The following is a 144179-nucleotide window of genomic DNA, read 5'->3' on the forward strand; positions in this document are numbered from 1 at the left end:
TTTTGAGGTGCAGTGACCAGAATTGCACACAGTACTCCACCATCGATTTATACAGGGGTATTATGATACTGGCTGATTTGTTTTTAATTCCCTTCCTAATAATTCCCAGCATGGCGTTGGCCTTTTTTATTGCAATCACACACTGTCTTGACATTTTCAGTGAGTTATCTACCACGACCCCAAGATCTCTCTCTTGGTCAGTCTCTGCCAGTTCACACCCCATCAACTTATATTTGTAGCTGGGATTCTTGGCCCCAATGTGCATTACTTTGCACTTGGCCACATTGAACCTCATCTGCCACGTTGACGCCCACTCACCCAGCCTCAACAGATGCCTTTGGAGTGCCTCACAATCCTCTCTGGTTCTCACTGCCCTGAACAATTTAGTGTCATCTGCAAACCTAGCCACTTCACTGCTTACTCCCAATTCCAGATCATTAATGAACAAGTTAAAAAGCATGCGACCCAGTACTGAGCCCTGCAGCACCCCACTGCTTACCGTCTTCCACTGCGAAGACTGATGAGGAACTTTCATCCAGAGGGTGTTACACTAATGAAGAGCAATGAGCAATTACAGACAATCTACTACAGAATCTCAGAGCATCCTTGATGAGGAACTTGTATCGTCCAGAATTGTCCTGGCAATACACACTCACTTTGCCAACAGACAGATTATTGGGTACAGAATGCAAACCCTTCTAATGGGTTAGATGGATTACAGATTTCTTAACCCTAACCCTAACCTCCAAGCAGTTGCCTTCAATGGTCTGGGGATCCTCATCCTACCTACCTTTAAGGAAGTATTGGTTATCATTCTCAACCAAAATAGCGCAAATAGTTTTTAAATTGATAAGTAAATTATGGTTTTATATGTTTTATTGAATTGATTGTTTTTATGATGTTGTAAGCCGCCCTGAGTCCGCTTGCGGAGAGGGCGGGATATAAATGTAAAGTAATAAATAAATAAATAATAAACCAGCCGCTCGTTCCCTTTTGGCAGCTCTAACCAGTCATACCAGGTCAAGTTCAAACATACAAGCCTAAGCTTTCCAAGGATCCAATTCACATACAATATATATGGAGAAGCAGAAGCTCCATCAGATCTAAACTTGAAAGCTTAGCTGAAGCTAACCTAGTAAGCAGAAATAAAATTCTTCTAATGTTACTCAGTGCTGTCCACACAGGTCCCTATGTTTGTTAAATCAAGACAAACATGTATATTCAAGCCTTATTATGGGCCTTGCAACAATTGCTGCTCTCCACTTGCCTCCTCCTTTCATTTCTTTGCCCCAGGCTCTTAAAACATCACACTGGGATTTGGAAGACCCATTTGAAACAAATTGCTTTAATTAAAATAGTAATTTTAAGCCTCAAGAGATGTAAACTATTAGCATGTTGCCAGGAGGGTGTTACACTAATGGAGAACAACGAGCAATTACAGACAATCTGCTACAGAATCTCAGAGAAAACACAGTAGAAAAAGTAGAACGTTCATTTGCCAAATAACCATTTGCTACTCAACACAACATTTAAAGTTATAACGTTTCCTCCTGGACAATTACCTAACAAGTCTGCTGCATTCTTTCATGCCAGTAATGCACTATTTTCATATGAAAGAATGGCTCATCTGGCTATGGGTGGGGGAAGCTTTTTCTCTTTTGAATTATTAAAGTGTATTTTTTCACCATTGTATATAATAAAAAATGCAATGGTCAGATAAAGCAGTTAATTGTTATTGTATTGTGGGGCTCCAGGCCTCTGCCAGGGATCCTCAATCCCTTTTTTATGGGTGGATGGAGTCTGGCTAGGGAGCTCAGGTCTCCAGATGACAAGAAACACAGAGACAACAGTTGCCTTTAACTAAAAGTATTTATTAACCATGAAAACAGACACAACGCAAACTTAATTCAATATTAATACCCAATAAGCATATAGAAAATCCCAATACCTGATACACCTCAGAATGAACAAGGAATATTTCTTTTTTTTTTCTCATCTTTTTTATTATTCCATTTAGTCTGTTACAACAAATATTTGTAGCTATATACATTTTGATCTCTCCCTCCCTCCCTTTACTCTTAGTCTTTTCACCCCAGCCATGGGCACAAAGTCTTAATCTTCCACTGAATGACTTTTCTTCCTTCTTTCAACATGCAATCTAGGTAGGTCTTCCATCTGGTCTTAATTTTGTTAGATTTCCCTTCCCATGTTGTCTCTTTGTTGATTGACGCCACGATGTCTGATTGTAGATTTCTACTGTCCATTTACTTTTGTCTTTCCAACCCAAAGCTATAACCGCCTTTCCCGCCAGTATCGTACCCTTAACTAAATTTTGAATACTCCTTTCCATTATTGGGCCTCCTATTGTGCTTAACAACATTAGATTAAAATCTATAGTTAGTGTTATATTGCATACTTTTCTAATAATTTCGATAATTTCCTTCCAAAAGGTCTTTACTTCCGAACATTCCCACCACATGTGTGCATACCAACCTTTAGAGAGTTTACAGTGCCAGCATAACGAGCTTAACCCTGGAATCATGTTAGCTAGCTGTGTTGGTGTCTTATACCATTTTGTAAGGAATTTATATTCAAGTTCTTTAAATTTGGTTACTTTGATTACAGTTTCCATTTGCGACACAAAAGCCATGGGACTTTGCGGCTCTTCTGGGTGCTCCGCAGCAATTGGTGCGAAATCTGCACAGATCCTGCGCGGTGAAGAGGGACATTGCTGCCGATTAAGGTCAGTGCGAAAATGCCCTTAACCTCTTTAACTCCCTCTTTAAGGTTTGTCATGATTACTATAATGTCATCTGCAAATAGATTGAGCTTCATTTCTTCATTACCTATCCTGTAGCCCTCTATTCTTCCTGAATTTCTAATCCGTTCCGCTAATTGTTCTATTGCTACTATAAATAAGAGTGGAGATAGTGGGCAACCTTGTCTTACTCCTCCTTGTATGGGAAATGCTTGTGAATGTTCATTATTTACTCTTACTTTCGCAATTCCTCCTTTATAAATCTCCTGAGTTGCCTGTAAGATCCCTTTCCCTATCCCTATTTTCTTCAATATTTGTCATAAATACTCATGAGAAAGAGTGTCAAAGGCTTTATAAACATCCAATTTTAGTAACCCTATTTTCTTCTGCTGTACATGGTATAAAACACTGAGAATATTTCTAATGGGGTGTGCTATATTTCTACCTTTAATAAACCCATATTGATCCCCTTTTATGATTGTCGGAATGACTTTCTGTAGTCTATGTGCCAATATTTTTGCAAAGATCTTGTAATCTTGGTTTAAGAGGCTTATAGGTCTATATGAACCTACTTCTTCCGGATCCTTCTGAGGTTTTAGGATTAATATTATTTAGGTTTCCCTCCACATATCTGGGGCATTCTTCCCTTTCAAAACTTCGTTAAAGACTACCTGCGTTTCGGGTACAACAATCTCCATCATTTCTTTATAAAATTCGCCTGTAAAACCATCTAGCCCTGGCGATTTGCCTTTTTAAAATTCTTTTATTACTTCCCTTATTTCCTGAACTGTAATATCACCCTCTAGTAATTCTTTCCCATCTTTCTTCAAAATTAGACTGGTTGTCTCCTGAAACTCTATTGCGGTCTTTTTCTTATATCAATTTTTATAAAAGTTCTCAAAAGCATTGATGATTTCCTTGGAGCTTTGTGTTGAGTTGTTATTAATTTTTATACTTCTAACCTTCTGTTTTGCTTTTTTGATCTTCAAATAGTTCGCCAATCTTTTCGCTGTATTAATGCTATTCCTCTGAAAGTCGTTCCTTACCATAATTTCCTTTTTCCATATTGTAGCTATATCTCGTGCCTCCAACTGTTTTTGAATCTCTTTAATTTTGCTCTGTACTGTAGGGCAATATTTTACCATTTGTTCCCTTTGTAACTTCTCTAGTTCTTGGAATTTGGTTTGTCTTTTTTCGTACCATTCTCTTTTTATACTCTTTTCTTTCTTTATACAATGACCCCTTATTACTGCTTTGGCAGCATCCCGTAGTATATTAGTGGGTACCGTTCCTCTATTTTCCTTAGAATATAAGTTTATTTGTGTTTTCATAAATTTTCTGTCCTCTTCTTTCGCCATTATTAAATTGTTATATCTCCAGGGTCTATTTGTTGTGGGTAATTTTAACTCCAATTCAATACTTATGGGAGCATGGTCAGATATCCAAATTGGAAAGGTTGTAATCTTTTTTATAAACATATTATTATTAGAGTTTGTAGAATCTTTCGAGCTCAAGTGCCGTGCTCTACTGGAGAAAGTTTTCCTTCCAGACATTTCGTTCTCAGCTGCGGAGAACATCCTCAGTGGCGTTGCAGCCGGAGCAGGTGCTCTGACCTTCTTGGCTGCTGTGCATTGAGTGGGGCCAGGGCTGCTGGAGAGCTGCTATTTCTAGGCTGGAGGGGGTGTGGTGAAAGGGCAATTGGTTTGTGGATGTGCCCATTGTTTGGTGGGGCTTCCTGGAAGGGTAGTGATAAGGAAACTGGCTATTGAATGTGACCATTGTTCTGTGTTAATTGCTGGGAGGGTTGGAAGGGGTGTGAAGATAAGGAAGATGGTTGTTGACTGTGCTGATTGTTCTGTGGAATGTACTGGTTGTTCTGTGACTTTCTGCATATTATTATTCTTTTCCAGGATTATGTAATCTATGCATGACACTGTTTTATGCCTACTGGATATATGTGTGGGCCTAGGTCATGAGCTTATAAACTCGTGTGCTTCGTGTGCCCCATTCCCCCAACTTAATATTTTTATTCTTTGTTATGTCCATATTAAAATCCCCTGCTACTATTATTTCTCCCTTTGAGAAATGTCGAATCTTCTTAAAGACCTTATTTAAAAATTTCTTTTGCTTTTTGTTTGGTGCGTATATGTTCACTATAGTAATTTGTTTTCCTTCCAGTTTAAACTTAACTAATAGGTATCTACCTTCCTTATCTGTTAAATTTTTTACATCCTCCACTGTAAAGTTCTTATGGATCAAGGTTGCCACCCTCCTGGCCTTGGAAGTCCCTCTAACTTCTGCTAAGACCTGCCATTTTGGATCTTTTATTAATGGTTTTCTGTCTTTTGTGTGTGTGTGTGTGTGTGTCTTGTAGACACATCAAATCTATCCTTTATTCTCTGGCTATTTTAGTTAACCTGTATCTCTTGAGGTTTGATGTTAAACCATTTACATTCAGTGAAAGTAGTCTTATTGTCTTAGCCATTTTCTTTGTTTTTTTTTAATCTTTGGCCTCCCTGACTGTGGGTGGTTTTCTTTATTTATTAGGAAGTACCCTTCCTTCCCCCCCCCCCTCTTCCCTGTGGCTGAGACAATAGTGTGAATGAAAACATCATCCCATCTCCCCACCTTCCAGAGTGTATGCACCCCGATCCTCCCCTTACAGCTTATTCCATAAAGTTAGCTCATTGAACCTTTGTATATTTCCCTTCATGAGGTTTCCTCATGAGAATCCGTCCTTCGTCTTTTATCATGCCTTTTTGATGCTCCTTCTCCTGGGTCATCTGCTGCCTCCATCCCTTCCTCCGCTCTTTGTTCTCTCAAGTCATCTGTGGCGATTCCCAGTAGTCTTGTTCCTTTGCCTCCTTAGGGTTTCAGGCTATCAACCTCTTCCCATCTTCAACATCTTCCCGTCTTTAAATATTATTATTGCAGATGGATACCCCACGAGAATTTTACCTTATTATCATATAGTTTTTGCCCATAAGGTCTCATTTGATTTTTTTTCTTAATAGTTTCTTAACAAAAGTCCTCTCTTACCCAGACTTTATTACATCTAAAGGTCAAATCCTTCTTCTTTTTCAAAGCCGTATATACTTCTTGTTGTACCCGTTCTCTTGCGAATTTAATGATGACATCCCATGGGGCTCCTCCTCCTCTCCTCTGCAATCTATGGGTTCTTTCAATTTCTTGGGGTTGTATCTTAACCCCATTTTCTTCTATCTAATCTCTAAGTGTTCCTTCTAAAAGCTTATTGTTTATCTCTTCTGAGATCCCTGCAAATATAAGGTTGGCTCTCCTATTCTGGTCTGATAGCACTATAAGCTGGCTAGATAGCTGTTCTACTTTTTGTTTATTCTTAGTAGCCAGCTCATTAGATGTGGTAGCCATCTGCATTGTTTCTTTAAGTTCAGCTGCTAAGTCTGTAACAGCTTCCTTCACTGTTCTAATTTCCGCTCTTATCTGTTCCTGAGAAGTTATTACACTATTTTGAAATACAGACAGTTGTTCAGAAAGCTCTTTTATAGTCTTCGCCATTTCTCCCACTATCTTCCAGTGAGTCTAATGAGAGCTTTGTGTTCGCCCTGGGTGTTACCGCCTTAGAAGGGTAATGAATAATTGCTTTCTTACCCTCAATGCTCAAATAGAAATTCCTTCGTTCTCCAGAAACTCCTACATCAGCTTCTTCTTTTAATTGTTCTTGAGGACGGACTATTCATATTCTTTTTGAGCTTTTAAGATAATAGTTCTAAGGAGAGGTCGGGCAAGCTGCCAGCTTCTCTCAGCGCATGCGTACAACTCCGAACAAGGAATATTTCTAGACTGTGGACCAAGATCTCACCCAAGCCTAGGTGGGATGTTGGTCAAACAACCTTGAACAAAGTCCAAATCCTTCTTTTTATACTGTTTTCAGCCAATAGGAATCAAGGGAGAAGTCAATTAAAAACATACTAGACTTGCCAAATACCAGCCCATCCTAAATTGATAAAATGAACTTCTGCTAACAAAAACTTTTGCCCAGATATATATATTAAAAGTGATGTAAAAAAATACCTAGAAAGATATGGTTAGGCTTTGGACCCTAGCACTTGGAAGGTCATGGAATGTGAATTCAGGCAAAGGTACATCTACAGGGTAAAGGTTTCATTTTTATGCCTAGGCTGCCAGCAAAAGAGCAAAGGCTTATGGGACTTCAGAACCAAGAAACAGAAGTCAGCTATAACAAACCTACATAATATAGAGAGAAAAGACCCAGGCTCAGTCTAACCCAAATTCTGCCACATATATCTCAGGAAATTTATTTTTCTAGCAAGTACTCAGACATTCAATTTTCCATTTTTCTCTGGAAGTAGAGCTTTAGCGAACTTGGAGTTAACAAGGAACACTAGATGGGTTCCCCCTCCCCCCCCCACACACACACAATGAAGTCAACAGAGTTTTGTACCAGATATCAATTAAGTCTACTGTTCAGTCTAAGAAAACAATTGACTGCAGATACAGGCTATAAAAGGCATTTCCACATAAATGGTCATTTCATGTTCCAATCACATCTTTCTCTTTATGAAACTGTGTCACACATCCTCCCACAGAGTTGATACTATAATGACCTATACGTTATAGAAAGAAGATCCATTACTAGAAGTGGATAGAATCACATTTATGAGCAACAAAATATTACTATTTAAGTATTGGAGAACTGTGTTAGGCTTGAAACTGAAATGCCTGAGAAAAGAGGCCTGGATCAGGTAGGAACAATTGAGGGGTAGGCAGGAGAGGTGAAGGGTTCAGTTCATGTCAACAGTGTACCCATTTTGATATTAAAATTACATTCCACCTTAACTCTCTACTTTAAAAATGAAATGGACACAAATGTAAGCAAACATGATTGCCACCATCATATATCTAATAACCAAGTATGGCTACAGAATAGGAAAAAAATTGTGTTGGGACACACACGCAAGTAACTGGGGTAACCAGAAAAACTCACAGGTTTCCAAAAAATATACAGAATGCAAACAGGGGGCATAACTCCATAAAAGAAAACAGAAAATGTTTGAGTGACATGGTGGGCTGCCTAGCAATTAATCTGCCATGCAAAAAATGTTTTAATGATGACCAATAGGAGCAATAGGCAAGTGGCCACTTAATCTACAAATGTGGAAAAGGAAAAATAGTAGGTAAGTAGCTGGGGGTGAGGGTAATACAAGAAGAAGTTGCAAATTGGGCAAGGAAGAATTACTGGCCTGTTGGGTGGATGGATGGGTAAGCTGCTGTGGAGGGAAGACCATGTGGGTGCCTATGCAAGATGGTGGGAATGCAGAAAGAGCAGGCAGGTAAGCAAAATAGAGCACTGGAGCCACAGCAAGAGGGGAGAAGAAGGGGCTAGCAGGAGAGAATGGATTTTCCCTCCCCCTCCCAAGTCCTTTCAGGTCCCACTCTAGTACCCATCCTCAGATGTCAGATAATGCTTGCTGGGACTACCCAAGTGGGAGCTTATCACATTTCTTTTACTATATAGCCTGATAAATCTTATGGTGGCTCTGGATCCAAATTCCCTAATTCTTTCAAATAGTAGATAAGGTAGTAAACCTGTTTCTTGATTATACCATTTCAAATTTCAGGTTGGAGTTCATATATGGCTTATATTGATGACTTGGAACTGTATTGTGACCCATTTGGCTTCAGGCTATTGATGAAGACATCATAATTTTTCTTCTGTGTTTGATATAAAGTGGTCATGTCATGCAATCAAGTTATCACCTGATGTTACATTCATCCAGTGGTATCTATGAATGTATGAAACAGTTTCTCAATGCATCAACAGCATTACCTAGACTTAAACTACACCTGACTTCAGAAGCATAAAGGAATCCTCTTCAGGGATAGAAAAACTCAGAACTGGTTTATTATTTAGAAACATACATTTTATTGGCACAAAAATAGAATTTTAGCCATCATCCTTGGCATGTCTCACTTACTGCTTGTGGTATTAATAATTAAATTATCTCCAGCAGAACTGCTTAGGATGGGAATCACTGGAGAAATCAAGGTTTTTAGAAAGCCTTCTCTGATGGATGTTTAAACAGACATTCCACAAGGGCAAGTAATAAATTATGTTTCCCTCAGCAGTCTCTGTGACAACAACAAGAGAATACTAAATTGAGAGCATAAGGGACATGTTATAGCAAAATGTTTTGCTTTATTTTTTATTTAAAATGGCGCTTTATAGATGAAGTGCCTAGAGGCTCTGAGCACTGCCAATCAACACTTGTATAATGAATAAGTGTTAGAAAGATTCAAAAGTCACTCCTTGTCACAATTGCTTAAGCCATCAGAGAATTCCACATTCTAGATATAGAAAATACTTTTAGTTATTGGTTTCTTATTGGCAAAGAGGTCTCTCATTACACAAATAGCCTTGGAACTTGAAATAACCATATAATTTATTTATAATTTGGAAGACCATTTCTTCCCTTTGCCTAAAGAGAGCCTACAGCATGTAGTGTGATACAGCATAATGCTTCACTCAACAACTTTGCATACATTTAAGTAAAGTAAATACATTTTCATTATACTGAATATTTCAGTACCTGTCAAGACGTGTTGTGACTCTTAATGTGTTATGAGTATGAAAAACAATAATGGAATTTAGTAACTAGTGTAAAGAGCATTTGTACCACTGCAAATACTAGAAACATGATAAAAGCAGTACTACGTAATATCTGGGACATTCACAGTATGGTGTACATTGCAGCCATGACAGTGACTCCACTCAACACAGTCACAACAGTCTGAGGCTAGGACAAAGTGTGTTATGTACTTCTTTATATACATGGAATCTGGTACTGGGCCCAAAATTCACCTTTCCCAGCAGAATTCCCATTTCATTTTAAAAAAACAATTGTGTTTTAAGGCTTCTAAAGAGATGCCTTAAATGTGTGAGAACACCTAAAGGAATCTCAGAAGTCAAAGCATGTGAAAGTAAGGTTTTGAGTTCCACCAGTATCCCCAAATGAAGATGCGCAAAAACTACTTTCGTGTGTTTTATTAAATGGCTCAGCCACATTATCTCACAGTTCAGTCACTTGTAAAGCAAGCTGCAAACTAAAGAAGCACAATGGCTAGCAATATTTTGAGCAACTGCACCCTGGCTTCAAACCTGGCCAGAATTCACATTGGCTTTGTTAATCCTAGCCAGCACATTAACTTTGCTAAAAGTTTCCAAAACTCATTCCCCTCCCCTAATGTACCACAGAGATTTGGTTGATGCAACTCAGCACCAACAATGTTCCCTTCTCATCCAGTTCTACAACAAAGGTTCGGCCCCTTCCCAGCCAAGCCGGCTTGCCGGCGCTTGGGCTGGGGGCCGTCTTTGCCTCCCTGGAAGGAGGGAGGGGCGACATCACCCGACATACGGGTGTTTGTCCGGGGCGCGGAGCCGGGGCTTTATAAGCCCTGGCTCCCGCCCCCTCAGCACGCAGTTCCTTTGGCTCTCTGAAGGAGAGCCACGTGCGGTTGCGGCGCGGAGAGGCCCGATCGGAGAGGGACCTCGGCGTGGCGGGAACTGCAGCAGCGCGAGCGTCGGCTCCTGTGCGCTCGGCGAGGTCGCGTGCGGCGGCTGACTGGCGCTGGCGAGGCTCAGCTTGTTACTGTGTTTTTGGCGATTAGCGGCTGGTAGGCCTGAGCGGGCAAAGCTAGCGCGGCGGCCTTGATTCCCCAGCCCCTTGGCCATGTGGGGCCGATCCTGGGCGGCAATTTAGGTGGCAGCGTGCTGCGGCCACTCTTGCTTTCCCTCAGAGCGAGGGAGCGCGCAGCGGCCCCCTCTTAGCGGGTAGTTCGCAAGCGGGGGATCAGTTGCAGGGCAGTTGCCTTTCATTGGGCCAGAGCCCGTTGGAGTGGGGCTTCAGCCAGTTCGGGTCATTAAGCACTGAGCTGCTCTTTTGGTTAGGAGTTGGGGCTTGTGGGTACTTTGGTGGGCGCAGATAATTGCCTACCCCCCCCTCCCCTTCTTCTCTGGCCGGTCAGTCTGAGCCCTTCTTCACTGGTTGCATATAAGGAGTTTGTAGACAGCTGGCCATTATGGCTCTATCACGCAGCTGTGGTGTTAGTAAGCTGGGGTTTGGGCTTTGATCTGTGCCCTTCTGGGAAGGTCCCCCCCCCTCATTCTATTGTGCCTGATGGGCCCGGCCTTGCCTCATCCACCCCCCCCCCCATCCTCCCAGGTTGATCAGTGGCTCCCATATGGTAGGGACGTTGCCGTGTTTCAGGGTCGGCGCAGTCAAGCGCTCTCCCTCCTTTTACACTGTGCCCGCTGATGGCGGGGAAGAGGTTAACGCTGTAGTATTGCAGGCCCAGGCTCTGCTCAGGATCTGACCAGGGTGGACGGTGGCTCAGTGGTAAAGCAGTGGCTAAGGAAGCAGAAGGTCCCAGGTGCAATCCCCAGCATCCCCAAGAGAGGGTCCAGGCAAATTAGGTTTAAAAACCTCGGCTTGAGACCCTGGAGAGTTGCTGCCAGTCTGAGAGGACAATGCCGACTTGGAGGGACTCAGGGCCGGATTCAGTAGAAGGCAGCTTCATATGTTCGTAGGGGCATATGTTCATCTGAGTTGATCCCTGGCGGAAGTCGGGGGTGCAGGTAGCTGGCTCGAGGTTGACTCAGCCTTCTATCTCCCCAGTTTGGGGAGAGCCAGTTTGGTGTAGTGGTTAAGTGTGTTGTTTCTTATCTGGGAGAACCGGGTTTGATTCCCCACTCCTCCACTTGCACCTGCTAGCATGGCCTTGTGCCAGCCATGGCTCTGGCGGAGGCTGTCCTTGGAGGGGCAGCTGCTGTGAGAGCCCTCTCCAGCCCCACCCACCTCACAGGGTGTCTGTTGTGGGGGAGAAAGATGAAGGAGATTGTGAGCCGCTCTGAGACTCTTCGGAGTGGAGGGCGGGGTATAAATCCAATATCTTCTTTTTCCTATCTTGGAGCTGCTTGGGGGCTGGCCTGATTTTCTCTCCCCTAGTTGGGTGGTTGGCTGCAGGGTGCATTAACTTTTGGGCACCCCTCCACTTATTGTGTCAATTAGGCTGGTCAGGGGAACTTGGGACCGGCCGGTTTAGGTTTCGCACATGTACTGCTTCGTGCCTGTCTGCGGGTTGGAGGTGTCCTGATGGCACCCATGAAAGTGCAGGGCGGGTCTGAGGGCAAACGGCCTGCCCGCCCGCCAGGGGGCCAGGCCCGCAGCCCGGTCCTGCTGAGAGCCGGGGCAGGGTAAGTGGGTCCGATGGGCCACTACGGGCCTGTTTGAGGCCCGTGAGCAGAGAAGAGTCGCCGGGGTGCTCCCATCGGGGAGGGGCATCGTCGCACCTCTGGGTGCTCATTGTAGCTGACTTTTGATGGAAGTGCTGGCCCACTTGTCTTCTTTACAGGGCGACACACCTGGGCCCGAACCTCAGGTGGAACCGGACCGGGAGGATGGCCCGAACGAGGGTCTGTCGGGTGATCGGGTGAGCGGCGACGCGCTTGGAGGTGAGGTGCAGCGGACCCCAGCTGTGGCTTGAACGCCCTTGGTGTTGGGGGTAAGCTCCTTTTGCAGCAGACACATGGGTGCCCCTGGGGTCCTATTAAAATGCCATCCCCCGCCCTGGCGGCAGGGGGTGGGGCTTGGAGTACTGGGCGGTCCGGAACTCTCGCTGAGCAGTGGGGTGCCGGGCCGCATTGGGTGGTTTGGGCTTACAGGGTGGGTCACCAGGCTGCCCCGGCAGGGACACTTGCTGTTCCCATGGTGTCCCCCCCCCCAGCATTTTGCCCCGGGGGGCAGCAGTATGCACATCTGCAGGGGGCGTGGCCTGGTGTAGCACCAGGCTGGGCCTAGTGTGCAGGGCAGAAAACCCTACAATTTTAAGTGCGAGTGTTCGCTTTACGGGGGGGGGGGGCACGCCTTCTCCGCCTATACCAGGTCGAAGCCGAGGCCCGGGGGTAGGCGCCCCGGCGGGGGTTGTGGCTGCAGTCAGCAGCCCCCCCCTGGAAAAGGTGCCCGGCCCCATTCAACTGGGGGTACCCAATTGCTTATTACTTAAGTTCCCATGTAAAGTTCCCATGTAAAGTGGAGGGTCAGTATCTGCCGGAGGTGTTTTCTTTGGGGTTTTGGATCCCTTATCAGGGGCCTAGGCCCACATTGTGCATAGCCCCCCTGGGGGTGGTGCCTAATAAAGCGCCAGGGGAATATCACCTCAATTTTCACCGGTCATACCCTGGAGGGGGGCTGGTAAATTATGGAATTATGTTCGGTACGATGCACTCTCTTTGACCAGTCGGTCAAATTTACTGTGGGGTTGTGGTGTTGGGGCTGCGATGGCAATATGCGACATTAAGTCGGCATTTTGCCTCTTGCCAGTTCATCACAAGGATCTCGAGTTCTTGGGTTTGGTTTTAAGAGCAAAATTTTACATGGATCGCACCCTCCCGTTGGGGGTTCGGTCTCCTGCTCTGTATTTGAGCGCTTCAGCTCCTCGGTCGAGGGGACGTTATAGGATAGGGTCGGGTTCAATAACACGGCGTACTATCGGGATGCCTTTCTTTGGTCGGCCCAGCAGTTGTAAGGTGATGGGCCTGGCTCTTACATGCTTTTCAGGTGTTGGCCATTCGGCTGGGGGACCTTTGGCATACAAGAATGCTGAGAGGCCTAGTACGGTGCTTACATTTTAAGCATTGAGCTTGATATTCGCCAGCAGGCGTTTCGGTGACCAGAGAATAAGGTGGCTGACCTTAGGGGCCGTTTGTGCCCTGGAGGGGGCAACGCGAGGGGTCGCTGCTCTAATTACATCAGGTGGTTGGTCACCTTAAATTTGCATGCAAAGTGGTGCACCCGGTAGGGCCTCTTGGGAGCATATTTGGGACGCTAGGGGTCACCGGCGTGGGCAGCTGGTTTAGTAGGGATATGGTAATTTTTGAAATTGTCCCTATTCTAGCGGCCATTTGACTTTGGGGTGAGCTACTCGCCAACCAGTTTGTGCTTGTCTCGGGCGATGACAAGTTATCAACTCTTTGACCTCTAGGTCGGGTTGGTGATGTACTCAGGTTATTTACACTGTTTTACTTCCGGTGGAATACTTGGTTCCCGACAGGGCACGTACCCGGAGGCTGCAATGGGGTTGAGGACGTTCTATCTTGCCAATAGATGGAGCGCTTTCGGCAGCTCGCCCCGGAAGTGGACTCGCGGTTGGCGCAAATGCCACTGGCCCTCTGGTATCTTGGGAAGCTGAACCTTGTTAGGTCATTCAGCTGGTTTTGGACTTAGTACTAAAAGGATTTATGGTAGAGTGGCTTCCCTATTCCGGGAACTTTGGAGGGCTGCTGCGCGCTGCAGGATTACTAGCCGTTTTCGGCGGCTCATTTTATGTACTTCTGCGTGTTGCAGAAAGAGAGGTTTGGGGTTGAGGACTATTCGGGTCCAACTGGTGGCGTGGGCCTTTATTAGTGAAGCCCCTGGGTTTGTTGAGGGCATTCGACAGTGCGGAACTGCATGTTAGTTGGCTGGTTCCGTGGCATGGTTATGCAGCCCCCCTTCCAGGGCCGCTCTGCTTCATCGGCTTTGTTGATGGCCTTTTTCGGCGCTATGTTTTAGCGAGTGGGTGTACAGTTTAAGACCGCCCTACGGGGCGGGTGCCCCAGGCCAGGGATGTCAACAAGGTTGGCCTGTGGATGGCGACAGCCTTTGGTGCTAGGTACGCCCGTTGGTAACCAAGGGGGTATTTGTGCAGGGTGGTGGTTTCATCGCCTCCTGGTTGTTATCTGTTCTGACAATTTTCTATCTTTCAGGTGCTGTGGCTCATAGTGAGAGGATCGTTTTCTCATCTGCGCACAGCAGGGTGTCCAGGCAACCCAGCACGCTCATTGTAGTGCGGAGAGAGGAGGGCACCTTCTCCGCACATCTCGGCATTCACCTGGGCGGTTTCAGGGGAGCCCCTATGGCCTAGCACCATGTGTGCAGGTGGTCGGCATAAACCGTAGATGGGCTACACGGCTCAGTGCGGGGACTGCAGATCACGGAACAGCCTCACCTGAGCGTATCCTTCCGAGGGGGATTGACGCTATCACAGGTGGTGAATGGCTTGGGGCCTGGCCGCTCAGCAACAACCCGAATCTGGCGGGTTTGTGCTGGGGGCAGGGTGGCTCACCCTATGGACAAGGCGGGGTCAGGGTGTGACCCCAGGGCTTGTCCTCTCGGCTGGCCCTGGTATGGTCAGCTGGATCGGCATGCAAGAGTGGAGGTGACCCCCCCCCTTTCACCTGGTGGTATGGAGCGCGCTAGGCGCAAGGCCATTAGGGCCCTATGAAAGCCATGGAGAATGGCTTGGGCTCTCTCCCAGCAGGCTTGGCCGACCTCCGTGAAATTCAGCGGAGGTGGCCTGGAGTTATTTTGGCAGGGTCGACAATCCTGCCGCGTAGGGTGTGGAGCCAGGCCATTTCTCCAAGCGGAGAAACGCGCCAGGCGTAAGGCCGATAGGGCCATTTAGAAAGCCATGGAGGGGGGATTGGGAATTTTTCTCCCCCATCCGGCCATATGGGTCGAGCAGGCCGACCTGTATCGGCCGGATGGCGTTCATCTGTCTGAGGTGGGTAACCGGGCCTTTTTAGATGAGTTACGGCAGGGGGTGCGGTTGGCTCTGGGCCACCCGTTGGGGCGCTAATGCCTAAGCAGAGGCTTGGCATTGGCGGTGGCTGGAGGAGGTTTGGCCACAGGGTTTTCCAGGGGAGCACCTATGGCCTAGCACCGTTGGTGCGGTGGTCTGCAGGAACCGTAGATGGGCTAAACGGCTCAGTGCGGTGATGCAGATCACAGGGAGCCTCACCTGGGTGGATCTTTCCATGGGGATTGATGCCAGCCCAGTGGGTGATGGCTGGAGGCCTGGCCGCTCAGCTACAACCCGAATATGGGGGGCTTGTGCTGGGGGCAGGGTGGCTCGCCCTTTTGGACAAGGCGGGGTCCAGGTGTTGACCCCAGGGCTTGTCTGGTTCGGTACTTTCACCCCCCTGCCAGTTACAGGTTAATTGTTAATAAAGCGGCCCGGTTTAAAACCCAACACTTGTGTCTGCCTCTTCATTCCGACTGGGGGGGCAAGGTTCGGCCCCTTCCCAGCCAAGCCGGCTTGCCGGCGCTTGGGCTGGGGGCCGTCTTTGCCTCCCTGGAAGGAGGGAGGGGCGACATCACCCGACATACGGGTGTTTGTCCGGGGCGCGGAGCCGGGGCTTTATAAGCCCTGGCTCCCGCCCCCTCAGCACGCAGTTCCTTTGGCTCTCTGCCCACCCCCCCTTCCCTTTTGGCAGTACAGGCGTATGCCGGTCGCCTTATTAGGGGCCAGGTAGGAATTTTTTCACTTCCACACAATTGGCGCATGTGGGGGTGTTTTTTGCCTACCTTGCACTGCCTAGTAGGTTAGGATTTGTTAGTGGTATTTGTTATGGTCGCAGGCTGGAGGAGGTTTGGCCACAGGGTTTTCCAGGGGAGCACCTATGGCCTAGCACCGTTGGTGCGGTGGTCTGCAGGAACCGTAGATGGGCTAAACGGCTCAGTGCGGTGATGCAGATCACAGGGAGCCTCACCTGGGTGGATCTTTCCATGGGGATTGATGCCAGCCCAGTGGGTGATGGCTGGAGGCCTGGCCGCTCAGCTACAACCCGAATATGGCGGGCTTGTGCTGGGGGCAGGGTGGCTCGCCCTTTTGGACAAGGCGGGGTCCAGGTGTTGACCCCAGGGCTTGTCTGGTTCGGTACTTTCACCCCCCTGCCAGTTACAGGTTAATTGTTAATAAAGCGGCCCGGTTTAAAACCCAACACTTGTGTCTGCCTCTTCATTCCGACTGGGGGGGCAATGGTAAGCTGTTTCAGTTTTGGCTTAGTCAGTCCAAAGGCCAAGTCTATTTATGCCACAGTGCCCCAGGAACAACATGAAGCAGATTAAAATTGAGGAAGACTCAGCATGGGTTCTGTAAGGGAAGATCTTGCCTCACTAACCTGTTACATTTCTTGAGGGGATGAACAAACATGTGGACAAAGGAGACCCAATAGACTTCCAGAAAGCTTTTGATAAAGTTCCTCATCAAAGACTCCTTAGAAAGCTCGAGAGTCATGGAATAAAAGGACAGGTCCTCTTGTGGATCAAAAAATGGCTAATTAATAGGAAGCAGAGAGTGAGTATAAATTGGCAGTCTTCGCAGTGGAGGACGGTAAGTAGTGGGGTGCCGCAGGGCTCAGTACTGGGTCCATCAGTGGCTATTAGCCACAGTGTATATATATATATGTGTGTGTGTGTGTGTGTATATATAATTTTTTTTGGCCACAGTGTGACACAGAGTGTTGGACTGGATGGGCCATTGGCCTGATCCAACATGGCTTCTCTTATGTTCTTATGTTTGCCCATGACTCTGAATTTCTTGATGTTTTGCTCTGAAACTGATAACTTTTATAGCCCTTCTTCATACTCTTTTTTGGTATTTCCCCGCATCTTATGGCCTTGTTTTCTCTCAGAACAAAAATGAACATTTGGGAAGAAACACATGATCATGACCATTTGCTCACTTGTTCCTGGAATGGAAAGGAAAGTTTGAAATTGTCTTTACAGGAAGGATAGTATGGCAATAGGTGCTGATTACTGGGAGGGTAATATGGTGCTGCAAGTCTATTACCATAAAACAGTCTAATTCTGTCATAAAGAATATAGATTTTTTTTTCTTTCTTAAATCATATTTGTATGCACGGGATAGGGTCATGATGTGTTCACAACATGTTTTTATAGACTTTCACCAGATTTTTTTTTTTTAAATGATTCTTGGATCCAGCACAGTGTACACACCTTTGATGCACATTGTTTATAAGTAAGTAGAAACAGAGAGAAAGAAAAAGGAGAAATGAAACACTCAAGAAAAATAAACCAACAGCAAACAAAGAAAGAAGAATGCGGACAAGAATTAAGACAACCACCATAGAGACACCTAATTTTGTAATTTTGTATACCTGTAGTTTGATACAATTGAGCAATATTTTCCATATTATTTTAGCATACTTACTTATAGCAACATACTTACTTATACCAACTGCATAAACAAGTGCAGTTAAAGAAGTTTAAGTTCAGTGGCAAGATTAACCACAACAAAGTTTTAAGTTTGTATGCACATGAAAATTCATGCCAACTTTGTTGGTTTTAAGATGCCACTGAACTCAAACTTTGTTCTACTGCTTCAGACCAACATGGCTGCCCCCTGGATCTAAATGCAGTTAAAGTATTTATTTAGAAGAAGAGATTGGATTTGTACCCCACCCTTCACTTGGGTCGTTTTCGCACTTAGCGTTTGCTCCCCTTATTCCTCGGCGCAATTATGTCCAGATCATTTTCCTCGTTTTCGCACATTGCCTCTTTAGTGGAGTCGCTTTCCATGAAGCCCCGGCTCAAATCGTTTTTGCACTAGCATCGACTTGAGTTCGATGCCCTGTCAATCATTTTTTTTTTAAGCGCAAGTCTAATTGCGTAACAACGTAACAACGTAAACCGCATCACGTGTGCCGCTTCTGCTTATGGAGTGGCTGCAGCTGTAGTATCCTCCACAGCCCTTTATGTATTAACAGAAGCATTCACAGTGGAGAATCCCAGCACTAGATTCCCCCCCCCCCCAACACAAATTCCAGAGTTGCGTGTGTGTGTGTATGTGGCAGCTTCTTCCTTTCCCAGCCTCGCTCCCTCCCGGGTGGTGAAGCTGGGATTTCCTCCGCGCTCTTCCCCCTCCCCGGCTGGCGCTTGCAGCCGCAATGGGGACCTGACTGACTCCTGCTGCCAGATCTCCCCCCCCACCCCATTCTCTCCTTCCCCTTCTGTGGCGTGTGTGAAGAGCGACCTCGCGTCTATTTTCCGGAGTTGCGAAATATCACGATAACGAAGAGAGAGAAATCGAGGGGTTTTTGTGTGTGTGTGTGTGTGTGTGGCAGCTTCTTCCCTTCCCAGCCTCGATCCCTCTCGGGTGGCGAAGCTGGCATTTCCTCCACGCTCTTCCCCCTCCCCGGCTGGCGCTTGCAGCTGCAACGGGGACCTGACTGACTCCTGCTGCCAGAGCTCCCCCCCGCCCCATTCTCTCCTTCCCCTTCTGTGGCGCGTGTGAAGAGTGAGCTCGTGTCTGTTTTCTAACCGAGCGGAATGTAGCCAGGGAGGAGAATGCAGGACTCCAACTTCCCATTTTATACATGGCGATTTTGTGCAGGTCCAGAAATGCTGGTGGCACAGCTGAGGGAGGCATTTCCTTTTTAAAACACACACACATGAACGCTTTGGCCCATGCCGGCACTAGATTTCCCCCCCCCAACAATGTATAATGCAATTTCGAAGTTGCGAAATAACACAACAGCGGAAAAGCAACCTCACATACCCGCCGCTTCAGGAGGGTTTTTTTTTTCTATTTGTTAATTTCGAAATATCGCTATTACGCAAGAAAGATGACGTTTTTTTAAAAAAATGGCCGTGCGGGCACTTTTGGGAAGCGCCGCGAACGGCTGATGATTGGCCAAGGGGGTGGATGGGGTGGGAGGATAGAAAGGGAGAGGGTGACGCCCACAAAGCAGTCGATCCGGCGTGGATGGATTTCCCACAGCAAACTCCGAGGAGTGGATCCGGTGTGGATCCGGAGGTTTTCAAAAACTCCGGAAGGAGGTGGATCTAGATACTCCGGCGTGAAACCCCTGCAGCACCGGAGCAAGACGCAGCGCCGGAGCAACAGGTGCGAAAACCAGGAAAAGATCCGGAGGTAAATGGGGTGCTACGCCGAAGTAAACGCTAGTGCGAAAACGGCCTTGGAGTCTCAGAGCAGTTTGCAAACTCCTTTCCTTTCCTCTCTCCAAAACAGACACCCTGTGAAGAAGGTGGGGCTGAGAGAGGTCTTTCCAGAATTGCTCTTAATGGCCAGATCTTTCAAGAACCGTGACTGACCCAAGGTTAGAAGGTGGTTGTTGAGGAGTGGAGAATCAAACCAGATTCTCATAGATTAAACTCCACACACTTAACCACTACACCAAATGTACTTTATTTATATCCCACCTTTCTCCCCAATGGGGAGCCAAAGCAGCTAACATCACCCTCCTCTCCTCCATTTTATCTCACAGCCACTCTGTGAAGTAGATTATGCTGAGAGTGTGTGACTGGATCAAGGTTACCCAGCAAGCTCCCATAGCAGAGTGGGGATTCAAACTTAGGTCTCTCAGACCCTAATCTAACACTATACCACACTGGTTTTGGTATCATCAAGAAAGTAAAACAAACCTGTTCTTTGAAATATAGTTCCAGCTCTGTGCTTAACTATGTATCAGACACAGTCATCCATTACAACAAACAGGTTTATCCATGAGAGGCACATATACAGCTTGTCATCATGCTCATTAGATTCCTGTAGAACACAGCTGAGGGTTTGGGGGCTTGGGAAATCTTGGATTAAGCTCCATTTCTCAATAACAAATGCACACAGGTACTTCAGAATTCTTTCTGTTTTATTTCCTCCCAAGAAACTGTGATTCAAAACAAGATTACACGGAGGTTTAGAAGACACATCAATTCACCATAGGATTGCTAGGTGAGAGCATTATAGCAGGAGACCTCCCTCTGGCAACCTTCAAATTCCTGCTCCCATTTGAAATTAATTTCCTGGAAGTGATGTCATGCCTTTAATGTGGCTCCACCATCCCCCTCCAGTCTCACACCTGGTGCCAGCTGCTGACTGCCTACTGGTACCTACATTCAGATATCATAGCGAATTGGAGTTTGATTCAAGGTTTCCAAACTACAGAATCTTTCAATTATGCTTTGTACAATGAGGTGAGGCAAAAGCAACAAGCTGTACTAATCACATCACTGACAAAAGCCTCTTTTAGTCATGATGAATAAATGCAGCCTGTTGGTGTGGCTGCTTCTCAAATGTATGGACATTTCTGAATATACTATAGTTTTACCCTTTTTCCTTCCCTCCTGATCAATACTTTTTAGTCCACATACTAAGATTCCACAAATGTTTCCAGTATCACAAGCTCCCTATCAGGGCTGTAGGTTGGGGGGGCATATAATTTTTTCGGGGGGCACTCATGCCTCCTGGCACCCCACACAACCTTCCCTTTCCTCACTCTCCCCCTCCCCCTGCTCTCGTCACCAGCCTCCCTTCCCCGCCACTAAAATAGTGAATGAGGCCGGAGGCAGAAGCAGCCCCCAGTTTTCAGCATGAGTTAAAGGGGCCGCTGACCAGCTGAGACTTTAACACACCGAAGACTGGGGGCTGCTTCTGTCCCTGGATCCACTCACTATTTTAGTGGCAGGGAAGGGAGGGTGGTGACCAGAGCGGCAGAGAGAGCTGCTCTCTCATCAGCCTTTCTTCCACACCACTAAAATAGTGCATGGGACCAGGAGTAGAAGCAGCCCTCAGCCGATCCGTGGGCCCATTAACAAGAGCGGGGTGCTGGGGGCTGCTTCTGCTCCCAGCTCCACATGCTATTTTAGTAGTGTGGAAAGAGGCTGGTGAGAGACCAGCTCTCCCTGCCGCTCTGGTCACCACCCTCCCTTCCTGCCACTAAAATAGAGAGCGGTTGGGAACAGAAGTAGCCCCCAGTCTCCAGTGCGTTAAAGGGCCTGCGGATCAGCTGGGGGCTGCTTCTGCTCCTGGCCCCACATGCTATTTTAGTGGCGTGGAAGGAAGGCTGGTGAGAAGCGGCTCTCCCTGCCACTCTCATTGCTGCCCTCCCTTCCCGTCACTAAAATAGCATGTGGGGGGGGGCAGAAGCAGCTCCCAGCCTGCAACTGCCCCATGGGCCCTTTAACTCAGGCGGGGTGCTGGGGGCTGCTTCTGCCCCCGACCCTGTATGCTCTTTTAATGTCGGGAAGGGAGGGCAGTGACAAGAGCCGGGAGAGTCACTCTGGTTGCTGACCTTCCTTCTCTGCCGGTGGGGAGCAGAAGTGCCAGTGGGGAGCACAAGCAGTAGCCAGCACCCCCCCTTTGAGTCAAAGGGCCCGCCAATCAGCTGATTGGTGGGCCCTTTAATTTAGGCAGGAGGCCCGGGCTGCTTCTGGTGCCGGCCCCGTGAGCGACCTCTCCATCACCAAATCGCTCGTGGGGCTGGTGGCAGCTCCTGCCAACATGGCTGAGGCTCTGGGGGCTCCTTGGGGCCCTGGAGTCAGGGGCTTTGGCAAGAAGTTGGGGAGCTGTGCCCCCACAGGCCCCCTCATAGATATGGGTCTGCTCCCAATATACATTTTCCCAGCAACTAAGAAAATCATAACCTTTAACCCTACTTATTAGAAAGCCTAAAAGCTTTTGAAGTGTCTCCTGTGGGAGGCAGAAAAATCCTACAGCTTCAGGGCAAGGATCAGTAAGCTAAGTCTACCATTTGCACAAATGTACTGTTTGCATTATACAGGGCTTGTAAATAGTAAATACCTTTTTAACTCTTGTAAGTGGAAACACTTTTTGAACAGCATGATTACCCCCTGTAGACCATGACAGCAATAAGACTGGAAAGTAATTTTTTAGAGACTTGTTTTTAAGTAATAATGTTGGGACTACTTGTTATTTTTTATACTGCACACAAAGGAACAGCAACAACATTGCCTAGCATTAACATAATACTTTAGAAGGTTCAAAGCATTTCACATTAATTATATAGCTAATATAAAGGATAACGATCTCCTCCAGGCAAGACAATGACTTGCCACCCAAAACCAGCCCACTTTAATAAAAGTACTGCTGTTTAGCCAATGCAACTTTCTATAAATATCTACCATACCAGATGTATACTGCAAATTCAGACATCAACTGGAGCTGCAGCAGGCTATGTGTGCTTACCAGCTGAACAAATTACAAACTCTGGTTATTTTTCAGAGATGGGCTAGCTATCCTAGGTCAGTGCAGTTGGCAAGTGGATTTTTTCCTGTTTCCTCACAGCATCTTGGTGCATTGGTTAACCTCCCAGCATTTCCCCAATTTGTAGGAATGATTACCGTGAAGGCTGGATGGCTGTGGGTGGGCAAGTTTGGGTTTCTGCACCATTCCCCTGACAGTATTCCCAGTAGTGGCCATTTCCTTTCCCCACCACTGTGGGGCTGTTTTTAAAATAAGGGGAAAGGCATATATCTACAGCAAAACAGGCTAGAGATTAAAAGGCTAAACAAAGATTTCTACACATATTTCTATTTATGTTACTTATATTCAATCTTTCTCATTCAAGGTGAATGACATAGTTTAAGCCAAATACTATCAACAGGATGGAATATTCAATAAACAGTGCAGTGGGGTTAGGCCTAGGGATGGGTACGAACCAATCCACAAATTGCAATTCATCCATGCACTGGGCCAATTTGTGGTTTGCTCCAAACTAGTTTGTTTGCTTACAGCATGTCCAAACTGGAAAATAACCACCTTTTTTCCTTGGTGGTTCATTTGGTTCATTTCCCAGAGAGCCTGGGGCTGATTCAATCAATTCCTAGGCAATGCTGAGGATGGACTTCTGGGAGCCCTAGAAACCTCCATAGCATTTATCCATAGCTTGATTGGCAGCTTTGGGAGCCAATCACAGAGCCCCCATTCTACTCTATGGGAGCAGACAAGCTGACTCTGCAGCTTTCTCTGTGCTGCACGAAGAGAGATGAGTTTGTTGCATTGAGAGCTGAAGCTGAGCTTTCCTGATTTGAGGGGACTATACTGCAGACATTCCATATCCAGTCTTCACTAAGTTTGGAGGTTGAGTGGAGGAGAGCCTGCTGAAGACACCAGGTGAGTTTTACACATCCCAATCCAAATGATCCAGTGAACCACAAACCAATTCAGACAACCATATGAATGATGATGAAATGAATGATGAAATGAAATGAAGCACCAGTTTGGGCAATCAAACAAACCAATATCAACCATTTTCCCATTCCATGCCCATCCCCAGTTGAAAACAAGCAGAAAACCTGAAAACAAGCAGAAATCTAAACTAAGGTTGAAACAACCCCCCCCCCCAAAAAAAGCATAAGCATTTAACCATGACATCTTAAATTGTGCAGAAACAAAATAGTCAGATGATATTTACAGTAATAGGCAGCAAAATAGTAGTATAGATTACAGTTCCCATCCCTTTATCAATGCAACTTTCTGAACCATTACAGTATAGTACAGTCCTATTAGGTACATAAGTGCTGCCAAGTTTCAAGCAACTTATAGCAACCCCAACAAGGGGCTTTCAAGGCAAGTAAGAAGCAGAGGTGGTTTGCCATTGCCTTCCTTGTGATCTCCCATCCAAGTACTTACCCTGCTTAGCTTTGGAGATATGATGAGATCAGGATAGACCATGCGTTCTTCTACCCCTATAAACCTAGCACTTGTGGGGAAAAAACAACCCTATTGTTTAGTTTGTGAAAAGCAAGGAGACTAGGAGCTTTCCTAACTTCATCTAGCAAGCAATTTTTTAATTGGGGGACACTACAGAGAATGCACAAGCATGGGTGGTTATTGATTTTTCCCATTTTAGGGTGGAAGAAGAAGAAGATGATGACTGCAGATTTATACCCTACCCTTCTTTCTGAATCAGAGACTCAGAGTGGCTTACAATCTCCTATATCTTCTCCCCCACAACAGACACCCTGTGAGGTAGGTGGGGCTGAGAGGGCTTTCATAGCAGCTGCCGCTTCAAAGACAATTCCTGCGATAGCTATGGCTAACCCAAGGCCATTCCAGCAGCTGTAAGTGGAGAAGTGGAGAATCAAAGCCGGTTCTCCCAGATAAGAAGGCCTTGTGGAGATGAATGAAACTTCATGGCAGAGCAGAGGGAAAGAGGTGGGTCTTCATATATGAGACACCAGTGCTGTGTGGATTTGGAGAACTACCCACTGTGCTGCCTAAGAGACTCCATGGATGAGTAAATGGAGGTGGTCTCATGCCTAACACTGGAGATGCTCTGGCTTTTTGGCTAAGTCCATGTCAGACTTCCTTGTTTGAAGTAGTTTAAGGTCAGAACCATAACCATAATTTGTAAATGTAATATATTAGGAGAAAAGAGGAATGAAATCTATGATTGGAGGGAACATTGACAGTGTGTGCGTGGGAAGTTCACCTGTATGAGTAAACTGAAGAGTGCAACTCCAGAAGCTGTGATAGAAAGACAAACTTCAAACAGCCAGTCAACAGTTATATTTGGGTAAATACGTTAGAGGCAGTCACAGGCAGTCCAATGGTTCATACACATAAAGCAATCCTTCCAAGATACAGTACCAAATCAGTTTCCAGTTAGAGAAGTCAAGAATCCAGTCCATACATTACATAAGCCAGTCTTATCCAGTCCTTCAGAATAACAGTATAACAGCCAAGATGTTTCTCCTTCTCTCACGCACCGTCCTTCTCCTCCTTATCATCACCCCACACTAGCTGAGAGTAAGGCTTGTACTGTTATAGTGCAGCTATCCAATCCCCATCACTGATTGCTAACAAGCTGCACCTGTTACTCTCGTGACATTCATCATCCCTGTATAGCTTAGTTACATAATCATTACTCAGCAGTTTTGTTCCCTTAAAGAACCTAACTCTGACAAACATTAGGATGGATAGATGATAACAATGAATGACAAGAGTAAACCTTCCTACTAGTTGGGGAAAACGCTAGGAGGTTAACAAATGCACCAAGATGCTGTGAGAGAGGACAAAACTCTGTAACCTCCACAGTAGTATGGACTCCTGACAGTGGCCAGTTCCTGGAGGTTTGCTCTTGTTGTCCCCCCTGCAAACATTGGTCTCATGGCTTGGCAAGTCTTCTTGTCAAAACCTTGGTCAGTTTCTGAAACAGAAGAATTGTCCTTATGTTTGATGTACTCTTAGATGCCCTTCCCTGCTGTTGCATTAAAGCAGTTTCTGGTTTTCTGGGGAAATTGTGGGAATGAAATGGCAAAAGTTATGGCTAGAGTAGAGAATTCATGATACTTTGTCTCAAAAAGCAGCTGCAGCAGCTCAGATCCACCATTTAAAGCTCTATTCTGTGGAAGCATTTGCAGCAAAGTTATCATTTTATTTCAAAAAATATGTTGGCTGTATTTATTATTAAACATTTATTTTTAGTATTATTATAATTTTCATGGGTGTCAATGGAAATTACATAAAGAAGTGTAACTTTTTTGTTTTCATTATAATTTGATTTTTCCCCCAGGCACTGTACACTTCATTTTGAACACAGCAATGCTCCTGAACCCTTAAGTAGAGACTGAACCCGGCATGCCTTTTATTAAATGCTGTTGGTACATCAGCTTTTCTCTCTAGTGGAAGATAGGACCACTGTCATCTATTCATTCATCATTTTTAGATTGCATTATTGTGATGTGCCCTGTGTGGGGGCTGCCCAGAAAATTCAACTGGTCCTGGATGTGGGTATTTATGTTCTGATAGGTATAGGCTAAAATGAAAGTATAACACTGGTTCTGAAACTAATATGCTGGTCACTGAATTGTTCTTAGGCCCAAATCAATGTGTGGTCTATGAATATCCCTGAATATCCCTGAACCAGCTGAATATCCCTGGGCCAAGGGAGGCCAGATTGAAGACCACCCGGGCCTTCTCCATTGCAGCCCCACTGCTGTGGAATCAACTTCCGGAGGAGGTACGGGCCCTGCGATGTTTAGACCAATTCCGCAGGGCCTGTAAGACCTACCTCTTCAAAATAGCCTTCACCTAATACCGACTCAAGAAAGTCTCGCTGGACATGTTTTATTAAAGACCTAAGTTATAGCACCACAATGTTAATTTTAATGTAAATTGTTAATGATTTAATGATGATTTTATAATTGTAACTGTAATTACTATGTATGGTTTTATTGTATTTTATATTCGTATGCTGTGAGCCACCCTGAGCCTGCCCTGGCGGGGAGGACGGGATACAATTTTTTTAAAAAAAAGTATTATAAACAGAACCTATCTCTCATCTTAACTGGGGGGTGGGGGTGGGCAGGGGAGGAGAAGCTAAAAGCTTTGGTTTCCATTGTTCTTGAACACAGAATCTTGTTAGGAAAACCAACCATAAAGTTTAATTAGTTTTACCCTTCACAATCCTTCAATCAGAGATCCGGCCAAGAGACATAAGACTACAATATTTTAATTATGAAAATACAATCTTCACAATATGTGTAGATTTACACCTTCCAGAGGAACAAATTGGATAGACAACTTTGTATAATCAGAAACATATTAATGTCCAAACCTGCCTTGAATGTGGAATGAGGATAAGCAGAAATGATCATAACCAAATATTTGATGTTTTCTATCTAAACTAAAATTCAGCTGAGCAAAATCCAATGGTATGGGCTATGTTGTTCAGCAAGGCAAAGCAAAGAGATAGTCCCCTTTCTAAGTTCTACACATATTTCTATACAATTCTAGAGGGTGTAATTCTCGCTCACCTCATCATGGTGCACCTTGGATAACACTATAGTGCTAGAACTTTTGGCTGCGAGACCATTGTAAGATCTCCTGATTATACTTCACACACTGAAACAATCAATCAAATAGTTCTTCTCAGAACTACTTGATAAGGGGTTTAAGAGACTCCATCCAAATCTGCCAATTGAATATTGAGGATATAAACAAGTCTAAATGTCAATACTTGTTGTGAATCTTACTGGCCAATAAATTAAATTTAGCTCTTGTCCAAGAAACTCATCTTGGCAATTAAAATCAAGCCCATCACAGAGCAAAAATTGTGGGATATGATGTTATTGGTGTCTCATACCATCATACCTACAGTATAGTGGCTTATGTCCAAAGCAACATCAAAAAGGTGAAGCTGGTATCCACCAACATTCCCAATGACATCCACACAATCCTAGTAAAAGTTGGGAAAGTACTTGTTGTCAGTGCTTACAAGTTTCCTGCAATTTCATGGCCAGCACATGTCCTATCAACCTACCCTCATCCTTCTGTATACACTGGTGACTTTAACACTCACCATGGAAATTGGAAATATTATAACTTGTCAATTGGACTGAAGAAAATGACTTGGATCTTGTTTTTAACACTACAGACAAATGTACCTTCAGGTCAGCAGCATGGAATAGAGCCCAATTCTGATTTATCATTAATTTCATCTGACCAGAGAAGTTAGCTCTTGTCTATATCCAGATATGTTCTTGAGGCTTTCCCACACAGTCAGCATCAACCTGTAATCCTTGAGCTAGAAAGCCAAATACCAGTTATCAGCTCTTTTTCATGAACACAGCAGAACTTTAAGAGGGCAAACTGGACAAGATTCAGTGAGGATCTGAATAGGTATCCTGTATGAGTCCCTCCGACACACAATAACTACCACTGATTCTTTGGAGCTGTTATATCTACAGTCAAAAAGTACATTTCTCAAGGATATTGTAAAGAATGTATTCCAGCTAGGGTAGGTCTGTAGCCATTGGGGGGCTATGGGGGCCCTACCCCCTGAACCTCCTGTCAGGGTGCCCCTGCTCAGGACCCCTGACCTTCCCTCCCTCCCCTTGCCACTGCTTGGGGGATCATGGAGGTGAAAATCACATGGGAGGGGTGGCAGGAGCAGCCACCAGACTGCCATACCATTTAAAGAGCCTGTTGATCAGTTGATCAGAAGGCCCTGCAGGGCAACTCCACTTTTTGGTCTCCACAGCTTCCCAACCTTTGGGTGGCCGGATAGACCCCTACCTTGATCTCTCCCAACTCTGAGCCGACTTCACCTCCTCCTTGGCTTGGCTGGGCTGCCAAGGACAGCAGAGGTCATCCAGGGTCAGGGGACCTTGCCTCCAAACTGGGACATTCCAGTCCAAGATATCAGGCCTCCCCCCTCCACCCACCAGATGCAGTGCCATCTGGGCAAGAGAGATCCAGCTCCAGAGAGAGCTCGGCAGTCCATACCTGAATTGCTGGCCATTGCCTTCTGCCTCACAACCCTAGGTGATGCCTCCCTCCCTCCCTCCCTCCCTCGGGCGCATTTCTGTCCACCCTTCCCTTCCAGCTAACATTGAGGTGAGTTGTGTCCCTCTGTCCCGACTGCTCACTCTGCAGCGGCAGTGGCCCGCTCCCCTCAATAGCCAGCAGCTGCTAAGTGTCCCCAACCCATTTCCATGGCCCCCAACCTTTGAAATCCTGGCTACAGGGCTGGGTTGTAGCAATTAGAGCCAGAAGTTGTATCAAAATCCTTGACAGCAAAAATCCAGAAGTAGCAAATGAACTACTCCATGAACTCGACATTGCACACAGACAAAAATAGACTGAAGCAACTGTGAATTTGGATTTTAGTCTGGAGTCTGCTGAAAAATTATGTGCAAGCCCAACTGTGCTCCAAGATAATCCAGAGCTAACATCAAATCAGGTAGCTGCCCAACTAGTATTCCTACCCAGAGCTCCCAAGGATCAAGATTTTACAATGAGGCTTTTTAAAAAAACTCCAGAATTTTGAAATGCATGTGCCCTGAAGACTACAAACTGTTGGGATTTCAATGCTGATGAGATTTCCAAGGCACTGAAGGATATCAGGAGTGGAAAGCCATTAGGTTTTGACTGCATCCATAAAGAGTTCTTGATCAACAGCAGCATGTTCACTAAGAAGTGACAGAATTAACATGTTCCTATACAGCAAGCAGGATTTAGACCCGATTGTAGTTGTGAAGACCAGGTTCTCAGCTTAAAAATTTTCATTGAAGCAAGATATCATAAGTGTCTTAAGACATAAGCAGTTTTTGTTGATCTGACTGCCACTTAGAATACAGTATGGAGGGATAGCTTTTTGTACACGTTTTTTACAAGTTTTCTCCTACAACTCTTAAACAACATGGTGAGAGATAGGAATTTTCCAATTATGCGTCAGTCAAATAGCAAGCAGAAGAAACTAAATAATGGTTTATCCCAGGACTTGGTCCTTGCTCCAGTTCTTTCAATTTACACATTTCTGGTATTTCCAAGACTATATTCATGAAGTTAGCTTATGCTGATTACCTAGCGATTGCAGTAAGGCACAAATCAATTGAAAGGACTGAAGAAATACTAACTAGGGACCTTGATATTTTGGCTGGCTACTACCATAAATGGTGGCTCATTCCACATCCAAGAAAAAAGAATGCTCCTGTTTTTCATACAGCTGAATACCTTGGCATCATCCTGGACAGGGAAAGGAGGAGGAGAACAAAAACTTTACCCCAAAAGATGAATTAAGAACCAGAAAGGTTAAATGGATACAAATCAGAGGGCTCAATATAATGCTTTTGGGATGATTTCCATGCTTTTGGAATTGAATCTCCTGGACCAAAATAGGAAGGTAACTATTACACTTCTATTAATTTGGTAATTTAGTCTATGGAATTCTTTTAAAAGTTTGATATTATAAAAATTGGTTATTGAATGCCATTTTGGTTATATGTACCTGATTTGGACACAAGGCAATGTCATATTACGCTTATGTATTACATCTTTGCCTTGAGTTTCGGATCTTTATTAGAAGTAATTCAACCTCATACAATTTGAACACATTCCCATGTTCATAATTGTACTATTAGATATTGTATGCAAATTGAAATGGCAAATGGAAAAAATTCCCTTTCTTTCCAGCATAATTTTCATTTGATCCTAAAATATACTATATTTATAGTACTATTGCAATAATTGAGCCTGTGTGGAACCTTTACGTTTGACCACTGAAGGACAGTAGGTGAAAAAGTATCTGTTTAGATCACATAAGGTCCTAATTGTACATATTGTACAATTGAAATTCTTATTGAGACCATGGGCCTATAACTTTTAAACTAATTTGTAAAAAATACATGCATTTTTGTATAATCTGTATTATTTATATTGTATATTTATTGATTTTACATTGGGTCTCCTGATTTGCATCCATTTCATCTTTCTGCTCTTAAATCACCCTGAACAGGACCTTGACCTATAAACACCATCTTACTAAAGTAGCAGAGAAAAATACACAGGCAAAACAACATTCTTCCAAAATTACATGGTACAACTTGGGGTGCATCTGCTACAATATTTAAATGTCCAGTTTTAGATAGATGAATTTAATAGATAGATAGATGAATTTATTGTCATTGTTCTCAACAAAAAGAGAGCAACGAAATGAGGTGCTCTTCCACAAACATACCAACACATCAAACACACATATTCATAAACCATTTAAATACATCTGAAACCATTAAACCATTTAAACCATTAAAACCATTTAAATACATCTAAAACGGATAAACATTCATAAAACCATTAAAACCATTTAAACCCTTAAATAAACATTCATAAAACCATTAAACATTCATAAAACCATTAAAACCATTTAAACCATTAAATACATCTAAAACAGATAATCCTTCATAACCCTGCATTTAACCTAACCACAGCACTTGGATAGAAACTGTCCTTAAATCTGTTTGTCCTTAAATCTGTTTTAGGGCTGATCACTGTGAAAAATGGTGCCTCAGTGTGGCTCAACAGCCCACATGTGCACAAACTTGATGTTCAACTCAATACAGAAATGAGAACCATCAGCGGATGTGTTAAATTCACTGTGACCTATTAGCTATTTATGTTGTGCCACATTGCTCCCCTGCATCTCTAAAGAGAAGATGCTCTTCTCTATAACATAGAAAGCATGGAAGATGGCTAATAGAATACAAACAGGTTTTGGCAGATGTGCTGACCTATTGTTTAAATGGGACAAAATAGCAGGACTCAAATGTGATCATGGTGCAGCCATCTTCCATGCTTTACATGGCAAGTCAAATAATGTGGGCCCCTTGTTGGTGTTGTTGGTGGAGAGCCAGTTTGGTGTAGTGGTTAAGTGTGCGGACTCTTATCTGGGAGAACCGGGTTTGATTTCCCCACTCCTCCACTTGCACCTGCTGGAATGGCCTTGGGTCAGCCATAGCTCTGGCAGAGGTTGTCCTTGAAAGGGCAGCTGCTGTGAGAGCCCTCTCCAGCCCCACCCACCTCACAGGGTGTCTGTTGTGGGGGAGGAAGGTAAAGGAGATTGTGAGCCACTCTAAGACTCTTCGGAGTGGACGGCGGGATATAAATCCAATATCTTCTTCTTCTTCTTCTTCTTCTTCTTTATCAGGTTATGGATACTGGGTAGAACTGATTACACCCATGTTCACAACCATTAATTCCTTAGAGCAAAATTATGCTCTTCACCCAAAGGGTGATTAACATGTGGAATTCACTGCCACAGGAGGTGGTGGCAGCTACAAGCATAGCCAGCTTTAAGAGGGGATTGGATAAAAATATGGAGCAGAGGTCCATCAGTGGCTATTAGCCACAGTGTATATATGTGTGTGTGTGTATATATATGTGTGTGTGTGTGTACACACACACACACTATATATACACACACACATATTGGCCACTGTGTGACACAGAGTGTTAGACTGGATGGGCCACTGGCCTGATCCAACATGGCTCTTCTTCTGTTCTTATGTTCTTATGCGACTGCCATACGATAAATACCATTGGGGAAATTTCAAAGTTCAAATCTTGTCGTACAAGAAATAAATAAGCTTGCTAGGTGACAGCAAGTGATCAGCTGCAATTTTTCTGATCCACTGGCCATGCAGACTTTTCACCACTAAGACGACAAAATAAATATATTATCCTATGACTGGCAATATGCTGGTTTCAGTCTAGAAAAAATCACAAGAAGTAAAATGCACTGAACAATGCAGGACATTTTTAAAAATTGTTCTAGATATTTCTGTGTACTGTGAAGCTACTTTTGTTTTATTCTTTACATTTACCCATCAGCACAGAAGCCAATGGAGGTAAAATACAGTGTATGATAAGGCACTATAGGCAGCTGGATATTCCATTTCTCTAGCAGAGTTTTCTTTAAGTTCATTATGTTGCTGATTCATGTTCTCTCATGCCAATCCATTCCTTCCACTAACCTATTAACAATTCTCATTTTGATTTTCTTATTAATTGTGAATGTGCAAACATCTGGATTAATCAGTTCCCATTAGACACTTTATTGGACAATAGTACCATAATAGTATTCTACAAAGGACCATTTGCTTGTTCCATGTAAAATAATTGGGAGTGATTGAAACAATTTTTGATATAAATGTTCACAAAATTCTTCTTCCATATTGTTTGCCACATAGCCATAACCACTTCATAAGAGTTTTCTGAAGCAGGATTACCTTGTTCTTCCAGTAGGAAATCTATGAATTGAGGAGAGGTTGTTTCATTTTTTAGGGGTGGTATATTAAGCACACACCCTAGCAATGTAGTGTGTCAATGAGATATGCCATATTTGAAAATATGGTCATTATATGCATGAGTGAACCATGAACAGCTGATGTTCAATTTTGAAAGTATATTCTGTGGCAAACTCAGTTTTAGCTCTGCATAATGCATGAAATACATTTTTGTGCATCTTTGCCATGATGGCACTAGAACAATGTTAGTAGGAGAGGGAAAACTTGAGCTATTGCTGCTGACCCAAAATCCTACAGTGCTTACAAATTCATTCACTATCAATGGCCTGGAAACCATCATGGTCATCATCCAACTTCTATGCAATGCAGCTGTCTGTACCAAACAGGTTCCATTTTAACCCTACAGAGGAAATATAGTACATTTTGGCCCTTAAAGGAAATACACATTGCTTCTCAAAAACCTGAAAAAAAATGCAAGCTGATACAGTTGGGGGTGGGGTGTATTATTAAACAGCATATTCAAAGTGCAATTGTAGACACCCACTGAATTAAAATCTGTTCATACATTACGTATTTCACAAAACCTTTTACAGAGATGTACAGGTATTATTATACTTATGGAAAACAAAGTTAATTCTTCCACTCAAAATGAAAGTGCTGTCTGTAAAATGAGGACCTTTCTTTTATTGTCTGCCCATTCACAACTGTTAACCAACATTACTGGTATGCCCCAAGGTGTATCTCATCTAAAATACAAAGTATGTCTTTATTGCACTTGTGGTTGCCTGGGAATACAATTAAGAGCATTTGTTTTCTTATGCCTGAAAGCTATTTGCTTGGAGTTCAGATATTTACAGCTTGCACGTTAGCATCAAGGATATTAAAATATAGAGATGGCACAGCATATGACAGGTTACTTCCTCCAACATCTGTTTTATCCCAGTAATGATTTAGTGAAAGAATCCATTTAAATTGTTACTACAAGGAGCTCATTTTACCTCCCTTGCTCTCACAAATTGCATTTAGGCACAATTTATGGTGTTCAGTGGAATTTGAGTGGATCATACTTGCCAGAGATACTAAAATCTACCTCTTAAATAAAATGACAATATGTTAAGGAAAATTAGGTGCTGACCATTTGTCTGTTGTAGTGGCATTAAAACCACTAATGAGAGCAGAAATTTGGCAACAGTGATTATGTGCCATAATTCAGTGAGCCATAGAAAGACAGTCCCTATAGCATTAAGGACAAAAAAAACATTTGTCATTGCTGAGACTCTCCCTCTAGAGCTGGACTGTTTTCCTAGATCTATCCATCTTTGCATGCTTAAGTGAAGTCAACATTGAAGGTGTTGCATTATAGCAGTTTAGTTCCTGTCAGACTTGATTAAAGTTATTGTTTATGGATTTAATCTGTACATTTTATTATCTGTGCTTTTTAATATCAACATCCCACCACAAGAGAGACCATCCATAGGTATGGAGAGTCCCATCATCAATAAAAGATTGTCATCAATAGAAGTCTTCCACCAATGAGTGAAGAGTTTTCTGTTTCATTTTGCATACCTAGGATTGCCAGGTCGGTGTTGGAAAATACCTGGAGACTTTGGGAGTGGATCCAGGAGAGGGTGGGGTTTCGTGAGGGGAGGGGACCTCAACATGGTGCAATACCATAGTGTCCACCCTTCAAAGCAGCCATTTTCTCCAGGGGAGGTGATCTCTGTCAGCTGGAGACAGTTGTAAAAGTGGGAGATCTCCCAGGCCCCACCCAGAGGCTGTGTCACATCACAGGAAAAATGATGGCTCAAGTTAAATAACAGCAGCAGAACAACACCATATGTCAGTAACTACATTACCACTGCATTACCAATATTTTTCTTTACTCCAACATTAATCTAAATTTGGTGAGAACTTTAAAGACTATACCATTCAATACTCTCACTCTTCCCATGAACTGCAAAGATGAATGCTCTCTCATAATAAATATACATACATCATCATTGTTGCATATAATTTAGAACCAACAAAACACTCATCCACTGCTCAACTATTTCACACACATGGTGATATATGTTGTGGGGCTAAAGTGGAGGAGAAGAAGAAAGATGTAGCCACTTTGGGTACCCACTGGAGAGAAAGTCAGGGTATAAATGAAGGATAATTGACTCCAGACATCACATTTCTGTAGGTCACATGGGAGTACTTGGAAAAGAGGAACGCAATGATAATCTGTGCACATTGTGATGGAGGTTGATCAGATAAAGCTCCTTATTTCTTATGATTCAGGGAGTATAGTCCTTCCCCAGCAGCCATGCAAAAAGAAGTATGCTCCTGTGTCAGTTCTGAATATTAGAGTTTGAAAAATAAGAACGAGAGAAGGTTACAGTCCTTGAAATCTCACTTAGCCACACATATCTGAATTTTTATGTGTCTGAATCAGGATTTTCAGACACTGTTTCAAAAGGGAGCAAGACACAAGGTTATATCATACACTTTATATTCTTTGGTTATTCTACTAAACTAAAAAAAAACCTTTATTGGTTTCAATGAAGCAACCATATTTTGTGTAAGGGAACAAGCAGTCTAACAGTAAGCAGAAAGTCTGAGTTTGCTGCATCATAGTTTATATGAATTTAAATAATGACCAAAATGAATCTCACAGTGCAGATGCAACAGAATAAACTACAATTTATCTACAATAGAAGATGGCTCGATCACCGGCTATGGACGATACTGCCTCTTCTCTGTTAAATGAGATGGTTTACTGGTTTAGTTCTTTGACTGGGAAAAAGCATGTGCAAACTGTAATAGCTTGTTCCTGTAGTACAAATGGCTACTGTCCAGGCAAAAAAAGCTGCTCAGCATGATACTATGTCCATGTTAGAATTTGTATGTGGGAAATAGTGTGAGACCAATAAAAACTAGAATCCTTGAACACAGATCAAGGATAAAAATAATAAGGTATGGGATGCACCTTTAACATCCCATTTTTGGGATAAGGGACACAATCCTGATGACTTACAGTTTTTTGTAACTGAGAAATTATCCTGCCATCCTTATAATAGAATGGATGTGCATAAAATTCTGGTTTAACAAGAAACACACTGAATTTTCCATTTAAAAATACTTGTCGCCTCATTTAAATCGGCAGTTAAATCTTTCAACTTCATTTGAGAATATCCCAAAGTGAACAGGTACCTTTAATAAAATTTTCAAATGTTTACATAGTAGGTCGTTTACCTGAAATGAATTAAAATGGAGTATTTTACTATTGCAAGTAAAGTGTTGTAACTGAGAACCAGGTTCCTTTGACAAGTTTGAAGCTTCTTTTCCCGTTTTTATCTGCACAATACCCCTGTGAGGTAGGTTAGGCTGAAAGAATGTGACTAGGCCAAAAGCACACAGTGAGCTTCCAAAGAAAGATGGGGATCTGAAGCTGGATCTCACAAACCCTACTGTGAATTTCCATCTGCTAAACCACACTGGCTTTCACAGGGTGGCTGCCGTTGAACAATAACAAGCTACCAGCCTTAGCTGAGTCATGAAAGTAAGATGGCATCAAGTCACTCAGAGACTCCTGTCAGCCCTAGAGTTGCCAACCTCCAAGTGGGACTTGGAGATCCTCCAGAATTACAACTGAAATCCAGAGAACAAAGATCAGCTCTCCTGGAGAAAATGGCTGCTTTGGAGGGTGGACTCTGTAGCATTATATCATGTTGAGACCTCTCCCCTCCCCAGCCCCTGCAGTCTTCACTCAGACTTCACCACACAATCTCTAAGAATTTCCCAACCTTGATCGGACAACCCTAGTCAGGCCTGGCCCTAATGAGATTTTCATCAAAGGGCCCTGCCCCTTTTTCTTGCCTTTTTACTCACAATAACCCAGCTTGGAATACTGCCAGCAATAGCCACTGAGGGAATCTGTTTCTTAAAGCTACAGAAGCTCTTTTTCTTATCATTTTGGATTATTATTTTTTTTTGCTCTTCTATGGTAATTAACATTTTATTGGAGTTTTCCAATACAAAAAACAAACAAGATTGCAAAGGAACAAGGATGTAAATAACATTGCAGTGTAGTAAATAATATTGACTATAGCTAAGTAAGATGTATAAACAAGCTGTAAACCATACTGAACAAGAACATAACAGCTACATTATGTATAAAAAAGAAATTAAAAGATAGGAAACCTAGCAAGTAGTTTAACATCAAGTTATGTAAGATGCCATAATCAATCAGTTATGGAATTTAAAACCTAAAACCTAAACCTAATTTAAAGAATATCAGTGCAAAGAGTAACATATGCTATTACTATACTATAAACTATTACTATTATTATAAAGTGTACCTTCTGCAACAGTAGTATGCACCTTGTACACGACTAGCACAAACAGAGGAGGAAAGAAGATATTTCAAAAGGGGGGGGGGGGAATTAGAGATAGACTAATTTGAGATATTCTGAATTGTGTGGTTGAAGATCATGAATTGCTACATAATCTACAAATGAAGGCCATTTTCCCAAAATGTGAGTTTTTAGGGCAAATTTCAGAGTGTTGTATGTGAGCAGTGATTTTTTCCATGATAAGGATGTCCCAGATTTTGGCAAACCAGCTTGAGAGAGAAGGAGCTTGAGGAGATTTCCATGATGAGGCAATTGCAGTTCTGGCTGCTACTAGGAGACTTGAAATTAGATCTTGTTTATGACGAGGAATTTGTTTTCCATTCCAGAGGTTTAAGAAAAGTAATTGAAGTGAAAATGGAATTGCAATGCCTATAATTAGGTGAATATGAGTAAGGACTTCTTGCCAAAAAGTTTTAATGATGGGACACTGCTACCAGCAGTGGGCAAAAGTACCTACTTCTCATTTCCTCCAGCATAATGGTGAATGATTAGATGACATTGCAGATAATTTCTTGGGCATGAGGTACCATCGTGTCAGAAGCTTATAGGATTGTAGTTTTGTGTGCATTAGAGGATTCCTCAGTAGTTTAGAAGACCATATTTCTGACCAGTTTTCCTCAGTAAGTGTTACTCCACAATCCTGACTCCATTTGCATTGGTAGGGGGAAGGCTGTGTAGACTGAATATGGATCAGAATGTTATAGATTTTGGAGATTAAACCCTTATTGGTAGATTCTAAGTATTTAAGGACACATTCAAAGTCAGAAAGTTGGGCTGTCATGATTTTAGTTAGTTTGAAAGTTGAGACTACATGCTGAAGTTGCAAGTACAAAAACCACAAAATGGGACTATGAAGAGCTTGTTCAAGTTTCTGTTTTGATAAAAGACCCTCAGCAGATGCAATGTCTTTCAATTGTGTTAAGTTAGCAGCCCTCTAGCACTGTGCTATTTTAAGGTCACTACCAGGTGGGAACCAGTGTTGGAAAAGGAATGTGGGGTATCTAGATAATTTGGGGAGCAGCTTGTCCCTGAGTGAGTCCCAAATATGAAAAGCAGTTCCGGGTTATGTAGCCTTGCACTCAGAGGTGTCCGCAGATCGTCCTCCTGCGGCACCTTTGAATCCAGTGGCTGGAGAGGGGCCACAAACGTGGCACCCCCATAGGAAGACCCTGGAGGGGTTTTCCTTCAGCATGGGACTTTTGCAGAAAGTTAGGGGCACAGCGGCGGCTGCTCCTGTCCTTCTTGCATGTCCCAAGGCTCCGCCACCATGATAGCTGACGCAGCAGAAAAAGGTGATCGCCTGACTGCTTTCTTTCGCTCCTTTCAATAAGCTTTTGATGTATCACTTCTCTACTCCAAGCATGGCAATTCCACTTGGCAAGTAAGTGTGCTTCCAATACCACTGGCTAATGGGTCATTTTACATAACAACAAGTGGGTAGTTCAAAGGAAGGGAAAAAGGTTGACTACACGCCTACTTTTCCTGTGAATGAGGCCTTGAAAAGTTAAAGAGCAACTTGAAGTATTGATAACAATTTGAATTGGACTGAATACAAATACTTAAATCGACCTGGATTATAACTGGATATATGTTAAAGAGACTATTATTTGGCTGCAATATGGTCTGAACATAAACAAGATATATTTTAGAGAGATATGTCCCTGTCGTCCGACTGCAACTGAAGTGATAACATTTAAAATCACAGCTGGAGGAGATTTGGAATGACGGACTAACTGGATCTTTAAGCTACTTTTGAACCTGGATTAAGAGACTGAGTTTGCTGACAGAGAAAAATGGCACTGCCAAGCAAAATGTTTTACAAAAAAGATTTACTATGTAGTATTACGTCTCTGAAACAGGATCTTGGTTCATTAATGGAATTGATTAGAAAGCAAATGGGGCCTTTTATGCTGAAAGCTAGCAAAATCTCAAATCTGGATGAGCAGAGTGCTAAAGAGATTCTGGTGAGATCTGTGGAATTAGAAGGGGAAAGTGATCCGCTGCGAAATGAACAAAAGAAAACCAAAATGAAACCTTATGGTGCAGTTAAAAAACAAGACCGGAAATCAAGATTGAGTGAAGTTCTGCTGAGAGGAACAAATGGCGTAGAATTCTTTCCTCCGTTACCAAGAGGGATGATTGCACTGAGAAGAGAGAAGGTGCATCTAAGCCAACAAATCAAGATGTGGAAATTTTTCAGGAAGAAGGATTTTTGAACTCTCTCTTTGTGGATAGTTGGATATGGAACTCACAGTAAGAACTTATATGATTTTAAAAGGCTAGGTGGGATTTCTGGGCTATATACTTAAGAAGATAGATAACATAATTACATTTCAATAAGGTTTGCATTTAATAGATATAGATATTTGTCTCTTATGCTCACTGTAATGATGATATTGTCAAATTAATAAGCAAGTTTGTATTTTTAACATGGTTGAATTAAGTAGTAAAAATCAAAATATAAAAACTTTCCTGGGAAGAAGGGTTTCTGAGCTGTGGTTTCCTCTGTGGGTAATTAAATATGGAATTGTTAATAAGAACTAATATGTGATTTTAAAAGGTCAAGGGAGATTCTAAGGATGGAAAGGTTTTGTTAAAATGTTAGATAAATATGCAGTTAATTTGGATCAATGGTTAAGAGGGCAGACAACACAATTATTTTTTATATGGCAGATCTGCTCTTAGTATGTTTGTTTGGAGAAATTGTTCACACTGAGACAGATAAATTATCATATTTTTCTTAGCCTATTAAGGATAAGGATATGGGCTCCATATGTTTATTCTAGGATGATATTATTAAATTAACAAGTCTGTTTGTGCCTTCACGATATTTCATATGTTTACTCTAATGCTGATATTGCTAAATTAACAAATTAGTCTATGCTTCTAATATGGTTTAGTTTAGCCATCCAGCTTTCTGTGGAGACTGCTCTGATTTTTTATACTTTTCTGTGTTGAAGAATTGTTTAGACTTATATTTTAAGTAATAGTTTAGTAAAAAAGATAATGAAAGATAAAGATGGTAAAATATATGGGGAGAATTTCATACTTGTGGGTAAAAAGTATTGGGTATTTCATCAGGAGGTAGAACTGTAACAGATATATTTGTATTTTTCTTAGCTTCTGTCTTTCCCATTTTTTAATCTACCCTTCCCCCTCTATACTGTATCTATGCTCATGCTTCTTTTCTTTGTAGTTAAAATCAATAAAAATTATAAAAATCCCAAATATGAAGAGCAGATTTTAAAAATATATTACACTAAAGTGATTTAGTTCATATATGAGGCTCAGCCCAAATTGTTTCTTCAAGAGATCTAGGAAAGAAGCAGAATTAGAGGTTTAATCCAGTCTGCCTGTAAATCACACTGTAGCATTCGGACAATGTTCGACAGCAATGTCGATTTATAGTATGTGAGAAGATCGGTGTAGTTCAGACCTCCTTGTGTAGAATGCCGTTTTGTTATGAAAAAACTGATCCTAGGTTTTTTGCTCTGCCACAGAAAAGAGTTTAGAGATCACTGCCATGATGCGGCAAGTTTTGGAGGTAGACTGACTGGTATTGTGTGAAACAAGAATAACCATTTAGGAAACAAAAATGATTTGATAAGGTTTAATCTATCAGTAAAGGAAAGAGACAATTTGTTCCATTTATGCAAGGTCTGCTGAATGTCTTGAAAAGTAACAAGATGGTTAATTTTAATGATGTCTTTTAGAACACAAAGAATGTGGATAAAAATGTGGATAAAAAGGTAGGATAAAAATTTTGTTGCCCAGTGGTATTTATAATTTTGTTGAATATAGCTTTCCAAAGGGGATGAGACATGCAGTGGAAGCAGAGTTGATTTGGATTGATTGATAGAGAGACCTGAAATGTTGCTAAAGTGCATAAGCAAAGAATCCAGCTTTGGAAGTGAGGAGACCAGGTTAGTTAAATAGATTAACATGTCATCTGCAAACAGACTTATTTTGAAAGCATTAGAGCCAATGTTAACGCCAGAGATTTCTTGATCAAATCGTATGGCCGCAGCAAGAGGTTCAAGGGCAAGGGCAAATAGGGCTGGTGACAGTGGGCAGCCTTGTCTAGTTCCCCTATGCAGCATAATACGATCAGATGAGATACTGTTGATCTGTACACAGACAGTTGGTGCTGAATATATGGAGTTAATAGCCCTCAGGAATGATTCTCCAAACCCCATGTATTGCAGAAGCCTTAGCAGATATTTTGTTTCCAAAGAATCAAAGGCTTTTTCCACATCTAGGGAGATTAGAAGAGCTTTTGATCTTGTTTAGTCACATGAATGATTTATGTGCAAAATTTTGTGGATGTTGTCTATAAGATCTTGCCCAGGCATAAATCCAGATTGATTTGGGTGAATATAATGGGTAATAAAGGAGCTTAATCTCTTTGCTAGAATGGCCGTGAATATCTTGTAATCTTGGTTTAAATGTGAAATAGGTTGATAGGATGCTAGGTTGAAGAGGTCTTTACCTTGTTTTGGAATCACTATGATGGATGCTGAATTCCAAGAAGGTGGGAGAATGCCTATAAATAAGATCACATTGCAGGCTTTGGTTAAAGGTTGAACCAAAGTATGCAGAAATTTTTTGTAGAACTCTGGTGGGAACCCATCAGGTCCTGCAGATGTATTGTTTTTGAGTCTCTTGATAACATTTATGACTTCCTGGGGTTCAATTGGTTGTTCCATGATTTGTTTGTGATGTTCTTCTATTTTCTTGATAAAAGCATTGGCCTTGAGGTAATTATTGATGTCAGTATCAGCAGGGTTTTTAGAAGAATAAAGTCATCAGTAGAAGGTTGCAAAGATTTCATTTATTCTAGTAGAATTATGACGCAGTTTCCCCTCATTATCATGAACAGCATGGACATACCGGGAAGAATGTCTTTGACTCTCCAAGAGAGAAGTTTTAAAGGATTTAACCCAAATACTCCTCTCAGACGTATCTGGTTTTCCATTAACGTACAGTCCTGCAAAACTACTTTCTCCTGCAATTTATTAATAATGGAATCTTGATCTTTCACTTTATTTTCAACCACATGTACTTTATTTAATGTTACTTGTGAGTCCTTTCTGAGATCCTCAATTTCTTTTTTGATTTCTGTCTTCACCACTTCTGCACTTGATTCTATATCTTTTTTTTAAATTCTTTAATTAATTGCTTCTTATTATCAGTAATTAAGTCTTTCATCACTTTAACCAGTCTTGCCTCCATGGCATCCAGTTGATCTTGTATTTTAGACATTTTCCCTTCCTCAAGTGAACTGGTCCTTGCATGCGTCAATTTCAGTCCCGGCTTGTGTTCAGACATCACTGACTTCCCATTGCAAAAAAAGGCTCTTAAATTGATCACTCCAAATTAAAATTAAACCACAGGGTCTTGTAAATTGGAAGATGCCCTTTTTAATGAGCCCAAAATCGCCGCTCTCAGGGCTTTCTAACTCGAGATATTAATTTTTAAAGTTTTTTAAATCCACGATTTTTCTAACCCTTTTGAAAGATTTTTCCTTTTTCACCAAAATTAGTTCCAGTTATATAATCTAAAATGTTTCACTCTATAATTATAATATCTGCCGGCTCCACTGATTTTTACAATCCCGTTCTTTTTTCTAAAACTTTTAATTTTTTTTACCTTCCCTTAATGGCCGTCGCAATTTTTCTATGATCTTAAAATCCTAGAGAAGGCCAGGAGGTTTAAAAATTCCCTTCTTCCAATGGCTCCTTCCTTCCTTTCTTGCCATGAACTTATATTCTCGATGGTTGAGAGATCTCGCGATACCTTTATGATGCCACTTCCTGTGAGGTCTTCCAGTTCAGCAACTCAATGACGATGGGGTTTTTTTGCAGAAACTGCAAGTATTCCAAATAATAATTGTTTTTTGTCTTTTAACTTTGCGTCTTAAATTCCAAAAGTCCCGAAATTACCGCCTTATCTTCTTTACAACTTTAGAATATTGTAATTAAGTCCAAATCTTAATCTTTATCTCAAGTAAGATTGATTTTAGTTCCGAAATGATAGATAAAGATCTTCTTACCTTGCAACTCAATATATCCTTCTTAACACCGTTCTTGCCAAAGATAAGTGTTTAGAATAGTCCAAAGAAAGCTTGACCATGATGAATTTAACTCAATTTAATGACCACGGAGATCCTCTGCAGACGCTGGAATGCGATTCTTCCCCGGGGACTCTTCAAAGCCTAAAAGGAACCCCACTGGGACTCCTCGTCAGCCGAAGTAAATCCCCTCAGAATTTTCCTAAGCATGTCTTGGCCTTTTCCCTCATTGAGAAGAGTAGGCAGCAAGTGTTGGGATCGCCTTCTCTGCCCAAAACAGAGGCTCCAGTCCGCTCCTCTTTGGAGAAGCAGCTCAATTCTCCATGATCCAACCCTGGAAGTCCCGATGACAAAACAGAATTTGATAATGAAGTGGAGAGTAGGATGTAGTTGATTCTTGTATGGACAGTATGTCTTGCAGAAAAGTAGGTCTTTTTCAGTGTCATGAGTCAGTCTCCAGGCATCTATTAAGTGAAATTCTGTAAAGACAGAAGCAAGTTTTGTTGGGCCTGTTTTCTTCTGAGTGGACTTAGTATGTAAATGGGAATGGTCTAGATCATAATTTGCAATGTGATTTAAGTCCCCTCCCAAGATTACTTTGCCCTCTTGTAAGGTGCAGAGTTGAAGTAGAATGTCTTCTAGAAAAGCCAGCTGATTATCATTTGAAGCATATATTGATCCTATGGTGACCTGTGTGCCATCTAACAAACCCTTTACAAAAATGAATCACCCACATGTGTCTATCTTTGATGCTTGGTGCTGGAATCTAATAGCATTTGAAAGAAGGATGGCTACCCCTCTGGAAGAAGAGCTCCCTGTTGCATGATACTGTTGTTGGATCCAAGAGGCTTTAAGTGTACGTTGAGTAATAGAGCGTATGTGAGTCTCTTGTAACAGAATAATTCCAGCTTGTAATTTCTTGAGGTTAGTGAGGACATGTTTTCTCTTGACCACATTATGAAGACCTCTGACGTTGAGAGAGATTATTTTCCAAGAGTTGGGCATATTGTATAATTTGCAAAGTATACAAAAAAAGCAAAATATGGTGGGTGAAATGTGCAAATGCAGATATAGTGTGTGTTGGTAAAATGTGCTAGAGGGTCTAGTGTTAAAAGAAAAGAGAAGGGTAAGAAATGACTGATAGAAAAAGGAGTGTTAGTGCTAGTCATGGTCTTACCTTCCTCCTAAGATGGCCAGGAAGATTCAAAAAATTACAGTGCAATCCCAGCAAGCTTCTAACTTGATGAACTGGATTCAAGTGTCTGGAATGGAATCACAAAATATATCAGCTGACAAAAGTCACAGAGAGGGCTAAGATCAGGTACAAATTTTAAATGTAGCACAAAATAAACTATATAGTATTGTAAAGTATAAACAAAGTAATACATTTCAGGAAGTAATAAAATAAAGCAAGTAATATATATAATATTTACAAAGTTTTAATATTTCAGGCCTTATCAATGTCAGTTAGCAATTAGCAAGTAACTAAGATTAGTAAATATTTTCCCTTTTAAGCACAAATATTTTATCCTCGAGAACAATTAATTATGCAATTTTAAACTGGAGAAGTTTTGAATCAATATCATTATATAACAATCAAAATTGATTATATGTAGAAAGATTCAATATTAAAAAGTACTTTCACAAAGAAGATACTCTAAATAATAAAGAAAGATGTGGCAAGACAGAAAGGGTGAGCTGTTATGCTGTTTGAAGTAGAAAAATTTGAAGTGTAGAGTGTCAGCAAAGAAAAAAGGGGGAAAGTTAAAAAAAAAAAGGAATGCACTGCTGTATACTAATTTAGAGTGCAAGAAAATGAGTGAACTAGTCTATAAAAGCAGATAAAATATGAAAAGTGTGAATAAGAAAAGGAAAGGTAGTTCACAATAAAAACACTTTGAACAGCCTCACTTAATTGCAAAGGAAAGATCCAATGCAGCTAATAGAGCAAGCTCTAAGTAAAGAACTTAGAGCTTGCTCTATTTTGCTTCATCTAAAGTTGATTAATAGAAAGCAATTACAAGCAACAGCCTGATCTGGGGATTGTTTTAAAAAAAAGAAAATCTGTAATTTATTTTTACATGATCTATCTCATTACCTCATAAAATTGTTATACATAAAAACATCCAGGATAATATCTGGAGTGTTCCTCATCCAATCAAGTATTGACATAACATATCAGAGCTTTATGTCTAAAAATTTGTAGAAAGGCAGATACAAGAACAATATTTTACCCAGCGAGCAATCTGGAACCTGAATTGTTATTGTATAGTTTGGCAGGTCTATCAAATGTAGTTTTAAATAACATGTTCATTGTTTGTACAGCAGATCAAACAACATGTCTGAAGCATGACTTAATTAAAGTACCCAAGCATCTTAGCTCCTTTGCTTCAGGCTCTCTTTAATGAAACAGCGTAAGTGACTGGACACTGAAACACTTCTGTTCTACTTCAGAGAAAGCGAACAATTAAGAAGAAAGGAGGAGGGGTGGGGATTGTATATGATCTACAAACAAAATATTTTGTAATTCCAGGAAACAAACCTAACATAAGAACATAAGAGAAGCCATGTTGGATCAGGCCAACGGCCCATCAAGTCCAACACTCTGTGTCACACAGTGGCAAAAAATTTTATATACACACATACACTGTGGCTAATAGCCACTAATGGACCTGTGCTCCATATTTTTATCTAAACCCCTCTTGAAGGTGGCTATACTTGTGGCCGCCACCACCTCCTGTGGCAGTGAATTCCACATGTTAATCACCCTTTGGGTGAAGAAGTACTTCCTTTTATCCGTTTTAACCTTTCTGCTCAGCAATTTCATCAAATGCCCACGAGTTCTTGTATTGTGAGAAAGGGAGAAAAGTACTTCTTTCTCTACTTTCTCCATCCCATGCATTATCTTGTAAACCTCTATCATGTCACCCCGCAGTCGACGTTTCTCCAAGCTAAAGAGTCCCAAGCGTTTCAACCTTTCTTCATAGGGAAAGTGCTCCAGCCCTTTAATCATTCTAGTTGCCCTTCTCTGGACTTTCTCCAATGCTATAATATCCTTTTTGAGGTGCGGCGACCAGAACTACACACAGTACTCCAAATGAGACCGCACCATCGATTTATACAGGGGCATTATGATACTGGCTGATTTGTTTTCAATTCCCTTCCTAGTAATTCCCAGCATGGCGTTGGCCTTTTTTATTGCAGACGCACACTGTCTTGACATTTTCAGTGAGTTATCTACCACGACCCCAAGATCTCTATCTTGGTCAGTCTCTGCCAGTTCACACCCCATCAACTTGTATTTGTAGCTGGGATTCTTGGCCCCAATGTGCATTACTTTGCACTTGGCCACATTGAACCACATCTGCCACGTTGACGCCCACTCACCCAGCCTCAACAGATCCCTTTGGAGTTCCTCACAATCCTCTCTGGTTCTCACCACCTTGAACAATTTAGTGTCATCCGCAAACTTGGCCACTTCACTGCTCACTCCCAACTCTAAATCATTTATGAACAAGTTAAAGAGCATGGGACCCAGTACCAAGCCCTGCGGCACCCCACTGCTTACCGTCCTCCACTGCGAAGACTGCCCATTTATACTGACTCTCTGCTTCCTATTACTAAGCCAGTTTTTGATCCACAAGAGGACCTGTCCTTTTACTCCATGACTCTCAAGTTTTCTAAGGAGCCTTTGATGAGGAACTTTATCAAAAGCTTTCTGGAAGTCAAGGTAAACAACATCTATCGGGTCGCCTTTGTCCACATGTTTGTTCACCCCCTCAAAGAAATGTAACAGGTTAGTGAGGCAAGATCTTCCCTTGCAGAACCCATGCTGAGTCTTCCTCAATAACCCGTGTTCATCAATGTGCCTACTCATTCTGTCCTTGATAATGGTTTCTACCAACTTTCCCGGTATTGAAGTCAGACTGACTGGCCTGTAATTTCCCGGATCTTCTCTGGAACCCTTTTTAAAGATGGGGGTGACATTTGCTACCTTCCAGTCCTCAGGAACGGAGGCAGATTTCAATGAAAGATTACAGATTTTTGTTAGAAGATCCACAAGTTCAACTTTGAGTTCTTTCATAACTCTCGGATGTATGCCATCCGGACCCGGTGACTTGTTAGTTTTTAATTTGTCTATCAGTTGTAGGACCTCCTCTTTTGTCACCTCAATCTGACTCAGGTCTTTCAACACCCCTTCCAAAATTAGTGGTTCTGGGGTGGGCAAAAAGTTCTCATCTTCCACAGTGAAGACGGAGGCAAAAAATTCATTGAGCTTCTCAGCCATTTCCCTATCCTCCTTCAGTAATCCTTTTACCCCATGGTCATCCAAGGGCCCCACTGCCTCCCTGGCTGGTTTCCTACTTCTAATATATTTGAAGAAATTTTTATTGTTGGTCTTTATGTTTTTTGCAATATGCTCCTCATAGTCCCTTTTTGCCTGCCTGATCACAGTCTTGCATTTGATTTGCCACAGCCTGTGTTCCCTTTTACTAATCTCACTTGGACTGGTTTTCCACCACTTAAAGGAGTCCTTCTTACCTTTTACAGCTTCCATTACTTTGTTTGTTAACCACGCAGGCCTTTTCTTATGCCTGTTTTTGCCTTTCCTAACTTGTGGTATGTATTTTATCTGAGCTTCTAGGATTATAGTTTTAAATAGCGTCCAAGCTTCCCCAAGGGTTTTGACCGTATGTACCTTTCCTTTCAGTTTCCTCCTCACATGCCTCCTCATCTCAGTGTATTTACCCCTTTTAAAGTTAGTGGTTGTGGCGGTCTTTTTGGACAACTCCCTATTTATACAAACGGTGAAATCAATAACATTATGGTCACTGCTCCCAAGCGGCGCAATCACTTTTACATCTCACCAAGTCTTGGGCATTACTTAGGACCAAATCCAGGATCACCCCACCCCTGGTAGGTTCTGAGACCATCTGCTCCCCTGGCAGCACTTGCACTCTACGTTGAACACCTTCCTGGTGTGGAGCACCAGTCTTTCTACAACACAGCAATTTGGATTTAACCAGCAAAGCTTATCTTGTACTAGGGGTTTGTTAGGAAGGATCAGTTCTGATATTATCCCTATGTTTTAGAGGTGCTCAATGCATGTATGTCTTTAGTGCTGGATCAAACCTTGCAGAGGCCCCTAGGCAGTCAAAATCTTGGGGCCCCCCTCACAAATTATCTCAGAGTCTGAGCACCAGCTCCACCACCCACAGCCCTTGATGTAGCCTGCAGGCACTTTCTTAAAAGCCCCTTTTACTAAGCTTCAGGGGAGAGGCAGAGAGAGGCAAACTTGGCAACACCAGCAGCAGCCACAAGTTGAGCAAAGAGCAGCTCAGCTGCTGGCTGCACATGCAAACTGGAAGGGCTGCAAGCAGGGGAGAAAACAGGGGGGAAGCCGACCTGGGGCCCCTAAAGGTGTGGGAGCCCATAGGCCAGTGCCTACTTGGCCTAATTGTTAATCCAGCTCTGTATGTCTTGGAGGTTTACCATAGAGACCAGGGGAAATTATATGTGGAAGCCACAGAGTAGGCATCCTAGAGTATTAACTGTAACATCACAAACTCCCCAAACTCGGTCCTCCTGAGGCACAAAGATGGCAGTGGAGGCCAGAGGAGGCTCCACCTAAAGAGGCAATTGAACAACATTGCATCTAGTGAGTCTCTGCTGACTATAGAAGTCAGTTATGATGTGCCATGGGCCCCCTTACTCAGACACCTCATCCAGAACCTCCCAACATTTACCAAAGTAGTTTTAGGAATCTTAAACCACAGGCAAGTGACAAAAACATGTTCTCTGAATGTAGCCAAATCCTGGCAGATCTATGTATGGAAGAAGAGAGTCTTAAGTAGCAGGTTTGTTCAGCAGGTACATAATTGATCAGTACTGTTATTTATTTATTATTATTTATTATTTGCATTTATACCCTGCCCTTCCCACTTGGGCCCAGGGCAGTTAGATCCTGGAATGCAGTTAGAGGCTTAGGTCTCTTCTGTGGCACATGGCATTTTTATTAGATTTGTCTGATGTGCCTCCTGAGGCTGTTCTTCAAAAGGCACCTTTTGACCATGGTGATTCGTGCCCTAATGCCATCTAGAATGATTGCTGTAATGAACTCTACATGAGGTTGACATTGCGTACCATCTGGAAACTTCAACTGGTCTAAAATGCAGTAGCTGGATTGTTGTTGTGTCCTTGGGACAGTTGCACACAAGTAACTAGTAGGGTTGTCAGGTTCCACTCAAGAAATATCTGGGGACTTTGGAGGTGGAGCCAGAATCAAGGTTGGGATAAGCATGATTGAATTTGAAAGGAAGTTCTGGCCATCAAATTTAAAGGGACTCTGTGCCTTCTATATGCCTTTCTCCATTTGAAAACCTCTTTTGGAGGTCATAGAATTAGAACCCTGGTCCAATCTTTTTGAAACTTGGAGGGTGTTTTGAGAAGAGGCACCAGATGCTATGCTGAAAATTTGGTGTCCCTAACTCAAAGAACAGCCCCCCCCCCGAGCCTCTAATACCCAGGGATCGATTCTCCATTATACCCTATAGGAACCAGCCTCCATAGGGCACAATGGAGAGCCCAGCAGACATTTCCCTACTCGCCCCTCTTTCTGATGACCCTGAAGCGGGGGGGGCACCAAACAGGTGGATACCCTGCTCCCAACTAAGGATTGGCCACCCTAGTAACCAGACTATTTTTTTAATAAAAGGATTTAGAAATTTTATTATTGATTCAATCAATTAGAAAAGCTTACTAAACAGCCAGTACTTTATGCATCAAGAAAACAAGAAAGACAAGACTTCCAGGGGAGGAAAATGTCGAGCTGAGCTGCTTCTCATAACGGGAGCGGGCTGAAATTTCTGTTCAGGGTAGTGGAAGGCAAATTAATGCCTACTGCCTACTTTTCTCAGTCAGAGATTAGTCCAAGATATGCACAGGAAACTTTGAGGAGATTTACCTTGGCTAAAAGGGAGTCCCGGGGGGGGGGCTCCTTTGAGGGGTCTCCGGGAAGAGTTGCATTTTCATAATCTGCAGAATTTTTCAGAGTCATTTATTTGACATAAGCTCAACAGAATCCTAACCTTCTTGGACATTGCTAAACATCTAAAGTTACACAAGACCGGTGGGAACTTGGATAATTGGAAGAGAAGGTATAGATTACTATATTTCACTCCTAGACTATTTACAATTTAATGGAGTAAATTTAAAAGGTAGAAAATGAAAATCTAGAAAGCTTGGAAGAAGAAGGGAGAAAGAGGTGAAATTTGGACTTTGTAAATATAAAGGACAGTGCTAAAAAGTGGAAAGGAATTTATTGTTTGGTCTACTTGCGGTTTTGAAAAAACAGCACCTGCAGCATATTCAAGCAGAACAGGAAGTACGTCAAGTATCATGACATCTCCTTATAGTGTGAATGAGACTTCGTGGCAAGTAAATCAGGAAGTAGTGGATGGAAAACCTACTCAAGGAATATAACACCACTGAGAAATAGTGGCGGCCATTGCTTGGAGGTTAAAATTAAAATATGGTTTTTAAAGTGTTTGGGATATTAATAATTGTTGGAATTAACTCAGAAAAGGACAAGAAGATAAGTATTATTGGACATATTATGTGTGTGGACTTTAGAAGTTTTTAAAAGGGGAAAAAATTGTAAGGAGCAGCAAAAAATGGTGACTGCCATTTTCAAATATTTAAAGACTTTAAAAATAAATATCTTGATTTTGGGAGCTTGGAGGATGGCAAAATTAGGCTTATTATAAAACGCAAGTCCTATTCTTTTGAATCTGATAGTTGAATTTGAATTTGGTGAGGTCTAAATTTTTGCTGTTTTTTAAATGTCAGAACACAAGCAACCCCGTACAAGGGCTACTTCATTAGAAAAAATGCAGGACCAATTAGAAGCAATGGAGGCCAGAATGATAAGAGATATGAGAGAGATGATAACTGAATTGAAAAAAAAATATTGAAGAGATTAAAAAAGATATGGAGGATCTCAGAAAGGAAAACTGAGGAAATATCTAAGAAAGTGCAGGAGGTAGAAGGCAGAATGAAAGTATATGATTCCACCTTGTTGAAAATGCAAGAAAAAGTGACAATCCATGACTGCAAATTGATGGAGACTCAGATACATCTGAGAGGAGTACCTGAAAAGGAAGATGGTGATCTAAAAGAATATATAATAAAAATAATTGCAGAATTTTTAGAGGAAGATCCTGAAGAGACTAAAAACATGTATGATTATATGTATAGAGTGAACTCACTTTATGCCAAGAAAAATAACTTACCAAGAGATGTTGTTATAAGATTTATGACAAAAGAAATGGTGGGAAGGATCATGAATAAAAACTTTGAAAATACATTGATAGTGGGAGGCAGTAGAGTAAGAATTATGAAGGAGTTGCCAAGGAAAGTGATAAATGATAGAAGAACATATAAAAAATTGACAGAAAAATAAAGAGATAATGGAATAAGATTTAGATGGATAATACCTGAAGGTCTGAGCTTTGAACTTCAAAGGAAAAGTATCACAATTACAAATGCACAGGAAATGCGTAGATTTTATGAAGAAAATAAAGAATTTGCATCATGATGGATTACAAATTATTGTCTTGGAATGTAAATGGACTAAATTCACCACAAAAAAGAAGGGCAACATTTCATTGGATTAAGAAACAAAACTGTAATATAATTTGTTTACAAGAAGTGCATATTAAACAAAAGGAATACAAATTTTTATGGAATAAACAATTGGGACTAGAATCTTTTTCACTGGCTGAACAGAAGAAAAAGGGAGTGATTTTTTATATTAAACAAGAATTGGAGTCAAAATTAGTGTTTAAAGATAAAGACTGGAGATTTGTAGCAGTAGAAACAATATTAAATGGAAAGAAAATGTTGCTATTGGGACTGTATGTGCCTAATGGTGCAAAGGATGCTTTTTTAAAAGACATTATACAACAGCTTGATGAACTGACCTATGATCAAGTTTTGATAATGGGAGATTTTAATGGAACAGTTAAGAACTCATTGGACAGGTCTGGAGGGGAAAAAACAACAGTAAAGAAGGAAAAATGCCAAAGTCTTTTTTTGAATTGGTTAAACAAGAAAATCTAGAAGATATATGGAGGAAATTTAACCCTGAAATTCGGGACTATCCTTTTTTTTAAGCAAGACATAAAACTTTTTCTAGAATTGACATGTTGTGGGGAACTAAAGATTTAGGTCTTATAACAAGGAAAATAGAGATTTTACTTAAGATTGGGGCGGACCATAACCCAATAATGTGGATTACAAAATTGTCCAAGAAGTTGAGAAGATGGAGATTGAATGAATATTTGCTACAGAATAAAGAAACAGTGACATACCTAGAAAATGAAACTAAAGCCTTTTTCCAAATGAATGACAAAGAGGACATAGATTTCCAGATGGTCTGGGATGCTTATAAAGCAGTAATTAGAGGAATGTTGATTACTTTGAATAATAAGAACAAAAAAGAGAAACAGATGTTGGACGTTCAAAATGAGATAAAGAAAAAAGAAGGGGAGTTGAGAAAAAGGCCAGGGAAAAAGAAAATTATAAGGGAAATTACAATATTACAAACTCAGATGAGACATTTGTTAAATAAAGAAGTGGAATGGAGTTTGAAAAGATTGCAGCAGAAAACCTTTGAGGGAGCAAATAAACCGGGAAAGTATTTGGCTTGGCAATTGAAAAAAAAGAGGGAAAGTAAAATTATTAATTAAATTGTGGTAGATGGAAGAGAAGTGGTTACCCAAGAGGGAATAAAAAGAGAATTTTTTAAGTATTATGCCAAATTATTTAAAGGTGTTAAAATAAAGGAGAAGATGGATGAATATTTACAAAAGGTAAAAATAGAGCCCAAACTGAAATTATGTGAAAAGTTTTGAATGCTCCAATTGGAAAAATAGAAATTGAAGCAGCAATCAATGCAATGAAAAATGGAAAAGCACCTGGGCCACATGGATATACAACTAAATTTTTTAAATTCTTCAAAGAGGAATTAATACCAAAGTTGCAGAAGTTGATGAATGAAGTGGTTGTCTTATAGTCAACTATTAAAAATACAAAGTGGCAAAATAGAACTGAAAACTGCTGAAGAGTTGAATAATAAATATGATTGGTTTTAAATGCAACAAATAAAGAGCTTGGTGGCGAATGTTGTTAAAACTGAAGGAATAAGGAAGGAGCAAACAGAAATGGAAAAAGTTCTGCTTGGAGACAATGATAAATTAATTTAAAAAGTACATAAATTACTTTTACAATGGTCTACAGAAGATGAAGTAGTAAAATCTCAAATGATTAAATGGGCAATTAATGTAAATAAAGAAATACAGATGGAAACTTGGGAATATTTGTGGAAGAACTCTATGAAACTCTCAACATGCCAGAATATCAAAGAAAATTGTTTTAAGATGATGTACAGATGGTATATAACTCCTAAAAATTGGCAAAGATGAATAACAAGATGCCAGACAGATGTTGTAAATGTAAAAAGCATGAAGGTTCTTTCTACCATATGTGGTGGACATGTGAAAGAGATGTTTTGGCAGATGATTCAGCAAGAGATTTCTAAGATCTTGGGATATGAATTTAACAAAGTTGCAGAGACTTTTCTGTTAGGATTACAAATGTAAAAATTTCCAAAAGAAGACAGAACTTTAATCTGGTACTTGCTCTCAGCTGCTAGGACATTGTATGCGCAGTTGTGGAAGCAAGGAAAAATACCAGAGAAATGGAATTGGATTGTTAAAGTTATGACATGGAGTGAAATGGATAAGTTAACAAGAACTTTAAGAGACTATGATTTAGAAGTATTTAAAATGGAGTGGAAGAAGTTCAGAAGATACATAGAAAAAGTATGGAAAATAAAAGGACATTGGACAATCTTTGATAATGATTAAGTATAAGTGTGGGGGGGGAGATAAGAACTTTGGTTCTTATTAATTAGGGGTACCTTTTAAAATGATGTTTTGAATTTAGTATACCAGCGGGGGTCAAGTAAAGGGGGAAGGGGTAGGTAGAAAGTAATATATGGGATTTTAAAAAGTAGTTATTAATGATATAAGAAATTGAATATATTGTCATATGTTACTAATAAAATTGTTTGAAACAAAGAAAACAAGAAAGACTATCTCAACTAACATTTTCTAAAATATTTGCATTATACAGCACAAACCTTGTGTTATATAGTGGGCTCAGTCAGCTCTTTGTACCAAGAACATGTGTATTGAGAAGCAGTCACAACACAAATTGGCAGTGAACGAATATATATACAGTTAGAACATAGAAAACCATGCCTCCTCAGGCAGGCACTCACCAATGCCACTGCACCCTCTAGGATCCTTCATTTGCATTTCCGTCCAAAATACCTCGCTTCCTGATTGGCCAGTTCTAGTAGAATGTAGGCATCAGTATCTTGGCCTGCACTGGATGTTTGCTTCAAGCTCAATCATTAGCTCGGTACATAACACCCTAAGTTCCAAAATCACAGGCCAAACATCCAGGAATTCTCTATGTTGCTAGTAATTGCAATTCAAGCAGGTCATAGTTTAGGCCTTCAGCCCATTAGGACTCAGATAGTCTCCTCCTCTGGACCTTAGCTGAATTATAGTTTTTAGCCCAATAACATCAGGTGAGGGTGACATCCAATCAGAACACACTCTCTGAAGAAGCCTCTAGAAGATTACCTTGTCACCCAGTCTCTCCTCCCCTCATCCTACAGGTGGCAGGTTCATGAGAAGCTAATTATACCACCTTCATCTCTTTCCTTGAAACTGATAAAACCTGTACAGGCCAAGAGACCAATTAGTAACACCTGCAGGACGAACTAGGCCCAATACTTTGGGAGGTAGCTAGGGGTACTTGCCTCACATAGTTGGATACACAGTTCTTGTGACCCCAATGCTGAAAGAATTTTACCAGTGTGTCTCAGTTTCCAATCAAAACTTAAAGAGCTGTCATTTACCTTTAAAGCCCTAAATAGCTTAGGAACAGGGCATCTGAAGGACTGCCTTCTCCCATATTGTCTAGTCATCCAATTAAAATCATCATCCCAAGATCTGCTCCCTGAACTTTGTATGCAGAAATGAAGCAAGTAGCAACCAGGAAAAGTACTTTCTCGGTGATGGCACCAGTGCCCTTTCCTCTGACGCTTATTTGACACATTATTGACTTTTAGGTATCAAGTTTAAGAAAAGAAAAAAAAAGCCTCTTTTCTCCCAGGCTTTCAGTTACAAATGTTTTATATCCTCCAGTATTTAAAAATTCTACTCCAATTTAATGTTTTATGGTCTTCCTTCCATTATGAATAATTTTATTCTCCTGGTTTTAATAATTCTTTTTAATCTTTGACTGTTAGTAATGTTTTAAACACATTTTAACTGTTATGAATTTATTTAATTGGTATTATGTATTGTTCTATCATTCATTATTCACCTTGAGTGGCAGGATACAAATATTCTTCATAAATAAATCCTGTTATGTAGATCATTGGTTTCAGCCTCAAGGTGGACAATACAAAGAAAACACTATGAATTAATAACTAACACACTGACTGTACATAAATTCAATAAATATTTATAATCAATTCATTTGTGTCTTTCCTCCATCAATATAATCTGCAGAGAGCATGTACAATTCAATGAAATACCAAATTAGATATAAAATATTAGTCCCAAACTCTCATATCCATATGCCAGTCACCTGGAGATTTTGATAAAGTGTGTCAAGCTTCTTAATGAAAAAATTGTTGTGCTTAAAGTTCTAGTCCATATTCATTTGTCTTCGTCAACTAGTCGGACCCTTTGTACCACCTCTGTCAGAGCCCACTGTTTTTCCATAGTCCATTTGTCAAAAAGCCATTAATTTGTCAAAAAGGGTGATGAACGTAGTCCTAATTATCCATATTCTTATAAACTAACAAAGTCACACAGTCTACTTCATAAGCACCCTCTATTGGAGCATCATCTCTGATCTCTGCTGTTTATATAGATTGAAGAAAGACACAAATGACACAAAAAAACACAAAAGTGTGTGCTTGCAAACTATTTATTTTGGCTGCTGTGTGTGTTTGTGTGCATGTTCACTTTCATTTAGTGGAAGTGCAGCTGCTGGAGAGAGGAAATGAAGACTGTATTCAGGGGAACTGCACAGCTGTATTTTTATTTATTTTAGGGAATAGGAAAGTATCCAGGCTCCACCCCCAAAGTCCCCAGATGCTTTCTGAGTGGGACTTGGCAACCCTACAAATACCCTAAAAATGTCTTATCACACACACACCATTTTTACTGTTGCTTGGCTAATGGATTGAGAATACACACTACACAAGGAGGCCACAAAAATAGTTTTTCTGATTCTGTAAGTCTTGGCAACAAAAAAACTGTACCCCTATACTGATAAACTATGACCAATAAACATCTTTAAAAATGCTATATTAGAATTGAGTTGAAAATACCTAAAGTACTTTAAAGCAAAGTTACTTAGTCAAAGTCAAATGCAGTTAAACCAGGCCATCCAGAAAAAATACAGTCTAAGATACACAGGTAGAATCTGCACAATATTAAGATGCTACATGTAGCGATTCAGAAGTAATTATAACATATCTAATAATAATAATAATAATAATAATAATAATAATAATAAATAATTATAATTATAATTATCTACTTGTATCTATTTGTAGATACAAGTATCTACAAATAGATTATAAGTATTATCTACTTATAATCTATTTGTAGATTATAATAATAATTATTATTATAATCTACAAATAGCAGCTCAGTTGTTCAACCATGCAGCTCCATGGTTAACACATTTTTTTCATATTAAGAGCTACATTTGACAGTGGAATTCAGCAACTTGTTATAAACTTGGCCCTGAGACAGATTACAAGTGAGGAAAGTCATTTTCACATCTAGAGGTCCAGAGTACTGCCACTATCATATGGTGAATCTCCACATCCCACTTTGTGCTTAGGAATTACTGGCAGGGCTATCTGTATGATTCTCACTTTTATGATGGCCATTTTTTTTTAACAAGTACAATTTCTGAACCAAATCAAAAAGGTTATGTCAAAGCTCTCCATGTGACTAAATGCTCCAGCTACCACAGCCTAGACTACTTACCACAGAAAGTCTAGCTTTACAGGGCTCTTCTTACAGGGTCTATTGTAAACTCTTGGAAGACTGGCTACATCAGGAGTGTGTGACCTAATATGCAAAGGAGTTCCTGCTACAAAAAAAGCCTCGCTTGGATGTACTGAAATCCTCTGTGCCATGATTCAGAAACAACTTGAGATGATTATTTGTTTAGGAACACATTTTAAGAATGTGTAATAGTTGTATAGAATTGGCAGGCAAACAGATTGGCGGATAAATGCTCCAACATCATACCAATGGACTTTTATACTTTCATAGTGCTCTGTCTATGATAATCAGGCATCCATAGAATGCCCTATATGAAGGCTAATGTTTCGATTGTATCCATGCCAATTTTACTTTACAGCTGCCATCAAAATACTTAGCATTTATATAGAGATTTCTGAGGGTTCTAAATGGTTTGCATATATATTATCTCAGCAATCCTTACAATAATCCTATATGAAACCCAATATCCTTATCCTTAGACTGCATGGGGAGGGTGGAGACCCTGAGACCAAGAAAGTCCATTCATCACCAAGGCAAAATTGAAAATGTGGAAGGAAGGAATGGGAAGACCATGTAAATGATTGCCTAGCAAGCATCCAGGCACCAATTTTGTGGGTGGTTTCGTAGCCAATACCCATACAAGTCTTTCAGTTTTCTTCTCTCCCCTCTTTTATTAATTATTTTGGGTCCTGCCAGTATGAAGTCAGCTTTTAAGGTATAATGGTAACCATAATGGCAGCTGCCTGCTAAATTAGCTGGTCATCCACAAAAAGGGATACTTGAGTTACTCAGAGTCACTAGTCACCTTCCCCTTATGGCAAAGATTTTACAATATATATTATTTTCTAGCTTGTTGTCTGCAGTTCAGCCCATTTCTAACTGACATCTATTTAATGGATCCACGAACATAATCAGAACTGTCATAGTCTGTGTACTCATTAGAAATGGCACTGAATTAATCAAAAAAATGTTTCCCCCCTCTGAGCACCTATATCAAAAATATTAATCAAAACTTGGTTGGCTGGTTCATTTGTACATTATCTGTGTGTCATTTATACCACAGAAAGCAAAACAAACTTGCTGTCAGCTGTGTGCTTCATTTTCCCCTAATGAGTTCTAAACTTTCTAAATTGGACATTGCAGGAAAGTAATGGCACTCCGAATTTATCTGAGTAATGTTTTGACTAAAAGAAAGATATATCATCCATGGGCAAATTGGTTTTATATGGCCACATTTGTCAGTTTCTTACAACTCTGCCAAAGGCTACTGCAACTTAAAAACAGGCACAACACTGGAAGTGGAAGCAACAACATTTAAGTGAAAGGTGAATAATGTAAGGACAGTTGAGATCAGGGGGGAAAATGAGAGTAAGTCATACACAATACATGCTGGCTGCAACAAAACTGGCCCTGACAAAGGTGGTAAACAAGTGTTCCATTTTCTGTTCGCGTAAATCTTCAGCCTGCAAGACTTCACTGCATTCTAGAAGAGCAGCAAGCACCCATTTTAAATCTAATAGCACACTTTAAAGCCAGGTGGCCCAGTCATTTACATAAAAAGATGAGCAACAGTCCATATACACTGCCTCTGAAACAGCTCTCTGCTAAGGATTAAAACTGTCATAGAGGAATGAACAAGAAAAGAAGGGAGCATAGAGGTATGAACAAGGAAAGAAGGAAGCAATATAATATCAATTTATATTGTGGACACTTGGGTATAATTCAGATTATGGCTGTAAAACAGATTCTTTATCACTTTGACAGCTGATATACCACCTTCCAAACCATCAATTGCAAGTTGGGGTTCTCACCTAAAGCCTACACCTGAGATTCACTGAGCTCTCTAATGCAATGTTATAGCTTACAGTGATTTTCAGTATTTCCAAAATTCGCAAAGTAAAATACAGTAGTAGGCAGCCATTCCAGTTGGAGGGGGGGGGGCACGGTGGATTCTTTACAGTATGAAGTTTGGAAATCATTTATTTTATTCCATGATAGTACCCTGGTTTCTAAACAACTATTACCAAAACTTGATTCTGTCTATTACAGTTGAAGGTCTGTAAAAGAACATTCTCTCTTCTTTCCCCTGTATAATCAAGAATCATGGTATCAATTCATAATAAAATATAAGGTCTCTTATCAGTGCAATCTATTATTAATGTGTGGGTTAAAACTGCAGTTTAAAGACGTATACAACAATGTTGCAATTAATTAAACCTATCCCTTACAAGGATGAAAAACAAGTCACATAGCAACAGAGAAGTAAATAACTTTCTCATCACAATTCTCTGATCTCAGTTTCCCAAGTCACACTTTTCTGTACCAAGCTTATTTAGCATTTTTACTAATTTATATAAACTATAAAAAGTAGAAATCAGGTGGTAAAATAATTTCAACCAATTTGAATAAAACCTTTCATCCTCCTACCAAAGTCAATCAATCATTCAGTTACTAACTATTCCTCCCCACTCAGGCATAATGCTGAGCAGGTGTAGCAATTAACTATAAGTTCAATATTAGCCCTATCTGTCTAACAAGATAAAGTCCCAAGGAATGTAAATACCAATGGTATAAAACACTTAACTGTCTCCTATAACTCTTATACTCCAGAAACTAATGGGAAACTTGTATAAAGTAAATATTAATTGCCTCCCCAGACGGAAGGAAGAGACTGACACAAGGGTTTGGGTAACTAAAGGGCCATTTTCTTTATTTATTATATTAATACAAGGGCTATAAACATAACCAGCAGCACGGCAGGTCCAGGGGACAAAATACCCCACCCCTACCGCATAACGGGCGAGCTACTTTGCCCCTAGGTATAGCCAAAATGCATGGCTCATACCGGCTGGCCTAGCAAAGGTTATGCCCTGGAGTTCCAACCTCCAGCTGTACGGCTAACGGGTGAATCAATCCATACAAACCCAAGGCAGTCCGCTTCATCACTCAACCGGCCCGCATGGTCTAGGAATGATTTAGCAAGACCCCCTGCCCCAAAACTGGGAATGCTACAGGTGCTCATCGAGCTGCATAACTGACGTTTAGGCAAAAACCCAGCCAACCTGAAAAGTGACCAACCTATTTAACCAGCCACACCCCAGCCAATTCCACAATCTTTTCTACAAGTAGTGTGAGGTAGGTGAAAAACACCACTTCCAACAGCCCAAACAGAAGTGGTGAAAAAATTCCTACCTGGTCCCCCAAAACTGAGAGCAACCAGTTGTCGCCCACACTGCATCAAGGGCAGGAGGGAGGGCCGAGCACAAGGTGAAGGATGAGAGGAGGGAGTGGAGCCCGCCATTAGGGCATGCCTGCTCCGCCCCCACCTCTGATGGTGCCCTGCCTGCTCCTTCTCCTTGAGAGGAGGCAAAACGGCCCCCAGACACAAGGCTGTGCAGCCTGCCTCTGGATGGGAGCCGCATTGCCCCCCAGACGGAAGGAAGAGACAGACACAAGGGTTTGGGTAACTAAAGGACCACTTTCTTTCTTTATTACATTAACACAAGGGCTATAAACATAACCAGCAGCACGGCAGGGCCAGGGGACAAAATACCCCTCCCTTCCGCATAATGGGTGAGCCACCTTGCCCCACCCTGCATGGCTCATACCCAGCCGGTCTAGCAAAGGTTAACCCCAGCCCACCTCCTCAAGGTGTCCCTGGCTGGCCTGCAGAAATTATGGCCACCCTATCCCCAAGAGGTAAGGCCAGATCACCAAAAGGTAATGCCTTAGCTAGCACAGCAGAGTATGATGGACCCCAAGGATAAGAAACACCCCAGCCGCCATAGGGTGCCACTGATGCTCCTGGGAACTGGCTGGGCAGGCCTTCCCAAGGACCCCAAGGGTTAGCCAGGTTAAGGCCCCAAGCCCAAAGCTGGGAATTTTTAAAAGCTGCAGGCTGGCTATTGACAACTGGCCTGAAGGTGGCAGACTGCCCCACAGCCCCCAGGGCCAAGCTATGCTAGTGTGCTGTGCAAACTCACCCCTGCCCAACTGCAAGCCCTGGGAAGCGTCCGCATCAGGCACCTCTGCAGGAAGAGGCGACACTCCAACCATCTCATCCATGGAAGACCTGCTTTCGAGGGAAGACAAGCGATTAAGGATCTCTTCCTGGAATCACTCTTTGGCAGCGCGCTTGTCTGTCTTGGAAGGCGCACCCGTTTTACCCACCGCAGATGGCGCAAACAGCCTACCCCCCAGGACTCTCTAAAGCAGCTAACTTAGCTAAGACGGACTGCTCAAAATTATCATCCTCATCCTCAGACGAAGAAGGCTGCGGCCGCAGGCATTTAGGCGGAGGCCTCTGAGATTTAGGTGCAGGGCCCTTGTCCTTTGATTTGCCCTTTCCCTTATGCATGGCTGGCCTGTAACAATCACAAAAGTGATTGCGTCCTAGGATCCCTGAAAGCCTCCCTCAAAATGGCCACTCAGATGATTGGCACAAAATGGCCACCAACCTCGCCCGGCAACAAGAGAAGAACACCCAAGTCACTCAAAATGGTCACCCAAGATTAGCTCAAAATGGCCACCCGAGATTAGCCCCAAGCTGACAGTCAATGAAAAGGAACACAGGCCAGCTAAATCCTCCCTCCTCCACCCCACAAACTGGCAGGCGGATGCGCAAATGCATGCCAAAGGTGTTAATAATTCCCCCATAGAATGGAGGCCAGAGCCTAAGAAAGCTGGAGGCCTGAGCTAAAAAAGTGGGGGAGAGATTAAATGCTGGCCACGCGAAAGCGCTGAGGCTAACGCTACCCTCCTCAGAGGAATAAACCTCGCTAAGCCGGACCAGTTGGTTATCGCTTCAAATGCTGGCCGTGCAGCGGCCGGCAAGCGATCTCTGCATCAGAGGACATGGCCCCGATGTTCCCACGCTCCCTGCTATTCCCCGGCCCACCTCCCCAAACGCTGCCACAAGCAGCCGCCAAACCAGCAGTGGGGTGGGGGCAGAAGGGGGGTGTCCAACGCCGGCAGCAAACCACCACGACCATGACGCCTCCTCTGATGAGCTGTTGTCCCTCGGCACTCCACACTCTGCCATTAACTCGCCCGCTGCTGTAGTCTCACACCACTGCAGCAAAGCACAAACCCCGGGAGGTAAGAGCCTCCTCACCCAACTGCAGGCAGGCCAAATGCCTCATGCTGGGAAGGAGCAGACCAGCTAACTCTGCCCTCACCAAGCATGAGGCAAAGAATGAGAGGAGGGAGCGGAGCCTGCCATTAGGGCGTGCCTGCTCCACCCCCACCCCTGATGATGCCCTCCCTGCTCCTCCTCCTTGCGAGGAGGCAAAATGACCCCCACACGCAAGGCTGTGCAGCCTGCCTCTGGATGGGAGCCGCAATAGATAAAACAGAAAAAAAACACTCTGCAAACAAAACACAAACCAGGAAATCCCTTCATCTTTTCCTCTTTTCTATGTCTAGATAAAAACCCAGTTAAAATAAAAGACTAGGGAAATAAGGTGCCAACAAAGAGAGAGAGAAAATAGAGACAATAAATAAATAAAAAGCTCTGTAAGCATAGTGTAGCAGTCACCGGAACCAGATGCCTGCAAAGCATGATTCAAGATATATAAAATGGCTAGGAGTACTGATGGACATCACTACTTGCCTATGGATCACATTGATTTGACAGCATGTTGCATTTTTAAAACAAAATTTAACTTACTTCAGTGATCTGTAAAAACAATTATGTTACAATGCAGTGAGAATTCGGCCCCACCCTGGCCGATCTGATAATGTTGGCAGTTAGGCCAGGGGCCATTTTTCCCCCACCCGGGAAAGGACTGGAGACTGACAATCCTTCCCGGGCACAGGGACTGTGTGGGGTGGGGCATCAGGGGCTTTATTAGCCCTGACCCCGCCCAAACACACGCAGTTGTTTTCAGCTCTCGGCCTGCCCACCCACCTTGCAACAGTACAGACTCTGACCAGTTGCCTTATTAGGGGCCAGGTAGGAATTTTTTCACTCTCACATGATAGGCCGATGGGGGAGTGTTTTTCCCCTACCTTGTACTGCTTGATAGTGTAGGTTGTACTTTCAGGTTAGGGGTGGTTATGTTAATTGGTCGCTTGGCAGGAGGAGGTACGGGCTATAGAAATTAACAGGTGAGCGCTTATGGCTCTGCACCAGCTTGAGTGCATGTGGTCTGTAGAACGGCAGATGGGCTTTACAGCTCAATGCTGTGAATGCAGATCACGACGAAGTCTTACTGGGGGGGGCTGATCTTTCTTGGCAGATTGATGCTGGCCCTGGTGAAGGTGGAGTTCAGAGCATGGCCAGCCTGGCACCAGCCATAATCTAGGGCTCGTGCCGGGGTCCAGGTGGCTTGCCCATCACAGGGCAAGGCGGGGTCAGGGGTATGACCCCAGGGCTTGTCCTGTTAGCTTACAGCCCTTGCCATTCCAGTTATACGTTTAATAAAGCAGTCCTGTTTACCCAAATTACTGTGTCAGCCTCTTTATTCTGACTGGGTGGGGAAAGTTCAGACCTCTAATATCTATCATAGTTACACATGCCTTGGTGACATCCCAATTTTACTGCTGCCTTTGCAAAAAAATATTGCAGTGTGGCTGCAAGAGCTGTAAAAGGAACCACCATAAGAAGCACATGGCACCACTGTTCTTTCACTTTTGCTGCTTAGTCTAATTCAAAATGCTGATAAGAAAATCACTGTGGTGTAGTGGCTAGAGTTTTGGACTAGGACATGGGAGACTCCCACCTTAGAGCAAGGTTTAATGAGATATGACTGAACCTTGACCTGAGTGCTGCAGCAGGCACAGCTGTCATTTAGATTTTTATAGAGAGAAGGGAAACATTTGTGTGCCTCTAAGTCCTACAGATGTTCAAAACATTGGTGCAGTGACACTGTGACTCATTCCAGCTACATAATCTTTAAAAATGGTGAAGATCAAATAAAGGCTAAAGCAAAGCAAGTTAAGTAACCTACATCAAAACTAGTGAAAATGTTATAGTGAAAAAATAGCTCAAAATGACATTCAGAGGATTTAGAATTCTAATTGCAGAACAAATGAAGAGGTGTGAAGCCAGTCAGACTGTTGCGAGGCTTCATTTGGCTTCTGCAGATTTCATTTTACTTGGAAGATAAAGGACCTCTTTCTGGTTCCAAGAAATCAGATCCTCTTTTGAGTATTTAGCATGCTATTTCTTCTGGCTTATAAATCAAAGCTTTGCAGGATAGAGTGGGGTATAAAACAAAATTAAATTAAATTTAAATTTAAGTAAAGTAAAGTCAAAATAGGCCATTTCCTGACCAAGTTTCTCCTCGTAGAACTGCAAAAAAAAAAAACCCTTCATGAAAACATTTTAAAGTATCCACAACTTTAGGCAGGAACCTGAGACATTGGGAGCCAAGATACTTACTTTGCCTGCAGAACATTACATGAAACAATTTTCAGTGCATTTTCATGCACCAGCATCTATGTCAGTGTATGCTTGATATTTCTCTACATATAACAAACAAAGTCACCATAAAGGAAAAGTAAGGGTACTACATTGCAAAGCTGAGCAGCTATTGTAAACTTAGAATCAAGAAGCAAAGGAATTAATGTTTGTATTTCCCAGTTAGTTACATGATACTGTTACAGAACTGATAAAAAGTTGTTTCATTTTCTCCTATTATTTCTGGCTGGTCTTCACAATGAGATGCAAAAGGGACAAAATGCAGAATGAACATTTTCCCATATCTGTCTATCTAGTTATTTCATGGATACTTTTCCATACCAGTAATCTTCAACTTATAGACTGCGGTCTTCAGATGGGTAACAGAGTCCTATCTTGTGCATCATGAAGTAGGTTAGGCTGAAAGTCTATGAATAGTCTGAAGAACTCAAAGTGCGGACCAAAGCAGGAGGGAAGCAACCTTAGCAGGGTATAATGACAGAGTCCAGCCTGCAAAGTAGTCATTTTCTCCAGCAGAGTTGCTCTACCATCTGGAAAGCAGTTATAATTCTGAGTGATCTCCAGCCTTCATCTGGAGAGTGGCAACAATGGTTCCCTAAGAGGAAGTGGCTGGTTTAGATGGTGGAGTCTATGGCGTTCTACCTGTCTGAGGTCCTACCCCTTCTCAGACCCCACTCTCTCCATAATCCACCAAATCTCCCGGAATTTTTGAACCTAGCACCCCTGTCTCCTTCCCAGTAGCAGTAGAAGCATTAGCAATGTTATTACGCAGGTCTAGAGGTTTGGGCTGGGCATTGATGAGTCAGTCAGGATACCTGTTCAACTGTCTGCAGTCTCCATTAACTGATTTTTACCTCAGAACACAGAGCTGCACTGCTGAGCAATCAGAGAGGGCTGTGTGCTTCAACTGTCTGCAGTCTCCATTAATTGAATGGACAATGGGTTTTCTCAGAACACAGAGCTCCACACCTGCCCAGTTGGGGCAGGGGAAAGCAGGCAGCAGGTTGCCAAGCATACAGCAAAGCTTTACCCCATTGGGGAAACACAGCCATTTTCACTCAGGGGTTGAATTTATAAAAATCCCTTCTTAGTGGGCATGGATGTCATAGAAGCAGGGGTCATTTTGTAGAAAAATAGGTGGTGGAGTTCATCCAGGGATTGTTATACAGCTGCACCTATTATTCAATGGCCAAGGTGGGAAAGAGAAGAGGGAACCTTCAGAAAGATTCAGGAGCTGCACTCCTGTGAGCTCCTGCTGAATCTGAGGCCTGCATAGAAGGAAATCATTCCTCAAATTTGGGGGTTTTAGGTCCAGGGGTTTGTGCTGGGCATTGATGAACTGTCAGGACACTTGTTTATATATATGACATCAAATTTGCTCAAAGCACAGTCCTCCCTCTAATCTAAAGACTCCCAAGTTTTAAACAAATTGGACCAAGTGGGCTAATTCTACAGGCCTCTGAAAAAGGTGCCCCTAGCTATCATACTTACAAAACTGCAGACTGGAAAAGATCCCTGCCCTCACAAGCAACCACCACCAAAATTGCAGGGCAGCTTGTTCATTAAAAGCCCCCCTATGAGTCCATCAAGCAGCCAATCCTGTGGGGAAAGTTCTCCCTGCAAGCTGGGCTTCTGTTGGGCAGCCCAGTTTAAATTGAGCTCACCAAGGAACCAATCTTGCAAGAAGAATTCTTCCTACATTCTGGGCCAGAGCTCTGTAGACAGCCTGATTTAAACCAGACTGCTCAAAAGACCAAGGAGCAGTGGCGTAAGGAGGGGGGGGCGGGTCGCCCCAGGTCTGGGCGTCTGGGGGGCCCCTTGGCAATGCCAAGGGGCCCCTCAGAAGCCGGCTGCCTAGCGTCCCCGCCGCCGCCACTCAAGTTGCCGGCGTCCCCGCCTCCGCCATCCGACCGCCTCCCGGCCCAGCCCGCCTCCGTTCTCTCCCCCCCCCCGGCGAGCGCCAAAAGCGGCGCGCCCCCGGGCGCCGGCCCGAGATGCCCGCCGCCCGGAGCGACGATGCTGCACTGCAGCGAGGAAGCGGAGTGGCGGGGAGGGGAGGGACCCAGAGAGCCGCCGCCTTCACGCTCCTCGGCCGGGGAGGAGCCGCGGCGGCAGCAGCGGCAGGAGCACATGGAGCGGGCGAGCCGGCGCAGGTACCGTATTCCCCCGCCGCGACGCGCAGCCCCAAAGGGCGGGGGGGTCCCGAGCCGGGCGCTGCATCGTCCTGTATATATTTCTGGCCCCACCAGTCTAATCTACCGGCAGTGACCTCCTTACAGCTTACAGAGGTGGTTTGCCATGGCCTGCTTCTGCATAACAACTCTGGGCTTCACTGGTGGTCTCCCATTCAAGCACAAAGCAGGGCAGAGCGTTTTAGCTTCTGAGATTTGACAAGACTGGGTTAGCTTCTCAACCAGCCAGGGCAGGCCAAACGTCTTGGGGTCCTCACTAATTAGCCCTTCCTTTCATGCAGTAGATCGCACTGTTCCTGCCAATCTTCTTAGATCATAAGTGGTCAGAATACCAGGACTTTCTATTATGATCCAGCTCCTCCTACTCATAACATGAAGCATGTGGGGGGGAAAGATCCCCCTTCTGGCCCGTTTGGAAGAAGACCCAAAAAATCTTACTTGGCCCTTAAAAGGCTGGATAGCCCAGGCTAGCCCACTCAAAACAGCTCTTGGAAGATAAGTGGGTAAGAAGCTAAACAGCTAAGTATCTATTGTCCAGTACCTCCCGGTGAGCGAAACCCCATCCCATCAGCGTTATTGATTTATTATTTTATTTAAATCACGTCTAGGCCATCTTTCCATCCAAACAGGGCCTTCAAGGCTTTTTAGCACCGCGCTAAGAAGATATTATTCTCCCAAGTTTTTCATGACTGTTGGTTTTTAAATTTATTTCTGATCTGCTTCATGCTCCTGCTGTCTCTTTGAAGGCTACTCATTGAATTTGTTGTAATTTTATAGATGATTAATGAGGGGTTTTTCTTAAAAAAACAAAAACATTAGTCTCGTTGGAGATCCTTTAAAAACTGGGATAGAGCCGGGCGCTGGGGAGGAGCCCTGCGGTGCCGCTTGCCAACTTTCCTGGGAGGGGAAGCCAGAAGTTCGAGTTTAGGAGGAGGGAGACGCGTGGCGCGGTGGGCGCTTCCGAGCCGGCGGCCGGGAGCGCCACCGGCGCTTCCCAGTGAGAGTTCCTGGGATCCAAGCCCCCAACTTGCTCAGAGCCCTTCATCGGATCCGACGCCGCAGTGAATCCGATTTCAGTGTCTGGGTTACTGGCAGGGTTTCCTCTAAGCCGGGGGTGGCTCTTTGACATGTCTTGGGTGGCTCTTGAAGCTCCCACTGCCTTCTTGGCCCGCTTGGAGAAGGCATTGCTCTCTTTCAATCACTTCTCCAAGCCAGTTGGTGGCTCGGAGAATGCGTCTAAAGTTAAAGTTGCTTTCTTTCCACCTCTCCCTCCTCCCATTTATTTGCCTGCCCGCCTTGTGTCTTGTGTTGCTCTCGGGCATTTGTACAGTTCTGGGTAGGAGGAGAAAAGGAGAGGCAGAGGCGGTTCCTTTTTTCCGGCTCTCCAACATCTGCTTCCCACTGGAAGATGATGAAGAAGATGAAGATATTGGATTTATATCCTGCCCTCCACTCCGAAGAGTCTCAAAGCGGCTCACAATCTCCTTTCCCTTCCTCCCCCACAACAGACACCCTGTGAGGTGTGTGGGGCTGAGAGGGCTCTCACAGCATCTGCCCTTTCAAGGACAACCTCTGCCAGGGCTATGGCTGACCCAAGGCCATTCCAGCAGGTGCAAGTGGAGGAGTGGGGAATCAAACCCGGTTCTCCCAGATAAGAGTCCGCACACTTAACCACTACACAAAACTGGCTCTCCAAACTGGAGCAAGGTGGTTTCCAATGCTGAGAAAATTGTGGGCTATCCGACCTCCAAGTCTTCTTTTATATTTGCAAAACAAAGCAGCGACACAAAAAAGTGATGCCTAGTTCTTGTTTTCTGTGTGTAGGCTATTTCATTATGTCACAGGAGGGACAAAAGGGGCTCAGTGGTGCCCAGAAGAGGAAACAAAAAAGGGAAGTTACATCACTTCCTGTTTCCAGCAGGGCTCCCTCGCAAGTGGTGGCCATCTTGCGGAAGTGACATCACCGGAAGTGACATCATATCCTGTTTCTGGAGGCGTGCACACACATAGGGGGGCCCACATAAATCTTGGGCCCCGGGCCCCCAAAGCCCTAGCTACGCCACTGCCAAGGAGCCAGTCCTGCAAGGAGTTCTCTCCCTGCAGCCTTGTCTGGAGTTCTGCTGGGCAATCCAGGTTTAACTAGAAAGCCCAATATAGCCTGCCCAATATAGCCTGCAAAGCAGCTGATCCTGTGGGGAGAACTCTCCTCACAGGCTCCACTGAAGCTGTCTATGGCAGTTAGCTCAAACAGCCCTAAAGAGGCCCATCTGAGCCAGTAGGATGAGTGCCCCCCTTGGCTGTTTTGCAAGTTTTCTTCTGCAGTCCCTTTAAACAACCCCTGTTTAAAGGGACTGCAGAAGAAAGCCCAAAAACAGCTGAGCATTGGGAACAATCTGCTCCAGCCCTTAAGCAGTTGTTTGGGTTTTCTGGTAATTCCTGAATATATCTGGGATTTTTTTTCAGGGTTTTTTTTCCCAGTTGTCAAAAAAAATCCTGGATACATTTTGGGTGCCAAAATATACCCCCAAAATACTAGTAAGGTGTTTTTCAGGTATATTTTTGGTTCAGGTAAACCCAAATGCACACCGCTATCTTTCTTCCTTATGGAGTTCAAGGCAACTTACAATAAAATGCATAAAAATACATAAAACGAAAACTTAAAATTGCAGTTTGTGGCTGCTTTAATCAAATAAAACCATCTTTAGCTGCCTTCTAAAGATCAAAAGTGATGGGGCCAGGTGCACCATCCTGTGGAGATTGTTCCATAGTTGCGGGGCTGCCACTGAAAAGGCCCTCTCTCATGTAGCCACCAAACAAGCTTTTTTGATGGTTGAGATGGTCAGGAGAGCCTCTCCCTATGATCCTAGTTCACTGGATTTTGTGAAGTTTTTTTCCAGGACTTACTTTGACTTTATGAATACTAGTTTCAGTATGGGAGGGAGACTGAAGGGTTATATAGGAGAGGCTATGCATAAAAATAGTATTTGAGAGTGGGTTGGAAAGAAGAAAGAAAGGTAGTGTCATGCAGGAATTCTCCTAGTCCTCCAGACCTGAAGCCAAACTGGTTCAGAGAGCTACTACAATTCAATGCAAACAGATCATCAGCCTGTGCTGGTGGAAAGTCAGAGTCAGTTCTCTGTTCAAGTTACCCAAGGAGCAGCTTGTTGGGACAGCACAACAGGCTTGTTCACCTGCTTGCTTGAGAATTTGTGAATGTCATTTGGTACAGGTGCTGGATATAACTATAGCTGGCTCTACGGTTGCAGGGAAATAAGATGGGAAGAAGGTATCAGAATGCTGAGAAAACATAGTGAATGATATAATTTCAAACAGCAGTAGAACTTACGAATTTTCTTCTGAAAATAATAGGCTATCCCAGGTTCTAACCCAGTCTTTTGCCTGCTTTAATCTTCTATTTGTAGGAAGTGTTTAACATAGTAGGGATTTTTAAAATGTGAAAAACACCCCCATTGCAGCCTGAAGTGATTCAGTTCATTCTACTGTCTCAGCATTCTGATACCTTGTTCTGTTACATGGGTAGACTAGACTCATAAGGGCTCATGCTTGCTAGTGCCACTGCCAACCGTGCTCCTTATGGTAGAAACCACAAGATAGCTGAGGTTAAAAGCTTTACAGTATTACTAAAATGAATCTCCAATGATGGTAGCGTGGATGGAGATAAGATATTTACATTGCTCTGCATGTGCTTCATGCATAAATAGTGTTTGGGGCATAAGTTATGCCTTGAAATATGAAATTTATTTTTCATAGGACTTTCTGTGTGTAACACCTGGCCACAGGGTGGTCACATCAGGGCCAGCATGTGGGAGTATGCAAGGTAGGCACCTAGGGTGCCACCACACCACAGGGGTGGGGGTGGACGCCCCCTCCCCACTCACACTGACCCTGATTCTCCATGGCATTCTTTCTTTGCTCTGATTGCTCAGAGTAAAGAAAGAATGACGCAGCCCCTGCCCAGCTCCCCTGAAGCAGGAGAGGGCTGGGCAGGGGGTATGCCACGCATTCTTTCTTCACTCCAATTGCTCAGAGCAAAGAAAGAATGATTTGGCCCCACCTCCTACAAGCTCCCTCCGAAGTGGGAGAAGGCTGGGCAGGGGGTGCATAGAGTGTTCTTTCTTCACTCCAATTGCTTGGAGTGAAGAAAGAACAATGCAGCCCCTGCCCAGCTCCCCCAAAGTGGGAGAGGGCTGGGCAGGGGGCAAACCGAGCATTCTTTCTTGGCTATGAGCAATCGGAGCCAAGAAAGAACACTTACGAATAGTGCACCATCATGATGACATCACTTCTGGGTGATGTCATCATGCCACGTGCACAAAGTGCATTCAATTAGAGTCTGTGGGGGGCCGGGAGGGTTCTGCCTGGGGTAGCAGAACCCCTAGAGCCAGGGCTGGGTCACATTCAGCATGCTGGTCTTCTTTGTTTGTAATGAAGCTGCTCAGTCCCTGCCTCTCTCCTTTAAACAACCTTTCATTCTTCTAAACTTACAATAAATAAATCAGAGCAATTATTTAGCACTGAAATGATGTGAGATATAATTTGATAGCTGCCTCATGAGATACAGCAGTGCCAGTTTAGGAAATTTTTTTTCCCCCTTCAAAAATAAAACACAAAAACCTGCACCATATTACCAGTCCTGTCTAGAGAGGCAATGACATGCTCAATCACAAGAGGAATATCTCTCCTTTAACTCGTGACTTGTCAGATAAAATGATCCTTCAAGATGAAGACAAATTTAGATCTAAAAAGCACTTTGAAGACTGAATTTCTTCAATAGGGCAAAAATTACCTGTGCAAGAGGATATATAAAATACAGAATTAGTGCTTTCTCCACCTTTCTAGCCTGTAGGTTGCCAATTCATTTTTGTTTTTTTAAAGTAAGCTCTTGAATTGATTTTCTTTCTGTGTGGACACCTGCCTTTTCCCCAGATCTTGGATGAACTTCTGCAGCCGGATTATATTCTGCCAGATATGCTTTTACAACATCACCAGCTGTGTGAAAAACTAACGCTACCTCCAAATACAAAGGTTCTCACTGATGTCAATTGCAGCTGCCAGTAAAACTCGAGGAGGGGAGGTTGTCACATCAGGTATATAAATAATAAAAATCCAAGGGTTTCCCCCCTAATTCTTCAAATGAATTGATTGCTTTTTAAAAATCTCCACTGTGAAAGTCCCTTCTAGTAATCAATATGGATGATGTCATGAGCCCTGAGGAGGGGGAGCTAGGAGGGTTAACAGACCAGGAAGAATGGCCTTCCAGCTCCTCAGCTGAACAACCAACAGCTGTCCCATCAATCATTCTGCCCACATTCCAGGCACCAGAGCCGGCTGTTGGCAATCAGTCTCCTCCAAGCTCTCCCCCTCCCATCTCAAGAATGCAGAACCGGCTTCAGAAAATACTCTCAGAACGCAGGCACAAGGCACACCAATGTTTCTGATCTCTTAGCCCTGAGTTCTAGGAGAATTACAGCCACCCAGGGAGCAGACAGATTGAGGCTGCCATATAACTCACACCCGGGACTTGGCAACCTCATGGAAGCAACATGTCGATTCTCTGGCTTGCATCCACGCTCCTTCCTGATTCCAGCTCCTGACTGGTTTGAATTCCTTGGCACCTTGACCCTTTGGCTTTGGACACTGACTTCTGCTTCTGGTTTGCTATTTTGCTTTGGTGACTCAGCTCCTGCTTGACTTCCTGGACTTTGACCTCGGACTGGCTTTGGACTCCCACCTGCTTGCGCCCCGAGAACATGACAGATGGCAGTAAAGAATTGGGGACGAGAAATCATTTTCATGGGAGTAGCAACTTCAAATATATTTAAGAGCAAATCGTACTTTTCAAGTTAAGTCCCACAACCATTATTTCTAAAGAAGTAAATCCTATTTACACCTACAGTGTAGTAGGGTGTATGGTAAACCCATCTATATGAATAGCTCAGTGAAGATCTCACACACATGATTTCTTAAAGGACTGCATCTCAGTGCTTATTCACTGAGTGTGAATCCCTGTGGGGGAGGGGGGAATCCTTGTCTATAAGTTGCTTTAGCCTCCCCCCACATGTGTGAGTAACTTTTTTTTTTTACAATGAATCCAATGAAGAAGGGGGAAGCAAAACACTTTTCTTTCTGCAGGCTGTGATTACAAACAAAGAGCTGGTGTGCATCTAGAAGGTACTAAGCACCCATCACACATGTGAGGCAAAGTCCACATGTTGTTCCTCAACTAATACAAGGACTTTATCATCATATGTAGATAGAGTCATATTATTTGATTGCTGCTTCATCCTATGCCAAGCAATCACATAGAATTCCATTTGGCTTTTGCAGCATCGACCGTTTTTGCACACAGCTTACCATGCAGTCACAATCCTGTTCCCTCCGCAGCGTCCGTTCGGATTTCCCACCAACTGCGCCGAAGTTACAGGAAGTGCCGCGGCTTTTGCGTAGCAAACATAAACCGCTAAAACTCAGTTTACGTTTTCTATGCAAAAAGCTGCGGCACTTCCTGTAACTCCGGCGCAGATGGTGGGAAATCCGACCGGATGCTGTGGAGGGAACAGGATTGTGACTGCGTGGTAAGCTGTGTGAGAAAACGGTCATCATTTCTAGTGGTGTTTGTAGCTGAGTCACTGAAGAAACGATTCCTACTATAAACCAACATGCTGCTAACCCCCCCCCCTCCAGATGCTGAGCTTCAGACAAGTAAAGCCACTGTAGGGAAAAGAGAGAGAGTGATCCCAGGTGACAGCAACAGGCTCTTCAAAGTCAGCATCTGCTGCCACACCAAATCTGATGTGGGCATGTGGCAAAGATTACTATGAAAACTTGAAGGGAAAGAGAACCTGAACCAGGTTGGTGGGGTCTAACTCACTATATATGAAGGCCCTCCTCTTTGCCGGTTGGCTAGGCTGAAGAAAAGAGGACGGAAAGCGGGTGACAGGCAAGTCTCAAAGACAGCACTACTATATCAGATGGGAGAATCACAAAGGAGAAGCTTTACCAGTGCTTGTACATGTTTGAACAATTGTTGACTTCACTCTTGACCGGTGCTTCAAATAAGTATAATATAATACATGGTCAATTTAGGCTTTCTATTTGTGTTCCTGATCTGATGAAGATACAAAATGTTGACTAGATCTGGAAAAAGCAACTTTACTTTCCCCTTTGGAAGGACACAAATTTGGAAGGTGAGAAGACTATTCTGATTTCCCATTGCAGACTTTGAATTATGTCCTGTTTTGTGGAGCCACTACAGAATTTTCTTCATGAGCTCTAGAGGACTTGTTGTCTATAAGGATTTCAGGTGGCTCTTGATGCATTGTGGAATTGTCTTCTGAGGAATTATATGTATGGAATGTGTGAATAGAAAAACAGGAAAAAATACAAACGCATAAACTATTAAATATGTAAATTGTTTTATTGTGCTACAGTTGGTTTGTTCTTGCATACATATGAGAATCACAGCCCAGACAGGAATTTCAGAGAGGCCAGCAGATCAGAGAACAGATGAGAATCTTGGAACTCAAAAGTACAGTATGGAGGAGGGGACAGGATAAAACCCATTACCCCTTCATGATATCTGAGCAACACTGACAGCTGAAAGTTGCAGCAAACTTAATTCTACATTGGTGCACAGGGAATGAAAGAGTTCCACCAATGGTTTTTCTATGGTTACTAGGGGAGAGACTTAAATACCTATTATTTGTTAACATTTCTCCCTCAACAGAGGGGGCGGCATATCTGGGTTTTATCTACCAGAGCCCAGTAGGTACCCTGCAACTAGGCCAGAATGGATATATACCCCCAGTTAACATGCAGCAGGTACTAAACCTGCTTTTTTTTTTTACTTTGCAGCAGGCAGTTGGGTAGAGAGAAAGTTAGAGAAAGAGAGGAAATTGCGTTGGACATCCTTCCTCTATGACTATGTGAAAAAGTGGGTTTGTCCATTGAATAGTATTGCAGCTGCATAACAATCCCTGGATGAGCTCCACCACCTATTTTTCTACGAAATGACAGCTGCCTATCTCTATACCTTACAGGCTGTTTTGAGGATAAAGGGCAGGATAACAATTTAATAAATAAATAAAGATTTTACCTCCTTAGAATGAACAAAGAACACTCAACGACATTTAAATGCTCATAAATTCTGATTTTTCCTATCTTAATAAAGCCAGGTCAGGCTAACCAGCAGTCTTGCTGCTTACCATTACCAATAATAGCTAAAGATGTCAGGTCCTTTCCAAAGGAATGTAACTGACATTGTTTCAGCATTCTAAAAAATGCAGCTGGTTAATGCTTGCCAGTTTTAACCACTGGCCCTTGCTTGCTTGCATTTTTCACCTCTCTTTCCTCTGTCTTTGCGTTTGGCTTCCAGAAACTGACAGATGGCTGAACAAGCTCTTGCTCTATTTCCTTTATCTAAGTAAATATCCACATTTCGTACAACATATGAGGATGAAAGGTCAGAAATAGTTTATAGACTGGGGTCTAAAACTAAAGCAGGAACCATTGAAATGTTAGCATTTCGCTACAAGCCATTGTCAGCTTGGGGGCATTTCTGAAATGATTCTGTTACTTAAAACTGTGGCTGTGTTTTGTTTTAACTCTATAGAGATTGTGCTTAAATAAACTTGACAGTTCCAAACAGAACTGAATTAGCATTGATTCATTTTGACCATTTTTAAAGGACTTTTAAAATACTGGAAATGCTTTAGAATCCTTATATTTAATTCAGCACTGTATCATCACCATATCTTCCTATTCCAGTTTTTAACATAAAACTGAACCGAAGAGATATCATGACTAAGGTAACATTATCCCAAGTCCCATATGTCAGCCAAATATAAACCCTGTGAACTATCAATTGGGTTTCATTGATTTAATGTTATATAAAAGTCAGACCAATAAGACACTTGGTGTTCCCTCAGTGATCCCGCCTTCCTCCTCAATGTTTTAACTGTCACTTTTAATCTTTAAATTATTTTAATCTTTGGTTTTAAATTATGTGTTGGTATTAACAAATTTTTAAATGAAATTATGATTTGTATGTTTTAAAGCCTTGAGATGGGCTCTTTAAAGGTGGTTGTATTAGGAAGTTAATCCACTTTGTCATTTCCATTTCAAGATCTCCCCGTGTTAGTGAGAGGTAAAGTGGTTGGCAGAAGGTAGAAATACAAAGCGCAAAAACATGGGATTATCCTGTGCCTGAGAGTAAAACTTCTGGTTGGACAGAATCCCTGCCATACATTTATCTCTTGAACCTGGAACCCTCACCTCTCTACCTCTTCCCAGTGTCCCATCTCTCACTGTCCAGGAAATGGCAACAGATGAAGCACAAAAAAGCATTACATCAGAAGACCAACTGTCCCTGAACATCTGAAATAATTTTGTCATTCTAGTCAGATGTTTATTAGAAACTTTCTGGTTTTAATTTCAGTATCCCTTCATCACCAAAAGAATTCCAAGCCATAGTCCATCTGGCCAGGGTGAGAAATACCACCCACAAAGACTAATACGCAGCACTGCTTTAAAGCTCTTTTTCTTTCAGGGACTGAAATAAAGATTTAAAAAACCCAAGAACAGAACACAGCCTTCAAACATTCTGCTTGGCCTGGAAGTTCAGTTTGAAGCCTCTTTTAGGAGCTATTTCTCCTGGTCTGGTTATGACCCCATAAGAACACCAGCAAAAACATGAAAAAATTGGGAAGGGATTTAAGATCATGTACTGCCAGTGTCTCTCTCTGCCATAAAGGGATGAGCCACAATATAGGGTGGCCAACACACCCCAGAAAATTCCTGGAGATTTTGGGGGCAGTGCCAGAGGAGAAGAAAATTTGGGGAAGGATAAGAACCTTCTGGATCAGATCAATGGTCCATCTAGTCCAGCATCTTGTCTCACATAATGACTAACCAGTTCCTCTGGACAGCCAACAAGATAAAGTCGTCCTGAGCCCAACTGGGGAGGGCAGGGTATAAATGCAAATAATAAATGAATAAATATAGAAGCCTCGACCTTCCCTCGATGTTGCTTCCTGGCTCTGGGATTCAGAGGCTTAGTGCCTCTGAATTTGGAGGTTTCCTCAGTCACCACAGTTAGTAGCCATTGATAGACTTATCCTCCATGAATCTATCTAATCCTCTTTTGAAACTGTTTATTCCTGTAGTCATCACTACATTCTTTGGCAGCAAATTCTACATTTTAAACCCTTTCTGAGTAAAGTAGCATTTCCTTTTGTCCGTTCTGATCTAACTATGCTATTCAAAAGTGGTTGTCCTTTGAAGCTGCCATTTTCTCCAGGATTCTCTCCCCTGTAGTCTTGACATCAATTCTAACTACAGGAGCGTTCCAGGCATTGCTAATAACACAGGTCGAGATGCAGGACAGGAACCCGGAAGTGACCGACAGGCTGCTTCAGCGGGCCGCTGCGCCGGCCCCCTGGGCCCTACAACGATGGGACCAATGCCACAGGGACGGGCTCGAAACACTCTATAACCCCTCAAAAGAACAGCAGTCTAGCTCGCTTCCCCCGAGCCCTGCCGCCATAAGCCTCAAGGGGGCTCATTTTGCGGCATCTCCCGGCGGGAGGGTGGCACCCGCACGGGACACATATCAAATGAAAGAGGGGGCGCAGGGCTATCAGAAACAGCCGACGGAGGGAGTCGGGAGACCACCCCACTGGGGGATCCACACCCCGAAAGTGATGAAGGTGGCGCAGATAGAGCCAACAGAGCAAACAGGACAAAATAAATAGGCTGCATTATGCAGCACAGTTGAGAAAGTGCCTTATCCCATATACTGATGAAGTAAATACAGGATCTGAGAACAAAATTGCACCAGAAGACACAAACACAAAGCTCCCTTACACTGAATCAGTGCTTGGGTCCACCAAAGTCAGTATTGTCCACTCCAGTCACAAACACAAAGCTCCCTTACACTGAATCAGTGCTTGGGTCCACCAAAGTCAGTATTGTCACATAAGAACATAAGAGAAGCCCTGTTGGATCAGGCCAATGGCCCATCCAGTCCAACACTCTGCGTCACATAAGAACATAACAGAAGCCCTGTTGGATCAGGCCAGTGGCCCATCCAGTCCAACACTCTGCGTCACATAAGAACATAAGAGAAGCCCTGTTGGATCAGGCCAGTGGCCCATCCAGTCCAACACTCTGCGTCACATAAGAACATAAGAGAAGCCCTGTTGGATCAGGCCAGTGGCCCATCCAGTCCAACACTCTGCGTCACATAAGAACATAAGAGAAGCCCTGTTGGATCAGGCCAGTGGCCCATCCAGTCCAACACTCTGCGTCACATAAGAACATAAGAGAAGCCCTGTTGGATCAGGCCAGTGGCCCATCCAGTCCAACACTCTGTGTCACATAAGAACATAAGAGAAGCCCTGTTGGATCAGGCCAGTGGCCCATTCAGTCCAACACTCTGTGTCACATAAGAACATAAGAGAAGCCCTGTTGGATCAGGCCAGTGGCCCATTCAGTCCAACACTCTGTGTCACATAAGAACATAAGGAGGGAGGGAGGGAGCGAGGGAGGGAGGAAGGAAGGAAGGAAGGAAGGAAGGAAGGAAGGAAGGAAGGAAGGGAGGGAGGAGGGAGGGAGGGAGGGAAGGAAGGGAAGAGGGAGGGAAGGGAAGAAGGAAGGAAGGAAGGAAGGAAGGAAGGAAGGAAGGGAGGGAGGGAAGGGAGGGAGGAGGGAGGGAAGGAAGGGAGGAGGGAGGGAGGGAAGGAAGGGAGGGAAGGAAGGAAGGAAGGAAGAAAGGAAGGGAGGAGGGAGGGAGGGAAGGAAGGAAGGGAGGAGGGAAGGAAGGAAGGAAGGGAGGAGGGAGGGAGGGAAGGACGGAAGAAAGGAAGGAAGAAAGGAAGGGAGGGGGGAGGGAAGGAAGGAAGACCGCCCCCTCCCGCCAGCCCCCCCCGCTTTCGGCCTCCACCCTCCCTGCTTACCTTCTTCCAGGGCGGGTGACGGCCTCTCCTCCCGGCAGCTGGTGCTGCTGGCGAGGCTGGCAGCGGCTGCGGAGGCCGGGGAGGGCCTCCGCTGGTCTCTGGAGGACCTCCAGCGACCAGCGCCGGCCTCTCCGCGGCCTCCGCGGGTCGGCGCTGGTCGCTGGAGGCCCTCCAGAGTCTCTGGAAGGCCTTCCGGGACCAGCACCGGCTGCTCCGCGGCCTCTCCGCGGCCTCCGCTGGTCACTGGAGACCCTCCAGAGTCTCTGGAGGGCCTCCAGCGACCAACGGAGGCCGCGGAGAGGCCTTCGCTGGTCGGCGCTGGTCCCGGAAGGCCCTCCAAAGTCACTGGAAGGCCTTCCGGGACCAGCGCCGGCTGCTCCGCGACCTCTCCGCGGCCTCCGCTGGTCGCTGGAGACCCTCCAGAGTCTCTGGAGGGCCTCCAGCGACCAGCGGAGGCCGCGGAGAGGCCTTCGCTGGTCGGCGCTGGTCCCGGAAGGCCCTCCAGAGTCTCTGGAAGACCTTCCGAGACCAGCGCCGGCTGCTCCGCGGCCTCTCCGCGGCCTCCGCTGGTCGCTGGAGACCCTCCAGAGTCTCTGGAGGGCCTCCAGGGACCAGCAGAGGCCGCGGAGAGGCCTTCGCTGGTCGGCGCTGGTCCCGGAAGGCCCTCCAGAGTCTCTGGAAGGCCTTCCGGGACCAGCGCCGGCTGCTCCGCGGCCTCTCCGCGGCCTCCGCTGGTCGCTGGATACCCTCCAGAATCTCTGGAGGGCCTCCAGCGACCAGCGGAGGCCGCGGAGAGGCCTTCGCTGGTCGGCGCTGGTCCCGGAAGGCCCTCCAGAGTCTCTGGAAGGCCTTCCGGGACCAGCGCCGGCTGCTCCGCGGCCTCCGCTGGTCGCTGGAGGCCCTCCAGAGTCTCTGGAGGGCTTCCAGCGACCAGCGGAGGCCGCGGAGAGGCCTCCGCCACCGCCGCTGGGCCCCGCGCGCGGGCGGGAAAGGCGGCGAGGGAGGGAGCGTCCCTGCGCGTTCGCAGGGGCCCTGCGCACGTACAGGGACGCTCCCTCCCTCACTCGCCGCCTTCCCCGCTGGCGCCGGCGGCCCACCGCCTCCGGGGCTGGCTAAACCGGGACCTCTAAATGGTCCCGGTATAGCCAGCCCGGGAGGCGGGAATAGGGGGCCAGAACCGGGACATTCCCGGGTGCCCGGGACGGTCTGGCCACCCTACCCTGAAGTGAGGGATTGGTATCTCTACTCACAAGTTGCTGCCAACTTCTTCAAAGTAAAACAGACACACCATCCCAAGAGGAAGCCTTTCCAATTGGAGACTGAAGCCTCTGAAGGTGGAAAGTCACATGGTGGTTGTGGGGGCGGAGCTTCCCCCCACCGGCCAGCTGACTGGGGGCGGGAAGGAGCCTATGAAAGCAGGAGAACCCCTGCTGAGACCTGGGGATTGGCAAGCCTACTTCCCACAGGTGGTATCACCTCAAAAGCAAATGTATGAAGTGGTGATTATCCTGCCCAGCTCCATGCTTTCACACACTTCCAAGCCTCATTATCTGATAGTCGGTCAGTTTGTAAACAAGATTCAGAAAACTGATCTCTCAAGATTTATTACATGACATTTTAGCCAAACATAGTATCCAGAAATAGTATTAACAGCACAATCCTCTGCAGAAGTACTTCACTGAGTTGAGACTTGAGCAGGTGTATTTAAATCCTAAGCAGGTGTACTTAAAATCTTATACATGCCCATGACTATTTTCTCCTAGAAAAAGAGGCATTGGAACTCTGAAGAGGGAAATGAAGGAGAAACACACCAGTGCCCTTCACAAACATATGAACATTTTTTAAAGAATTTTGTTTCCACAAAGAGGTTTCAGATCTCCATTTTGCATTGTCTTGTTTTTACTCCAAATGGTGAACTTCGCAGTCAGGAAACCTTTTTTTACCAAGCTAAATCAAATGATGAGATCTTTTATATGGCAGGGAAAGAAACCCAGGGTCATATGGAAGACCCTAACAGACAAAAAAGAGAATGGAGGTTTGGGGCTCCCTGACTGTGAAACCTATCATATAGCATGCGTAATCTTGTGGTTAAAAGATTGGATAACTCTAGAAGATAAGCGTGTATTAGCACTAGAAGGATTCGACTTGCAGGCAGGCTGGCATGCAAATCTATGGTACATAGAAAAATGTCAAAACTACTTTAGAAATCATCTAATACGAAAATCTCTTAATGAGGTTTGGACAAAAATCAGGAGTAAAATATATGATAAAACACCTAGGTGGCTTTCACCAGAAGAAGCTTCAGTAAAACTGCAGTTATGGAACACTAGGAGGGTGATCAGATATTCAGATTTATTAGATGAAAAGAGTAAACTGAGAAAGAAGGAAGATTTAGAAGCTGTGGGGATCAAAACTGATTGGTGGGTAATGACGCAAATTGTGTCAAAATACAATAAAGATAAATTATTAGGATTTACTAAGAATAATTTTGATTTTGACAGAATATTAGCTACGAGACAAGAAAAAGTAATTAAGAAGGTTTATAACTACATGATGCAAATAAAGCTTGAGGATGAAACAATAAAAGAATCTATGATAAAGTGGGCAAAAAAATTGAAGAAAAACATAACTTTAGAACAATGGGATATATTGTGGAAAAATAATTATAAGGTTATAAAGCCTGTTAATTTCAGAGAAAACTTTTTTAAGCTTTTTCACAGATGGTATATTACCCCGGTCCAATTAAACAAAATTAATCAATCCATATCCCCTAAGTGTTGGAAGTGCGGAATAATGATAGGATCGTTTTATCACTTATGGTGGACCTGCAACTCATCGAAAAGATTCTGGGTAGATATCCATAGAATGTTAAAAGAAATACTTAAGATAAATATATTATTTAAACCGGAAATGATGTTACTCTCGTTAGTTAGAAATGAAGTACCCCGAGAAGATGAATATATTACAGTTTATATTTTGACAGCGGCAAGAATACTCTTCGCCAAATGTTGGAGACAAAAGGTCAACCCGCAAAGGGATGATGTAGTTCAGAAAATACTTCAAGTTGCAGAAATGGACATTTTATCTAATTTAGTGAAAGGGATGCCGAAGAGCGAAGCTGTAAATAAATGGGAAAAAGTCTATAACTAGTTGGAAAAAAAATGATTTTTGTATATTACGGTTTAATGTTTTTGTTATAATTAATTAATTTAAGTAGGAAGATGGTTTAAAATCTTTTTTTGATCTTTAACCACAATCTATCTCTTTTAGTATGAAAATAAGTTTATAATTAGATGTATAGGATGATGTTAATCCTTTATGATTTTCTTTTGTGTATGTTTAGGATTAAGATTGGAAATGTAATAAAATGAAAAATTCAATTAAAAAAAAAATCTCCATTTTGCCATGTTCTCCCAGGAAAAAAAAAGTCCTGTACATGCCTATTCAGTAGAGTTTATTCCTCCACTGTGATACCCACAAGCCACTAGATGATACACAAATTCAGTCAGTTCACACACAAATCATATTTATCATGTGACTGAATTTCCATTGCAATCCAGCTCTTCAGATGGTAGCCTTTCAATTACAATTGAGCAATAGTCATCAGTGGGAGATAACTTTGCATGCTATTATTGCTGCAGGAATAGATTAACTAATCATCTGGATTAGCTGCTAGTGCTCATCTTAGATATATTAATTAATGCTAGCACCTCAGCACACTGAGAAGCCCTAATGAGCATAACAGCAAAGAAAATATTGGTCTATGATTTTTAGAGCATTTTGTGCCATGTGTTTCCTGGGTATCTAATTTAAAAACAGAAAGACAGAAGCAAACTGACCATCTGTAAAACAGATAGCATTTTATAGGCAGCACCATACAAGGCAGTGACTCTCTTTCTACCTTCAGTGAATGCAATACACTCTAAGATACCATGTAAAATTGACTTTGCCAGGGAAAGGCTATGAAAAGCTTCCACTATTAAGCAAATAAGAGCTTCTGACAGTTACACAGCTTCATGGAAGCAGAAGTAGAAGCTGAGAGGAGAGCTGCTACAGCCACTTTCCGTCAAAAGAATACCTTTTTTGGCATTCGGCACAAGAGCAAGTAGCCTAGAAGGAAAGACAATGCAGCCATATTCTCTCTGATCCTTTTTACCCCTCCAAGCTGACATAAAGCTTACACTCTTGCTTTTCTTCCCTTCTAGTGATGGGAAGGAAGACACGTGTGTCTCAGCAGATTGTCCTGAGGCATCTGTGGTTCTAAAAAGCAAGCTTTTTAATTGGTTTTGTTGCACTTTATTTCAGATTAATAATCTGAACCTGTGCTGTTTTCCAGCCCACAAGTAATCACAAAATAGCTCTGAGCCTATGCAAAAGTACCTTCCTTTTGCCAAATAAGAGCACTTTCTAGAGCATCAACCATAAGTCAGAAGCCACTTGACACCACTTAACATATATATACACAGAGAGAGTTAACATTGAAAAATATGTAGATTTTATGGAGGATTTTTGGTGCAGGGATACAAAAAATGGGGCGAAAATAATCAGTGAATTGATTTTTATGAAGGAGAAAAGTAGTTAAAAGTGATTTGGACCCTGACCTGGGTAGCCCAGGCAAGCCTGATCTCATCAGATCTTGAAAGTGAAGCAGGGCTGACTCTGGCAAGTACTTGGATGGGAAACCTCCTTGAAATACCAGCAGCTAAGACGCAGGGGAAGGCTTTATTCAGCTACCTCTCTGAATATCCTCCAGGACAACAGTAGAGGTCAGTCACCAGAGGTTGCCATGACTTCCAAGTGCATACTCACACACATACACATACCCCACACACATAAAACTACAAAAATAAAAGAAAGAGAGGAGGGATTTGCAAGCTAAAAATCACCCCAAGAGGTACTTTTCTAACAGTGACAAATATATATGTAATATTTTTGAGAACTGATCTGCATTGCAGATACACTGATCTGTTCATACCAGTGGTGAAAGTAAACCAGTATGGGTCAGCAAAGAGTACCTGTAAAGATGTGCCTGAAGTGGCAGCTTCCATGTTCTGAGTGCCCCAAGAGAGATGGAACCAGTAAGAACTTTTAGTTATGCTTAACCTCTGATTTACGCTCACATTCAACACTGGGATATTTCACAGGCAGGTATACGTTTAGGAAACAGCCAACCAGAGTTGTATGGCAATCAGTGGGGAAAACAGGCATAACTACTAGGGCCCTGAAGGGTGGAGGCAAGCCAGTGATGAGTAGACAATACACCAGTCTAAAGACTCTGGCTTTCCTTCTTCCTTCAGAATGAAGGAATCTTTCCTCCTATCTCATCTGTGTCCTACTGCAATACAGGTCAGCCCTCATGTTGCAAAGTGTTGCGTTAGTTAAGGAGAAGGCAGAGCTCCAAAATCAATCAAGAAAAAAGTTCTTAAAGACAAATTAGCTTTGAGCAGGCATTTTTTTCCTCTTTGTATGGGCACTGCTGCCTGAAGGCACAAGGAAACCAACAGCAGTGAGGCAATTTGTTTACATCACAAATAAAATTCACGCAGAGTCATTGATTTGCAATAGCAAGCAAAGTGTTCCATTTAATGCAGGAAGTATGGACACCTGCAGATGTTGATATTAAAATGCTGTTAAGAGTGATGAGTTAACTTTTCATCTGATGCATGACTTAAGGATAATTTAAGCTGCCATGCTGGTTGCTTAATATCCTCCTCCAAAACCACTGTTGAAAGAAAGGAAAATGAAGCCAAAGACCATCAAGCTAGACTGTGGTTATTACACATTCCAAAATCTATGCTAGAGTAATTATCATATACATTTTCCACTACATAAATTGATATGACAACACAAACTAAAAACAATATTAATAGTTTATTTGAGGAATTAAGGGGGGAACACTAGCTTTAGAGGGAAATTCTCATGTTTAATGTTTAAAAAATTAAAAGAACATATTCATTAACTGGGATTATATTTTTATCAATAGACTTGTATCACGTGTAGGTATGGACATGAACAGGCTGATGAACTAAAGTTCATCCCAAATTTTGATAGGTTCATGAACTGAAGAACCTGCTTTCTGCTTCCTGCCACAAACTTTCATGAATTTTGATGCAGTTCATGGTGGTTCATGAATACCAGAAGCAGAGGTTTAAACACAGCAGTGAGCAGAAAGCAGGGGGTGAAATGGCTGGGAGCCCTTTAAACACCTGTTTTCTGCTCACTCCAAAAAGCAGTGGGGAACAGAAAGCATGGGCTTTAGCTTTAAATGGCTCACAAACCGATATGAATGATGATGGTTTGCAAACCAATCTCCCAGTTCATATGGGTGCTTGGTTTGGTTTGTTGTTCAGCCATGAACCAAACCAAACCACAACACCCTTAATTGTGAAAATGATGGCAGGCTTCCAACATAGCAAAAAATGCTGACTAGCTTAATGAATTTTAAATCTATTTTGTATCCTATTTACATCAGGTTCCTACATGATCTTTATGCACAGTCTTGCTTATCTTCAGCAAGGTTACCTTCAAATCATGCCCTGGGACCATTAATTACATGGTCAGACTTCAAGCAATACATTCATTCATATGAGAGATTTATTCCACAAACTGGAGTTGATTCAAGCATGTATGTTCACCCCTTGACACCCAGTGATAACTTACATGTGTTGACAGGAAATCACAGAACATTAGTATATCTTTACATCACTTTATACTCACTGTTTTTAATGGATTCCGGACACACATTCAGCTGTCACTAATCTCAAAGACATGCAGCAACAGAGATGAGAAGGTGTTTTACCTGCATTGTAAGTATAATATAGTGGGTTCTATGCATTGAAGAGGCGAGGTGGTAGTAATATTCAGCTCTTTATTAGATACAGCATGGTAGGTGGCTACACTACAAAGGCTGGGGAACTAGGCCAATGGGACCAACTACATACAACTCTGGGATCCTGCGCAAGCATGTTATTGGATCATTCAAACCAGCTGGGGTCTCTGACTGGTGCAGGGCAGCAGGGATTTGGATCCTGCTGCCCATTGTTCCTGAGTTCACAAGCTCCATTCATATGGCTCCAATGAGCCAGGCAGACCTAATTCAGTCTTTACTTGAGTCCAGTACACAACAGTAGGACTGACCAAATTTTATTCCAGAATGAGTTTATGCAATGAATTTTATGCAATTTTATTCCAGCATGAGATGCAATGAACAGATCTTTCTTCTACAAGCAATTGTGTCTGAAAAGTGGGTTGTAAACCACAAAAGCCCATGGTGGAAGAGCGTTACTCTGCCTTTGTGCCCCAAGACTCTTGTTTAGCGTGTACAATAATTAAATATATAGTGAGACAAACACCCACATATACTGGAAAGAGGATATTGGGAAAGTAACATGTGCAAGGCAGTCTTAGCCTTTACACAATCTGAATAGATGGATCTTTGCTCTTTTTAAAAAATACAAGTTTCACATAAGTAGGAAACATCATCTGATATGAATTAATACAGAACAAAACAAAAAAAATGTTGTTACCATAATAGAGAAACAATACTTAGTCCAAACTCTAAATGTTTCAATGAACCTGCTCTAAAAATGTCTACGATTGATGTATAGACAAAGAGAAATATCTGACACTTGAAGAAAAGAAATGCATCTTGGTTTCAGCTTTCCAGACTGTGTGACATTTTCTCATAGATACAACAGGCTGTCAGTTTAAACTCATATAACCAGCTGCAGATGGAAGTCTCTAGTGGGAACATATAAAACTTCACCTTGGAATACCTGGGATTGTTTTCTCCTGAAATATATCTGTATGCAATTAACTGTCATGTAATTAAGAATGGGTCAAAGAGACAAAAGGTATCAGAGGTTAAACAGCCTCTTTGACAACTTGGAGCAAATATGATTAAAATCTCTTCCCCTTTTTCCCTGCTTCGAGAGTATATATTGACAGTTCACATTGAGAGTATATATTGATAAGTTTATATTGAATGTAAATATTACAAAAGATCTCCTTTCTCTGCAGATAGAGTTGGATCCAGACTATGCGATAGGACTAACCGATGCCTTTCTTATTTGAAAGATGTCTTTCTTATTTCTCCTTCTACCAAAGAATTTAAAAAAAAAAATCAGTAATTTTCCTATTCTAACTGGAAACTCCCATTCTTTTGAAGTGAAAATGTAGCAAATAATAAGGCTGTTTATTTTTTAATTCATTAAATGGGATGAATTAGTGCTCAAGATAGGGCAGTGCACTCATTGACTCTCCCATAGCTACAACTCTACTTCAAGGACTACAAACGGTTCCATACTCATGGATTCTGTAATGTAAGTATCAGTTCCCACCTTGGCAGCATGCCACCAATAATCTGGGTTTGCAGCTGATTGTTCATACAAGATATTTGCCTAATATTAATTCCAATTATCTAGCTTTTCCATCAATCCAAAAGAGATCCATCAATCATTTTATGCCCTGTCAACATGTGTTCAAAACTAGAATCTTTTAGTTCCTTTTCTGATGTCTGCATATTTTGATTTATCTACATCTGAATATGGTATCAGTGTCATCAAATCCACTACCTTCTTCAGAAGAAGATGGTGTCTGAAATACTCTTAAGAACTTCTAGTCCTTGCTTAATTTTTAAGATTACATTGATAGTAGTCCTTGAAAGAATGTCAGCCTCGATTAGCAATTTAGTTAGAGTTTCACTCCAGGAAATCATGTACTATGTAATCTCAGATTGCTGGACTACAAATTAGTTCTTTAACATATTAATTTAATTGTGCTGCATGGTTCATAGCTTGTTCTTTCTTGAACTAAAGAAATAAATTATCACATTTTTTACTAGAACTAGCAACAAAGGCTTTTTTGTTCAACAATGGGTTGGAATCTACCATTTTGTTCTGCCAGAGCCCACATAATACTCCAGTGGGGGTGTCAGGTCTCCCCCAGCAGCCAGCAGGGGTGGAGGATAGGGTTGCCAGCTCCAGGTTGAAGAACTCCCGGAGATTTGGGGCTGGAGCCAGGGGAGGAAAAGTGACCTCAGTGGGGTACAATGCAATAGAGCCTACACTCCATAGCATCTATTTTCTCCCGGGGAGGCAAAGACAACTGTATTGATGAAAGATCATTTTACAAGAGTGGAAAGTCCACCAGTACACTGGTGGATTATAAGGGTGCTAATGGAATGTCCACTCTATAAAAAACCTGCCCCAATCTAAATTATTCACCATAGGAATTTCTCTTATTTATGTGGCATATTCGTTCATTTGTAAAGGGAACCAACATGACATGTGGTTAGTTTGCCACTTTAGGAAATCACCTCAAGAATTCTGAGATAATTTGATGTGATTTTTAAAAAAAATCTGTAGCATTTTGAACATTTGTATTATATCTACTGGGGAGCAAAGTTTTTACTGTCTTCCAGCCATTGAGTTTCTGATTCCAAACCATCTGAAGAAATGGAAACTACCTAGCTATCTATGGTACTCCTTTCCCTTGTAAAGTTAGCAGTGATTTAGGAAATTTCCAGCACTCCAAGAGAGGGGGAGGGAAAAACACACCACAATGGATTTTTTTTAAAAAAAAAATTCTTTACCATGCAATGCCCATATTGGTTGCAACAAACAACTCTTGTGGCAATGTCAGGGACAGAGGGTGGCACTTGGGCAGAGGGTTTCTTCATGACAACTATTTGTGTGCAGCATCCCTCAGTAGGTGATCCTCACCTCAATGCTTTTTAACATCTATGTGCAGCTTCTCAGCCAGGAAGATTGGGCTAGGGTGTCATCAGTAAGGATGGCCTCAGAAGATCTGGCTAGTTGTTTGGGGGCCATGGTGGAATGGCTAAAACAGAACCATCTGAAGCTGAACTCATCAAAGACAGAGGTGCTGTGGTTGAGTCAGGGGGTGGGACTGGGATTTCAGCTTCCCACCCTGGATGGGATACAGCTGGTGCCAGCTTCTTCCATCAGAAGTTTGGGTGTGACTCTTAATGCCTCTCTTTCTTTGGAGGCAGAGATCACAAATACAGTCAGGATGGCATTTTTTCATCCTTGCCATGCCCAGCAGGGTCCCCTACCTGTCCCATGCCAAACTAGCTACAGTCACCCTGACAACAGTCACCTCTATATTGGACTACTGTAACTTCCTCTATGAAGGGCCTCTTGGGCTTGCTCTGGAAATTCCAACTGGTCCAGAATGCAGTTGCAGAGATCCTTACTGGGACTCCTTTGACCTGTGCACTGGTTCCAGACTGAGTACCAAATCAAGTTCAAAGTTCTAGCACTTATTTTCAAAGCCCTAAATGATCTGGGGCCATCATTTTGGCAGGACTGCCTCTTCCTAAATGCCTTACTGAGACTCCTTTGACCTGTGCACTGGTTCCAGACTGAGTACCAAATCAAGTTCAAAGTTCTAGCACTTATTTTCAAAGCCCTAAATGATCTGGGGCCATCATTTTGGCAGGACTGCCTCTTCCTAAATGCCCCTCAAAGAGCGTAGTAGTCAACTGGTACCATATTGCTAGCAGTCCCTGGTCAAAATTGTCGGAGCGGGAGTAGCAGAGTGAGGGAGATGACTTGCCCGACACAGGGCTTCAGGAAAGAAAATCAGGCAGACACGTGCAACTAGTGCCAAAAGGTGTATTAACATATATACACAACAAGTGCTCTCTTGTGCAGTCTATACAATATCACCTCCACGGACAAAGTGCTTCGCCTAACCACCATCTCACAGGGAGAGACCTGTGTGATGCACACACAGATCATATATAGTCCAAGCAGCCAATCCTGGCCGTGCTGACTCAGCAGATTGCATCACTTGGCTTCTGCCGGCTCAAGCCGGTCTGCTGATCAGGTCACTGTGACCTAGCCTGGCAGCTAGATCACCGGCTGTCATACTGTAGCTGTCAGACTGGGTTTATGTAGATTCTTGCTCCAACACACCTCCTAATCTATTTAAACCCAGTGCACCAAAACACTTTACACAGTTTACATACATGTCCACCAGCAACATTACAGTTCATATTTACGTAGCTCGGAACCCTTTCCGGAATTCGTTCAGGAACTCATCATGATTGTAAAACACATCATCGTGTTCCTGTTCAGCCAGCTCTTTCAGACGCTTGGCTTCAGCCTCCTTCTCCCTTGCCTCGCACTCTGCCACCCAGGCTTTCCATTTCTTAGCCTTTTCTTTTAACATTTCCTCAAATCCGGGTGGGTCTGGATTGACAGTCAGAGTGACATAGGGACACTTGTACCTAGCGGGACGTTGGCCTTTGGTGGACCTGGCAGACACCCGTGGCCCTGTGCTTGGACCAGCTTTGTCTTCTTCGGGTTGCTCTGTTCCCACCTCCTGGGCTGGTTGCTCTGCCCCTGTAATTGGGTGTTGAGCCTCCTGACTCTCACACTTTACCTCCAGTTCCTGCATTTGAGGCTCTGCCTCCTGACTCTGCTCGTCAGGCTCTGTGCCAGCATTCGGCTCACCTTCTCCAGCCCCACTGGGTGCCACCTCCTGGGCTGGAGTTCTGGGCTGCGCTCCAACATCGTTATCGCTACTTGGCAGCAGGACAAATTGTTTCTGCAAGGAGTGCAACCTTGGCCAGCTGCTTTCTTCATTGAACTGGGCACTCTTACTAAGTGTTATCTTGCATTTGCTATTGCAGAAACGATAACACCTGGCCCTTGGCTTGTAGCCCAGAAAAATTAGGCTCTCTGCCCGGACATCCCCCTCCCCGCTACTCGTGGAGTGGATGCCAACCCGAGCCCGTGACCCAAAGACTTTTAAAGAACTCAAATCTGGGGTCTTGTTCAACAGTAACCTGTAAGGCACATTTTTCACAGTATTACACCAAACCCTATTTTGCAAAAAAACAGCTGCATGTATGGTTTCTGCCCAATAGGTCATTGGCAGTTGTGCATCCTCTAACATGCAATACATCACATTCTGCAATACAGCCCCATGCCCATTTTCTCGGGGCGTTGCCGGGTTCGTCAGACGGTGGGCGATGCCCTTGTTCTCCAGCCAACGTTTCATCTGGTTAGATAAGAATTCCCCCCCTCTGCCGGTTTGTACAGCCAGGAGATTAACCCCTAATTGTCTCTCCACTGCTTTGACCCACTTGGTGAATGTCTTATACACCTCAGACTTATGCACCATGGTGAAAACCCACGCGTACCTCGTGTGGTCGTCGGTGGCCACCAAGCAGTATCTCCTCCCCGACAGACTCTTTGGCAATGGGCCAATAACGTCTAAATGGACTAGTTCCAGGGCTCGTGTGCTTTCCCTTGAGCTTTCTTTAGCAACAGCACACGCCTTGCTTTTGGTCTTCTTGCAGACCTGGCAATCCAAGTAACATTTGCAAGGATTTACTTTCAAACTAGGCACAAGCTCCAGGGTTTTCTTTAACGCCCTAAATCCGCAGTGCCCGAGTCTCCTATGGAGCAAATGTATACAATTATTGTGCACAGGCTCATTCGACACCTGAGCCACCTGGGCACAATCACTCTGGACCACATACAGTTTACCTTCCCTCTTTCCTGTCACAAGCAACTTTCCCCCACCTCCCAGGATTTTGCAGCAGGTTTTCTCAAATCTCACCTGGTATCCCTGGTCAAACAGTGTGCTAACACTCAACAGGTTAGACTGCAGTGAGGGTACATACAACACATTTTGCAACATACATTTCAGTGCAGGAAATTCCACATTGCCTGAGCAAACAGAATTGGCAGTGGTCCCATCAGCCAATCTCACATACTTATGCTCAGGACTGTCAATGTTTTTCAACAACTCCTTCTCGCAGCAGAGATGGCTCGTTGCCCCGGAGTCTAAAATCCAAGCAGACCCTGTGCTCTCTACTGCAGACGTGACCAGCCGGGTTGCTTCCTCACACGGGCTGGCGGTCCTCCGCTCTCGCCGCACACGCCCCCGCCTCTTCTCCCTCTCAGGGCAAGCTCGGAGCAGGTGCTGCGACGACCCGCATCCATAGCAGCGACGGACTGCAAACGCAGTCGGCTCCACTTCCTCCACCTTCGGACGCCTGCCAGCAGCAAAAGCTGGCTCGTTCTTGGCTGTCTTCCCGGACACACCGATAACAGCACGCTGCCTGGCCGACACCCCCGGACAGCTCACGGCCGCAATTCTCTCTTGGAAGTCAAGCAGGTGGGCACAGACGTATTCCATGGTCAGGGTCGCTACGTCCACCGTCTCCAGAGAAGTTATCAGGGGAGTGTACTCAGGTGGCAACGACGACAGCAAAATGTACACTCTGTCGTCTGGAGCTACAGTCTTGCCTCTTGCCTCCAGCTCAACGAAACAGTCCGTTAGCCGTTTGATGTGATCTTTCACACACCCTCCAGCCGGCATAACGGTGCGGAACATCCTCCTTGTCAAGGCCATGAGGGAACCAGCAGTGGTGCTAACATGCACCGCACTCAACGCGTCCCAGGCAGCCTTGGGAGTGTCCTTCCCTCGCACATAAACCAGCTGGTCATCTCCTATAGACAGCACTATGTTGGCCAGTGCCTTATCCGATAACACCGTCTCGGCAGGAGATAAGTCAGCAGGGGGGTTACTCACGAACAGCCATTGCCCTTCACGCTTGAGGTAGTGTTGCATTCTCAGGCTCCACACCGCGTAGTTGGCTGAGGTGAGCTTCTCAACGGCTACTCCAAGCTGTTGCTGAGCCATCGTGCCGACTCCTCCTCACAGCTGGCTGCCGACGTCCCTCTGGCTCTCAAACAGAGAACGGTGGTGCTTCTGTGTCCTTCACCGGCGTTCCTCGCCTCCGGCTCTTTCCAAACTCACAGTCAGCTCAACTCTCAACTCTCTCCTCCGCGCAGCGGAACCGCCCTGGGCCCATAACCCTGTCGGAGCGGGAGTAGCAGAGTGAGGGAGATGACTTGCCCGACACAGGGCTTCAGGAAAGAAAATCAGGCAGACACGTGCAACTAGTGCCAAAAGGTGTATTAACATATATACACAACAAGTGCTCTCTTGTGCAGTCTATACAATATCACCTCCACGGACAAAGTGCTTCGCCTAACCACCATCTCACAGGGAGAGACCTGTGTGATGCACACACAGATCATATATAGTCCAAGCAGCCAATCCTGGCCGTGCTGACTCAGCAGATTGCATCACTTGGCTTCTGCCGGCTCAAGCCGGTCTGCTGATCAGGTCACTGTGACCTAGCCTGGCAGCTAGATCACCGGCTGTCATACTGTAGCTGTCAGACTGGGTTTATGTAGATTCTTGCTCCAACAAAAATATGGTCCACCTGCCCTCAACTAGGACAACGGCCTTTTCAGCTCTGGCCCCAGCCTGGTGAAACTCTCACCAAGGTAAGATCCAGGCCCTGCAGTACTTGGCCCAGTTCCACAGGGCCTGTAAGACTGATATGTTCTGCCAAGCATATGGTTGAGGACAGCAATGGCTAGAAAGATCAGTGGCCTCCCAGGTTTCCTCCCCACTCCTCTATGATCTACTGTTTAAGACCCTCCCATAAGTGGAATATGGACTGTATGCCAGCTACCCTATCTAATTATGGGATAGCCATATGATGCCATCCAATTTAACTGTACTGTATGTATTTTATTATCATGTATTTTATTATTATATATATGTTGCATGCTGCCCTGAGCCCTGCTTGCAGGAAATGGAGTGGGATAGAAATCAACTAAACTAAACAAGACCCACACATCATAGCATGAGCCAGGAATGAGAACAACTGTATCATTTAGTCCAAGCCTCAGTTGTATTAGCATGTGTAATAACCCCTGTATCCTCCAGTTTACAGAGAAGAAATTTTAGTTAAGCCACACTACAAGTCAATAGAAGATCAGGTTGATTTATTTAGCTTTATTTATTTAGAAAATAGACATTCAACTTATGCAAATGTTCTTTGTTATCAGTGTAGGAGGGATGGATGATTTTTGCTAATTCCTGTCCTCCCACTGCAGATCCACACTTCGAACACATCCTGCTCCTCTGATCTTCAGGAGCAGACTTTAAGAGTGCTCGGTGGGAAGGAAGAAACAGAAAAGTCCCATTCTGTGAACTTTGCACTGCTGGTGGTTCGTCGAACACAAGCATAACTGCTAAATTTTCCTTTGCCTATATAAGAAATATAAAAATTGCTGTGGTGCAGTTGACAAATTCATCTGTTTACCCAGCCTTAAATATTTTCCTGGCTTTTTGGTGTCCCTCAACATTCATGTCCACCATGGTGCTAGTATTCGCAGTAACCAAATTGAAGAATTAGTGTTTGAAGGCTCCCTAGGGGGCCAATTAAACAGCAACAGAGTCCTGAGTTGGAAAAGTGAGCATTTAGAGGCTAGCATTTCTACCTCACCAACTTTTCTTTTTGGTCTTTTTTTCCCCCTTCTAGACTAGATTAAATATTAATCCATGTGAAAATGTTTTATTCAACAGAGTATTCCATTTCCAAGCAGTGAAAGATTCCAGGGGCAGATGAGTACTGGGGTCTTGTGGCATCTTTATAACATTTGCTTTAGAGATATGAAAGCTAAGCATGGTAGAAACTAGGATGTACTCCTTCCACCAAACAGGAAAGCAACCTTGAATAGTCCCCTCCCATTCCAGTTTACTCAGACTCCAATCTTTCTGTTTCTCCCTTCCTCTCTATTAAACTACCTATTGCTGATTTTTCTGCTAAGCACTGGTCTCAGATTCTAGTCTTATAGGTAAAATGCACACTCAGGGGACCATCCACAGCCATAAGAATCATGATTTGGTGAAGCCCTGACTACTCATTCCAAGTGTTCAAGTCATTCAAACTCACAATTTCTATTTTTTATATATATATTTTTTAAAAGCTAGCACCACATGCAGTGAGCAAGTGTTTTGTGGGCCTTAAAGACCAACACATTTATGGTGTCATAATCTTTCAGGACTTCACTTCATTAGATGCATGAAATACTATCTTCAGTTGAAAGAACACAAACAGAAGGGGAAAGTTATTACAGAATGAAGGCAGAAAGTTCTTAGTACTACACGGAGCAGAAATGACAAGAAGATTCAACTGCCTCACTGAGAATGGATGTGTACTATTCTCAACTTATGATGAACTGGCATTGCAAAAGGAACAGTGTACAAAAACCTCTAAAGCAGAGGTGGCCAATAGTAGCTCTCCAGATGGTTTTTGCCTACAACTCCCATCAGCCCCAGCCATTGGCCATGCTGGCTAAGGCTGATGGGAGTTGTAGGCAAAAAACATCTGGAGAGCTACCATTGGCCACCCCTGCTCTAAAGAATGACAGTTGAAGCTATATAGGATAGTGAACTACAGTGAGCTGGGAAATCACTATGGTTACCACCTCTGGCTTGGAAAGTTCCTGAAGACTTGGGGATGGGACTTGGGGAGGTCAGAGTTTGAGGAGAGGAAGGAACACAGTGGGGATGTGATACCTAACAGTCCACCTCCTCTTGCAAAGTTGCCATTTTTTCCAGCAGAGCTGATTTCTGTAGCCTAGATATCCACTGTAATTCCAGAAATCCAGGACCTACATGGAGGCTGGTAACCCTCCTCTCAGCCCTTATAGACTGAAGCCTGCCTGAAATTACTAACCTTAACAGTGAATATATTTTAACAAACATGGGAAATTCCTAAATGAAGCTTCTGAGCTGGAATTCAAAGTCTGATTTATAATGTGCAGAAGTGTGGGTGGGTGTGGTGATATACTAATTTATTTAAACAGCCTTCATGATTATCAGTGATAAGGAGCTCATAAAACACATTAGTCAGCAGAGAGAAAGCAACACCTTCTGAAAGACATCACAGAGCAAAGATGTCTGTTCTGTAGTCTCTCCCCCTCAGATGTCTTTGCCAGTAACCCTGCAGTCTGTTGTTTGTAATGAAATCTCAACAAATAAAAACACCAGTACTCACTTTGTGCAGAAAGTTAATTCTTTGCAACAACAACAGTAGACAGAAGTACAGCAGCATGGTAAATTATTAATCTGTGTTCTTGTAATCAGAGTTCTGCACTTCATTATCATAGTTCTTCCATGGACTCCCAATGAATACAAAACTGTCAACTTACTTTTGCCCTACTGGCAAAATGGATCTACAAGAGGTTTTCCATGTATTTAAAACTGAGTAACTGAAGTGAGAAACCTTGTGAATTACACCATAGGCTTCCTTCTTAGCCAGGTTTACTTGGGAAAAACACCATACGGAAAATAGTGAAATCTGCTTCCAAATTAATATTGCATGGGCAAGGAGCCGCCATTCCCAAACCACACTAACTAAAGGTCTCAAATTGTGTAGGTGATATAGAATAAGGGTTCTCTTATTGCTGCAGTTATGCAAGTGTGATATAGTGCAGCATCTCTGTGTTCCTGTACACATCTATTAAACCATTAATTTTCCATAAACTGACAAATTTTTAAAAGGTATTTTATTTGTTTGGAGAAAACAGATAATTTACCACTGGATTGTTTTCCTCAGTGGAATATTTTGAAGGTAAACACTGTGCTACATCATTTCCATAAGATGTAGCACTGCAGAGTACATGAATATCTGTGATTTCACACAAAAACAGTATCATAAAACTTGAGAATGTATAACAGTATTTTTAATGGTCTAGGAAACTGTCAAGAAGCAGGCATGCCATAGAGACAAAATCAATTTTAAGGTTGTCAAGAATGTTTTGCTGGCTTTCTCAGATAGGCCCTTGACAGGACAATCCTACATAGTTACATCTGCTGATTTCAGAAGGCCTAGAACAGAGTAACTCTACATAGAATTGTGCTGCAAGGAGGCCAGAAAGTATCCAGTGCTGGAAAATCATAGCAAAAGGGGATTTTGCTACTCTTCTGGATCATGTATAAATCAATATTCACGTTCCTAAACATACGAGACTGTTTTAAAGTCCCTGATGCCTAGCACATTGCACACTTTTAAAAATTCATTTTTTAAATCTTTTTCTTCTTTTTATTTTTCAGATCATTTATTTAGATTTGTAGATGACTTAATCATCAGTGCTCTGGGCAGTTCATAATAAACACATGGGTCAATGTTAAAATGTTGCAAACTATATGGCCTAGGACCTGCCTACCTTAGGAACCGTCTCTCCCCACATGTTCCCAAGAGAGTACTGAGCTCGAGCTCTCAAAATCTACTTGGAGGCCCGTCAGAAATCCACCAGGGACAGGGCCTTTTCGGTAACGGCTCCTTGCTGGTGGAACCAGCTGCCGGAAGAGGTGAGGGCCCTGCAGGACCTTGAGCAGTTCCGCAGGGCCTGTAAGACAGCCCTCTTCCAGCTGGCCTATAACTTACTGACATTGGAAATTTTATGGAAGGTTGTAGTGTAGCACTTTGGCAGATCGTTTGTTCTATATGTTTTACTATTTTATTGTTTTAAATTGTTGCAAACTGATGTATTTTAAAAACCAAACTTTATGTTAGATTTTATATGTTGTAAGCCGCCCTGAGCCGCTTAGGTGGGAAGGGCAGGATATAAACTGAAATTTAAAAAAAACTTGCATCTTTCTAAACTCCTTTGACTTCAATAGGCTTCTAAGGGGTTCTCAGTGAAATTTTTCTACAAAAAGCCCAGCAGGAACTTATTTGCATATTAGGCCATACCCTCTGATGCCAAGTCAGCTGAAACTGCATTCCTGTGAGCTCCTGCTCAAAAAAAACCCCTGGGTATAACTCTACTAAGGATGGTGTTTTAAGAATGCCTCCTAATTTCTCTTTCAGTTCATACTCTTATAAGGACTTCTTTCCTCATCTAAAGGATGTTCATTGTTTAAACTGCTCCTGACTTTCAGAGCTGCAAACATGTTATGAATAGAGAAGTAACTATTGTGCCAAAGTAATTATTCTTAATCTTGAATTTGTTTGATCAGCTTCACTCTAGCAAAACAACAATATTATTATATATGTATTTAAGTAATTTACATGTTATTTACAACAAAACTAAACACTGTATTCTTTTTTTTTCATCTCAAAGCAGGTGATCTCATGCCTAGAAACTGCAATGCAGATTGATGCTACAATTTCCAAGAAATTTTAAGGTTTAATCATATATCAGCTAAAAATGTAACTAAGTGGTACTTCAGAAATGCAGCCAAATAGTGTCATCCTAACCACACCGAAGTCCATTGAAATGAATGTATCTGTTGCTTTAAGAGTAATCAAAACTCCCTGGATAACCAATAAAATGGGGAGGAAATAATTATGTTCTCCACCTTGTGCTTATTGGAGGAAAGACAAAATAAAAATGCAACCATGGTCTCATTCTAACTATGTCCTTTGGCTGGTGAAGTCAAGGCAGACCAAACAACAAACCAACCTAGTAACTTCATCAAGCAGAGCTAGAGGATCAGGGACAGTATAAGACTGTCAATAGGAAGTCTAGGTGCTGCAGGTTAATTGGGTACCAAAAAGCTTCCCCAGCTATCATACTGAAGCTGTTCAGTACTGAGAAAGATTACAAGAAATTGGGAAACCAAAGCTGCATCTTCTAGAGCTGGCATTCTTAACTTTGGGTCCATGGACACTTAGGGGGTCCACAGATGGGCTTCATGGGGTCCATGAATGAGGCACAAAATATTTTTTTTCCTCTGATTTCCTTCCTGTTACTTTGAAAACTGTCATTGTGAAAAACATTGTTAATTATGTCATTGCAGTAATGTTTCGTTCCAAACAAAGGTAAACACTGTGCTACATCATTTCCATAAGATGTAGCACTTCAGAGTACATGAACATCTGAATGTAGGAAGGCATGGGATGCTACTGCACATGTCCAGGTAATGTACATTCATCATCTGCACTTCACTATGACATTTTTTCTTGGGGTGGGAGTCCATAGCTTTCATCAGATTCTCAAAGGTATTAAAAACCACTACTTTAGAGGCCTTAGGCAGTTTCTAGAAGGTACCAGGCAGGTGAACTTCCAGGTTATAGTTCTCTGTGTGGTGTACAATTTGAAAACCTTACCTGTTCTTGCAATGAACAGAAAAATATGGCCTTAGTACCCATCTGATCTAGTATCTGAATGGGAGAAGATATCCTTTTCAAAGAATGGTCCTCATATACACTAACACACACACACACATCTTATATGGGAACTTTGGGAAGCCATGGTAGCCAAAGGGAGTCCGCAAGTCCACCTTACAGATGGAGGCTCCACCCAGGAAGCAGGTAAAATTGGAAAACCAGAAGCACAGTGAATTGACCCATCTGACTCAAGACTTCCATGCCTTACCTCTGGGATATCAAGGATCCATACACAGGAGCAGGGAGGTTTGCTTTAACTCCTGCTATCCCAGTAGTACAGCAGAGAAGATGGGGCAAGGATGAAGACTATAAAAACCCTCAGTTTCTTGTGGATGAGTCCACTTGCTGATTCTAGGTTTTGCAATTGCCTTGACACCTTTCCTGCTGAACAGCATATAGCACTCCACACCAGTGACTTCGGCACTGCTAGATCATGTATTTGCTCTCCACGCTTCTGCAACACCCCTCAATAGATTATCTCTTTGCTCTTCTTCCATGAAAACTCATAGCCTTGAAGGCTGTTCCAGTTCTTAGAAAAGTCAGAAAAGAGGTGGACATGATTGCATATAATATATAGTTCAGCACCAACCGTGTGCCTTGTTCACGGAAACAACAAATTTGTAGTGGGTAGCTGTTGTGTTCAACAGATTTGCAATTAGTCTCAAACAGAGTAGTAGCTCTTCAGATATATTACAGATGCTTAATATATATCATAAAAAGGAGCCCTGACATTGTTAAATGGCATATTGTTTGAAATGAGGACACAGAATTTTAATGTGTGTAGATTTATAGTATAATCTTCATATAATATTTTAAGAAAAAGGCTATGGCAGAACAAGATAAAGTAACAGAGTCAAACATGAAATGTAATGGAAAAACATGCTTTGCTGTAAAGTTGGTCTTGAGTAAATTAATTAGAAAGGTGGGAAATTAGGTAACGTAAACCTGACTGCATAGATGTTAAGGTACAATTATTATATAATAATGCCAAATCCATGTCTCCCATTGGCTTAGGGGTGCACTGCATAAACCATTGGCCCATCAACTGCCATTCAAGGTATGTTGCATACGAATGGCTGAGGATTGAGGCACTGCTTTGCAGAGGAGATAGAGAAAGCTTTCTCTCATTTGGCTGATGGAGGGAGTAGGAAGAAAAATGGCCACAGAAAGTCTTGCCCCAATTGGCTGAGGGCTCCTGGATCTTCCTGGTGAGTGTATAAAAGGAAAGGAAGTGAGCAGAGCCCCTCTGTTTGTTTGGAGCTGCTCTGCTTTCATTTTCCTGTTAGTCTTGAGAAGTTGATTGAAATACAGTATATGGTTCTGGTGAGTAAATTGCTCCAGTGAGTAATTGCCCCAGGGAGATCACAAAAGTGTGTACTTGTAAACTGTGTCTATTTGGTTGCTTTGTGTGTGAGAGAGTTTGTGTTTACATTAATTTAGTGGAAGTGCAGTCAGCTGCTGCAGGACAAGGAAATGAAGACTATTCAGGGGAATGGCAATGTTGTATTTTTATTTTTTTGCAGGGGGGAATGGGAAAGTCTCCACCCCCAAAGTCCCCAGGTATTTTCTGAGTTGGACCTGGCAACCTTACAGCCAAAATTGGTTCTGTCAGTAAAAGGTAGAGGGCCTATTTTGATGCCACCTGACTGGATGACTGAACTAGGCCTGGCTGCTTGCTCCTGTTCAGAAAGCACAAAATACGCACACACACACACTGTGATATACTGGCTACCTGCATATTTAGTAAAACATTTTTAAGTCATAAAAATCCATTTAAACACGTTATAAAGTTCAACTTTACAAGATTGCAAAGAAAAGTCCATTCAACGATTACCCTGGATGTAGAGTCATTTCATCAAAAGTCTTCCTCAGGAGTATTTCTGTTTTCTTCAAAGCTATAAGCTTCTTATTATAATGCAGACAGATTTTGCACTCACCTCACGCCACTCTCACATTCGTCTTCTCAGCACAGCTTTCTTCCGATTTCCCACTATCTGCCCTGGGGCTGCAGCAAGGATTAGCATTTCCGTGCAGCAAACGGAAACTGTTTTTTAGCAGTTTCTGTTTGCTGCGTGAAAACGACAGTCCTTGCTGCAGCCCCAGGACAGATAGTCGGAAATCAGAAGAAAGCAACATTGAGAAAATGAGCATGAGGACAGCGTAAAGTGAGTGCAAAATTGGTCTCAGTTTTAATATCAGGAGCCAGTCAGGTCTTAACATCTTCTCTAAACAGATGCAAAGGCCTTCTGAATTTGGCTGGCAAAATGCTCTCTGCAACCTCTTTATTTTTTTTTCCAGAAGTTCTCATACTATAATAAACCATGGTGATTATAGCAAGCTACAACACAAAGCTGAATGGAAGTGGATAACTTTTAAAATTTTTAAATGAATAAGTTTTAAAAATATATTCTTTTTTATTATCAAGAACTTATCTCTTAATCTCACTTTAGTATTTCTATTTATACTAGGAGCAAGCCAGTCCTCAACCTCTTCCCTAACCAGATGCAAAAGCCTTCTGGATTTGGCTGGCAAAATGCTCTCTGCATTACATTTATATATTCCCAAATCCCCCGCCTTGCCTGGGGACCCCCGATTTGGAGCCTTCTCCCCCCGCTAGCCAAAAATCTGGAAAGCGGGGGGGAATGGCGGCCCTTCCCACCCAGCCCCGATCTCAGCAGCTTCTCCTTGCCCTGCCCTTCCCACCCAGCACCGATCGCAGCAGCCTTTCTTCAGTTTTCCCAGGCTGCTTCCGGCCCCAATCAGCTGGCTGGCGGGGGGGGGGGAGAGGGAGCCCTGCCCGCAAAGGATCATGTGCCTTTGCACCTCCAGAGGCTTGACTTCAATTTAGGATGGTGTGTCTGTGAAGAAGCTGGCAGCAAATGGTGATTAGAGAGGCTGATCCGCTGCTTCATACTGGCCAGAAAGGTAGGGGGGGGGGAGGGAAACGTCTTCATTATTCCCTATGTGATCGATTCTCATAGGGTATAATGGGGAATTGTTCTGGAGGTTTCGGGGGCTCTGGGGGAGCTGTTTTTTAAGGTAGAGGCACCAAGTTTTTCATATAGTATCTAGTGTCTCTCCCCAAAGTACCCCCCAAGTTTCAAAATGATTGGACCAGGGGGTCCAATTCTATGAGCCCCAAAAGAAGGTGCCCCTATCCTTCATTATTTCCTATGGAAGGAAGACACTTAAAAAAGGTGTGCTGTCCCTTTAAATGTGATGGCCAGAATTCTCTTGGAGTTCAATTATGCTTGTCACACCCTTGTTCCTGGCTCCGCCCCCAGTGTCTCCTGGCTCCTCCTGCAAAGTCCCCAGATATTTCTTGAATTGGACTTGGCAACCCTAATTAGGAGCCAGCTACTCCTGAATCTCTTCATATTAGGAGCCAGCTACTCCTGAATCTCTTTTCTATGCAAACGCAGAAGTCTTCTGAATTTAGATAGCAAAATGCTCTCAATACCTCTTAAATGTTTAATTTAGAAGCAAGTCAGTCCTGAACCTCTTCTCTAACTAGATTCAAAAGTTTTCTAAATTTTACTGGCAAAATGATCTCTCCCAAAAGCTTGGAAACTAACTCTTGCTGTTCTAATTGTATTTTATTGGCTTTATTGTATTTGACTGGTTTTATCTGGATGTAATCTGCCCTGAGCCCTTCTGGGAAAGGACGGAATATAAATTTACCAAAATAAATAAATAAATAAATAAATAAAATAAACTCTACTTAAAGAAAACTGATCTAGGTAACTCCATGTAGCTGTGTCTTGGCTATTTCTTTGTTAAAGGTATAAGACAGAGATATAGTAAAGATTTAGTGATACAGTAAAGATTCATAAATAATGTTCCAGAAGATCCTCAGGGAAATAAGTTTCTGGTATGATTTTTTAAATGTTTTAAATACTTAATTGATGTACTATTGAAGGGGATGGTGCTGCAGTTTTTTAGTAAATGTAAAAAACAGAGCCCAATTCATATCTCAATATCATCATATTTAAAGTATGACATATGGTTTCAGCCCACAATCACTTTGACAGCCATTGTGCTGTGACAGTCAGTGCTTCAGGGCAGAGTCTGCCAGGTTCCTACTGTGGAAGCTGATTGGGGGATTTCAGACCAGTCACAGACTTTCAGCCTAACCTACCACACAGGATTTTGTGGATCAAAAGGGGAAGAGGAAAGTTATGTAAGCTGCTTTGGCCCATACTGTGGAGAAAGACTGGGAGGGGGGGAAATGGAAAGATGAAGTCAGAGTTCAGATCAAGGTATGTTGCTGGCTGGGAAGGAGAGAGTTTCCAACTCCAGGTGAGGCATGGAGATCACTCAGAACAACAGCTGCTCTCTAGATGGGCAGATATCAGTTTCCCAGGAGAAAATGGTATGCTCTGAGTCATTATACCCTGCTAAGGTCACCCCCCCCCCCAGGACAGCCAGTGTGACATGGCAGCTGGCACTTCAGAGCAGGGTCTGCCAGACCCAGCTTCTTACTGTGGAAGCTGACTGATTCTGGACCAGTCACAGACTTTCAACCTAACCTGCCTCATGGGGTTGTTGTGCAGATCAAAAGGGGGAAAAGGAGCATGATGTAAGTTGCTTTGATCCCCACTGTGAAGAAAGACTGCACTTTTCCTAGATAAAGGCTGCAGGGAGGGGAGAGAGATAGAAAGCAATCTACCCCATTTCTTTTGCCCCCCATCTCTTCTTTTTGAAGATACCCCCTTCTCTGATAAGCTACCCCACATTTCCCCATTTTCTCCATTTCCCTTCTCAACCACTGCCTTCTTGACATACCTTGCCTCCCTCTATCTTTTCTTTCTCTCCCCAACCCCCCCAACAAGGCCATGAAACTCATCCATAGCAAATTTCTAGCACCCGTTGTATTTCTCCCCACAATGGGCCTTATTACTAGTTTCTATATATTACACTTTGACCTCCCTTTGTGTGCCCTACAAAGTCATTTCAGACTATTTCAACTGTCTTTTTCAACTGTCTGAAATCTTTGATAAGTCTTTTTCTTCTTGCTCTAAACTTCAATGGTTGAAAAAATATAGTTCTTTAAATATAAATAAGGCTCCTTGCATGGTCAGTTTATTCCTGGCTGAAATTGCTGTAAAATATGTTTATTTCTTGAATTTTGAATCATTTCACTGTGCTGAGTGGGAGTCTGATAATTTTCCAGTAAGATTAAATATATTACTCTGAACAAGCGGCAAGGGTAGCCCTGATAAACAAGAACAAAGAATTTCTGCTAGAAGCAAAGACAGACCTCAGATGGCCTCATCAGAATGATATTTCAAACTCTATGTATGCATGCCAAAAGCTAGAAACTGAAATTACATGTTAAAATGCTTTATAATGCACCAGACAACCTTTTCTTTCCTTATCAGGATATATCAGAGTATCCATTTTGTTCACAATCAAATGGCAGGGTGAAATCACTACAACCTTTCATAGCATTCATTTTCAGTAGCCTACTCCTACACTGTCTAAATGAAACAAGTCAATATCTCACAGCATTCTTTACATAAGAAATTTAGAGACTACTAGATTCTGTTGTTAGAATAAACTGATTGAGATAGAAGTTGTTCATTTAAAAAAAAGGTTATATCTGCTTTATTTTTAAAATAACTTAATTATTTGAAAAATGTGGGGATAAAACATACAGTTTGGAAAGAGGGAAATAGGTGGGAAGGGTGATAAAGCATGTTTACTGAACACAAAAACCTGCTGTCAGATATTAGACAACCATGGTGTGCAGGTTATATATTGGACTAGGATCCAGGACTCTCAGGTTTGAATTCCTGCTAAAAAAAAAAAAGCCCTGCTTTTGTCTAATGGTAATGACATAAGTGGTTTTCTCTGAACTGCAAAGTACCACTGCTGTATGGCTTTTTCTTTCCTGGAAAGGAGATACCAGGCCTCATGACAAGTAACCCTGCAGCTATTTTGCCACAACTAGATAATACTTGAAAGAGTAAACTTATAGAAGGCATTGAAACAAGAAAAAAATCACAGATGTTACATTCATATATTACAACAAACTTTTGTTCATTTGTGCCAGGCAAATACAAAAATGGTTATTGCCATCTAGTGTTTTCAGGTCCTTTGGACATGGGTGTGCACTTACTGGGAGTGGGGAGGGAAGAAGCCAGAAATAAATGTGACATGCCTACACCACCTAGAAGTGACGTAGGCACATCAGGGATGTTGGAGGGCGGGGTTTGATACTCTGGTTTGTGGGCAAACATCTATGGTAGAATTAGCTTCTTATCACAAAGTTTTGCCCAAAAACCAGAATGCCCCCCTGATGTCACTAACATGACTATGACACTTCCAGGTGATGTAGGCATGTTGGGTTTATTTTTTGTTTCCTGCCTGTTGGGGGGGGGGTGGTAATGTCTACTGGTTCTTGATAACCCTGAACTGGGGAGAGGGGCCCCAAACTGGAGAATCCCCCACCCCTAACTTGGGGCTGTCAACCCTAGTTGCTAACCTCCAGGTAGAGCCTGAGGTTCTCACAGAATTACAACTTATCTCCAAGCTACAGAGACCCATTCCTCCAGGGGAAATGGCGACATCTAAGGGTGAACTTTGTGGAATTATATCCCTGCTGAGTTTCCTCCCTTCCCCAGTCACCACCCCCAAATCTACAGGAATTTCCTACGCTTGAATTGGCAACCCTATGTCATACATGCCCTTCCTATGTTTCTTACATATGGAGCACTACTGATGTCTCCCAAAAGTCACACTCCATATTGATGAGACATCCAGACATGGATTTTATTTCTCGCCTACAAATCAAGTTAATTAGTCATGGTTTAGAATGTCATTTTACACAAAGACAACCAACTACAATTTGCCCTGGTGCTTGCATTTGGTTACCTGGGAGTTTTACTCTAGGCATTGGAAACCATAAAATCTTCAATCATGCTCTGTGCATAATGGAACTGGGAAGGATGCATGCTAGAGCAACAAGCAGCTGGAGTTGTGCCCACTGTAAATAAATAAAGGTTGGCTTGTGATACATAAATACAGTCAGCCACTGACTTATAGCAGCCACCAACTATCAGCACAAGGCAGACGGCTTTACATGTTCATACCTCCAGAATGCTACCACATCCTGACATTTTCTCCAAAGGAAATCACATTATTTGATGCTCAGCTGCACAATGTAAGTTCCCTGTAGTATCAATATACGATAATAATACATCATTTCTGCCAGACTGTTGGCAGGCCTAGTATTTACTTTATTAATTTGTTTGTAAGAAAACAGTGAAGAAAGTAATCTAACTACTTAATTGCATTTTTACCATTCTACTCTTCTGGAAGAATTATTTGCCAGATAGCTTAAACCTTCTTTGTTTTTTTATGATAAAACTTGAATTCTCCATTTACCTGTGTAAACAGGGCTATGGTATAAGATATGTTCTGCCTGAAAATAAAATTTCATTTCCCATTAATTCTTATTACAGTTTTTTTAATAGCTTGTTGTGTGCTTTCTTTCTCACTCACAAACATGTAACACATGTTTCAGCCCCCAGCTGCATATCCTCTATTGCAGTTTTAAAGGACAGCTTATTGTCATATTGTCCCTACAGAGTTATAGAGACATATTAATAACAAAACTGCCACTTTTTATTAGCTGAATTGAAAAGCCTCAGTCAACTGCATTTTGTCAACAGGCCTCAAATCTTTTCTCACTTTCTAGTTTATAAAGGGAGCTATCTACTGACACTGTGAGTGTCACCTTTGAAACCTAGAATTCATTCTTTCTTTAAGTGATATGCTATGGAAGTGTTCAGTTTTCTGGGAAAGTCTTCTCTTTCCAGCCAAACAATCACTAAATCAAAACTGCCAATAGCTTGTCTCTATCACATCAACAGCTCTGTTCGTTCATAAATACCTGGTTTGAGCACCCTTCTTTTTCACTCCTTGGGACAGGCTGTTCTAACTTTTATATGGTCTAATAGGAGCTGCTTGCCAGCCACTGCTATCTGAAAGTTTTCAATTCACAGGACAAAAATTACATTGGCCTGCAGACAAATTCCAAAGCTAAACATTGTAAAATACCTTTTATTAAGAATAACCAACCTATCACAAAATAGTGTGCAAGTTTTTTCAAAGTTTTCATCAGGCTGCTTGTCAGTAACAAAAAAAAAAAAACTAGGATATGAAGGAAAAGCCCAAAAGCTGCAATTTGTAGTCTTTAAGAGGAATACAGGATTGGATTGGATGGTGTGGATACAGACCAGAATTTTAAGTTGCACACTAACTGCTGGGGAAAAGTCAGAAATTGAGTGGATTGGCCATTTATTTTACCAAAAAAAATCCCATCGTCGTGCTAACCTGAGCCCCACCCACCTCACATTTTTGTGCATTCCAGATGCCGTTCCTAGTATTCCCAGTGGCCCTTCCAGTAGTATCCTCTTCAGATGCTCATGATTGCCACACATCCATCTAGAATCAATGGATGCAATGGCTGTTCCAAGCTGTGAAAACCAAAATGCATGCTCTCCAATCTCCATCAGCATTATGCTGAATGTAGAAATTTTGCTAGGCAAAACAGAAGCAGGGTTCCAGAAAGGAATAATGTGAGACCTTTGTAGTCTCTCTACAACAGGGTGGATCTTGGTAGTGGTACCTCAAAATGATAAAGAGAGGGAAAGAGAGTGATAGTAAACATAAACAAATATTTTTATTGTATACAAAATAAAATAAAATGAATAAAAATGTAAGGAAGCTTGACATCTAAAGAGGTTCAGGGATAAACACAGCTGAGGTCCAAGGAGCAGAATGAGAAGCCAGCTAAGCAAACACCCTCAGCATCTCTCTCTCTCGGCTTAACTTCGCGAACGAAGATTTAAGAAGGGTGCAGTAGTCCACATCTGCTGCAGGCTCGCTGGTGGCTGACAAGACCAATGCGGGACAGGCAGATCCGGCCACAGTGGCTGCAGGGAAAAGTCTGATTTGGGGTTGGTGCTGTAGCAGTGCGATTCTTCCTCAATCTCCTTTTGTCCTCAAGATCAGCTATGCATGCGTTCTCAAAGAAAGAGACAGCCTGGTGGATGGTGTGCCTCCATGCTTTGCGATCTGAGGCTAGGTCAGACCACTGGTGATGGTTGATGCGACAGGTGCCAAGGGATTTCTTCAAGGAGTCCTTGTACCTCTTCTTTGGTGCTCCTCTATTTCGATGGCCGGTGGAAAGTTTGCCATACAGAGCAATCTTGGGAAGGCGGTGGTTTTCCATTCTAGAAATATGCCCTGCCCAGCGCAGCTGCATCTTCAACAGCAGTACCTCGATGCTTGTAACCTCCGCCCTCTTGAGGACTTCAGTGTTGGACACAAAGTCACTCCAGTGGATGTTGCGGATGGTGCGAAGGCAGCGCTGATGAAAGCGCTCAAGGAGTCGCAGGTGATGACGGTATAAAACCCACAATTCGGAGCCGTAGATGAGGGTTGTCATCACAACCGCTTTGTAAACATTGATCTCTGTGCCTTTTTTCAGATGCTTGTTGCTCCACACTCTTTTGTGCAGTCGGCCAAATGCACGGTTTGCCTTTGCCAGCCTCTTGTCAATCTCCTTGTCGATCTTGGCATCTGAGGAGATGATGCACCCCAGGTAGCTGAACTGCTGGACTGTCTTTAGAACTGATTCACCCACAGTGATGCAGGGAGGGTGATAATCTTCCTGGGGTGCAGGCTGGTGGAGAACTTCTTCAGACTAACTTCTAGGTCAAATAGTTTGGCAGCCTCTGCAAAGCAGGACGTCATATGCTGCAGAGCTGATACCGAGTGGGAGACAAGTGCAGCATCATCAGCAAACAGTAGCTCGCAGATAAGTTTTTCCATTGTCTTGGAGTGAGCCTTTAGTCGCCTCAGGTTGAACAGGCTGCCATCGGTGCGATAGCGGATGTAGACACCATCGTCATCATCTAGATCTACTGCGGCTCTTTGAAGCATCATGCTAAAGAAGATCGTAAAGAGAGTTGGCGTGAGAACGCAGCCTTGCTTTACACCTGTGCCTATTGGGAAGGGCTCCGAGAGGTCGTTGCAGTGTCTGACTTGGCCTCGCTGGTCTTCATGTAGCTGGATGATCATGCTGAGGAACCTTGGGGGACATCCTAAACATTCCAAGATTTGCCACAGGCCTTTCCTGCTAACGGTATCGAAAGCTTTGGTAAGGTCGACAAAAGTCACATATAGAACCTTGTTCTGTTCCCTGCATTTCTCTTGGAGCTGCCTGAGAACAAATACCATGTCGGTGGTGCTCCTGTTAGCTCTGAAGCCGCACTGGCTCTCTGGGAGGAGTTCTTCTGCAATGGTGGGCACCAGTATGTTCAGGAGTATTCTGGCAAGGATTTTGCCTGCGATGGAGAGCAGGGTTATCCCCCGGTAGTTGGAGCAGTCTGACTTTTCCCCTTTGTTCTTGTGTAGAGTGATGATGATTGCATCGCGAAAGTCCTGTGGTAGTTTGCCTTGTTCCCAGCAGGTGACAAGTACTTTGTGAAGTGTGCTATGTAGTACTGTGCCCCCATGCTTCCAGATCTCTGGTGGGATTCCATCAACTCCCGCTGCCTTGCCACTTTTCAGTTGCTTGATGGCTTTAACAGTCTCTTCTAGGGTGGGGATCTCATCCAACTCTGTTTTCACTGGTTGAAGTGGGGTTAGGTGGATTGCTGAATCTTGAACTACGCGGTTGGCACTGAAGAGAACCTGAAAATACTCTGACCACCGGTTCAGTATGGATGCCTTGTCTGTGAGGAGCACTTGGCCGTCTGCACTACGCAAGGGACTCTGAGCCTGATATGATGGGCCATATACTGCCTTCAGGGCTTCGTAGAACCCTCTTAAATCACCAGTGTCTGCACACAGCTGGGTTCTCTCTGCAAGCTTGGTCCACCACTCATTCTGAATGTCTCGAAACTTGCGCTGGAGGTTGCTACATGCAGCGCGAAAGATTGCTTTTTTCCCGGGACAGGAGGGCTGAGCAAGATGTGCTTGGTAGGCAGATCTCTTTTTCGCTAGTAATTCTTGGATCTCTTGATTGTTCTCGTCAAACCAGTCCTTGTTCTTCCTTGTGGGGAACCCGAGGACTTCTTCAGAGATCGACAGGATGGTAGTTTTTAGGTGTTCCCAGAGTGCTTCTGGAGAAGGGTCTGTGGGGCAACTGGGGTCCTCAATTCTTGACTGGAGTTTTGCCTGGAAGGCAGCTTTAACTTCAGCTGACTGAAGGCTGCCAACCTGAAGCTTCCTCCGAGGGATACCTCCTCTCCTGGGTGTGGGTTTAAAGTGAATACGGAGATTGCAGCGTACAAGACGATGATCCGTATGACATTCCGCACTGGGCATTACTCGGGTGTGTAAGACATCTCGAAGGTCTCTCTGGCGCACCAGAATGTAATCGATAAGGTGCCAGTGCTTGGACCGTGGGTGCATCCAGGTTGTCTTCAGGCTGTTCTTCTGCTGAAAGATAGTGTTGGTGATGGTGAACTGATGCTCCGTGCAGAATTCTAGCAGGAGGCGCCCGTTATCATTGCAGTTGCCAATGCCGTGTTTGCCAAGTACTCCTTTCCAGGCTTCCGAGTCTTTACCTACTCTGGCATTAAAGTCGCCAAGGATGATCACCTTGTCCTCTGTAGGGGTCTTCCGTACGAGGTTGCGTAGATCAGCATAGAACTTGTTCTTTTCTGCAGGATCTGCTTGAAGGGTTGGGGCATACACACTGAAGAGTGTTGCATGTTGCTTGTTTTGAAGTGGGAGGCGCATGGACATGACGCGATCTGAGTGACCTGTTGGCAGGTTTTCGAGTTTGGAGGCAATGGAGTTCCTGACCTTGAAGCCAATGCCAGAAAGGCGGCTCTCAGACTTTGACTTACCCGACCAGTAGAGGGTATAGCCAGCACCATGTTCTTGAAGACTACCTTCCTCAGGGAAACGGACCTCACTGAGAGCTGCTATGTCAATATTCAACCTGAGAAGTTCGTGGGCAACTAGAGCAGAGCGTCGTTCAGGGCGACCACTGTCTACTGTGTCAAGCATGGTTCTGATGTTCCAACACGCAAGCTTTAGTCTTTGCATACTTTGTGAGGCAGGTGCATGCCTTTTCTTTGTTGTTATTTTTTGACCACAAGTAAGGATGCCCGTTGACCGTGGCTAGCCAACTGGGGTGGGGGAGATGAGCTTTGTTTAGGCCACCTTTTCTAGGCCCCTCTCTGTGTGGAGCAAGCAGTGCTGTCCCTAGATAAGGCTGCTTGGTCGTTCAGGGTGCTGCCGAAAAATGCTTTCGTCTCCGGGTCAACATCAGGCGACCAATACCCTGAACAGCCTACATGCAGGATCAGGACTGCGGCTTCCACTGGCATCTTCCACCTGCTGTTTCGCCCCTTGCCCATCGCTGCAGGACTTGGTGTGTTGTGGGTTGTGGATGTGGATATGCCCTTCAGGCCTGCGCAGAGGAATTTTTAGGTGAAGCACAGTGTGCGCGGTACTGGCTCTACGGTACTGGCTCTACCCTTTCACCTTGGGGTGCCATGGCCCAGTAAGCCGGGACGCCGGCAGCGAGTCCTCGAGGTGGTAGGTGTTACATTAACAAGCTCTATCTGCCCGGGTTTGATGTTAGAGTTTTCCTTCTCTTGGCAGTACTGGCGCGGTACTGGCTCTACCCTTTCACCTTGGGGTGCCATGGCCCAGTAAGCCGGGACGCCGGCAGCCAGTCCTCCAGGTGGTAGGTGTTACATTAACGAGCTCTATCTGCCTGGGTTTGATGTTAGAGTTTTCCTTCTCTTGGCTGGCGAGGTTGGTGAACCCAGCCTGCCCATCTGGTTATACCGCTGGACATTTGGTCACACCATGACGTGGCAAACGAGGGGGACCAGCGGGAAGGTGTTGCCACGGATGCAGTAATGCAGGAGAGGCCATTGCAGTGACCATCTGCCAGGCATAGCCAGACAGTGACCACGCAGCATTCACTACACCAGGAGAGGAGAGGCTATGTATTGCGCATACACTTTCCCTGGGGGGGGGCAGGATACCCAAGAGGGAGCCAACCCCTCCCCCCCAACCCTCAGCATATTCCTAAGTGATTTGATAATTTTAAACCAGAAGACTCAGAACATATTCTGTGCCCTGAAATTCCCTGGGTGTGTCCAGCCAATATGTCTCCTGCTTTTTCATTTGAACAAAGTTTTAGACGATTTCTTGAATAAAGCAAGACTGCACCTTATGTAAACTTTAAAACCTTGCCTCAGCTTATATCCAGGATCAGTTAGTTTATGAAAGTTTGAACATTTTCACTTTTATCTTTTACTATTTTGGGGTCCCCCCCCTTTTAAAAAAATACTATGTGTATTTCTGATTTTATTTTTTTATATCAGCAGGGCACATACCTCTTCAGCATAACACCAAATGGCACAGTAATTAGACTCTAAATCGAAAGCAGGGACTTTAGAGCAATTATAATGGTGAAACATGACAGCCAGCTTTACATTTTTTGTTCTTCCCCCTTCATTGACATTGCTGGAAGTCATTTGGAAAATAATACTGGTATCAGCATCCAGCACCTTTCCCAGACCTCTTTTCATCACACAAAACAGAACAATAATGTTTAATGTTTATAAAAAGCTTAACCTTAGTACTCAGCAAACTTTGGATATATTATGTATCCATTACAAAGGCACTGAGTGTGGATTTAAACATTATTTCAGTGACTGCTGCCCAAAATTATTTCTACATATTTGTAACTCCACGATTCGTAACTCCGGAGATTTTGCATGCTAAATCTCCATATCATTAACAAGCCTTCTTAAGGCCACTGGCATGGCTACTTACCATACAGTATGGATAAATTAGACAAACAAAAGATTCAAACAATCCCTCATTCATGCAGAAACTGCTGTGGTTGTATATGAACCCAGCCCCAAGGCTAGAACTGCAAGTGGAGATGACCATGTATATTAGGGTTGCCTCCCTCCAATGGCAAACCACCCCGTAAAAAGTCTGCCCTGAAAACGTTGTGAAAGCAACGTCATCCCAGAGTCGTAAACGACTGGTGCTTGCACAGGGGACCTTTCCTTTTCCTTTCCTCCAGAAAGAGTCTGGAGTTCTCCTGGAATAACAATCGATTGCCAGACTGCAAAGGAAATGCTGGCTTCAGAGAGTACTCTTTTGGAATCAAATATTCAATGAGTTCCATCTCCTCCCCAAACTCTGCCATCCCCAGGCTCCATCTTCAGATCTCCAGAAATTCCCAAAGTCACAGTTTGGCAGCCCTACTTGGTAAACAGCTGAGGTTATAGTTGGATTGGAATTGGCACAGAGAAGCAAAGGAAATATACACATGAACATATGAAAGAATGTGTAGGACCTTTAATGGTTCTCATGTAATCCATCTTTTGGGAAGGGGAAGGAATATAGATTGCATGCCCTGCTCTCATTGGAATTTATGCACACAGGCTAAGAGTCTTATTTTAAGTTCAAGGACATTTAAACAATATATTTCCATGCTCTACCACAGTACAGCCTACACTGATGTAGCTGTATATGAACCCAGCCCCAAGGCTAGAACTGCAAGTGGAGATGACCTTGTATTTCTGAGGATGTGGGCTCAGACTGCATGAATGATGCTCCTTTGAGATGACTGGTTTTTCAGTTGTTGGTAAGAAAGCTTGGTAAACCTTTTTAGAGCTTGAATGTTTGCACAATTTGGCCTCAACTGTGCTTTCACTAAAAATGCCAATGTTTAGCTGCATTATATGCTTTTGTATTGATCACAACACACAGTTTAATCCAGTTTGGTGTGGTGGTTAAGTGTATAGCCTCTAATCTGAGAGAACCAGGTTTGATTCCCCACTTATCCACATGCACCTGCTAGTATGACCTTGGGTCAGTCATAAGGCTCTCAGAGTTGTTCTTCTCAAGAGCAGCTCTCTTAGCCCCACCAACTTCACAGGGTGTCTGTTATAGGGACGGGAAGAGAAAGAAGATTGTAAACTGCTCTTTTCTCTTCTCTTCTTCTTCTTAAGAAAAATCCAATCTCTTCTTCTTCTTAAGAAAAAAAATTATTCTGCTAAACATAATTAAACAAAAAGGGACACATTTTAACTTGTTTGGGACCATACAACATGATCTCTTCAGGACTGTATCATGTTACCTCCTTTTAAAAAGGCACTAAAATCTTGTAACAAATTGCTAAAAGTAAACAACCGGAAATTGTGAAGTCAGCTATGCATAAGGCAAACAGAGAAGAAGCACAGATCCCCAAGGCATAGGAACAGTTTTCTCCTCTTTTTAAGAAAGAGAACCATATGTGGGAAACAACAAACAAAAAAACCTTAAGTGATTTCTGTCAGTGCTTTCTGAGGTAATTGCTGCTGTGTTTTCCAGTGCAATTTACTGAGTGCTGTGTCGGTTTCCTATACACTCCAAGAACATATGCCAGTGAAAAATATATTCTAACAGACAGCTTGTTACAAGTTCTTATCCAGCAAGGCACCAAGGGATATAAGCTTCATATTGAAGAAGTAATTCTCAGAGTAAGTGTGTGGAAGAGGAAGCATATTTACTGTGTGGCTTTCTAAATGCCATCCTCTGTTACTGAAGAGATGACAAGTCTCCTGTATTGCCTGTACTACATCACTTAGTGAAATGATAGGTGGTTTCTGCTAGTTTTATTTACTGCTTGTTTCTTTATCATTTACAGTCAGTGGCTTGTCTGAACGTTAGTGAGGGGCAAAGATTAATGGTGTAATCCTAAGAAGACCACAGACTTCAGTGGATTGAAAAGGAGGTAGCTCTGTTTAGGATTGCATTGTAAAAATGGGTTGGATCCAACCATCTTTCTGATGGTGAAAAAAGGAAGGAGGTATGAGATAGTGAGTTCAACCAGCTTGAGTTTATTGAACAAGAGCTAAACACACCACTTCTTATATCCATTTGGCCTGAGTTCAACACACCCCCTTATGTGGATAGCAAGCCACCCTATTGGTCTCTCCAGGATCCTTCATTTGCATTTCCTGAGAGACATGCTTTGTGTCCAGATTGGCTGGTTCTAAAAGAACAGTCAGTCAGAATGTAGACAACAGGATCCTGGAGGGCAATGAAGTATGCTTCAAGGTCAACTAACAGACATAACAAAGCAGCAGTCAAAACAACCAATACACTACAGAAGGTGCCTGTTCTGAGCACCTAAAAAGGTTTTGCTGAGAATCAAGCCATATGCCATAGTTATAACCGTGGCTATAGTATGGAAAGGAATGTAGTGAGATTAAGTGAAAAGAAGAAAAGATTGGGACCAATTTCCCACTCACCTTATGCCACTCTCACGTTCCTCTTCTCAGTGGGGCTTCCTTCCGATTTCACACTATCTGCCCCGGGGCTGCAGCTAGCATTGGTTTTTTCATGCCGCAAACAGAAACCTCTAAAAACCAGTTTCTGTTAGTGGCACGAAAAAGCTGATGCTAGCTGCAGCCCCGGGGCAGATAGTATGAAATGGGAAGGAAACCCCACTGAGAAGAGGAACGTGAGAGCAGCGTAAGGTGAGTGGGAAATTGGTCTCTATTTATACCTTCACTACCTGAAGGAGTCTCAGAGTGGTTAACAATCTCCTTTCCCTTCCCCTCCCCACAACAGGCACTCTGTGAGGTAGGTGGGGCTGAGAGAACTCTCCAAGAACTGCTGTTGAGCAGAATAGCTCTGAGAGAACTTGTGGCTGACCCAAGGTCACATCAGCAGGTGCACATGGAGGAGTGCGGATTCAAACCTGGTTGTTCCAGATAAGAGTCTGCACACTTCACGAATACACCAAACTGGCTCTCAGGCTGGCTGGATCCAACCCCATAAGTGTTTAATGTTTGTTTTTGTTGTTGATCCTAACAGATGCAGAAGTGTAATGAATAATTCAACAAAATGTATTGACAGCATGGAAGTAGGCCACATACAGCCAGTGCAATGTTAAGGCATCAATTTTCATATTGATCTATTATCTTCCAGTGGTTAATTCACTCGAAAAAAGCCATCAAGTTAGGACGGCACCTCTCTATGTGCATTCAGTAGAATTTTAAAGCACTGTTTATACATTTGAACTCTGCCATTCAAGACATTTTCCCCAGGGTAACTTCCTTCCTACCAAGTAATAAGGTGATATGCTGTGTTTTTCCAGCTCCTAATGTGTAGTTTTTTGCAGCTATGTGATCAGCTCCAAAAGATTGAATGTGTTTTTCCAATCAAAACTGCCTTCACCCATTGCCTTTCCAGACTACAGGAAAAGAAAACAGGCAATGACAGCAAAAATGGTTTTGAGTTGGAAAATGGCATCAGGGCCAAGAGTTAACCACTCCCTCCTTAAACAGCACATTTTAGCCAAATTGTACCTCCTCTTCCCAAGGTTGTTTTTTAAGAGTCAAAACCTGTTGGGAGATTCACATGGTAATACTAAACTTAGAAGGGTGTAACTATGTTCAGAGTTGCACTGCCAACTGGAAACCTTCAACTTAACACATCATTTGGCTCTTGGCTTCTGAACAATGAGAAGCAGACTCGCTGCCCAGGAAGAGAGACTTCTGCTGCCAGATGAAGGGAGGGGGGCACAGAGCTACTTCCCCAGCACTGAGATGCCTGCCTTACTTATCAGCAGTAACAAGAGCTGTTATAAAATGAGCTGTTATAAAAATGATATGAAAAGCACTGTAATCCTGTATAAGTTATACCTACAACAGAAGTGCTTTTTTGTTTTACAAAAAGATTTGTTGCAAAGAAATCTAAGGTTCCGTTATTTTAAATTTTAGTGAAGTCCGTTCCAAACAGTTATTCTTTGTTATAATTGACTTTCATATACAAATTTATCAAGCCCCCAAAAATAAGGCTAATAAGCTGTCATAACTGCATTGATTTCTTCACAGCAGTTTTGATTTAAGAAAAAAGAATTCCATTTTCAGTATTACCGTATTAAAGAAACAAATTATCAAAATGGCAGACAAAGTGAAAAATGACATCAATGCACTGAAAATGGCCCTTCTCAACTAAGCAGGCTCTCGGTTCTTGCACAGGAGGCTTTTAATGTAAGAGCCAGCCACTATCCTTATTGCCTCCTGCTGCTCCAACATTTTAGTCCTTTAAAAGTTTCTTTAGTTAAATCACAAACTTTGCTGTCTAACTCATTGATTCACAAAAGACAATGAACTTCAACTTCTTACACTTGTCCTGCCTTTCTTTCATTCTAGAAAACAAAAGTCTTTTCTAAGCAGAACACTCGGCATAAACAGAATATAAAAACTTCCAAGGCTTTTTTTGAGCTGGAACACACAGGAATGCAGTTCCAGCTGGCTTGGCATCAGGGGGTGTGGCCTAATATGCAAATGAGTCCCTGCTGGGTTTTTTCTACAAAGTGAAAAATGCCATCAATGCACTGAAAATGGTAAAAGCCAGCCACTATCCTTATTGTCTCCTGCTGCTCCAGCATTTTAGTCCTTTAAAAGTTTCTTTAGTTAAATCACAAGCTTTGCTAACTCATTGATTCACTTTGCTGTCTAACTCATTGATTCACAAAAGACAATGAACTTCAACTTCTTACACTTGTCCTGCCTTTCTTTCATTCTAGAAAACAAAACTCTTTTCTAAGCAGAACACTCGGCATAAACAGAATACAAAAACTTCCAGGGATTTTTTTTTGAGCTGGAACACACAGGAATGCAGTTCCAGCTGGCTTGGAGAGCCAGTTTGGTGTAGGGGTTAAGTGTGCGGACTCTTATCTGGGAGAACCAGGTTTGATTCCCCACTCCTCCACTTGCACCTGCTAGCATGGCCTTGGGTCAGCCATAGCTCTGGCAGAGGTTGTCCTTGAAAGGGCAGCTGCTGTGAGAGCCCTCTCCAGCCCCACCCACCTCACAGGGTGTCTGTTGTGGGGGAGGAAGGTAAAGGAGATTGTGAGCCGCTCTGAGACTCTTCGGAGTGGAGGGCGGGATAGAAATTCAATATCTTCTTCTTCTTCTTCTTCTTCTTGGCATCAGGGGGTGTGGCCTAATATGCAAATGGGTCCCTGCTGGGATTTTTCTTTAAAAAAGCCCTGTGTGAAATAATGGTGATGTCAATGGGTGTGACCTAATATGCAAATGAGTTCCTGCTGGGCTTTTCCTACAATAAAAGCCCTGAAAACTTCTATACTGTTGGACAACGGAATCAGAGTTGATAATTCAGTTCTAAGATGTGAATAACTCAGCTGATGTTTGGCTATATTGATTTTGAGCTTATTTGGAACATGAAAGCTCACTATGCAGAGATCAGTTTCCAGGGACAGTAAAAGACCAGCAAATCAAGGTTTTCTGGGATTTTTTTCCCTGTTGTACAAAATCCCAGATTATATATGCATGGTGTATCTTTCTTTCCTCTCCTGTTTACAGCTGAATACAATGATACCTGTGGTCTGAATCTCAAACTGCTTCTAATAGGTGGATAACCCACTTGAATTCCAATCTGGTTCAGAACTCTTGAACCGCTTCCAGCCTGCTGCCCCTGCATTCCCTTATCACTACACCACATTCTGCTATCACCATACTATTGATAAATGTTCCAAAAGTGTACTCAAGCATAGCCATGTACATGGCCCTTTGTCCATGTTTGCATAGCAGCAGTCTTTATGGTAAAAAAAAAAAAACCCACATACTTAGCAGCAGTCCGGATCAAGAAAGAAACAGAAATTAAGAGCTCCGCTGCGGATTTATAACCAAGGAATTCAGAGACTGTGATGAACTAAGACTCTCTGCTCTATTGGACAGCAGCCAACAAATCAAAGCATTGTATTAACAGGTTTGGTTCCAGTTCAGCTGGACTAAAGTTGTTATAGTTCATGCTTATAAAAGTTTGGAAATCTATTCAGCACGCCTCAGTTCCATTTGTGTTCACATTAGGAAATTTCAATATTATTCACATGATGGTGCTGATTTGCATATGACCAATATCAGTGTATAAAACTGTTCACTAATCTTCATGCCAGCTGTTAAAACATACTGCATATGAAAGACTGTAAAGGTATACGGTTAGTGGGAACTTTGGGCTGGGAAAATCTGTGAAGAAACTCAGGAAAATGGAATATCAGTTTTAAATTACTTGATAATGAACAGTGTGATGTGATATATTGGAGGGGGCTGTCAAGTTACAGCTAAATTATGGCAACCCTAAAGGGCTTTCAAGGCAAGAGGCATTCAGAGGTGGTTTGCCATTGCCTGCCTCTGCATCATGACCCTGGACTTTCACAGTCATCTCCTATCCAAATACTAACCAAGGCTGACTCTCCTTATCTGCTGAGATCTGGTGAGATCTAGCTAGCCTGGGGTCCCAGCCCTCTGATTTAGTACCACTCCTTAAACTTCCCATCCATGGTGCCATCATGGCCACACACACACTTGCCCATCCCCACCTGGGCACTGCCAAGGATTCTGATTAGACTTGCTCAGGATTGCTCTCTGAATGCAGCATTGTGTGTTTGTGTGTGTGCACATAAGAACATAAGAGAAGCCATGTTTTATCAGGCCAATGGCCCATCCAGTCTAACACTCTGTGTCACACAGTGGCCAAATATATATACACAAACATACACACACACACAGGCTAATACCCACTGATGAACCTCTGCTCCACATTTTTATCTAACCCCCTCTTGAAGCTGGCTATGCTTGTAGCCGCCACCACTTCTTGTGGCAGTGAATTCCACACGTTAATCACCCTTTGGGTGAAGTAGTACTTCCTTCTATCCATTTTAACCTGACTGCTCAGCAATGTCATTGAATGCCCACGAGTTCTTGTATTGTGAGAAAGGGAGAAAAGTACTTCTTTCTCTACTTTCTCCATCCCATGCATGATCTTGTAAACCTCTTTCATGTCACCCCACAGTCAACATTGCTCCAAGCTAAAGAGCCCCAAGCATTTTAACCTTTCTTCATAGGCAAAATGTTCCAACCCTTTAATCATTCTAGTTGCCCTTTTCTGGACTTTTTCCAATGCTATAATATCCTTTTTTAGGTATGGTGACCAGAATTGTACACAGTATTCCAAATTAGACCGCACCATCGATTTATAAGGGGGCATTATGATACTGGCTAATTTGTTTTCAATTCCCTTCCTAATAATTCCCAACATGGTGTTGGCCTTTTTTATTGCAATCGGACACTGTCTTGACGTTTTCAGTGAGTTATCTACCACGACACCAAGATCTCTCTCTTGGTCAGTCTCTGCCAGTTTACAACCCATCAACTTGTATTTGTAGCTGTGATTTTTAGCCCCAATGTGCATTACTTTGCACTTAGCCACATTAAACCTCATCTGCCACATTGAAGCCCACTCAACCAGCCTCAACAGATCCCTTTGGAGTACTTCACAATCCTCTCTGGTTCTCACCACCCTGAACAATTTAGTGTCATCTGCAAACTTGGCCACTTCACTGCTTACTCCCAACTCCAGATCATTAATGAACAAGTTAAAGAGCATGGGACCCAGTAGTGAGCCCTGCGGCACCCCACTGCTTACCGTCCTCCACTGCGAAGACTGCGCATTTATACTCACTCTCTGCTTCCCTTTAATTAGCCAGTTTTTGATTCACAAGAGGACCCGTCCTTTTACTCCACCTGCTCCATAGCACAGTCATTGAGTTAAAATCACCTATTACAACACAAAATTTATATGTGGACTTAAATTTTGTATGTACAGTACAGTAAATCAAGGGATCTAGAAGGGAGTAACTCTGCTTAGGGTTGCGCTGTCTTTGACTTTGACTGCACAGTGGGATGGAGGAGTGCCAGGGTTCATTAACGTAAATAACCTCATTGATTCTAACATGAGACAGCCTTAACTTGATATATGTGTATGCATTTTGTACTTGAGTATCCATCATATTACCCTGACCTGGATAGCCTGGATGGCCTATAGCTAGCAATTCTTAAGTCAGAGGGGGGCATTTAAATTTCTTCGAGGGCAATTAGCAATGGCTAATTTAAATGATTTGATTATTAAATAAATAATTGAAAAATTGAGATCTTACACACTTATTTACTCATAAAGTGATATCACCAATGTGGAGCCCAGAGCCATCCTTCCCTGTGGGCTCCTTAGCCTTCTCTTTCCTGGCTTGTGAAGTGGCTCCCCCGTGCTCTTTCTGGCCAAGACAACTGTGTTTGTCAATAATAAACAGTCACCGGTTATGCCCAGCTGCAGAAGCCATTGGTCAGGCTGGGTCCAGACTCCTGGGTGAAATCAAAAGTGGCCTGTGGCCAGGGGAGGGAGGAATACTCCAGGGCTTCTGGTTCCCAGCCAAGGCAAAGCTACAGGCCTGCCAGGCACTCACTCCAGCAGTCTTGGCAGGTCATGGTGGTAGAGCCAAGGGCATGCTCCCTCCTCACTGGCTGCATCCACCCTTCCTCCACTGGGCTACTGCCCACACTCTTCATGGTGCACAGGAGAGGGCAAGAGGAGGGATTGTGTGCTAAGCCAGTGTGGACACTGAGTCACCAGGCACAGGCCAAAGTGCACTCCAGAGGGTAAAGCAGTGATACCACCTGCCCACCTTTTCTCCTCCACCAGTCTCAATGGCTCCTTTTTGCCCTGCCTCACTTTTGAGTCACTTCTGGATTGGTTTGCTTGGTGTCCTTCCCCCACCCTGGTGCTGGAATGGAAAGGATCAGCTAAGTTTGAGCCTGGGGATTTAGTCTCTGGTGCTTGGCTCAGGAGCTTTGTCTTTTGGCCATTTATGCTTTTTTCCTTACTCCCCCTTGTTACGTGAAATGCTTATGTCTCCTCTTTTAAATGGGGAAATTAGCAATATGGAGACTTAGGTAGAGTGAATTAGGAGCATGGATCTTTTTTTAATAATACGAAGGTTGGGTTTTCAATAAGAAAATACTCCAGATCAAATATATTTTATAATATTTACTTAAAATATGTAAAAAGGTACATTCAACACACAAATACACAATACAGGCAATCCAGAAGTTAGGAAGGACTGGGGTTATCAATAGAGAGGTTGAGAGATCATTGAGGAGGGTTATACTACCTGGTCTAGGAGAGAAGACGTCCGTTCAGCAGGAAAATTGAAGAGAAGGGCATGCATGATAGCGTGACAAACCCTATAGACCCGATTACAAAGAATAACTGTGTGTGTGTTACAGACTACAAATGGCACCCTACAGAATGTGCACTGTAATGGAATTTGTACCCAGTTTATGTAGGGTTCTGAGGGGTTGAGACCCTTTGGTAACTGGGGACCTGAATAGCCTGTGATGGGTCTTAATGGAACATCTGAATGGATTTCCAGTTGAAAGCAATATATCATGATTACACTGTATTTGCTATAAGGATGGGCCAGGATACAACTTGATGGGTTTAGACTGGATTGGTTTTGACACCCAGGAAGGAAATCAGTATAGTAGACAAAGACCCTTAGCAGTGCAATAGGCAATAGCATAGGAGTAAATAGAAAGAACTGAGTAGAAGTAATGAGCCTGAGGGATGAGCCATTGATCAGTAGCTGAGGATTAAGCCATGAGTAATACTTACCAGCAGTCCCCATTGTCCTTATGCATTCTGTTTGGGCGGAGGAGAGAGGGCCATGTCAAGAGGGTGCCTTTAGGTGATGACCAGAACAAGCTCTTTGCTGAGTCTACTCCAATTTGAATGGAATATTTCCTTGGCTTGTTTCTGATCAGACTCCCATTTTGTTTCCAGGACTAGGAAGCCTACTCTCTTTCACTACTGGGGTGCTCCTGTATAGGCAGGCAGCGCCTCTTGGCCACATCCTCCTCAATTGTGCACATTATTAAGCTGTGCCTTGCCAGCTTACCTTTACCTTTATCAAAGATTACCCCCAAACAATGAGTTTGAGAAAAATTATGAAGTTTTCAGTGTAAGTCATCTAATCAAAGCAGATCATTATGTGTCTCTCTTGTTTTCTTTTTCCCTTGGAATCATGAAAATATTACATTCAGAATTGCTTCCAATTGACAAATGTTAGTGCCATACCAATCCTGTCCTTCAGTCTTGACACTGTTCTTTGGCATGTTTTGATGTAAAAGCTGTAGCCTCAGATGCCTGCAGGATATAAAGGCATTTGACTATCTCTCTTTTTATTTTTATTTAAAAAAAGAAAAGAAAAAAAGTCATGCTCTCCTATAGCTCCCCAGGGGAAATTATTCTGAAAACCAGGAAACTATCTTGGAGCACAAATGTATGAAAAGGATGTTCTGTGATGCTCACCCACTGCTATCCTGAATCATTGCTGGCTGGACTACCTTTTGGTTTTATAATGGACATTTAAAAAGACAGGGAAGGGCAGCTGGTAAAAAAGAAAGATAATTACTTAGGCATAGATACACACAAACACGCACAAACGCACAATGTGACAGGACCAATTCACATGTATCTCTTTGTCCTATGATTCCAGGAACACACGAAGAGATATCCAGCATGGTATACTGGCTACAATGCAAGACTAGGATCTGGGAGGCCCAGGTTCTAAGCCCAGTCTGACATGGAAGATCACTGGGTGACCTTGGGCCACTAATACATTCTCGGCCTAATCTACCTCATGAGATTTTTGAGAGGATAAAACAGGGACAACTTTACTGGAAAAGACAATGTCTGGTGTACAAAGAAGAGAAGATGACCCTGAGGAGGCAGCAGAAAGACAGATAAGATAGTGAGGACAGCACCTTCTCTCTCCTGTTAAGTGTCATTTCTTATCTGTGTTCAGATTGCTACTCTTAGGGCAATTTCCTCTTTCTTCCCAGAAATTCCACTCTCAGTTTCCCCTCTTTCTCAACTAGAGATGTAATTAGGGAAGGACCTATCTCCATTCCTCCTTTTTCCTATCAAGTATATTAGTTCCTAAATAAACCTTTATCTATCCTTTAATCAAATTGTGCGCTGCTATTGTGTTACTCTGCCAACACACCCCTGTTGAGGGGTATAAGTAAAGAGAATAAATAAACAGATGATAAGGTTTCTTCCCATGCACTTCTCATCGAGTCAATGGGAAAGGAAACATTCTTGTGATGTACATCATTAGTTATATACACATGGTTTCTTCACACACACCTTTGAGAGTGTTGTGACATTGCCAATGACCAAGAGAATACATGTTAATTGAGCTGACCAAGAGAATACATGTTGATTGAGCTGGCCTTTAGAAATGGTCTCAACTTCTTTCTTGCTAATATCTGCAATACTTTTCATTCAAGAAGCTGGTTCTGTTTAATATCATACTCAGATTAAAATCAGATGAATGAATTAATTATACAAAGGAAGTTTTCGTCAATTATTTATATACACACACACACACACACACACACACATACATAAATACATACATACATACATACATACATACATACAGCAACACAGTTCCCAAATGGAATAGTATTTTGTGGAAGAGGAGATGGTGATTGATTCCCTCCTTCTACTACAGAACAGCTACCCATTGTCTTCTGGTGCTGTTAGTGAAGGTGTCCTGTACTCCAGAATCAATATTTTGGGGGACTGTAACAACAAACAAGGGGGCACAAGAAAGTCCTGCTTTAGAAAGTCCACCGATGGTTGATATATTCCCATATTTTCAAGGCTTGCTATCCAGCACAGAGTCTGATTCTGAGGGACAAGCTGCATATTAGAAGCAAGCAATTCCATTTCACCTGTTTTTCCATTCCAATCAGGATTATGTTTTCATGCATATTTGGAATTTCAGACAAAAAAACCTCCACCATTATTTTATTTATGCCTGTTAGCATAGACAATAGACAAAGTGTCTATTTTATTTATGGTAGATGCATTTTGTGCTCACTCCCACATTATGTTATATGGGCTTATGATCCTAACATAAATCTTCTCAAGATAAAGAAATAACATTGTCAGATTTTAAGACTATTTTTATAAGGGGAAAAGGTTTATTAAGAATAACTTGATGGCTTTCCTTTAAAGAAAATTACTCTGTCTCAGAAAGCAGTTGGAGTAATATAAAGGCCTTAGATTTTTTTAAAAAGGAAAAAAACCTTACCTCACTGTTCATCTGAAGAAGAGAAAAAAGAATACACACTACCTTAACTTTCTTCCCCAAACATGAATTAAGAAGGGAGGAAATTAATTTGAAGATTTTTAAAGGAAATGTTTAAAATAATGTGTGAAAATGTTTGTGTGGGAGAGGCAGTCTGAGAAGTTTTTTAAAAGGAGCAAAATTTGGCAAGAAAAGCTGAAGCCTGAAGTTCTGGAGACCTGTTTTCACAGTCCTCTGTCTAGAGGGGAGGCAGTTCTCATGGCTTCAATCAAAGGTACCCAGCCAGGAGTCACTTCTACAAAGCTTTAAAGCTTTCCATGTCATTCTAGCATCATGTGTCCTCCACCACCCATAATTCCCTGCTTTTGCTGCAGGAACCCTAGTAATAAAAACTGAGTAATTTAAGAAGCATCCTGTAAGGTATGCTGTGAAAAGGAGCTTTCACAGGACAAAGAAATAGCCTAGGAGATGAGCTCCCAAGACCAATATTTTCTCCTGCAAACATGCAATTGGGTTTCTTGCACAGGAAACAATGGTGACCTTTTTAAATAAAATGTCATAGGGGGATTAAAGGGGACAGGAATGAGAGAGGGAAGGAATGGGAAGGGATAAAAAAGAGTGAGTGGAGTGGTATCTGAAGTACAGTGGAGCAAAAGAAGGTGAATGGCGGTTTGGGAGAGAAGGTCACACGTCACATTAAAAGTGGGTGTGTAGCGCTCAAATTTTAACTGCTGAATATTGATTCGATGCAGGGCCAATCAGACGAGCATCCAAGAATGTGACTCATTCTGTTGTGGAGTGATCAGACATCCAATACTATCATGCTCTTTTCTTGGCGCATGCATGATCAGATGGTGGTTTCTGGGCGGGGGGGAGTTTCCATTGAACACGCGCCCAACTGTTTGGAGGTGGGAAATCAAACGTTGCTTCAGAGGCGGGGGGGGGGAGGAGAAGGGGGGAAAGTTTCCAGAATTAACGTTGCTGATTCAAACCAGGGAACTGCCAGGAATTACTTTTCTAGAAATTGGCAATGACAATGATATCTGGAAATCCTCCACATTGAAAAAAAGATATTTTTTTTCCTGTTCTGAATAGTGGGATAACGCCTCCCCCCCCCCGATCCTGTGTTGATTGGAGAAGCAGAAGCATCACCTCAGATTCCCAGATGATCTGGCAATGCACATGTCTGCTGGGGCTTTTTTTTTTTAAAGTGGGAGGAGCAGTAAACATTCCAAGGGTGTGTGAGCTGGAAAAAACCGATCTTGTGCCACTTCTTTGAAAAAGGGCCGGACTTTCTGCGCTATCAAATTAACGTGGCATTGATCTGCAGCAAGCCAGGATGACCCCAGATGACACTTGATTGCCAGATGTGGATGTCCGGATGAACATATTTAATCCATCAGCGAGACAGAGCTGTGTCGCCTCTAATGGTACGTCTGAATGCACCCAAAGACTGGGAACTGAGCCAGAATAATCATTTAAATTGTGAAGGAGATTGGCTTTTGATATTGCATGTTAAGATGCCCCTTCCCCCAAGATGGCAGCAAAGTACACAAAGCCTAGAAAACAGGCGGGCTGGGAAGGAATTTTTTTTTTAAAAAAAGCCCCCCCCCCATTCTATGTCCTATTTGATGTTTGTAGAAGGACCCTGCTTCCTACTTCTACATATACATGTGGATGTGTGGGTGGAGGGACGGTAGCTCAGTGGTAGAGCATCTGCTTGGTAAGCAGAAGGTCCCAGGTTCAATCCCTGGCATCTCCAAAAAAGGGTCCAGGCAAATTGGTGTGAAAAATCTCAGCTTGAAACCCTGGAGAGCCGCTGCCAGTCTGAGTAGACAATACTGACTGTGATGGACCAAGAGTCTGTATAAGGTAGCTTCATATGTTCATCAGTGAGTAGAATCACGATCAGTGCCTGTGGAAAGATACTACAAAAATAACTTGTGTTGTGACATGTGAGTTTGCTTGTTGTCAGTATGGAGGGAGGGCAGCAGAATATCTTTATGGGCTCTAAGTATACAAACATTCCCTGCGGAAACTCTGTCACTGAGGCTGGGAATAAGTGTTTACTTTGGGGGGGGGGGGGTTAAGTCTGTTTTCACAGTGCACTGACAAGGGCAAAGATCAATAAGCTGAAGTCTGGAGAGATCTACATTCCAGTTCCTGCTTGAAGTTGACCTTGGGCCTGTCAGTCTCTCAATCTAACTTACCTTCATACTTACTGGACTTGGTAAAGTTGCCAGTTAACTCCAATAGTCCAGTATTTTCACTGACTATTCAGGAAAAACACTAAAAAAATACCAGACATGTACATTTTCCCCCATTTTTCCCCCCAGTCAATAAAAATACCAGACTGTCCAAGTCAATACCAGACATACTGGCTGCAACATAGCTCATATGAAACTTTTTCTACAGACCAGGTCTCTGCTAATGGGACTGTAATGAACATATGAACATATGAAGCTGCCTTATACTGAACCAGACCCTTGGTCCATCAAAGTCAGTATTGTCTTCTCAGACTGGCAGCGGCTCTCCAGGGTCTCAAGCTGAGGTTTTTCACACCTATTTGCCTGGACCCTTTTTTGGAGATGCCAGGGATTGAACCTGGGACCTTCTGCTTCCCAAGCAGATGCTCTACCACTGAGCCACCGTCCCTCCCATATGATGCATGGTTATCAAGAAGCAATAATACTCCCACAGCATATAACTAATTTTATGTTTGAAAAGACCAATGGATGCCTTGTGCACAGCAAAAAGGGAAACAGTCCATTTTCCTCTTAGGCAACCTATGGTTGTGGAGTGTGAACAGAAAAGGTCTTATTATGCGAGGCATTCCAAAATTATTCCTCTGTGTCAGCTATCAATGCAAACTGATTTTGCTGGCAAAGCACACAGGAGAATGGACAGAAAATAGAGCATAAGTATGAAGAGAAACACTCTTGGTCCCACTGAGAGATAAATAATTGATAGGAAAGTACTGACTTTTCATTTATGTAGCTTTCCTTTAAGAAAAAAATTGTCAGTTTAATGTGTACCAGGGCAAAGCAAGGTGAGGTATGTTCAGGCAATAGGCTAATAACCACAGCAGCAAACCCTAATGTATTACTAAGTGTATATTCACAGCGTACTAAATTAGCCATAAATTAAACTATTTTCCGTTCCTGCAGGAGAACAGAGCGACAAAAACATGTATAAATGATTACTCTAACATTGATCCACATACATGATAGAATGGAAGATGGAGTTGTGTCATAGTTCAGAATTATGGCACATATTGTGCATGCAGAAGGTCTCAGTATTAGTCCCAACCAAGCATCACCAGTTAACAGAGCTAGGAAAGACTTCTGGAAAGCCACTGCTAGTAAAAATAGGCAATAGACTAGAACGACTAATAGTACAAGACAGCTTAGTAGAGGGGCCCTCAATTTTTTTGATCCTGCAAACGCCACTGGAATTTTGGTGAAGGGTGGTGGGTGGTGCTACAAAATGGCTGCTGCAGAAGATGGAGTCAACCACTGCCAAATGAGGCAGAATCAACCACAAACTGACTGACTGACTGACTGACTGACTGACTGACTGACTGACTGACTGACTGAACCCCAAGATGTCAGAGAGTGAGGTCATGCATAACCTTATAGTAACTGTTCACCATTTGAGGCAGAAACTGCATTTAACAGGATGACTTTTAGAATCCTGTTTAAAACCATTTTCTTGCATATACACAGCTTACTTTCAGTCACACAATAAAGGTCCTCGTGCTTTTGTGGCAGCTGCTGCTGAAGCAGATTTTTTTAAAAATTCAGATAATCAGATTTTCAGTGGCCAATTAGAAGTCCTGCAGGGCAAAAGCCCCATTTGGATCCAACCAAAAATACTTGGAAGATTCCAGGACACCAAAACACTTTGTGGATGCTAGGAATGGTGTTAATAGGCACCACGGGACCCACAGGAACCACATGCGGACCTCTGTCTTAGAAAAAAGCTTGATGTTAGAGCACACGTTTTCCACGTGAACCTACCGGTATACTCTGATCATCTTCAGAGGCCCTGCTTTGGTTGCTTCTGTCATCTGAAGCTAAATTACTGGCAACCCAAGAAAGGGACTTCTTGGTTGTGGCACCAAAAACTCCTATGCCAGAGAGATTTGTCTGTCTCTCTCTATTGGTGTCTTCTGGCAGATGAAGACTTTTTTCTTTCTTCTGGCATACCCTCCATAACATTTACTGGTCCTTCTTCTGGTGTTGTTGTTTATGTGTTTTAAATTTAATTATTTTATCATTTTAACTATATTTTTAATTGCATGCTTTCTATGTTTGCCACCTTGGCAACCCTAGTCAGATGAAAAGCATAAAAATGTTTTAAATAAATAATAAGAGCAATATTTTCTCCCAAAAGTTCTGAAGAACAAGTAAGTGAATAGAGAGGGAATGCAAAGAAGCAGCAGGCATCCTATTCCAGCTACTACTCCATCAATTGGCCTCCCTTGTTGTGACATCATGCTGTACTATTGTGCAATCTTATTTATTATTACCATCATTTTATTCTTGGACCAATAGTTGTTTATTCTGTAACATGTGCCCTTCCTGCTGTGATGCACTTTAACTATTGTTTCTGATTTGTACAATTTTATTGTATTGTTTTTTTAGTTTTGATTTGTGGGTTATTATTATTTAAATTATGTTGTGATCCACCCTGAGCCTGTTTATGGGACAGGATGGAATATAAGCCTACTAGATAGATAGATGATAGATAGATAGATAGATAGATAGATAGATAGATAGATAGATAGATAGATAGATAGATAGATAGATAGATAGATAGATAGATAGATAGATAGCAAACTCTGACTACTTAAAGAATTACACAATGCTTCAACTGGATCCCCATGCTGATTCTCTGTGGACATTCACAGTTTCTCATTTTTCTCTGTGAAACTGAACCAAGAGTTTATCCCATCAGTGATAACCCTTAATGAAGCCAGAACTAGGGATGGGCATGAACTGGAAAAATGATCATTTGTATTGGTTCATGGTTCATTTGATTGTACAAACCACAATTTTATGCAAACTTTTCCATTTTCTGAACTGGTTTGTGGTTCATTTAGTTTGGGAAGTGGTAGAAAAGCCCCCTCACAAGTTAGAGATGCCAAGCTCACTAGGAGTCTGCAGCAGGCTCTCCTCCATCCATCCTCCAAGTTTGGTGGAGATTGGATTTGGGATGTCCAAGTTATAGCCCCACAAAACAGATGTTCCCAGGAAAGCTCAGTTCTAGTTTCAGGTTTGGTCCTTGAAACCAAAGCAAGAAACACCTTCCCAGCTGGGAGACGTGTTCAAAAAATTGTCCCACTATGTGGAGGAAAAAGGAGTCCCTCAAAACTTCCCCTAAATCAGACATGCAGTGAACAATTCTTCTTTTGGTCTCACAACAACTAACTCTTCTCTCTTCATGCTGTGAACGCAGCTGAGTCAGGTTGTGGTATTATACTGGAATCTAATCTACTCCCATAGAGCAGAATGGGAGCTCTGTGGTTGGCTCCCAGAGCTGCCAATCAACCTATGGACAAATGCTTTGGGTGTTTCTAGAGCTCTTCACAAGTCCATCCCCAGCATTACCTAGGAATTAATTGAATCAGCATTGTCTGGAGACTAACCAAAAAAATGAACCACCTGAACCTGATTGGGAAAAAAGTGACTCAATTTTTTTTGTTTGTTTGTTTGTTTGGGAATGACATGACCAAATGAATCAGTTCAAAAGTCACAAAGTGCCCCGGTTCATGCTTGAACCATGGTTCGTTTTTCTGTTCATGCCCATCCCTAGTCAGTACCCTACAGTTGGCTGGCTGTTTCTGCTCACACATTAATTCATCAGGAGGTTTCCTTGCATATCTGTTTCCTCCTTTAGCGATTCCAGCAAAAGGAAAGAAGATTTAAAAACAAGGCATCATTTAAAAAAAAAAACCTTCTGCCTATATCATAGCCCCAGTCTGAGGGTGGGGGCGGGCACAGCTGCTATTTATTCTTTTAGAGATCCACACAAGATTTGTTTGTAAATTTTCTGTCATATCTGGTTTGACAACAGCATAAGTTCAGTATCCCCAACACAACAAAAGCTGTAAACAACCCCAAATGTTGTTCTCTCCTCCAAGAAGCTTTTAAGACAACATTCAGGTATTGGCTATTTAATCATGACTGTTTTCATAGCCTAGAAAGAGGAAGAGCAAAAACTCTGGAGAGAGGTTCTTATGAAAGTGGATTTTCTGTAAGATAGCTAGAGAGATGGTACAAGTCAGATCTTCAAAGGCAGCAAAAATTTAGTTCTGAACATTTATAAAGAGGCATTTTCATCAACCCAGACTTTACCAAATAACCGCTGGAGGAAACTTTGACCCCAAAGATCTAACTTGTCAACCTGGGTTACACATATTATTTTTAAAACAGAGTCTCTGCACTATGTTTCAAGAACCAATAACAGTTACTCAAAATACATCGCCCACATCAACTATCACTGATGTTCACTAGAACACAGAATGTAAGCCATTGGGGAGACTTAAATTAAGCATTATCCCTAAAGATTTCATTGCAAATGAGTCAGCTTTAGACACTAGCAAGCAAGGCTGGATCTACATATTTTTGAGGGGGGGGGGGGCAAAAGTAAAAAATGGCGCCCCCTTATATTTTCCCTTTATATATACATTTTTACCAGTGTTTGTGATATAGATATCACTATGATGGGGGAAATTTAAACTTCAACAAAGGAAGCCCACTTCCCAAATAAAGCAAATAGATTCAAATTATTTATTCTAGAAAAATAACATTTATTGGTTAGCCAAGGCTGGCTGGTGCAGGTCAGAATGGCAAAACATCCCTCTGGCTTTTATAAAAGCAAAATAGATCTATCACAGGGGTGGCCAAACTTGTGTAATGCAAGAGCCACATAGATAAATGTCAGATGTTTGAGAGCCGCAAGACATGAATGTCAGATGTTTGAGATGCACAGGACAGGACACAGGACAGAAGGAAGGAAGGAAGGCAAATAGACGGGGGAAGGAGGGATAGGTGGAAAGACAGCAACTTTAACTCTAAATGCATTCCCCAAGTCGCCAGCTGGCTTGGTTTGGAGAAGTGATTTAAAGAGACAAATGCCTACTCAAATGGTGGTAGGGGCTTCAAGAGCCACACAATATATTTGAAAGAGCCACATGTGGCTCCCGAGCCACAGTTTGGCCACCCCTGGTGTATCAGAAACTGACACACTTCTCTAGAGCTCATTCAATGCACTCCCTCTATTCCACTGGTGCTAGAGCTCCTATTTCAAAAATGGGGATAGTGGCCTATTCTAGGGATTGCATGTTAAACTGCTATAAAATGTTATACATCACCCAATAAAGACACACGGTGAAAATGAACAGAGGTCATCTCCTCCATGGAGATAGTCACACTGTCAGAAATATCACATTCATTCCAGAGGGTAGCCATGTCTCAGCAAAATCAGAAAGGAGTCTCATGGAATCTCAAAAAGAATGACAGATTTACAAGGCAGTTCTGAAGAGGTACATTATAAATCCACTTTAAATCAATGGGTTTTAGAACAGTATAACTTTGTTGAGGACTGCATAAGCCTGTGTAGACTAGTTCACTTTGTCAGCTGCACGTTGTGTGTCCTCAGTTGGCAAATAATATGCATATATATCAAGTTCTGGACTTTTGATTGAAAGGAAAAACCCTTCAGAAGCTTACAATCAAATATTTTGGTTTCATAACTTAGATTGCCAACCTAAAAAAGGAGGGGAAATGATTTTGGCTAATGCAATGAACTTCCTCCATTTCTATGGAAACAGCATCAGCAGAGCTACTCTTACAAAGCCACTTCATTAGAACAAATGTAGAGCAAGAGTATCAAACTCATGTGTTATGAGGGCTGAATCTGACATAAATGTCACTTTGTCAGGCCAGGCTATACATGCCATAACATGTAAGAATAAGGTACCGGGGATATAAACTTTCTATTCTCCAGGACTGAATTGAACCCTAATTTTCATATCTTGTTACTAACACCTGCTGTTGTCATCTGGCATCTGAAATCACTCCAGTCTCCAAGATATAAGAAGCGAGCAGTGACTCAAGGAAAGCTCATACCCTACCACAAATTTTGTTAGTTGTTAAGGTACTATTGAACTCTTGTTCCTTTCTGCTAATAAAAACTGCAAGCTGTGATATTAGAAAAAAATCTTTCCTTCCTTCCTTTCCTGGAGAGGGGGATCTCCAAGTGAAATAATGTTGATTTCAGACTGGGCAAAATTTTGGAGCATTAGCACCCAGCAGACCAAAGGGGCCACAGGGCAGACAAGGTTCCTCTATGTCAGGAATCAAGGGTGCCTTCTCATAAAACTTACATGAATGAGCCAGAGCTGGATTAGATGACATTTTGGTCCCTCTTAGCCTCATTTCCAAGGCAGTTGCCATTGCATGGCTGGCCTCAATGAAAGGCAAAGACAAGAGAGAGACAGCACACAGCAGCCCCACTCTAAATCCATGCACTGACTGCAACTTTTAGGCTACAAGCAATAGCTAAGAACACCAGCAAGAACACTAAGAATGGGGGGGGGGGCACAGAAACCCAATGGTGTTGAAGCTAAAAAGGTAAAAGTAGTCCCCTGTGCAAGCACCAGTCATTTCTGACTCTGGGGTGATGTTGCTTTCACGTTTTCATGGCAGACATTTTATGGGGTGGTTTGCCATTGCCTTCTCCAGTCATCTACACTTTCCCCCCAGCAAGCTGGGTACTCATTTTACCGACCTCGGAAGGATGGGAGGCTGAGTCAACCTTGAGCTGGCTATCTGAACCCAGCTTCCACCAGGATTGAACTCGGGTCGTGAGCAGAATTTAGGACTGCAGTACTGCAGCTTTACCACTCTGCTAATCCCCTCCAGCAGCTATCCCCAAGCCCAGAAGAGGCAGAAACAGTGGGTGGGAGGGGGAGAAAATACATTGACAGTCAATAGTGAGAGGAATGCTGAAGATACAGAAATGGAGGGGAGGGGGAAAAAATTTGACAGTTGACAGTAGGGATGCTGAGACAGGGAGTCAGAAGGAGGAGGGGAGCACATGCCAACCACTCTCCCAGTGTGCCTTTGGACACTTCTGCTTAGAAAAGGCGCTGGTGCTTCAGGCAGAATGGGGGAAAGGCATGCGCTACCTCTCACCAGGAAAAGGAGGTTTCTGCAAGGGACTGACGAGACACTGCAGCTAAGCAATGCCTAGGTATCTTGTGCTAGAAGGGTAGAAGAGACTTGCTTGCAGGAGGGGGAAGCTGGCTAGCTTCATTCTTGTGCCACAGCAGCAAAATCCAAGCATTGAGCATGCAAGGCACCAAGTTGCAGCCCTCCAGCTGGAGAAGCCACTTTCCATTCTCTCTGGGCAGCTGGGAGGAGAAGCCCAGCAAGAGAATGTCATCTCGTTACTCAGGCTGTAGGGCTGCTTCAGATTGTGTGAATAGGGAAGCTTGGGGGGGGGGGGGCAGGGACTGTAGCTTACTTTGGAGAGGAGTTGGGAAATGCCAGTCCCAAATCAGCTGTTTCAAGCTTTTTAATGCGAAACAGGCAACACTGGCAGGTTTCTGAAATCAGAATTGAAGGCTTAAAAACAAAACAAAAACAGTTACACACTCACAGCAAGACTTGCTCTTCTAACTCTTCTCACATTCTCATATATACAAACCAGCAGGGCCAATACCAACCAGGCATCCCCAGAAGCTAGGCTGGAACAAGGAAATTTCTTTGCTCTTGGGTGTTACTTGCCCAGGATCCTGGGGAGGACAGAGCATGATGATCTTATCAGGCACATCCTGGCACCTGGACCCAGCAGCAGGGATTCCAGTTGAGTGTAGAGGGAAAACCCCCAGCAGCAGGGCCCAATAACAGTCAGACATCCCCAGAAGCCAAGGCTGAAAGGGTTAGCAAGCAGGGCTGCAGCCTGGAAACAAGCCCGCAGCCTGCCCAAAGACCAAGAGAACTTCTTGGACACCCCCAGAATAGGAACGAGGCAGACACTGTCGAAGGAAAAGGGAGGGAGGAAGAGGGAAGGAGAAACAGGAAAGAGATTGGTGAGCTCAAAGAGAAATAAGGAGATGGAAACACAACATTAAATGCCAGAGGAGGTGAAGCTGCCTCACCTCCCCTTGATCCAGTCTGTGTGCTCATCGCCCTGCCTCCTCCTCGCCCTCTGAACTTGGAATAGGCTAGCCTCCTCAGAGCCCCATGGCCAACTTTCTCCCTGCATTGGTGTGCTTTTGCGGACTCGGGTCCTCATCACTGAGCTCTCAACTTTTCCGGACCAGATCTACCCTGAATCCTCCCCTCCCCCAGCTCCAAGGCAGCCTCCCTGCACAACTTCCTTCCCCTCGACTGACTAACCCACACCTTAACGCAGCGCCCTTTCCTTTCTCGGCACATGGAGGCATGCTGCTGGTGCTGCTTACCCATCAGTGTACCATCGAATAGGACCAGAGGGCAGCAGCAGGAGTGCCCTCAGTCGAGTCGACTCCAGCTGGATTGAATGGGGATGGAGCAAGAACAAGCAGCCAATGTGCAGCAATAGCAGGCACGGCACCACGTGCTGCTCTGCTCCTGCAACTGACACGCGTGGCGCACATGCAGGAAAGGAGAACTCCTAGGGGGTTGGGCCAGCGGCCATACAGCATGCCTCCAATTCCAAGCCTGCCACCTGGTCAGAGGGAGGTGAGGCGGGTGGGAGCCGAGCAAGGTGGGCGGAGGCTCTGTGTGGAGGCGGTTAGGCTGCGCAAGGAGGGCTGTGGGCAGCAGGCAAGCAGCTGGACGGGAGGCATGGCAGAGGAATTGTTCCATCCCAATCCATCACATGTCTTGCCACGCTGCTGCCACCCCCCTTTCGCAGTGCCCAGGGCAAACTCTCCCCTCTGCCCCTCCTTAGATCCAGCCCTGCTAGCAAGTAAACTGTAGGTTTTTATTAATCACAAAAACAGAAAGACCCACAAACCATAATTTATAGTTAAGAACAAACACAGGAAACAAAGTAGCTGTAGAGTAAGAAGTCATAACAATATACACATTAAAATATTCATTAGCCCTGGAAAATCAAATTGTTGTTCTTGCTCAGTTGCACAGTCAAGGCCACTCTTTGCAAACCCATGGACCAAGCCACGCCCTCCTGTCTTCCACCATCCTCTGAAGTCTGCTCAAATTCATGTTAGTTATATAAGTAATGCTGTCCAGCCATCTCATCTTTTGCCATCCCCTTCTTCTTTTGCCTTCTGTCTTTCCCAGCATCAGGGTCTTCTTCAGTGAATGCTGCCTTCTCATTTGGTGGCCAAAGTATTTGAGCTTCAGCATCTGACTTTCCAATCAGGGTTGATTTCCCTTAGGACTGAGTCTTTTCATAAATATACCATGGACTATTCGGGTTTGTAGAATCTTTCGGGCTCAAGTGCCGTGTTCTACTGGAGAAAGTTTTCCTTCCAGACATTTCATTCTCAGCTGCGGAGAACATCCTCAGTGGCGTTGCAGCCGGAGCAAGTGCTCTGACCTTCTTGGCCGCTGTGCATTGAGCCAAGAAGGTCAGAGCACCTGCTCCGGCTGCAACGCCACTGAGGATGTTCTCCGCAGCTGAGAACGAAACGTCTGGAAGGAAAACTTTCTCCAGTAGAACACGTCACTTGAGCCCGAAAGATTCTACAAACCCTAATGATGTTACCAGCCATGAAAACCTGAAATCTTTGATACCATGGACTAATTATGTGATTGGTTACCAGATTATACCAGAAGTGTAAAGTACAAGAAATATGGTGTAGACATTTTTTCTGTATGTAAATATGGAGGAAACTTTTATATAAATAACATCTGGGCAATTGCTTATTCAGGTTTGGGGCATGCCCTGAACTGGTTCATGAACCTCTATCAGCCAAGTCTGCAAACTGAACCAGTTTGGGAAGTTTGGAGGCAGCCCACCCCACCGAATCTCCAAAATTGTAGGACATCTCCAGCTCAATCTCCTCTACCTGGTCACCATTTTTGGTGAAGATTGGGCTGGGGGGGGTCTGAGTTATGGACCCCAAGATAAGGTGTCCCCAGGAAAGTATTTTTGGGAGATATCAGGCTTGAGTTCAGGAGTGTATAGAATGGACCCTATGTGAGCTAGAGGCATCATATTCACAGCACACTTCCCCAGGATGCCTTCCACATGCTCTACAAGTTATGTACAGATTGGACTTGGAGTGAGTCCAAGCTGCAACCCACCAAAGAATGCACCCCCAAGGAAGTGCTTTCTGGGGATATGTTGTCATTTGTGAGTTCTGGGTCGCAGAACAGTCCCTATCTGACCTAGGTGAGGTATCAGACTTGCAGTGGATCTCTCTAGGATGGACACACCCCCACCCCCACACAGAAGCATGTGGGAGAGAACTGGCACTGTTGTGGGTAGATGTGTTCCTGGCTGGGCCTGTAAAGAATTCTGGTTCATTTCAAGTTTTGCTCAATGTAAAATCTTGGTTCAGGGCTTAAGGCCTACAAAATCGTTTCTCACAGAGATAGTTAAAACAAGAGCTGTGACCTTCAGGCTGCTTTGCATCTGAACAGGGAAGGTATCATCCCTGCCTAGACTTCTTAATTGGTAAATTCCAAACATCTGAAGAACAACCTTGTACCTGGGAAATGGACAGCTAATCAGCAGTCTGGCTGTCACATATCTCAGAAACAAGAGGCAGAGGTTTCATCACCTCTTTGATTCTGATTGGTTCCTCTGGGCCTGAGGCCCATCAGAATCTTTTGCTATAAGTTAGCCAGCTTTTTGTCTTGCTTTTAGCTTGTTGATCACTTGGTAAACATCATGTCAGTGATGACCCAGCTCAACTTAGTTTGGAATCCATCTTGATTGCTGTTTCTGTATGGGCCAATGTCCTGAAAACCAGAGTTTGATGCTGAACCTAGCATCTTATGAACTACACTGGTAAATATGGAATATTGTCTTAGCTATGCTGGATATGCTTAGATTTCCTATTTTTATCCTTCACAGTTATTTTAATTTTACTTTATTTTGCTAATTTCTAGTCCACCCTTTCCCAAGTCGAGCTCAGGGCAGATTACAACATAATAAAACAATTAAATCACACAATAAAACAGTTAAAATTAAACAGTTAAAACCACTAAAATGAAATAAAATAAGGCAGCATCAGTGATATGAACATCATTCACAAATTAAAACACAGGATGCGGTCAGTGCAGGGAACCCTGAGGATCCAATAGGATCAGCGCTTCAGAATCATGTTTTTGCACCATGATGTTATTCATGAAACTGTGGATCTGCAATTTTTATGGTGTAAGCTGTGATTATGGACATATGTGATTTGATAGTGATATTGGAGAGACCCAATGAAAAAACCCTGAGGATCCATGCTTTGGAACCATTTTTTTTTGGTACCACAAAGAAGTGGATCCATGATTTTAACTATGCAGTCTATAGCTATTAACATTATAGGTGACTAGAAGGTGAGTCTGAGATCATCTAGTGCAAAAATCACAAGGATCCATGAGGCTTGAAAAGCCCATTTGACCAGAAATCTTGCACCTGTCCTGAGAAGATTTTATTTATTTATTTATTTATTTATTTTATTCCACTTATATCCTGGCCTCCCCGCTGAGGCGGCTCAGGGCGGCTTACATGGTCATGCATGTGCATGAGTAAACATAATGGTAGGACATAAAAACCATAAAACAGTTCATCTTCTCTTTCAAGCTCCCACCAAAATACAAGCAATTTCTTGTTTTATGGGGGTTTAAACGAATTGAATCGATCACCACATCTCTCCTGGAAACTGGCCAGCTCCTTTGATTGATAGTTTCTTATTCCCACTTCTGGCCCTGGGGGTAGATGACCAGTGGCTTGGAGAAGTAGCTGGGTGTGGTGATTCGCATCTCTGACACAGCGAAGTACCTCAGGCACCGTGATATAAAGGCATGGTCTAGACAGGAAGCTAAAATAAGCTAAGCCTCTGAGATCTTACCCCCACAAGCAGAAATTATAATACTCAGAAAATATGCCAGAGATGAGGACAAATTACTTAGAACATGTTAGCAGTCACGACAGTATGCTAAACATAAGTTGGCTGATACCATGTCAACCACACAAAGCTATATATCATATGTACTTTATAAACATCATCAAAGTTCGGGGGGGGGGGTGCCTTTATTTTTTAAAAAGTCTCCTTCTTCAGTCCAACCATTACTGATTCTCTCTGTTGTATAGTTCATTTGTTCCAGAAACTCTTACCTCTAAGATGTGATATATGGCATATCGAAGCAACTCCCCACAGTATTTTGAAACACACCTAAATCAAACAAACCCAGAATGTCTGTGGTTTTGCTGTTTCTACAGTAATATTTTGTCATGGGTGACATTTGCTCCACAACACTCCATAAAATTTACTTGGGTAACAAGTGCTTGCCTCACCAATCTGTCAGAAGATGTTTAATATATAGCTATTATCTGCCATACAAGCCTTTTCTCCTTCAAAGCTCGTGACTGACAGCACACTAGCCATTATCTTTAGGAGACAACTCTTTATGTAAGTTGTGAGAAATCTCTGATTATTTTTCCTTCCCTCATGATGAGGTTCAAAATCTCTTCTAACTCTTGGTTTATTCCCTTCTCCCACTGCAACATATGAAAATAAAAGGTTTCCTTGAAATACTCATTTGAGAAGGCTTTATCCAGCCACGTCTCTGAATATCCTCCAGGCCCCCAGTAGGGGTCAGTCACCAGAGGTCAACATGACTTCCAGGTGCAGACACACACAAAAAAGTAAAGCAATAGCAATAAACTTCACTAAAGCATTACTCAGCCTTCATTTGATATAGAAAACATTTTATGTGGTATAGATCTGGCAAATTTCATTTCATTTTATTTTATTTGATTTATATCCCGCCCTACCCCACCAAGGCAGGCTCAGGGCGGCTCACAGCATAATAATTCTAACAATAAGGTTTAAAAATTAAAATACAATAATAATTTACAGAATTAAAAATAACCAGTATATCAATATATCAATCAATGTCAGTATGCTATTTTATTGTCTTCCTTCAGAATATTTCAATGCCGGTCAGTTATAAACCAACCGGAAGAGGACTGCCTTACAGGCCCTGCGGAACTGTCCAAAGTCCCGCAGGGCCCTGACCTCTTCCGGTAGCTGGTTCCACCAGCAAGGGGCTGTGATTGAGAAGGCCCTGTCCCTAGTTGAGTTCAGCCGGGCCTCCTTTGGCCCGGGGATTACAAGCAGATTTTGAGAGCCGGATTGCAGCATTCTCTGGGGAGCAAATTATTTAATGGTAATCCTCCCTTTATTTTTAAACATAATGAGTGTCTGCATAGGGCTTTATAATAAACCACCAAGACCTTTCATTTTTTAAAAAAAAAAATCTACAAGTTCTGCAAACAGAATGCCCACTTCAGAATTCAGGACTCATTCGGACAGTGTAAAGTGCTGTCAAATCGCAGCTGACTCATAAACCAGTTTAGTGTAGTGATTAAGTGTGTAGACTCTTATCTGGGAAAACTGGGTTTGATTCCCCACTCCTCCACACACACCTTGAGTCAGTCACAAGTTCTTGCAGAGCTGTACCTCTCAAGAGCAATATCTGTTAGAGTTCTCTCAGATCCACCTACTTCACATGGTGTCTGTTGTGGGGAAGGGAAAGGAAAGGAGATTTTAAGTCACCCTGAGACTCCTTTAGGTAGTGATGGTCCAGGTATAAATTCAATCTCTTCTTCTTCCTCCTCCTCTTTTTCTACTTCTTCTTCTTCTGGTTTTCAAGGCAAGAAATGTTAAGTGGTGGTTTGTCATTACCTACCTTTGTACCATAACCCTGATATTCCTTGGAGGTCTCCCACCCAAATACTAGTCAGGGCTGACCCTCCTTAGCTTCTGAGATCTGATAAAGCTAGGCTAGCTTGAGCTATCCAGGGCCAGGGCTCATTCAGCATAAGGTTTTTCTTCCCCATGTTGGTCAAGTTGTTGTTCATTTATAAGATTCTAATATGAAACATTTAAACTCTTTGATCCATATTTCCTTTTAAAAATTAGAAGACTATTGGGGGGAAATTAATGTTTTCATATGAGAATCTCTGGCAAAATATGCTTCATTTAATGTCTTACTACTAAAAATTACAAGCAACTTTGCCAAATCATTGAGAGAAGAGAATGTATTTTCAGAAAGGAACTATTTTCACAAAGGCAGCAAATGAAACAAAGTGTTGGGAACTGCAGAAAGCAAATCCGAGAAAATGATGAAACAAACATGACTTAACCATGACAAAAAGTGAATTTTGAGGATGTAGCAGAGTTTAAGGCTCATTTTTAGCATTCAGAATGTAATGACTGATCAACACTAAAACGCAGTAGCATGATTCATCAATCAGAAGAGTCAGGGTTTTTTTGTAGCAGGAACTCTTTTGCATATTAGGCCATACCCCCTGATGTAGCCAATCCTCCTGGAGCTTACAGTAGGCCCTGTTCTAAGAGCCCTGTAAACGTTTGTAGGATTGGCTACATCAGGTGTGTGGCCTAATGTGCAAAGGAGTTCCTGCTACAAAAGAAAGCCCTGAGAAGAGTTATTCACTAATTATAAACAGTAATTGCATTCAAATTATATACTCTATTGTCTTTGTTGTATATAAGCGTCCCTGGATTTTGTGCCATGTTTAATTACATCTCATTATTTGTAGCTTAGAACTTATTGCTAAAGAGTCAGCATTCCTTCATCCATGAAACTATAGCCATTACTTTCTTCTGTCTTACAGTTTGTGCATATCCCATTAGGATCTGACAGTAAGAAGAATAGCAATGAGTCCTGTATTTTTAAGGTAACTGAAATGCTGAACCCCAGGTCCATTTTCTGTTAACTGTGGAAGTTAGAGTCACAGTTACATCCACTATTTGGGGAATGTGAATGTGCTACTGGAAACATAAATGTATATTTCAGAAAGACGATTTTATTTTACCTTGGATGTTGTTACTTTAATGCAATTACTGAGCAAATTACCTTGCAATAACACTTCTCTTTTGTGCAGAATAGAGCCTAGTGGTTCACTCAGGTTAATGAAAGTCATTAACTGAAGGAAAGAAGCATTAACAATAGGGGCTATCCTTGGAATGATTTGCTTTACTACAAACTAATAGGACAGAAAGCGGAGGAGTGATCTCATTCTGTGTACATTTGTAGTTGAGAACAAAATAATTTAGGGACTAGCCTGCTCTCATCTTGGACAAATTTGAAACTTGTGTTGGCATTGCTTTGGAACTACCTCTGCATGCTGTTTTTGCCTTTTAAAATACCTGAACAACCCTTACTTGTAAATAAGCAAGTATTTTATAAAGATGCCTGAAACTGCGAGTGTTCCTTCACACACACCAGAAGATCACAAAAATGGTTGCCTAAACTAAAATTCTATGCCACGTTCTTTGCATTTTTGTTTCAATAGTGAATGAGTTTACAGCTCATATATTGTACCATCCAAATCTACTTTGACACTGGAGGAAAAAATGACTTTTTATTTGAGACAGCAGAGAACAAGATGCTCTTTTAAAATTGCTTTTCACACTAGTTTTATAGCCACCTCTCTGATTTATCTTTGATTCTTTCACCAGTGCCCAACAGGGCAGCCAACAAAACAAACTTTATGTGCATGTACAAAACTGTTGTTCAAACAAAAAGTGTTCCTCTTTGTTGAAGAGGACTTTGTATGAAACTGTTGGAGTCAGCACTCATGAAACATATTTCACATGATTTGTGAACCTGACATGACAGTTAAGGAGCCTATAATATGTTAGGCCTTTGTCTAGAATCTCCTACTTAAATCTCATGCCCTACCTCTGCACAGTATCCTGGCAGAAAATGTAGGCATCCTCTGTTTTTGTCTCATCTGAATATTCTATCACACAATAGTGCACAATGAGGAATTTGAGGGTAAGAGGGACAACAGCAAATGATAACCATAATTAGGAACTTTATGAAAACAACTGTTAACCTACCTACAGCCTTGTTAACCAACCTACAACTGAAATCAAACAAAAAAGGTTTTTTAAAAAGAACTGATATCTCCTTATCAGGCCTCAGATTCAATGGGAGCTCACAGGAGCACAGCACCTGCACCTTTCTGAGAGTTTCGCCTGCTCCAAGAGTTCCACTTCCTTGTCCATTGAATAGTATGTGCAGCTGCATAACAATCCCTGGATGAGCTCCACCACCTATTTTTCTACAAAATGACCGCTGCTCCTTATTAATTATATGAATATATGATTTACTATGGACATTGACATATGTTACTGTCAGGTGCTAGTATGAAATGATCATTTTTATAATAATAATAACCATAATAATATGGTTCTGTGACATTGGTACCATAGTCATGATATAGCATTGAGAATGGCACAATTCACTATGCAAGATGGGACAAGTGAGATTAACCATTCTCAGCCAATTCAGCAATCCTGATGGAATACAGAGAAGAATGCCCGATGCATAGTTGTTGTTTTTAATAAAGTGGCTCCATGTTAGCTAAGAATTATTTAGAAAAGATGTCAGCAAAACTGCTACAAAGGCTTTGTTTTTAAAAAAGGAAAAAAGAAAATCAAGAACGATTTGTAAAGCTATTGCATAATAATAATAATAATAATAATAATAATAATAATAATAATAATAATAATAATAATAATAATAATAATAATAATAATAAGCTTTTTTATATCCCGCCCTCCCCGCCAAGGCAGGCTCAGGGCGGCATGTAGTATAGTAGCAATTTTACATTTATGATGAATTCTTTTATTATTTTCCTTAAGTTAAGAAAGTCTCATTGGTGACCAATATTTTGTTCTCTCCTATGTGCTAAATATAAGCACATTTATATAATTAGAGCATAGTCATTAAGCTCACTTGTTA

Source organism: Heteronotia binoei, chromosome 6, assembly GCF_032191835.1.
Source record: "Heteronotia binoei isolate CCM8104 ecotype False Entrance Well chromosome 6, APGP_CSIRO_Hbin_v1, whole genome shotgun sequence".
NCBI classification, from domain to species: Eukaryota; Metazoa; Chordata; class Lepidosauria; order Squamata; family Gekkonidae; genus Heteronotia; species Heteronotia binoei.